The sequence below is a fragment of the Ovis canadensis genome, chromosome 11 (assembly GCF_042477335.2).
Source record: "Ovis canadensis isolate MfBH-ARS-UI-01 breed Bighorn chromosome 11, ARS-UI_OviCan_v2, whole genome shotgun sequence".
Taxonomy (NCBI): Eukaryota; Metazoa; Chordata; class Mammalia; order Artiodactyla; family Bovidae; genus Ovis; species Ovis canadensis.
The window spans coordinates 63,496,033-63,598,418 of record NC_091255.1 but is presented as its reverse complement, the minus strand read 5'-3'; the positions used below and the strand labels follow the sequence as shown (position 1 = coordinate 63,598,418).

The window sequence follows — 102,386 nt, the reverse complement described above, 5'->3', positions numbered from 1 at the left end:
TGGTAGGGACCCTCCTGCAAGGGGCCAAAATGTCTCAGCTCCTTTGCCCAGAGTCTCCTCTAATTAGGGGCCAGCCAGGGGTGGGGAGGTGGCCCTGGGTCAGGGTTCCTGCAGGGATGAATGTTCTAGATTCACCACAGACACAGCTCCTGCAAAACCTAGTATTACTCCCTCCTCCATTGCAGAGGCTCACCCTGCCTCTGGTCTCACCCTGGGGTGGTAAGTGGCTGCACAGCTTTGTTGAGGCATCCAGATACAGGAAGACAGACAGTGAAGCATATGCTGGTGGGTGAGAAGGTTTGGGGGGCATCAAGTTATAGGGCTCCCAAGGCTCTCCCAGGGGCCAGCCAGTTCCACAAAAAGGAGGAAGAAGTGGGACTGAGCCCCTGGAGAGGGATTGGACAGCTTTCTTTTGGGGCGAGAGGACAGTTTCAGATCTGGTTGATGGCCGTGAAAGTACTGATGAAGGCAATATCTGGGAGGCGCACCCCTATTGCAGATGAGGGAGATAAAAAGGCGTGTAAGGTAAGGCGTAAAAGGTGTGTAAGGACACCTAGGATGACTCCATTGAGGCGGTCCTTGTGCAGTCCTGAGAACTAAGTGAAAGGAAAAGTTTAAATTGTTAGCAGCCAGAGAAAAGAAAAAGTGGACTAGAGGGCTTTGGTGGAAAGGACTGTGGGCTCAGATGGACCAGCCCTAAGAGCCTCATTCAACACTTAACCTCTCTGACTAGCACCCAGCCCACAGTAGACCCTCCAGAAAATGAATAACATCATCTCAAGAAGAAATCCTTTACGGCTGTGGACAAATACTTTGAGCTTTTTATATTCCATTGCAATTTTGTAAACTATATACATGTGTGTTTTGTGTTTTCTCAAATATCCTTCTCTAAGGGCAATTTGCTTGCTCCTTGTGAGGAAAGCTATGACAAACCTAGACAATGTATTAAAAAGCAGACACACTTTGCAGACAAAGGTCCATATAGTCAAACGTGATTTTTCCAGTAGTCATGTAAAAATATAAGAGTTGGACGGTAAAGAAGGCTGAGCACGGAAGAATTGATGCTTCCAAACTATGTTGCTGGAGAAGATCCTTGAGAGTCCCTTGGACAGCAAGGAAATCAAACCAGTCAATCTTAAAGGAAATCAATCTTGATTATTCACTGGCAGAACTGATGCTGAAGCTCCAAAACTTTGGCTGCCTGATTCGAAGAGCTGACTCATTGGAAAAGATCTGATACTGGGAAAGATTGAAGGTGAAAGGAGAAGGGGACAGCGGAGGATGAGATGGTTAGATAGCATTACTGACTGAATGGACATGAATCTGAGCAAATTCTGGGTGATAGTGAAAGTCGGGGGAGCCTGGTCCATGGGGTCACAAGGAGTCGGACACGACTTAGCGACTGAACAACAAAGTGTGGTTTGGTAGCCAGCTACCATGATTTGAGAGCCTTCTGTTTGCCCGGATCTGTCACAGGCACCACTTTGCATTAGCTTGTCTAATCTTCACAATAAACTTACAAGTCAGGCACAGCTGTTCATCTCCCTTCTGCAGAGGAGGAAGGTCAGGCTCAGAGAGGTCACAGCTGCACTGAGTCAACACAGCTGGCCAGGAGACCTCTGCCTCCCCAGGCCAGGTAGCTCGGGAGTTCTGCATGCTGTTATGCAAAGCTGTTAATCTGACTTGAAGAAAATCCATTGTGAAATGTGAATCCATTATTATATTTATACCAGCCATATCTAGTAAAGAGTAGATAGGAAAAGAATGAAAAGATGAGTTGTTTATTTTTTTTCAGGTGAGCTTTAACATTATTTTCACAACTGTAAGTTGAATGTCCTCCGAGTAAACTGGCTTGAATCAAGGTGGTGGGGCGAGTGTTCCGCCCTCCCCCAGGCCCGAGGCCAGGCTGGGCCAAGTGGGACACGAGGGGGCGCCCAATACCCACTGGTACCTTTCCACCGCGCCCCCTGGAACCTCCGAGAATGTCAAGCGGGTGCAAGAAAAGGAGAAAGACCGAAGACAGGAGGATGGATGGGTAGGAACAGAAAAGGAGCGGGGGGGCGGGGGGGGGCGGGGTGTGTGTGTGGCGGCAAATGGGGCGCTGAAAAGGAGAGGAACGCGGAGAGCAAATAAACGAGGAAAACTCGAGAGGGCACGGAGGAGAGAAAGTGCAGGAAGACGGGCACAAACCGGGGGCTGGGGGGCGTTCAGAGCCTTTCTGCGGGTGCCCCCTCCCCCTACTCCCCGAACCGGCGGGCAGCGGTGACGTCAGGCGCTGGCACCCACCGCACTTCGGCCCGGAAACTCCTAGCAACCGAGGACGCCAGCGGCCGGGCGGTTGGCAAAGGGGGAAGCCGGGCGCCCTGCGCGCCCCAGCAGCCCCGCCTCCGCGCCCCCGCACCCAGCAGCCTCCGGCGCTCCCGCAGCCCCGCGCCCCAAAGGCGCGGCTCTCTGGGGGCAGTGTTCCCTGAACGTGACTCAGCGCTTTCTCTGCGCTTCCGAGCGTCCCCATCCCGGCAGGCCTTCGGCTTGGGGGAGCGGAGACCCCAGCCGGATGGATGGACCCACGGCCTCTTGCCTGCGGGCAGGGGCCTGGAATCACCCGCACACAGGCCCTCCTGCCAGGCAGGTGGATCTTTGGGGGGGGGGGGGCGGGGGTGGGGAACAGGTTAAATCGTTTGTTCATTAAGCCCAGGGTTCCTGTAGGCAAGGAGAAAGAGAAGGCAGCCTTCCTTAAAGGGCTCACAGCCTAGGCAGGGTACCCTTCTGCTGGCTTTTTAAAATTAGTTTATTGTCTCCAGTTTTACTGTCTCATGTTTTACTGGCAGTAAATGTCAGTGACTGACACACATCAGTGCATAAAGTGTACAGCATGGTGGTTGAATTATATATACAGCTGATCCTTGAACAGCAAGCATGGGTTTGAACTATGAGAGTCCACCTGGATTTTTTTCAGTGAATATACACTAGGATAGCACACGATAGAACAGTGGATTGAAAGGGCCAGCTGTAAAGTTATATGGGAATTTTCCACTGCCCTAGGGTCAATGCCTCTAACCCCTGCTGTTCAAGGGTCAACTGTATTGTGAAATGATTACCACAATAGGTTTAGTTGTCATCCATCATCTCAAATAGAATCCAAAGTAAAGAAAAAAATAGTTCTCCTTGTGATGAGAACTGAGGATCTACTGGGTTAACAACTTTTCTGTCTATCACAAAGCAATGTTAACTGGAGTCTTCATGTTGTAAATTACATCTCTAGTTCTTGTTTATCTGATAACTGGAAGTTTGTACCATTTTAACCACCTTTCTCCAATTCCCCCTCAGCCCACCCGTGCCTCTGGTAATTACAAATATGATCTCTTTTTCTATAAATTTGGTGGGTTTTCTAAATTCCATATGTGAGCTCATTCGTGTCTTTGTCTTCTCTTTTCTTTTTTTGAACATACTGCTTGGGATGTGGGATCCTAATTCCCCAACCGGGGATCAAACCCATGCCCCCACTGCAGTGTGGAGTCCTAACCACTGGTCCACCAGGAAGTTCCCCCAGTGCACTCTTGGAACCCACTTGCTCTGTGGGTTTGGTCTTCTGCCGTGTGTGCCCGGCACTTCCATGGAAGGTCCTCCCATCCCTCAGGTATTCATTGAATGAATGAATGAGCACGGAGACCAGTGATCAGTGTATGCGGTTCTCCATGTATACCACCTGCAGGGCAACACACACAATAACATCTTCAATAGCGGCTTTTTAAATAAGGCCAAGGAGGAGGGGTGAGCTGGGAGGCAAGGCCTGGGGTCCCTGAGGGCAGAGAGGGCAGACCCAGCCGTCTTTCCCCTGGCTCTCCACAGCCTGCCCAGCTCAGAGCACTGGCTTCTGGCTCTAAGTCACTGAGAAATAGGGCATTCACTCCCACCCCCTCCATCCGTTCCACCATGCTCGGTTGAGCACGCACCATGTGCCACTCCCAGCTCCTGGCAGGTGCCATGGAGAACCAGGCACTGCCTCTACCTTCCTGGAGCTCCCCATCCAGCAGGAGAGGCCTGCAATGCCAGTATGGTGAAATCAAGGGCACTGGAGGATGGCAGTGAGTGGAGAGGTGGCAAAGGTCCAGATGGGTCCCCCAGCCAGTAGTGCCCAGGAGAAGCCAACCTCATCTGCTCTGACATCCTCAGAGCCCTGTCTTCTCTCTGTGCCTCAGTTTCCTCTTCAGCAGGTGACACTGAAAGGTTCTCAACATTTCCTGCAGACTACATATCTATGTTTCTATGACTGAGAACCATTCCAGGTGGCCCCTCCCTCCTGCAAAGGGGGCAAACAGACCAGCATTGGCAGTGCCCCCGCCCTGAGCCTAGGCTTGCAGATTCTGGGGTCTGCCAGGGGCCCAGCCAGCTGATGTGGGTTCCTGGAACTCAGCTCACAACCTTCCCCAACAAATGTGAACTCCAGGCAGCAGTCAGGAGCCCCTAGGTGGGCAGTCTGTGCTGGCAGCAGGGGAAGGGCATGAGCATCAGCCAGGAAGAGGATAAAACCCCTAGCCCCTGTCCTCTGAGCTTGAGTCATGCAACAGACTGCTGGGATGAAGCAGGAAGAGAGGTTGTGATGGAGGTCTCCTCCCCAACTGGGCTCTAGATTCACCAAATGAAATGGCTCAGGGTCACAAGGAGGCCTTAGGGGGTGGGCTTTCCAGAACTCTGGCTGGCTGGAGGCAGAGTGAGTGTCCAGGGACACTGCCCGAAACTTCCCTGCCCTTCCTTGATGATCTGGCCCTGCTGTCCTCGGTTGGGGTACCCGTATGGGAACCTCAATGTGTATAACCAACTGCCTTCTCAAGCAGAAGTATGGCAAGGGTTGGGGTGAGTCCTATCAACATGGTAGAGTTCTTCCAGCTCGGGGGCCACAGGTGGGGACTCAGAAAAGAGTTACCCAGGTGAAGGGGGAGAGTGGGAGGGTATTTGCTCAGGGCGGAGGGCAGGGGTGGAAATAGCAATTCTGGGTAATACATCAGTGTGACTGATCACAGAGGAGGGGTAGGTGGGAAGTGAGTGGCGAGCAGGGGAAGATCTTGATGGTGTTTAGGGCCTTCTGTAGGCAAGGGAAGTCATTGCAGGGTTCTCAACCGATGAGTGACACGGCAGAGGAGCACTTGGCAAGAGTCCTGCCGGCCCCTATCCTCCCCTGCACTGAGCCAGCCAGCCGGGTGTCCTCCTCCACGCCCTTGCCCACCTCCTCTCCTTCTGCCTGTCTCTCTGTCCTGTCCTCTCCTGTCCTCTCTGCGTCTGGCTGAATACCCATGCTGACTCTTCTAGAATCAACTCAACATAGTCCAGTGAAGGGTTTGTCTTCTCTTCCCAAGCCCCATTCACGTGAAAAAGATTTTTTTAAAAATTTTATTTATTTTGTTTTGGCTACACTGGGTCTTTGTTGCTATGCGTGGGTTTTCTCTAGTTTCGGCAAGCAGGGGCTACCCTCTAAGTGGTAGTGTGTGGGTTTCTTGTTGCGGTGGCTTCTCTTGTTGCAGAGCACAGGCCCTGGGCGTGTGGCTCTCGATAGTTGTGGTACACAGGCTCAGTTGCCCTGTGGCATGTGGAGTCCTCCCAGGTCAGGGATTGAACCCATGTCGCCTGCATTGGCAGGCTGGATTCTTAATTTCAGGATCACAGGGAAGTCCTGTAAAGGACTAAAAAAAAAAAAAAAAACACCCTAGGACTCACCTAGTGGTCCAGTGGCTAAGCCTCTAGGCTTCCACTGCAGGGAGCTTGGGGTCAATCCCTGGTTGGGGGAACTAAGATGCCTCATGCTGCATGGTTCAGACAAAAAAAAAAAAGCTTTCTACAAGAATGTTCATAGCAGCTTTAGTCACAATAGCCCCAAACTGGAAGCAGCCCAAATATCTATCAAGTAGAGAAAGGATAAACAAACTGCTATAGTTGTCTGGTAGAATACTACTCAGCCGTGAAAAGGGACAAACTGCCGCTGCATGTGACAAGGTAGTTAAATTTCACAATTGAATGGTGAGGGAAAGAAGCCAAACACAGAGTACAAAGTGTTTGATACCATCTATATCAAACTGACTTGCGGTGGTAGAAATCGAATTGGGGAGTGGGGGCAGGGGCAGGAGGGCTTGCCTAGGGTGTGCTCACACACTGGGGTGCCTTTCCAAAGCTGAGTCTCCTAGAACCATCCTTTGATACCCAGAAGCCTCTCAGCCATCCCTCAACTGAGTGCCTCAAACTCTCTGTACCCCCAGCCTGACTCCCCCTTCCCTTCCCTTTCATGCTGCATTTCCCACTCAGGCAGCAGTGACTCCATCACCCACCAGTCTTGAGGACACCAAGTGACCTCTCCCAGTGGCCTCCCAGCCCTGAGAAGACCAGTCTGCCTGATCCTGGGAGTGAACCTGGAGAGTTACCCTGGCAAGACCACCCTGCTGCCCAACTCAGTGGGTCAGAAAAGCTCTCTAAGACCAGGTCTTGCCCATATTTGTGTCCATGCAGACACTGGTCCACAGGTGTAAGGAAACGGTGACCAGGCAGCCAGGTGATGTCTGACCGGGGTTTCTAGCACCTGGGACCGGGGCGTCCTCCCTGCAGGTGGGAAATCCACCCCGAGTCCTGCCAGCTGGAGGCAAGAGACGTTGTGGGCCTGATACGTTGGTTGCAGAGTCTCAAGGAGGCCCAGGCTGGCTCCCCCATGTACCTGTTCCTCTCTGTTTATTTACTTAGTTATTTTGGCGGCGCTGGGTCTTAGTTGCCGGGATCTTTGTTGCTTGCGACATGCAAATTCTTAGTCACCAGGATGGATGTGGGATCTAGTTCCCTGACCAGGGATAGAACCCCAACCCCCTGCATTGGGAGCATGGAGTCTTACCCTCTGGACCACCAGGAAGTCCCTGCTGTTCCCTTTTTTTTTCTGTCTCCGGGTTCCTGAGTGTCCTACCATGTCACTCCAGATTGCTCCTTCCTCCTTCCACCCATTGCACTGTCCGCTAGCTCGAGCTGGAATCAGAGGGCCCCACAGTCCTCTCGTACACCCCAGCACAGCCCCCTTCCCCCACCCCCAACTCCCCACCCCACTCCCCACCATCACCATCTTCCCTCTCGAAGCAAGAGGCACTGCAGAGTGACCGCTCCTCTGGGCTGGGGCAGGGCTCACCCTTCCTACCGGCTCCTATTCCCACCAGAGGGGCCCATCCTTTGCTCTCCCAGCATCCCGTCCGCCCAGCATCTGAGACCCAGCCTCTCCCTGGGCTAGCCCTTTCTCTCCTGCAGGCACATGCAGGTCAGCTTATCTTAAAACAGCTTCCCTGTGTTCACCACAGCTGACCCTCTCCTCTCTTTTGCCCTGTTCTGAGCTCTGGAGTTTGCTGCCTGCTCTCAGACTCTGGGCTCTACCCCCATGGGGCTAATGAGATGCCCTGTGGGAGGCCAGGAGCCCTCCTGGGCAAACGCTGGCTTCCTTCCAAGCCCACTCTGACCTGTTGACTCTCACTGCAGGCTCCTTGGGGTGGCTGCCTCCAGGAACGGGAGTGTCTGTGTGGGTGTGTCTAGGGGGCCAGGAGGGGGCGGGGTGAGGTAAGAGGCTCCCTCCTGCCCCAAGGGTGGCCCTTCTCCAGGCTCAGTCCTCACCCTCTGCTCTCCTCTTTGATCCCACATCTGGAAGAGTCCATGTACCTGGGCCACAGCTTTTACCTTCATGAGGTCCCGGGGGACTGCGCCTAAGTCTTGGCTCTATCTCCTTCCGGTTTGGAGCACCATACTGGTTAAGCGACAGACTCCGCTCTCTCCACTGAAGGACTTGGGGTGACCTCCCCAGGACGGGGCTAATGCCAGGTCACCTCTCCCCTCTCCCAGATGGCTCTACTTCATTCCTAATTCACACAGTTGCCCATGGCCTGTGAATTCCACAGGTGTCCTCACTCTCCACTCCTTCAAACCATCCTTCATTTTCCCCGGGGGCGGGGGGAGTCGTTTTCATTGTGTAGCCACATCTTTGATTGTCACTCATACCTGTCTCTTCCCAAGTCCCTTTGGAGGTCACCGTGGGTCATCTACGTGGAGGGGTCTGGGAAGTGACTTGTCCTTCAGAGAAGAGCTTTCTGAGCCCAAGGATAGCAGAGTCTATGAGCTGATCATTTGGGTCGGGGGCCAGGGTGGGGGTCGCCGTCTCTTGTGGTCCAGTTGGTGATTTTCTTCCTCTTTGCTTGGGAGACCTTCAATGTCCCCATACCAACAGAACCCACAGGTGGAGTAGGGAGCCTAGGGAGGCCCAGGGAATGTGGTTGGGGGTTGAGTCCCGGCCCTCTGTAAGGTCCTCCCGCCCCATGCCTCTCTCCAAAACTGGCCTTGAACTGGCGGGCCCAAGCACGCCCAGCCCTGCAGCACAGCGTTAGCGCAGGCCCAGCCTCCCAGGCAGTCTCTGCCAGGCCAGGCTTAATCGTTAGCCACACAGCAGGCACAGGGGACTTTCAGGCACCTCACAGAGCTCCCAACCTGAGCTTAGACTTTGGGTAGCTGGGCTCCATGGCCGTCAAGCTCAGTGGCCCATCCTGGTGCACCTCGGGGTGGGGCCCGCATGGACAGATTAGCTGGGCACCCCTCTGACCTGGTGACCTTGTAGCCAGGTGCAGACAGGTCAAAGGCCATCTACTGATCCTGTGGATTTGGGTGGGGTAATAAATGATGGGAGAGAGGGGGCTCAAATGCTGGTTCCACTGCACCAGCCCTGCCTCTTGGGCCTCTGTGTCCTTATTCCCAGGGTCTCAGCCCCAGGGGAGCTGGGGACTGGAGGAGCAGATGAGAATGAGAAAGGCCTGGCCTCTCCCTCCTCTCTCCATCCCTTCCCTCTAGTCCCTCATCTGGTATCCCCTCCCCCTCCCCCCTCACCTGGCTCGAACCTACAACACATCCCACTTCAGCAGGCATCAGGGCCCCCCTCCCTCTTTCATTACTCCACTCAGACCCACAGGATCAGCAAAGGCAGCATGGGGCTTTCCTCAAAAGCCCCCCCAGGACAGAATGCTCTGCACTCCTGGGAGCATCAGGAAGCACCCTGGGCCTAGTGACCGTGACCCCGGTAGTGTTTACTGTCTGCGGTCACATTTTGTCGAAGCAACTTGGCTGTTTTTCTACCTTTTGTCGATCTGCTCAGCTGGCTCCTTTATTCGCGCATTCACTCCTTCAGTACTTCGGAAGCTGGGGCCTGTCCTTGATGCTGCAGATATAGGAACACTTCAGGTTATCAGCCCGCAGGGCTCTACAGGCCCATGGGCTCCTGAGAATGAAAGCTCTCAGAGGCGGGGTCTGTATGCCACCCTGCCGCATCCCTCGACCCCCTGTCCACGGTTCACTTTAGGCAAGTTGGAAGGAATGGGGTGCCCCTAGGGCTGGGGACAGGGCTTGGGGTGCAGAGTGGGGGCAGGGGAAGAGTCAGTGACAGAGCTGGTGGGTGGCTGGGTGAGGGGTGGAGAAAGATTGGCATCCTCTCAGCCTCAACTTAATTCCCTGGGCAAACAGCAGCGCTGGGAGCGCTGCCGGCAATCCACTGCGGCTTCAAAGGGCCTTGGGGCCGTGGGCGGTGTAGGCCACGGGCAAGGTGCCAGGCTTCCCCACTTCCTGGAGCGCTTGCATTCCTGGGAGCTCAGCGAGCTGCTTCCTTCCAGGGGAAAGAGGGTCTGGGTCTCGGACCCTGCCGTCCCGCCCTCAGAGCAGCGTCTGGGGGCCGGAGTAGGGGGCAGCCAGACCTGAAGCCCAGCCTCCTGGCTTGGTGATCGTGTACCCTGCTGCTCCCTGCCCTGCTGTACCGTCTGGTTGGGTTCTGGGGGACAGTACCCTCCAGCTTGTCCCTGCCCGCCCATGATACAGGGAAAGTTCAGGCCCCAGCAAGCCAGTCACGATGCCTCCAACCTGTCCCCACCTGGGAGCCTCGGAGTGGGCTAGACACAGGGGCCTCTGGAGGAAGGTGACCCCCCGGGGCTTCAGGCACCTCCTTGGCTCACACTGGCTCGTGCAGGCCCAGCCTGGGTGGCCTCCCAAAGACCCGTCGCCGGTGCTGCTGCCTCCCCTCCCTTGCCACCTATGTTTCCCTCTTCACCACACAAGAATGTGTCAGCAGGACCCGGGGCCACTCTGCCACCCATTGTTAAAGCAGGCTCTCTCCACATCCCTGCCTCTGACAGGCCCAGGCCTGCCCCGCGGGGCCAGCCCCTTGTCCCCTGCTGGGAGTCCAAATACACCTGTTTACCTTTGGGCCTCAGCCAGGGATGGGGACGGAAGCTCGCCTGACTCCTGACCACTGGGCCCCACCAGCCCTCCCAGGCCTCCCTTCCCACCCTCCACTCACTCTTCCTTCTGCAGGTCTGGATGCCAAGAACACCTAGGTGTGGGAGGCGTGATGGCAGTAGAGTGTGTCCTGCCCTGGGCCCAGCGCTGCAGGAGGCCTGACCCATTTGCTCCAGGACTGCATGGGACCCCATCCTGGGGGGGCTTTCCAGACATCCCGAGGGTCATGGGAGCCAGGAGTGGCTGGTCCTGTGGAACGGGATGTGCTCTGGACAGAGGAGGAGGACCCCCAAAGCCTGAGCTCCTGCCCTTTCCCGCTTCATCACTTTCCTGCTGGGGGATCCATGGGGAAGGGAGGATGGGGAAAAGGTGGCAAGTTAGGGGACAGAAGGGTGGCCTCTTGCTTTGAGAAGGGACTGTTCCTAACACCTGAGAATGAAGTGGCTCAGGGCCTTCTTACCTCAAAAGTGGAGATCCGGGCTTCTCTGGAGGCTCAGTGGTATAGAATCTGCCTGCCAAGGCAGGAGACATGAGTTCGATGCCTAATTCAGGAGGAACCCACCTGCCAAAGAGCAGTTAAACTCATGTGCCATGACAATTGAGCCTGTGCCCTAGAGCCCGGGAGCTGCCACTACTGAAGGCCGCGTGCCTAGAGCCTGCAGTCCACAAGAAAAGCAACTGCAAGGAGAAGCCCGCGTACCACAGCTAGAGAGTAGCCCCTGCTTGCCACAACCAGAGAAAGCCCACGCAGCAACGAAGACTCAGCACAACCACAAAAGAAGTAGACATCAAAGGAAATAAGAAACCTGCTCAGGGAGCTTGGGTCATGGGCTCAAAGCCACACAGCTCAAAAGAGAAAGGACAACTCAGTGCGATGTGGGGTCCTGGACTGAGATGCTGGGATGGAGAGGAGCATTACCAGGCCAACAAGATGTGATTACCAAGTCAATGTCAATTTCCTGATTGTGACGATGGTGCTAGGGTTATCACGAAAGCGTGTGCTTGTTCTAAGGAAATACACACTAAAGTATTTAGTACTAATGGAGCGTCCTGTCTGCAACTTAGTCAATGGTGAAAATATACTTTGATTGGGATTACACTGAACCTACAAATAAATCTGAAGTAAAAATGTCATTTTTATTTTTTTAATTTAAAAATATTTTTATTTATTTGACTGCACCTGGTCTATCTGTGGCATGCGGGGTCTAGTTCCCTGACCAGGGATCGAACCTAGGCCCCCTGCTTTGGGAGCATAGAGTCATAGACACTGGACCACCAGGGAAGTCCCTGAACATCTCTTTTTAAAAAGCCACCCAGCTAAGGGTCAGGGCAGGAATGAATAGGAGGGACAAGATCTGATACTCACGCTTCCCACCCTTCACGCTTTCCTCCCCCATCAGTACAATGAAGCCCTGTGTTTGGCCGACTTCACAGCCCCCCTCTCAGCTTTGGCTGCTCCTAGAAAGTGTCTTTGGACCCTTAGAAGTACCGATGCCTGCTGCTCCCCACTGCACTTCCCCGCCCCGCCTCGCCAGAGACACTAGTCCCAGGTACGGGGATTTTCAACTCCTGGTGGTTCTTCCTGGTGGTTCTTCCTGGCAGCCAGAGGTTCCTTCAGCCTTTCCTCACCTGCACCCTGACCTTGCCCCACTTCCCCTAGGAGGGGCCCAGGCAGAGGGTGAGGAGGAAGGACAGTGACAGGCCCCCTCTGTCAATCCAGGGTGTACCCCCTTTGGCGGGGGCTGGAGGCTGATCCTGGGGACCAGTAGAGAGCCTGGAACCCCCATGTTCCCTTAGTGCTGGGGAACGTGGGGAGGAAGGCTGGTGGGTGGTGGGGAGAGGGAGGGAGCCACTGCTGTTGGCAGGGTGGTGTCTCAAGAGGGAAGAAGGGCAGCCTCCTCAGTGAGCTGTGGGAAGAGAGTGGGCTGGCTCCCGAGCTCAGTAAGGGCCCAGCCTGCTGGCCTCTCAGTGTGCGTGCCCTTCTGAAATATTTGGAATAATTAGCAAGTGAAAGCAGCAAGTTAACCGGGGAATGCCAGGTTGGCCAGGAGCCAGCCTTGAGTGCAGGGAAAGAAAGGGGCTTCGGGAAAAAGGGGTCCGTGGAAGCTGGGCAGGATTGTGTGGGACAGTGCCTCTGTTTGTGCCTGCCTCTGTGTGTGTGTGTGTGTGCTCACGTGTGCTGGGGCAAGGGGCTGTGCTGGCAGGGCTGGGGGGGGCCGGGGGTGGGGAGTGATGGGTTCCAGGCAAAGCTGGGGCGAGGGGGTTGAAAGGTGTCTGCTGAGTGTCACCCATTTCCTGTGCCTCAGTTTCCCCATCAGAACTCTGGTAGGTTGCTTCCTCACAGGGTGGAACCTGATGGTGGGAGAGTAGGGTCTAGGCACTCTGTCATCTTTCCTGGTGGCCTTCCTCACCCCCAGTCTGCATTGGAGGGAAGGTGCCCGGTGGGGTGATTGCACCAGGGTGGGAAGGGCCCTGGCGCTGGGGCCCTCTGACCTCACCCCGTCCCTACAGAAAGGGACCGAGGAGGGGAGGAGCTGGAGACAGGCCCAGGCGAGGACCGCAGGCGAGCCTGGGCAGGCCCTCGTGGTGGGGGAGTTGGGGGACGTGAACCGAGCCCTGGGCAAGCCGGGCCTTTGTGAGTCCCCAGGGCCAGGGAGGGGGCTGTTTCTCCTTTGCTGCCCTCCCACTGGGGACTATAGGTGCTGTCTCCGCACTGCACAGATAGAGGCACTAAGGCCTGGCTGCAGGGGACCCCCCCCACCCCCAGGGCTGCCTCTCAGTCCTTGTCTCTGGGGACACAGAGGTCATGAGGAGGGCATCAGCTGGCACTCTGCAGGCCTTTGGTACCCCCCTATCTTCCTCCCAGCCATTTCCCCTTGGCAGTGAAGCCCCCCAAAATACTGACCCCCACTTTCCCCCAAACAAATTTGCAAGCAGGTCCATTTAAAATTTTTTAAAAGCTTTATTTTTAAAAATGTTTTACTGTAAATAACTTTTCATGAAAAAGTTAAGTTGCCTCACGGGGCAGGAGGGTGGATGTGGGACACAGCCTAAGGGGCTCAGGGTGGAGCAAGGCACTCCCCTGCACAAGCACAGGCAGGGGGCATGGGGCGATCCCCGGTTTCTTGGTCCCAGTGGTTCTAGCAAGCACCGCGTCGTCCCTCCCGGTTAAGCCTCAGCTATAGCTACACTCACTACATTAGTCTTTCTGTCCCCCCTTCCCTCTGCAGCTTGGCTGCTCCTGTCCCCAATCCCACAGAAACCCAACTCCTCGCTGCTCTCAGCCTCAAGTTGGGCTCAAAGATTAGGGATTTATACCTCTAGAGATGGGGCCAGAAGACCCCAGGGGCCTTAGAAAATCTCCTGGCTCCACCCAGCACCCGGATCTCGGTTCAGTCTCCTCTCTTTGCCCCCCTTCCCCAGCTCCGCCCCACGTACTGCCGGCCAGCCCCAGGGAAGCTTGGCCGGGAGAGGCCTCTAGGGGGTTAATTTGCAGTCACCTAATTAGCATTTGTTGTACCTGGGAACTTTCTCTGGATAGAGACCTGGGGAGGAGAGCTGGAGAGGGAGAAGTCTTGAGGCTAAAATGCTCTGGGGCAGACCCTGTACTGTGGCTTCCAGCTTGGGCAGGGACCCTCCAAGCTGCAGCTCTCAAAGTGAAGGGGCCCGAGTGTGTCCCTGGGGCCGGGAAGAAGTGGATCAATGAAACACTGTGTGTATGGGGGGTTGGGGAGGGCAGGCAGCAATTCTGGTCCTTGGTCCCAGTTCTCAGCCTCCTGGGCTGGAATCTGAGGATGGCCTGGGCTGGGAGCCCTGTGTCCTTGTGGGGTCAGCCTTGGGAGACCTGGCCCAGCCCCTGCCTGGGCAGTAGGGTTTCCATAGGCCTGCACTGGGGGGCAGTCTGGGCCCAGACGTGGGCGCTGTCCGGAGGGGGAGGGGCAGGGCCTGGTTTCTTACAAGAAGGCACCCACGCTGGCCCAGTCGTGCAGGTCAGTGGCCAGGGTGGCATCTCCGGCCTCAAAGAGGGGCTCCGGGGGGAGGCAGCTACTGCCGCTCTCGTCCCAAGGGTGCTGCAGGAAGGATGTGGCCAGGAAGGTCTCGTCGAAGTCCAGGCTGTCGGCAGCCTGCTCCACTGAAGCCCCCCAGGTGGCTGGGCAGTCGATGTGGCGGCCGTGGACGGTGAGGTCCACGTCCCCATGTGAGGCAGGGCTCAGTGGCGGGCTCAGCTCCAGGGTCTCCAGCGAGCCCAGCTCCCCGCCCAGAGTGCCAGCGTCGAAGATGGCCTCCCAGTCAAAGTTGCCCTTGAGGGGTTCCAGCTCGCCCTGCTCCTCCTGGGTGAGCAGCAGGGTGCTGGGGGGCCGAGGGACCTTGGCCACCCGCTTGGGCAGCGGCTGTTTGCGCTTATGCCCGAGCCTGCCCTCGCCTGCGCCCCAGCCCGCCTCCCCAGTGGCCTCCTCGAACTCCCGCAGCAGCTGTTGGGCCTCGGTGTTCACCGTCAGCGGCCCGGCCCATGGGGCGGCGCTGGGCTCTTGTGCGGCCTGGCGGGCGAAGGCTGGGTGGATGTGGACCGGGGGCAGCCGCCGCTTCTTGAAGGCCCCGCTCAGCAGCCGCTCTGCATACTGGGGGTCGATGCGCCAGAAGCCCCCCTTGCCAGGCTCGTCCTTCTCCCGAGGCACCTTGATGAAGCACTTGTTCAGGGACAAGTTGTGGCGGATGGAATTCTGGACACAGGGAGAGAGAAGAGGAGGGTGGGTGAGTGGGCAGGGTAGAAGATGGGGGCCACCCAGTGCCAGTCCCCCCCACCAGCTTCTCTCCAATGGGGGCCGCTGGGAGGGATGGAGGGCGGCAGAGGCGCTGCTCAGACCAGGAGGCTTTGGGACACCAGCCACGGGGCACCGGGAGCCGGGAGTGCTGTCGGGGGCTTTTGTTCCCTGTTGCCAGGATATCTGCCTGCTCAGTCATCCGAGTCCTGAGCCGCAGGATGGCTCTCAGTGCCACCCTGTCCTGCCCTCCCTCCCCTCCCCTGCCGCTTGCGGCCTCTGGCCAAAGGCCTCGGCTCCCCCAGGGCCTGGACAGCCATCTCTCTCTGCCTGGGCCTGGCTGGCCTTCTCTGTTTGTGAAGTGAGTGAGTGGGTGTGAGTGTGTATATGTGTGTGTGTGTGTGGGGGGGTGGAATCTGATGATTTTCCTTGTTTGTAGAGCCGGCCGCTAGCCTGGGCCCTCACTCCCCCGCCACCCCCAACAACCCCCCTCCTCCCATTCCAGGCTCTGAGGCCTCAGTTGATTATTACCCAGCCAAGAGGGCCAAGGGCATAGCACTCATTCCTGGGGCCTCTCAGGCTTGGGGTAGGGTGGCGGGGGTCTCTGGATTCTCACTAAGGTTACAAATGGTACTGCCCCCGGGTCAGGCAAATGTGGAACAGCTTGGAACTGTGATCCTGCGGCCTGTGACACAGGCAGTGATCTGCGCATCCTGGGTCTCTGTCTCCAAGAAGCAGATGATCGAAGATGCTGATGGTCAAATATGCTCAGGGCAAAGTGTGCCCAGCCTCCCATCACTACCCTGCTTAGTTCATGCCTGGGTGCACAGTCCCAACCACGCTGGGGAACAGGGATCTGGGGCTTGGACAGTGGGGCCGGCAGGTGGGTAGTGCCCCCTGGCAAGACTGGGATGTTTACACGGCGGCCTGGGCCCCTTGGCTGCTCTGTGCCAGGTTCTGGAGACCTGGAACATGAAGCCAGTGTGGGAGGCACAGCCCCTGTGGAAAGCACCTGGCTCAGGTAATTGTCCCCCTAGGGAGGTTGATGAGAAGGGCGGGGAGGGGAGTGGTGGCAGGAAACCGGGGAGGGCTTGGGGTGGGGGCTGGGACAACAGCTTTAGGAAGGCCCCACAGCCCTTCCATGGGGGCACAGCTGGCCTTCACACCCCAGAGCACAGCCCCTCTCGCCTCCCCATGCTCCTCCAGCCAACCGAAACCAGGCAGGATGAAGAGCCTGTTTCCCATTCCAGTCCGGCCCTGACAAACTGGCCTGGAGCAGGGTCGTGTCTAGGAATTCTAGGACTTGGGACAAAAATGTGTCCCTCAGTCCATCAACCTCCCTCTAGGGGGCCAGCGTCCACACATAGTTTAGCCCTGGTCTTTGGACTGGGCCTGCTGGACGGGTGACAAGTTCTTTCCACTTGAACCTCAAATTCAACACCCCTAAAGCCCTGTGAACATCCGCCCTCCTTCCTCTCTGAAGTCACAGTGGGGGCAGTTCCAAGCACTGGGCTCCCTAGAGGTCCTTCCTCGACGGCCTTCTTCCCTCGGGCCCTGGCTTGACACGCCTGCGGATCTAGATCCGCGATGAGAGTCCAGCCTGCGAGAGCGTGGGCCGGGCTGGAGGGCCTCCCTACCTGCCAAGTGGGATCAGCGTGGCGGAAGTAGCAGAAGTTGTCCGTGATCCATTTGTAGATGGCCGACAAGGTGATCTTGGTGGCCTTGCTGGCCTGCATGGCCATGCAGATGAGCGTGGCGTAGGAGTAGGGCGGCTTCACGTGCGGGTTGGTGGCGTAGTCCACGTCGTCGGGAGGCGGGGCCTGCAGCCCCGGGGGCGCGCTCCGCGACGTGCACGACGACGTGGGCTTGCCGGGTGTGTGCGGCTGCCCCAGGCAGGCGGGGTCGGCCGCCAGGGGAGACCCCGGCGCGGCCGAGCCTGGCACCTGGTGGTAGCCGTGGGGATCGGTGCCCCCTGAGGGCAGGGCGGGAGCCTTGGCGTTGAGAATAGAGAATTCCTGCAGCCACTGCAGGCTGGTCAGGCTGTCATCCAGAGCGTCGGGCTCCTCCAGGCCGCCCTCCGGCCCGGGCTCCTCCGCCGCCCCTACCCCCGAGAGGCGTAGCCAGCTCTCCGCCATATCTGCGGGGACTCTCCGAGGGGGCGGTCAACATCCACGAGCCGAGCCGAGGGTGGCCGGCCGAGCTCTCTGGCCCGCTGACGCCCGCGGCTCGAGTTACACAGTCTCCCGGAAGAGCGCTTCCATCCCGCGACCCGGGGGTCGCTTCCTCCGAATTGAATGAGGTGCCTGCAGGGACCGTAGCGGGAACTGAGCCCTCTTCCCCCACCCTCGACGAGAGAGTGTGCGCAAGGAGCGGGGGCCTCCTCTAAAATCGTCCCCGCAGCTGGGGAGGATCTTTTACTGCCTTGGTCTGGGAAACAGAAGCTGTGCCCCGTGGTCCAACCTCCGCAGGGTCCGCCTGGCTCTTCCTCTTTGATGTTTTAGAGGAGACTTAATTAGCCAAACGAGGGAAGAGTGTAAGGGACATCCGAAGCCATTCTCTTCTCCCCAAGAGTGGGAAATCAACCCCCCTCCCCTCCCTCCATAACAAATGGAAATGGAGCGAGGGAGCCCAGGAGGGCAGTATCTTTGAAAAGGGCTATTAGGATGAGGGAGCAAGGGGAAGGAAGGAAGGAAACAGGATAGAGGGTTATAGGGGCGCGGGAAGTGAGTGTCCCCCAAACTTCTCTGATGTCGTCCCTCGGGCCCGCCACTTCCGTTGGGGAAGGATGGGAGAGCGGGCTGCTACCGACGCCCTCCCTTTCCGCGGCCGGAAGACCACCCCGTCCCTTACCTGGCTCAGAGCGCAGCACGGGCCAAAGGAATGTTCTGGAAGAAGTTCCTCCCACCCCCTGCGGCTCTCTGACACCCCACCCCCAGCTCGATGGCCCAGCCAGCAGTCCTTGTCACCCCTACGCCCGACGGCGCCTCTCTGAACGCCAGAGGCCGGGGGACCGGCATTAAGTAGCAGCTCCGAAGGCTTCTCCTGCTGCCATGGCGACGCTCCGCCCCTATAAACAGCTTCCGCTTCTGCCATTGGTCAGTGTGTCTCCAAGGGGACCGCGGGTTCTTAACACTCTCTCTGGCGGTAACTCTCTTCGAACTCCCTCCTCCTGCCGCCTTCTCCCGCGCCACGCAGCCCCCTACCCGCCACCCGGTCCCGGCTCCAAACATTCCCGCTCAAGGGCCCCGCGCAGGGTTCGGAGAAGCGCGCGCCTCGGCGCTCCAGCCGAGGCCCCGGGCGCCCCGGGTAGGCCGTCCGCTGCGGGAACCTCACTCCTGCCCTACCCCGCCCCCCTCCCACCTTCCCGTCTGGGCTGCTCCGAGGTGTAGACGGCTCCTGGGACGCAGCCTGGGGCGCGGAGGCCAAGACTGGGAGCGGCTTAGACTCGGGGATCGCGTGCTTGGGGTTTTCCTTTCCTCTCTGGGTTGTGAGTGGCACTTCCGCACGTTTCTGCGGCCTATCCCGGTCTCCCGACCCTGATTGTCGAGTGGTGCCCGCAGGCAGGTCTGACTCTCGATGCCACATGCCGCTTAGGTCCGCAGACACCCCCATGGCGGGTAGGGTAATCATGCTTCCTGGTAAGCGCTCCCTCCCAGCCCCATCCTCAGCAAGATTCCCAGAAGTGGACATCCCAGGAGCTTCTTCGGAAGTGCCTCTCCCTCCCTTCCAGAGAGCCGAGGAAGCTGAGCCAGTGAGTGGTACCCAGAAAACCCATGCCTTTGCCAAATTCTCCTACCAGGATCATTTGCTCCGTTAATTTCACCAGCCTTTAAGTGATGAGGACCAACAGCGGACTGTAGTCCGTTCTCCTCCCTTCTCCCACCCTCCCTCCAGTCACCAGCTTTCCTGCTCTTCAATTATTGAGCAGCTGCAGTTGGAAGTTCTCCGGTTTAAGGGCGGGGGGTTGGGGGTGGGTTAGGGGGAGGGCTCGTTATCACGCCTTTGCACAGGAGCTGTGACCAGGCCAGCAGACAGTCAACTCCCATCCAGAAACGTCTTTCCCTATCCCTTGTCCTAGTTCACTCCTTCATATACAGCTTGTCTTGAAGAAAAATACGAGTGCTAGAGAAAGTGAGACAAACTTTCACAAATAAGCCAGCTGCGCAGTTAACGGCTCTCCTTCCCTTGTCAACAGTTTTATTCATTTTTAAGAATCATGCAGCAATCCATAAATGTTGCATCCTTGACGTCCTCACTGTAGTGTGCCCACAAGTGTACTCCGGGAGTGAGGGGTACACAGATGGCACAACAGGACACGCAGACTCCCACATACTAGGTGTGCAGATCCTAAAGCAAAGTGAGAAACCAGCATGCCAAGATCAGGTGGACAGGACACGAACTCTTCCCAGGGGAGATGGCTTACAGTGTGTGGATCTGTGCCCAGGCGATGCCCCAGCGTGGGCATGACCTCTGGGGGGATGGGACTGGGGAAGGGAAGGAAAAAGGGCTCAGCGAGGAGGCCAGGGTCATGGCATCACTCGAAGTGAGCTCACAGGTGAGTTCAGACCCGAGCATGGCAGGAAGGAACCGCAAACACAGGGGAGTCTGTGGCTTCATGGGAGAAGCCAGGCCCTGTCACAGGTTCTCTGGGTCACCTGCTTACAACATGATGGTCTCCAGATGATGGCTGGGGCATCTGTCCTGTTCCCTGACCAGGCTGAAGACCAGCCTCTCTGGATGGGCTATTTCTAGGGATCTTCCCCACCCCTCCTTCGGTCGGACCATGTGGCATGCAGGGTCTTAGTTCCCAGACCAAGGATCGAACCTGCACCCTCTGCAGTAGAAGTGCAGAGTCTTAACCACTGGAGCACCAGGGAAAGTTCTACTTGCCAAAGAGCTAAATGAGAGCAGAGAGGTGGGGGGCTTGGGGAGAGAGCAGGAACTGTCTGAGAAACAGGCATGAAGAGCCATTTCTCACCCAGGTCAGTCTTGGTTATCGAGCCAAGGCCTTGAGGAATCTGAGCTTCTTCCTGGGAGAAGGCAGACCCTCCAGAAAGGGTGAAGACAATGGCTTCCTCTTAGGGTTCCTGGCCGTTGTGGCTACTGTTTACCTGCCTCTCCTTCATCTCAAGTAACAGCACACTGTGAATACTACCTGCCGGGAGAGCAGGTGGGTCTGAATGCCACCACCCCAGGCTCAGGGAGGTCCCATTCCCTAATGTTTCTGGGGCTCAAACTTCAGGGAAATCAGTAAGTGGGGTTATTGCTCATATCTTAAATAAGATAGGGGCCATACAAATGTTTCGAGGAGAGAAAGGACATGAAGTGGGGCCTGAAACAGCAGAATCCACTGCATGATTGCAGAGAAGGTGGATGTGGGAAACTCAAGACAGAGGCAGACTCAGGCTTGGTTTGTGTAGTGTCTGTTGGGACTACAGGCCTCCCCGTCCCCCAGAGTAGGATGTGAACCACAGCCACCAGACAGTGTGCGGGTCACCACCCGCCTGGCAGCGCAAATAACTACACAGAAGGTGCAAAAGGTCCCCTGGGCTTGGGAAGGACCTGAAAAGTTCTTCGAGGGTCACAATACCACTATTAATTCAGGTCATCGTGGTGGACGTATCCTAGGGCTCTGTCAATCACATCTCTGCCTCACAAACTTTTGGATCCAGCTTTGCTTCCCAGTCTCAGGCTCCACTAAACAACGACCTCTTCCAAAAGCCGGCAGGTAGCACATCTATCTGAGAGCTGGGAGGAACCCACTGACAACACCAGTGTGGAGGCAGGAACAGCCAACAGCTTACGGTCTGGCCTTGCTGTTTCAGGGTGTCAGTTATATGTCCTACACGGACTGCGGTGGGGTGGGGTGGATACATGGTTTGAACAATACCTCTAAATCTCTAATGAGCCTATGGAAGGTAGTACCTCCCCCATCAGACTCAGCAGACCTGGGGGGGGGGGCAGAGGAGGACAACAGGTGGGGAGGGGAGCCCCCTGGATTACCCCTGGCCCCAGCTCAGCCCTTTCCCCAACTTCCTTTGGGGCTCCTGGGCACCAATTGAGAATCACCAGTCCACCCCTTCTCTCAACCTGTTTCTTCAACTATTTAAGAAAAGGGGGTGGAGATGGCTACAGTGGGGATAAGAAGGCCACTTGACAGGGCGGTAGTGATGAAACGTGATACCACACAACAGCTCCTAACATGTGCCTGGCACATAGAAGGGGTTAAACTGTTTCTGTGGTGTCACCTTAGGATGGAGTCCCAGGCCTTCTTGAGTGCACCTGATCATAAATAACCCTCCGGAAGGGAGCCATGTAACTAAGGGATCCTCAGATTCAAGCATGATTTAGCCTCCTTCCTAAGCAGACAGACACATGAGGCACTGCCTCTGCCACCAGAAAGAAGCAAGAACTGTTTTCCCAACCAACCTTCCAGTGGTTGCCACTGTTCACTGTCCTGGAGAAAGGACCTCCTAACGCTTTTCGAGGGGGAACTCCACCTCTTGTGCCATATGGCTTTCCCTTTTCGCAGGAGTCATCCCCCAACCCCCACCCCGAACTAGAAGTTTCAGATTGGTCATGATGTCCCAGAGACCAGAAAATGCCAGGTGTCTGTAACGAAGTCACACAAACTCCAAGTCCTCTTGGTCTACCCGCCTAAGGAGACAAAAGATGCACAAGAAACAACTGGTCCACGGGCCTCAGCTCCACCTGAAGGTCAGGATTCAGTGGAAACGTTTTCAAAAAGTCTCTGCAGAGGGTCTCAGGAGCTGCAGTTCATCCCGTGGCTTTAGCCCTCAAGGAGCAAGGAGGCTTCTGGTCCCTTCTGAGGGGAAGGATCATGACTGCGGAAGGCTGGGAGAAGGAGCAGGCGCCCTCAAGCATCCAGCTTCCACGTGGGTCTAAAGCATCTCCACGTGTCTTGCTGAGGATGCCCAGCAGGTCAGCGGTGCAGTGAGGCCAGGAAGGGATGCGAGGACAGGAGGGGGCCCCTGGCATACAGGCCGGGGTTCTCAGACGGCCAGAGGCCCCCACACGCAGGGCCTGTCCTCGGGGTCCTCCAGGCTTCCGGAGGACAAGCGCCGGCGCTGCGTGTTCCGATGACTCACCACGTTGTCATCGGCCTGCCAGGCACCTGAGAAGAGAAATGCAAGGTTACTCGAGCTGGACCTCCGGATCGGTCCAGATGGTGTCCCCAGCAGGGCAGCCTGGGAGTTCGGCACGAAAACTGGCAGGCTGCCCATTACTTGGAGCTCCCACGGTGTGCCAACCACAGCACGTGAGGAATCAGGAGCAGTGGTGCCCACTGGGCCAGGGACAGTCACAGACACTGGGGCCCACAATGGTGGGACACATGGGATGGTCCCTGTTTTGTAGGACCTTGCCCTAGGACCCACGTTTGTATCTTTATTTGGCCTTAAAGTTTGCTTCAGTGTAACCGCAGACAAGGGTCTAGCTGAGATTTTCGTGAGGCAGGAGGAAGTGAATGGGACGGAGAAGAATGTGTTAATTTGGGCCCAGAGTTGATGTTTGCTGTGGGGGCCAGGGTGGAGCAGGAAGTGCTTGGCTGCCCAGAGGGTGCCAGGGACTGAATGGCAAGGGGGAGAACAGTGCAGTAGCCATTCCTCTCTTTCTGCACCCAAACAGTCCACTGAGGTTTGCTATCAGCTGGTGCCATCCACCTCAGGAGATATTAGCCCCAGAGCCGTGGGGTCCCATGAGCACCATCCCCTAAACTCATCATCCTGTCCCCAGTCCACAGCTCCTGCACAAGAAGCACCGGCTGCCCACGCTGGAAACGCCCACAGCCCTGGGTTGGGGCTTCTCTCTCCTTTGTGCTGTGTATCCAGTCACCACCTCTGGCTTGTTCACCCTCTGCTGCTGTTTAGTCCCTAAATCATGTCCGAGTCATTGCGACCCCACACACTGTAGCCCGCCAGGCTCCTCTGTCCATGGAATCTTCAGGTAAGAGTATTGGGGCAGGTTGCCATTTCCTTCTCCAGGAGATCTTTCCGACCCAGGGATCGTTGAACCCAGGTCTCCCGCTTGGCAGGAAGGATTCTTTACCGCTGAGCCACCAAGCAAGGGCTGTGCACTCTCTAGTCATGTCTAAATCAGTAAGTCAGAAAACTGTGTACACCCCCAACTTGTAACATACTGACTGTGTGACCCTGGGCAGGTCATTGTACTTGGAGTTCCAGTTTTCCCATCTATCAGACGGAAATGAGTACTTAGCCCCCAGAGTTGCTGGGAGAGTTAAGTGAGGTGACACGGCAGAGTGCTGAGCAGGGTGCCTGATTCTTAGAATGTGCTCGACAGCCAGGCCCACCCCCAGCCTTGTTCAGGTTCATCTCCCCTCAGCAGGCCTCCAGCCCACAGACTGGCTCCATCCATTCATTATTCCCTCCAGTGCAGCGAGAAACTCCTTCCAGGGGAGAAGAGGAAGCCCTAACCCCCTGGAGTTGGGGAAAGCCATTCAACCTCTGGCCTGAGAACCTCTGAGCCACCTCTCCCAGCTTGTCCCACACGACCCCCCAGCCGAAGAGGGTCCAACGTGTACCGACTTCCTCCCCCACTGCCCCCCTCCTCATGCCGTGAAAACTGCTGAATCCTTGAATTCCTCCATTGCACTGTGACCTTCTCCTGGGCAGAGCCAAGAGCCACACCTGGCCCAGCAGGGGGCTCATTCAGAGGACAGAGCCCGTGACCCCGGACTGGAGGCCTGAGGCTCAGTATATTCTCCTGTGATGGAGGCCACTCATGAGGGTCTGGGGTCAGCCTTCAGTTAAGCCAGCCCAAGACACGAAACCCTTTAATGGCGGAAACACTAGGATTAAGTGGGTAGAAACTGAGTATTTCGCATAAATGTCCTGGTGCAATCATCCATCCTAAACCTCTGATACTACCCTGCAGAGGTGGACCCTGGGCCAGAGGAGTCCGTGGGACAGAAAATCGTTAGGTATCTCTCGCAGCCAGACAGAATGTGGGGGTCCCTATTCCCTGGAGGCACCGCAGTCTGGCACCCTCTAAGGATGGCCCTCTAAGTGTGACGGCATGACGAGTAGGCCAGATCGCCCTTCTAAGTTAAGAACCCCCAGAGACAGTGAGTTGTTTGTTCAAGTATATAATTTGGTAGAACTCATACCTATTCCTCAATGTTTAGGGGGCAGGACTCCGGAACGGCGGCTGTTTGGTGGGAAAGACCAAAAGCAAATGGTAAACGAGAGAGAAGACACACAGACACACACGCATGTGCAAAGTCAAACGCCTCCACTACACGGCTACCACCACCAGCTGCCAGGTCTGAATGCCTGAGTCCTTGCTACCAACGCCACTGGTCCAGTTCCTGAGCCAGGGCGCACACATGGCTCCTTCTGAAACCACCTCAAGCCTCTGTGCTCCTGGGCTTCGTGACAGTACCCTTTCTTCTAAAAAGGGCCCCTGCTGGACCCATGGCCAAACCCTGCTGCTGCTTGGCTCCTCCTGTTCAGAGGGAGAGCCTGGGTGCAGCAGGTAAGCCATTCTGTTCAGCCCTCAGCCAGAAAAGGGAGCCTGGAGATTCAGGATCTTTCAGCAGGGGTAGAGAAAGGTGCTGCTCGCTCAATTCCATCCTGGGGACTCAGAAATGGGAGAGTGGAGAGACCTCTAGAGGCAGATTTGAGAAGCACATCCAGGGTGCTTTTTCATACCCACTCCTGTCTTTCAAAGTGTTAGTCACTCAGTCACGTTAACTCTTTTCGACCCCATGGACTGTAGCCCACCAGGCTCCTCTGTCCATGGAATTTTCCGGGCAAGGATACTGAAGTGGTTGCCATTCCCTTCTCCGGGGGATCTTCCCAACCCAGGGATCGAACTCCAGTCTCCTACATTGTAGGCAGATTCCTTACTGTCTGAACCATCTTCCCGTCTCTGCCCAGCCACTAATTAAATATAAGGGCTGTAACAGCTCTGACCATCCTGTAGAGTCTCTCCAGGAAAAGAGGATGTTCACTTCAATTTTTCCTTAGTATCTGGGAAGTGTAACCCTTCCTAGTAGCGTATTCGTCTTGGGTTATTTCGGGTCACCATAGGTACTTTTTTGTTTTCTTTTTTTCTGGTCATGCTGCACGGTTTCGGGGATCTTAGTTCCCTAACCAGGGATCGGACCTGGGCCATAGCAGTAAAATCGCCAAGTCCTAACTACTGGACTGCCAGGGAATTCCCTCCATAAGTATTTTACATTTCTTTGGCGATGCCCACTCCTGTACAATGCAGTTATTTAAAAACATTTGTATTACTAAACCAAATTATCTTTGCTTTTCCCCACCACTCCCCAGAGCCTTTTCACAGAACTGTCAACCAGTCCCCTGACTACTATCCTGCCACTTGTGTGATAGGCCATCCTATTCCTTGCAACCACATCTACCTAGCACGCATTCTTATCTGCTCACCACCTACCCCTCTCAACTCAGATTTCCTCCCTTTGGGAATCTTTCAGAACAACCTCAGAATATACCATATTCTCACACCTCCCCTTAGTTTTGGGTCCAAGAAGATCCAGAAGCTTCTTAGAGAAAGAGGGGCTGGATTGACACAGGTGCTCTCTCAGCATCACTCCCACATGGGTGATGAGAGCGGGGAGGATGGGGACGTGAGCGGTCCTTGCTGCCAGCTGGGAATCCTGGCAGAGCACGTATGTGGCTGGGGGCGGTAGACCGTGGGATATTGCTGGGGCTCTGCTGCTTGTGGGCCCTCTGTGAGGGGACTGACGTCCTTGTAGAGAGGAAGACCCAGTGCCTGAGAAGCTGTCCTGGCGGCCAAGCCAGCCTGAAGTCCCTCAGTCATAGGATGGAACTCCGAACTTCCAGCTGAGTGTGATGAAGCCTGCCTATTCCATGGGACCTACCAAAGTGGGTACTTCTGTCATTAACCTGACAGATCCTTCCAGAGAGTTCCCCAGCACTTTGCTACCAGTGTGATGCTAACAGTGGAACTGGAGAAACATTTACCGAGAGAGCAGATGCACTTGCCCTCTCCCATAAGAGCCTTTGAGACCTCTGGGTGAAGCTACGTAGGGACCCCTTATGCCTGGGCCCAGAGCAGCCGCCCCAGCCATGTGCCTTCACGTCTGGCCCGAACGGTGAACTCGGTTTAATCTGAGAATGGCTGGCTCCCGAGATCACCATAAGGAATCCCAGGTTTCATGCCCCTCCTGCAAGCCCAGAGTGGAATAAAGATCTACCAGCAGGCTGGCCAGAGGGAGGCAGGGAGAGGAGGAAGCAGACAGAATGGGATCAGTTTCCACCAGCACGCTTGGCTGAAACAATTCCCAGCAGCTCCCTCTGCCAAAAAATGAGGGTGGGAAGTGGGGGGGCCCCGGGGCGAGGCAGGAACCTAGATTTCTCTCTTAAAGCCCAGTGTGCACAGCTGCTACAGACACAGGGCAGAGTGAGGGCAGAGATGTCATCTTCCCCAAAGCGAAAGTGTTAAATCACTCAGTCGTGTTTGACTGTTTGTGATCCCATGGACTCACCTGGCTCCTCTGTCCATGGGATTCTCCAGGCTACAATACTGGAGTGGGTAAGCCATGCCCTTCTCCGGGGGAATCTTCCCAACCCAGGGATCAAACCTGGGTCTCCTGCATTGTGGGTAGATTCTTTACCATCTGAGCCAACAGGGAACCTCTGGTCATCTTCCCCAACTACTGACCAAAGCAAATTCTTCCCGTAACCTTTGCCCCAGACTCATCTACACTTTTGCGGAACAGGGATTCATCTATTCTTACAAATTTTTTCTTGAAAAAAATCACAGCATGTGGAATACAGGCCCTTGCCAGTTAAGAACGGAAGGCCCAGCTTAGAGCCTCTTGGGTGTGCGCACGCCCAGCAAGCTCAGGGTCAGGCACGAGTGAACATGAACTTTCACAGAGTCTGGATAACATAAATGAGTTTCAAAATAAACAAACCGGACAAACAGACTTACAAATTTGGCAAAAAGACATGAGAAACACATGGACAGAAAGAAGCCAGGTAAGGAGTGGGAAGGCAGGAATGAAGTGGACCCTGGGCCCCAGCTGCTCCCAGCACAGACTTGGCAGGGTTAGCACTAAGTGGGGAGGTGTCTCTGGGAATTATAACTTCCCCTGCCACAAGCCTGCGTGGGGCCAAAGGAGTGAGGACCCAGGTCTTCCACAGGCTGATGGAGAGTGGCAACCACAGGAGGCTGTCCCTCCAGCCCCTAGCCATGTCGCCGAGCTAGTAAAGCACTGGACCCACGACAAAGACGTGGCTGTCCTGAAGCGAAGGAAGTCTTCGTTTCAGGGCACTTTAAAAGATTACAGAACCACACAATGTGAAGGCAATCTCTGCCGTGAACCCAGGAGAGGCAATTTCTACCTAGTTCACTGGGCCAGATGTGGCTTTAGAGGCCTGTTGGTGGAGCCCTTGTAAGCAAGGAGTAGAGGGACCTCAGTGCCTGGAGTGTGGCCGATAGCTGGGCTTCTTCGTGAGAATGTATCCCAGATTCAGTTTAGCGTTGTGGGAACACATCAGGGGCACCCTGATGTCCCTGGGAGAGGGCCAACTGAGTTAAGGCTCCAGGGAGAGGAGGCACCTTCCACCCCTCATCTCTCCTCTGGGATCCACATCCAGTGAGCATAAGGCAACTAGTGGTCACCCAGGCCTCCCTGGGTCACAGAGCCATTCGCTCATCTATGAAACGCTGACTCTCAAATTCCTCTCTGATCCTAACAATCCATGATTCTCTGCGGAATTGCAAGTTCCCTTTTCAAGGGCTCAGGGCTCTCTGAGACTTTCTCACAGAGGTGGTTGGTGTCTGCCTCCAAAGCTGCTGATAAAAGCAAGACGTGGCCCCCTGCCATGGGATCTGTAAGACTGTGATGGATGCGCCCTGTCAGGCCAAATCGGAAGAACTGGGAGGGATTTTTGCCCCTTTTCTTCCTGCTCAGAGCAGGGGTCTCTCTTTGCTCAAGGACTCTCCTTTCAGCAACTGGCTTCCAGCATCTTAGCAAAGCCCATGCCTTCTTGCAGGAACTCCAGGGCAGGAGGTGGGTGTCCCAGGGTGAGAGCAGGGGTGCGAGCAGGGGAGGGAGCATCTCCCACCAAGTTCATGTTCAGCAGACTGCCACTCACCGGGTAAGCAGACCTCAGAGCACAGCTTATTGTCCAGTGCTTTCACGCTGGCGATGTCAAAGTCATTGTTATTGTCACACTCCATACCTAGAAATGCGCATGTCCTCTGGCCTGTAACGGAGTTAAGGCAGTTAGAGAGGGGCTGGCTGTGTTTTTTCTCTGCTTTGCTGTCCTTAAAATAAAAATCTTAAGGATGGAGACAAAAAAAAAGAAAAATCATATCATATGTTAAAAAAAAAAAAAGACAGTAATTAAGTGGGTAAAGAGTGGACAAAAAAGGAATTAAATTGTTTGTGTTCTCCTGTCCTGCTGTTTCTTTAACAGGCTCCTTTCCAGCCTTTGTTCCTGGGAAGTCAGACCTTGGGGAGGGCTGCAGGATGTGTGCCCAGGCCCAGAGCAGGACTAAGTCAGGCTGGGAAGAGCTGGGGGAGCCACCAGAGAAGCAACTCCGCCTCTGGCCCATGACTGTGGGTTTGTATGGGGTGCGTTTATGACCACAAGGCTCTGGGAAATGGCTAATACATAGAACATCAATTAAAGCTCTTTGGTTCCATAATTTTGCCCATCAAATCAAAGGATCGCTTAGTTCACAAAATTATGATTTATTTTCTGATGAGGCTTAATTTGTTATTCTGAGTATGTTTTAAGGCAGCAGTCCCCAACCTTTTCAGCACCAGGGACTGGTTTCCTGGAAGACAGTTTTTTCACATACCAGAGGGTGGTGGGGGATGGTTTCAGGATGATTCAAGCTCATTACATTTATCATGCACTTTATTTCTATTATTATTACATCAGCTGCACCTCAGATCATCAGGCATTAGATGCTGGAAGTTGGGGACCCCTATTCTAAGGGACTGACCAGAAACCTACAGTCATGTAAGATGGGGACAGTTTTGGATGTTATTTTTTTCAAGACTCTCCCCTCTTTTTTTTCTTGGTGGAAGGGAGAGGAAAAAACATACAGCTACAGTGCTGGGCTGGGCAGAAACCACTTGCTGCCCTGCACTTTCCAGAAGCTAGTATTAACTGCCAGGGCGACAATCACAATGGGGAACTCAACCCTCAAGACATCAACTGCAGCGCACCCTGCTTGGCGCAGTCTGCTTTGCCACGCTCCTCCTCCCGGGCTCCCCGGCCAGGTGGGAGCGGTCCAAGGTGCGAGCGCTGCCCCATCCCGCCCCCCACCCCCCGCAACAGCCAGCGCTAAAGCAGAAGCGACTAGCGTGACACCTGCCTCCAGGCTGGGATCCAGGTCTGCTTCGGAGGTCACCCTTCCGCGGAGGCGCCTCAGAGCAGCGGAGGGAGACACCGGTTCCTGGGCCGCCGGGTCCTCCCCTCCCAGGTGGGAGTGCCAGCCCCGCCCAATCTGCTTCCCTGCCCTGCCTGTAGGTCTGCTCTAGGTTTACTAGAAACAAATTTCTTCCCCCTGAAGATATGAATGACCTTATTTACAAAACAGAAATAGAGTTGCAGATGTAGAAAGCAAACTTATGGTTGGGAGGGGGAAGAGGAGGAGGGCTAAACTGCGAGATTGGGATTGATATATACACACTGCTGCTGCTGCTGCTGCTGCTGCTGCTGCGGCTGCTGCTGCTGCGACTGCTGCTAAATCGCTTCAGTCGTGTCCAACTCTGCGACCCCATAGACAGCAGCCCACCAGGTTCCCCCGTCCTTGGGATTCTCCAGGTAAGAACACTGGAGTGGGTTGCCATTTCCTTCTCCAATGCATGAAAGTGAAAAGTGAAAGTGAAGTCGCTCAGTCGTGTCCGACTCATTGTGACTCCATGGGCTGCAGCCCACCAGGCTCCTCCATCCATGGGATTTTCCAGGCAAGAGTACTGGAGTGGAGTGCCATTGCAAATTGAGACCTAAATGACAGTCAAGAGAGTCGGCCCAATAGCTTACAGAACACTGCCCTGCCCTGACTGCCGAAGCCTCTCCTCCAGCCTTCACTGTGCCCGCTGCTGCTAAGGCCCCTCTGCTACTGTAACAACAGCCCTTTTCTTCACTAAAGCAAAACCAGACCTACTGCCTGCAGTCCTTCCCACCAAGTGATGGAAACTGCCCTCTGCTCCTGCTGCAGCTCAGCTCCAGGGCTGCGCAACCAGCTCCATGAGACTCCGCTGAGAAGCAGGAAGGAAGGTGAAGGCAGCTGCCCAAGAAGCTTCAGAATCTACTCCACGCAGACGGAGAACCACCTGAATGATATCTTCTGCAGCCTTGGCTCAGGGGCCCGGAAAAAGCGGGAAGGCCACTGAGGTCCTCGGATTCCCTGCTGGCTTTTTGCTGTTTCATCAAGAAGACAACATCTCTCCAAAGCCACACCCTTGAGCAGTGCCACCCAGTCCCACCAGTGCCCCTTTCTGTGCCATTTAGCGAATACCCAGGAAAGAAATATGGTAACAGGGAGCCAAAGACCAGGTCTTTTACCATCTTCCTGTGTGGGCGATGCGTCCTCTTCCTCTAGAACATCGTTCCCCTAGGACGGAAGGAAGGTGCTATGAGTCCAGGAAGCAGAGACATGAGCGTACCGACTGGCTGAAAACAGCGCTAACCAGCCTCCTGGTCTCTGTGTGCTTCCCATCCACGTGAGACGGCGCGGAGGCCCAGCAGAGGCAGATTTTGCCTGGTGAGACAGGATCAGCCTGTAGGGACCAGGTCTGAGGCACATTACAGACGGATCCTAGGACTCTCAAGAATAGCCTAGGTAATAGTTTAGCTCACACTGTCTAAGGTGGATGTCGAAGTTGTGAATTGAAAAAGCAAACTGTGAGGTCAAAGCACCTTCAGAAATTCCTTAGGATCCCAAACCCTGTCCAGGTATGCCTTTGAGAACTCGTGGCTCAAAAAAAAAGTTCTGGCGTCCTCACTGTGAGCCGAATGCTCCTATAAGGCCCCACCGCTGGGTCTGAGCACTTCTCATGCTGAATTACAATCCTGACTCCTCCACCGGATGGAGCTCCTGGATGGGTGGAGTGGGTGACAGGCGGGCAAAAGCCACGTCACTCGGTTGGTGTCCCCCCAGTGCCAGGAAGCACCTGTGAGCCGGCTGTCCCGGGCGAATGGAGGACAAACACCCTCTCGAGGGTCTGGCCTGGAAGACTTCCCACTAGAACTCTCTGCACGCCTGTTACACTGAGACCAGTGCCCTCGCTAATCGGGCAGTCCTTCGGCTCTGCACCCGCCTCTTAACAGGCTTCTTCCAGAACAGCTCCCATCCCATTCGCACCCTCTGCCAGCACCGAAGGCCCCTAGACTAGGGAGGGGGCACCACCGTCCTCTGCCTGGCTGTTACCTCTGCGTCCTGCTCCTCAGCGGCGAGGCCCATGAAGTTGCAGTCTGGAGATGCCGCGGGCGTCACCTGCAGAAGAGCAGCGAAAATCAAGGTGCAGACACCACCAGCTCACCTCCCCAGTTTGCCTGGCAGCAAGCCCAAACCACGTCCTCAGGACAGAAGTGGTGCCAAACCAAAGAGCAGACACGAGGGTGTCTTTGACTTAAGGACGGGGCACCCTGTTTTCTGAAGCTCCCTTCCCGGGGGCACCGGGGGGGCTTTGTGATCTCCCTGGCAGACCCTGGGTCGAGCTGCTTGGGATGAGCCTGCAGAGCCAGAGCGGCAAGGGCCATCCCATGTCCCCCGCTTACCTCTTCTTCATCTGAGGGGGTCCTGCTGGCGGCCCGGGGGGAGGGGAGGGCCTCCCCCTCCTCTTCTGTGCCAGGGGCGATGTAGGAGCCGGACATGGAGGAGACGGTATCGGTGCTGCTCTGGGAGGACACCATGGACATGACCGACTGGGCCAGACTGCTGCTGGCAGGGTCTTTGGAGACAGGAGTTGGGCGGGGGAGGAGATGGAGGTCAGACACAGCTGCCGTGAACCGACGGGGAGCAGGGTTCTCTCCCCGCACCCGGGGGCTGTGAGGACCGTGGCAGCCCGGCCTCGCCCTCACCAAACAGTGTTTAGATTTAAGGTTTGCCAAGGTTTGGCTCCTTTACACTTTATTTAAGTTTAAATTTTTTCTTTTTGGCCATGCTGTGGGCCACGCAGGATCCTAGGTCCCCGACCAGGGATCAAACCTGAGCCCCTGGCATTGGAAGCTCGGAGTCTGAATCACTGGACCCCAGGGAAGTCCTTATCCTTTACATTTTAGAGCTCTGAACTCAACCTCAGGGGTGGGGGATTTGCTTTTCCCTGTCACAATGTTAAAAGAAACCTTCCGACAGCAGCACTGGGAGCAAGTTACCTGCCTCCCCCCTAGCTGGGGGGCGAGACCACCCTCTCAGTGCGAGACACCGAGTCCCGCTTCCCCCTCAAGTCGGGCCCTGCTCGGTGTGGCCACTGAGGTATCACTTGGCTGCTTGCCCAGTCCAGCCCGGAGGAAATACGAGAAGCGCCATGGACTCCAGCCCTCCTCAGGTACCTTCTGGGGAGGAAATCGTGGAGGAGAGTGGAGTTCCCGTGCAGGACGACTGGTCAATAGCTCCTGACGATGACAGGGTCAGGTTCTCACTTTCTGGGGTGACACTGCATTCCTGGGGAGAGGCAGAGTCAGAGGGAAGGAGTCAGGGCAGGGGGCCTGGGCGAGGGATGGCGGGGGGTGACATGCGAGGCAGGGCTGGTTTCTCCTCTGTCACCAGTCCTCTGCAGCCCTGACCAGGGCTGGCTGGCTGTCTCCCCGGGGAGGTGCGAGTGCCTCCTGCCCGAGCCCCAGCACCTGCTGGAGCCACACAAAGACGGCAGCTCAGATGACCCAGGTCAGCTGTGACACGGGAGCACCCAGGCTTCCCCAGGATTGCAAACAGCTCTCCTTCTGAAGGGGAAGAACACAAAACCAGTCGAGGCCCTGGAGCCCTCCTGGGCTTCTCCTCTGGGGTGGGGGGGTTGGTTCCAGCTCGATGGATCTAACATAAGCACCATCTCCCTCCCCAGCCCACACCGGCCCCCCACGCCCACCCCGCCATCTGTCACCTGGGCTCATAACCTCAGTCCACCCCGGGCAGATGCAAAGGTCTGTTGGTTCTCTCTCCTCCAGGAATTCTTCTCGTGAACTGTAGTGCAGACGTTCCCCCTGCCTAGCTCTGTCTGTCTCTTGCCTGAGCCTGTCTGGACACCTCTGCCAGAGGAGGCCTGGTGGGGCCAAGTTCCCGCTGTGCCGCTGGCCTGCTCAGGGCCCCCACTCCTGCTCTGCGCTTCACGTGTAACGTCCCTACGACCAGGAATGTTTCTCTTGCCTTTCTCGTCAATGCCTGAGAAATTCTGCCCCCTTCAGTGGAGGTGCAGAGTCCTACCCACTCAACAGCCTGGGAATTCTCCATGGACCATTTCTGTGTGTGTGTGAGGCCCATTTTAAAAGTCTTTATTGACTTTGTTACGCTATTGTTTCTGTTTTATGTTTTGGGTTTTGGGCCACGAGGCAGGTGGAATCTTAGCTCCCTGACCAGGGATTGAACCTGCAACCCCCTGCGTTGGAAGGCGAAGTTGTAACCACTGGACCGCCAGGGAGGTCCCGCCATGGACCACTTTTTAAAGTGAGCATCCCTGCTCCTAGCCTCGACCTTCCCTTACCTGACACACTGACCCATGGTACCACCTGCCACGCACACTTTGACTGTCTTTGACTGTCCTGCGTGTCCACCCCACCCCAACTGCCAAGCCTACAATAAGCACCAGGAGGGCAGGACCTCAGTGTCTCTCCACCGCTGCTATCCTTAGCACAGAGGATCACACCTGGTCAGACACACAGGCCCCATACTTTGTTGAAACAATGAGTCTAGTGACACCTTTGCTGCATCTCAGAGAGTGTTCAGAAGGTGTTTGATGAGTCAGTGAGAGCAGATGGACCCAAAGAGGCCAGCAGGCTGGAAGGAAAGGACCCAGAGTCCAAAACCCAACAAGGATGGCATGTATATTACCTCTCCGAGATGCTGGCCTGACGGTCTCTGAGACAGCTGCGTCTCAGATTCACTGCAGGAACGCTCATCGTCCTCTTCGGGTAGCACGGAGGAATTCTGGGAGATGGACCTGTGTGAGGCCGGAAGGAGAAACAGCTGCAGCCAGTGCCCACTTAAAGAATGGAACTCGCCTGCACCCCCATCACCTAGAAGTCAGAGGGAGCAGAGGGCCGTGGGGGGGGGGGGGGACTGCAGGGAACTCACCTCGCAGGAAGGAGAAGAGACGTGGGAAAAGGCACCGAAGGGTCTGAGACCTCTTCCGGGTGTCAGAAAAATCTGAGTTTTCCCTTTTGCTCCTTCAAATAGTTGTGTCTGAACTTGGGGAAAACCACTGACATTTTTAGGGTTTCAGTGTTTTCATCTGTAAAACACCCTCCTTTCTTCTTTGAGGGAAACTTATGACTTGCGCCTGTGTATGCGTGCTCAGTCGTGCCTGACTCTTTGCCACGCCATGGACTGTAAGCCCGCCCGGCTCCTCTGTCCCTGGAATTTTCTAGGCAAGAATACTGGCATGGGTTGCCATTCCTCCTCCAGGGGATCTTCCCCACTCAGGACTGAACCCACGTCTCCTGCATGGCAGGCATATTCTTTACCACCATGCCAGCTGGGAAGCTCCATGACTTGTGCCAAGGTGGATGTAAATACTTAAGAAATACAGATCACAAGGCTCCTTCAGTCCTCAGACTAAGTGACGCTCCCCAGGGACGTTCCCACAGATGACCCTAACGATGTCATCTTCCCTATACCTTATACCCTCCTCCCGAAACAGAACATGTAAGTTTTATCAGTCTGGATCCTCCTAAGGACCCATGTACCATCTTATACTCCTCTCCTAACGGATGGGATAACTCCACCTCCGGCGTTGTTAGCCCAAGTCTCCAGTGCAATGAGCAGCTCTGGCAACAGCCCAGAGGGTCTATGCCGCCCCCGGGACCCAGGTCTGGAGTGAGCACACAGGAGTGGAAGGATGGACCGAAAGCATCGCATCAAGGACCCCAGGGCCAACGCTGTTGCTCGCCGCCTACTCACTTGGAGAGACTCTTTTTGAGCTTGAGTCCTTGGCTGCCACAGTCGGAGAGGCGGTCGAGGGGGGAAAAGGTTCGGACAGGAGGCAGGTGGCCGTCGCTGCCGTAGGAAGGCAGCATTCCTGAGAGGTGTCGGTCTCCAAGCACGTGGAGTGGGGGGACCGCTGGGGATGGGGTGAGGGGCCCATTGAGGGCCTCCAGAAGAGACACCACCTCATAGCCTGGCGGAATGTTCTCTGAGGACTAGGGGAATCAGAGACAGGTTGAAAAATTGATTAGATACTTTTCATTTTATGGTATGAGTGTGTTTCTTCCTCTACGGTGGAAAAATGCTTCCTTTTATATCTAGTCTGGGGGTTCTGCCAAGAAAAGCTTCTCTATTAGAGGCAGAAGAAAGAGAAAATATGTGCTGAGAACCACATGTGCTGAGACTCTAGTTATATATGAGCTTCTTCTTAATAATGTTTATTTTTTTATTATAATAGAAATATGTGTTCTTTACAGGAAATTTGGAAAACACCTAAAAATGGAAAAAAAGAAAAAAATCAACAACTGAGTCACCTAACTGATAACTTTCGTCAGCCTTCTAGTATTTTCTCCCAATTTTTTCCCCTCTGTACTGTTTACACAGTTGTGATCAATCTGTAAATAATAATTTTATACCAAGCTTATTTCACAGACATAATAATCTCATTCACACGTGTTCCTTTTCATAGATACCATACCTTTCCTAATTCTTCCACTGGTGCTGCCTAGTTAATTGCATCCATTTCCTGCTGTAAGCAGCACTTTGATGAACATCTGTTCATTTATTATGCACACATCTCTTTTTTTCAGATCATTTTCTGGGTGTTAAATTCCAAGACCTTAGATTACCAAGTCCAAAGGTACTTTTTTTTTTCCCATTATTAATTTTATTAAATCTTCACCCTATCATATACCTCTTTTTTTCCTTTTTATAAAGCCATTTTAAAATTTCATTTTATTTTTTTTATTATTGTTTGGCTGTGCCGTGCAGCACGCAGGATCTTAGTTCCACAACCAGATCAAACCAGCAGCTGCTGCACTGGAAGCATGGAGTCCTAAGAACTGGACCACCAGGGAAATCCCCAAGTACAAATGTTTTTTAAGGCTCTTGATATATACAGCTGTTTGTTTTTTTTACAGTGAACTTTCTAGGTATACTCCTATAAGCAGGACAGAATACCTATTCTAATTGCTTCTTGGACAGCATGGGGTATCTTCAAAAAAGGAAGTTTCTCAGCTTGAAAGGTGAAAAATGGTCTCCCATTTTAACCTGCATGCTGTTGATTTTTAATGTGGTTGACTTTTAAAATTTTAATGTGTTTGATCATTAACCAGCTACGTTGCCTGTTTTGAGAAATGTTTTGTATATATCTTTGCCCATTTATCTATTGTTTCATTCAGGTGAGTTATTCTAGAGATCCTAGCCTTTCCTCTGACTATATTTTGTTGTGCCTACACTTTTTTCTTTATAGGATTTATTGATTGCATTTTAATTCGGGCCATCTTTTACATATCTAAAGTTTAAAGTTTTTTATGTGATAAAATCCACGTTCTTTTTTTGGATTGTTTTCAAGCTTAGAGAACCCCCATCCATAGTCAACTAAAGAATCATCTGTAAAGTATTCTAGGTTTTTAAGGCTTGGTTTGCTTTGTCTTTAGGGTAGTTAACTAGTTACTCCACCTGAAATTCATTATCTGATAAGGCGTGAAGTGCTAAACTAACTGATTTTTCTTCCCTAAATAGCTACCTAATCATTCCAGTACCACTTACTGAATAATTAATAATTAATCTCTTCCACTCACATGTTAACCTAAAGACAAGACTTTCTAGTCTATAACTACAAAGCTCAGAAGCTTTTCACCATCACTTACACTACGAGACCAAGGTGAATTATTTCATCTACTTGGCTCCTAGTATCTAAAGCCATGAAATGGGGTAAAGAAAAATAGTCACCTTCTCTGAGGATTCAGATAAAAATAGTAAGTTGAATCTAAACCTCAAACAATCATCCTCTGGTTTCTGCCTGGGGGCATTCTAGAACTGACCCCACCTCTGGAGTGAAACAGCAAGCCGCTGGCTCTAGGGATGGTAAATATTAACTGGACACTGAGTTTCCAAGGCGGCAAGGGGAGGTTTTAACGATCAGAACCTCATTTTCCACTGTACTATCGGCTGGTTCTAACACAATGAGATCTCGGCCAGCTTACTCAGTACTTCAGAGTGCCAAGATTCAATTACTTGCTGCCAAGCCACGCAAAGAAGGACAGAAGGTGGAAAAAAAAAAAAGGCCCAGCTTACCGAATGCTCTTCCGAGTCGGAGGTCTGGGATGAGAGGATAGGGTTGAAGCTGGCTGGGGACAGGGGGCCCAGTTTTTTCCTCATGGCTCGGATTTGCAGCAGTGCCCGGAAGGCTGCGAAGAAGGAAACAGGTCGTCAGGACATGGGGGAGTCAGGAGGGACGAGAGGCTCCACAGAGGCCAGCCCGGCGGAGAGGGCAGTGACCTGGGGGGCCCAGCGGGGCCTCGGGGGGCTTACGCAGTCGGCAGATGGGGCAGTTGTTGGCCTGGTAGCGAAGGGTGTCGGCGCAGGTGTTACACAGGCAGAGGTGGCGGCAGGGCAGGATCAGGGTATCTCGCACGTCGGAGAGACACACTACACACTCGGCGCTGTTGTCGCTAACCTCGTCCTCAGCCACCTGGCCAGGGGGCGGGCAGACAGCCAGCGTCACAAAGACTCTCACAACCCCTGCTTTATTTTATTATTCATCTGTTTGTTTCATGTGGATCAGTTTTAAAGTCTTCATTGAACCTGTTACAATAGTGCCTCTTGTTTTTTTTATTTTTATGTTCTGGTTTTTTGACTGCAAGGCATGTGGGATCTTAGCCCCCTGATCAGGGATTGAACCTGCAACCCCTGTGTTGGAAGGTGAAGTCTCAACCGCTGGACCCCCAGGGAAATCCCCCATAATTTAGAAGGCAGTTTGCCTGCAGAGCTGAGATAAGTCCTATGAACAGGATCTTGCACCTGCATTGAACTTGATGGTTTACCAAGTGCATGTGCACGCCCAGTTTCACTTCCGGCAACTGTGTGTGCCAAGCTCCTCCTCTGGAGCTGAGATCTGGTCCTGTCCATCAGTCAGAGCTGAAGGAGCCCAGGAGGGAAGGAGGCAGCGATGAACTGAGGGTCCAGGAAACTGGGTGAGCAGAGCCCTGCAGAAGAACCCATCCAAACCAGCCCATTTTTTCATTTCCAAATTTAAATATAATTATAATCATCTGAAATGAGGAAGAAGAAATACTCTTCTAGGACCAGACAAATTTCAGAGTTTGGTGTGCTAAATTCCTAGATCCTGGCTGGATCAGAGGCGGTCTCACCCTGCCTCCTGGGAAGAGGACATTCAGAACTGTGGATTGGGGACTTCCCTGGTGGTCCAGGAGTTAAGACTGTGCTTCCATTGCAGTGGGTCAGGGTTTGATCCCTGGTAGGGGAACTGAGAGCCCATATCCTGCAGGGAAAGGCCAAAAAAAAAAAAAAAAAGAACCATGGATGGAACTTGCCTTAGACTCTTGCGTGTTGTACTTATTTTCAATCCCATAGATCTCCTGAAGGAGGTAGCTGACCCCATCCACCTGAAGAAGAAACGGAAAAGTGCAAGGGCAGGCTGGTTCTAATGAAAGATAAAAGTGGGAACTTACGCATCTCCACCACGAACCTCCTTCAGTAACCAAGGACTACAGATTCACAATGGAAACAATCAAAGGCCTAGGTAAGCACAGGATGCCCTAATTTACTTACATGTTCTCTTTGGGAGGAAAAGAAAATCTGATGCTTAATTCACCCACTCTTTTGTCCAACAGGGAACATGAACATTCATAAATACAACAGTAATCCTTGTACTGTAGGTCACTATGACAGAGCCCAGAGATTAGGCAAAGGGTGGAGGACCACAGGTCAAAATAGATGCATTATCTAGCTATAGAATGAAAGCTGAGCTTAGACCTTATACAAATGAAGGGATGGAAATGAGAAAGAAAGAGAAGAAATGGGCAAGGGAAAGTGGGGAAGGGAAAATGCAGATGCTGAGGGAGAGCAGGCTCTGGAAGGAGGGGCCGATTGCACCCCTCCTCCACTACTGAGCCACCCCATCACTGACAGGTGGGCAAAATTACCCGTTAGTCCTTCAAAGAGCTGACTCATTGGAAAAGACCCTGATGCTGGGAAAGATTGAGGGTAGGAGGAAAAGGGCACGACAGAGGATGAGATGGTTGGATGGCATCACTGACTCAAAGGACATGAGTTTGGGCAAACTCTGGGAGGGCTTCCCTGGCAGCTCAGATGGTAAAGTGTCTGCCTGCAGTGCCGGAGACCCGGGTTCAATCCCTGGGTTGGGAAGATCCCCTGGAGAAGGAAATGGCAACCCACTCCAGTACTCTTGCCTGGAAAATTCCATGGACTAAGGAGCCTGGTAGGCTACAGTCCATGGGGTCGCAAAGAGTCGGACACAACTGAGCGACTTCACTTGACTTCTGGGAGGCAGTGAAAGATAGGGAAGCCTGGCATGCTGTAGTCCATGGGGTCGCAAAGAGTTGGATACAAGCTTAGCAACTGAACAACAAGTCCTGCCTCTTAAAACCCCCAACTTCAGGGCTTTCCTTGTGGTCCAGTAGTTAGGACCCAACGCTCTCACTTCTGGGGCCCAGGTTCAACCCCTGGTCGGGGAACTAAGATTTTGAATGCTGTGCAGCTTGGCCAAATATTCAAACCCCAACTTCAAGGCCCAGTTCAACTCAGACAGCCTGAGCCATGTCTCCCAAAGCTGGCCCCTCCCTCATTTCCTCATGCCAGTTCAGTCCTCACTCCCCCTACCCCCAGTGGTCCCCTGCCCTAAGGCCCAGTCCATTATCGACTGCACATTCTAGTCTCCAGTTAGACAAAGCCTATTGCTGATGCCAATCGAGGGACTGCTGCTGCTGAGTCGCTCCAGTCGTGGCTGACTCTGTGCGACCCCAGAGACGGCAGCCCACCAGGCTCCCCCGTCCCTGGGATTCTCCAGGTAAGAACACTGGAGTGGGTTGCCATGTCCTTCTCCAATGCATGAAAGTGAAAAGTGAAAGAAGTCACTCAGCCGTGTCCGACTCTTTGCAACCCCATGGACTGCAGCCCACCAGGCTCATCCGTCCATGGGATTTTCCAGGCAAGAGTACTGGAGTGGGGTGCCATTGCCTTCGAGGGACAGGAGAAGGGATGAACCAACTCCCTTGAGGTACCCGAGCCTTTCCACCCCATGCAGGCGTCCTGGAGAACCAGGCCTCCCCATGAGGCAACTCACTGAGGCCCGGCCTTTCCAGGCAGCAGCCCCCCGGGCTCAGGCTCTGTCATCTCCTCTGCCTCTCTTAAAACTTGCTTTAATGTAGTGAAGATTCTGGAAAGGACATTACCAACAAATTCATACTAAGATATTACTGATGACTACTGACCTCACTAAGGGCGGAGAGCACTTAGTACCTCAAAGAATGAAGAATTAGAATTTCATGAACCTACAGCCTGTTTTACACAGAGAAGTAAGTCAGAAAGAGAAAACCAATATATTAACTCATGTATATGGAATCTAGAAAAATGACATTGATGAACCTATTTGTAGGAAAGGAATGGAGACACAGACATAGACAATGGACTTGCGGACCCAGGAGGGGAAGGGAAGGGTGGCGTGAATGGAGAAAGTAACATCAACATATATACACCAGCATGTGTCAAACAGAGAGCTGGTGACAAGCTGCTGTGTAACACAGGGAGCCCAGCCTGGCGATGTGGGGTGGGGGCAGGGGAGAGAGGCGCAGGACGGAGGGGATACATGTATAATTATGGCTGATCTGCGTTGTTGTATGGCAGAAACCAACACAACATTGTAAAGCGATTTCCCTCCAGTTAAAAACATTTTTTAAAAAATGGAAAAAAAAAAAGAATTTCAGATATTTGTCGGCCATTGTAGGGGAGGGAGGCTTTCTTTGCATCTCAATCAAGGCCTACCCTGCCCCACACTCGACTGCCTCTCACCCTCCATGTGATGAGGCCACCGTGGGCGATGCCACTGACTCTACTCTCCCCTCCTGTCCTCCACGGCTCTCCCCCCAGCCTCAGGGGTCAGGGCTTCCGGCAGACACCAGCATAACTTGCCAGTCATCCTGAAAGGGGGCAGATGGCCAGCAGACTTTGAATTTGAGAAAAGAAATGTTGGGATACATTAAGCCAAGAGCTCTAATTGGCCCTGAATCAGACCCTGATAGTTTATTCTTTTAGCTGGAAATGTTAGTTTCTCAGCCTGGCCTTTTCAATGAAAAGAGTTCTCCCTAAACCTGATGTCAGGAGACAAATCTCGTACTTTCATTTTCTGAAGTCCTTTACTGGCCGTCTCACCACCAACAATTCTGGAACAACAGACACCCCAAACCAGTATTCCTTTCAGGCCACCCAAGTCGTTTCTAACACAGAAAAGCATCCCTTTTTGCTTTTCTTCTTTGATTAAAAAAAAAAAAAAGGCAGGGAGGGGGGAAGAAGAGCGCTTAGCAGAAGAGTGGGGAGAGAGACAGAGAGCAGAGTGGGGAAACACCAACAGCCCCGGCCCTCGAATGCTTACCACTTGTTTCTGTTTGAGGGGCTTGACGCAGAAAGTGCCATCTGAGTGCTGGAGGGAAAACATGAAACACGGCAGTTATGACGAGGAAGAGGGAGACCAGCTGCTCTCCTGTTACTTCTCTCAATTAGGCTCCTTCTTGGATCCTCCCAGCCCCGCCCTGGAGTGTGGAACAACAGACTCCTCATTCTAGAAGGGTCCTCAAGCGTGTAGTCTAGCCCTTCCGATTTAAGAAGACAAAACGAGGCCTAAGGAGTCAAGGGGCATCAGCAAGCTAGTGGCTGAGCTGGAACTCGGCCCTGTGTGGCCCTGGGTGTGCAAAGGGGTGCTCCCCACCAGCTTCCCACAGCCTCCCAGCCAGACCCGCTCTGTCAAGCCCAGGCAGCCAGAGAAGGGGCCTCCATGTGACCTCGGAGGAGAGACAGCAGTGCGTACCAAAGCAAGTCCCGTAACGTTACCCACTGACCTTTTCAAAAGTGCCCAGCAGGACATGGCAATGGCCAAAATACTCTGAAAGAAAGAAAGGCACATGGATGGGGGAGAAGACCGCTAATGATACAGCTTGACCCCACCCACCTTCCCCGAGCCCCTGTGACCCTCTGGCTTCACAGCAAGGGGCAGGTTAAGTCACCCAGTAGGACTGTCGGTGCCCGAGGAGGCTGGGAGCAAGAGGGCACTGGGATGTGGAAACTGACGCCCACGGAGGGCCCTTGTGGATCTGAGACTGCAGTTGCTGCCAGCTTGCCTGCCACAAATGGGCCCACGTGCAGCCCAGAAGATGGGAAGCACCCGTACCATCACCTTCATCCACCACGGCATGGACCACCAACGGGTAAACCTCTCTGTCTAGGTCGAAGCCAAGCTGAAGGGAAAGAAGAGAAAAAGGGAGGGAGGAAGGGGCCTTACATCCAAAGGAAGGGGGCCTTACATCCAAAGGGCACAGTTATCCACCAGAAAGGGAGGCCTTAACTTCCTCATAGCTCCTCACCCGTCAACCTGGTGACTACCTGGTCATTTAGTCTCTAAGTCGTATCCCACTCTCGTAACAGCATGGACTTTAGCCCACCAGGCTCCTCTGTCCCTGGGATTTTCCAGGCAAGCATCCTGGAGTGGGTTGCCTTTTCCAACTACCTAAGTCCATTGAGTTGAACGCCACCAGTCTCTCTGTAAGAAACCTCAGAGATGTAAAGGTTTGTAACCTGTAGGTCTTTCCTTTGGGCACTACTTTCTCAAAATATCCTAGGCTAACGGGGCTGCTCTGGGATAGAAAAATTAGTTATGTCCTTCTCGGGGCATGAAGGCATCAGAAGGCTAAAGGGGAGCACGCCTTCGAGCTCCCCGGGGCCGGTCCTGTGCTGCCAGCCGGGGTCCCGAGGAGCTTCCGTGCCCTGCGGGCCTGTGCGCGGAACCTGCCCTGCGCTTTCTCCTGGCGGCCGCCGGCTGCTCACCTCCTCTTCCGCCCACTCGGAGGGGTCCACGGTGTGCGAGGGCAGGCAGAACTGCTGGCACACCCCGCGCTTGTAATGCACCGTCTCCGATTGCAGGCTGTTGTCTTTGGGGATGTAGCTGTTGGTCAAAGTGGGAAGCAAAGCACAAGTTACCGTCTCGCCCAGAGGATCTGATGCTTTCCTCTGTTCCATGTCTGCTGTCAATTATCAACAGGCTCTCAGTACAGAGTGGAACAGAAAAAAGAAAAAAGATCTCCTTATAATCTTTCTTTGCCCTTGCTTGGTGGTGCTATTGAAGTTATCTATTTAGGGACTTCCCTATGAGGCTTCCCAGGTGGCGCTAGCGGTAAAGGGTCTGCCTGCCAATGCAGGTGATGCAAGAGACTTGGGTTTGATCCCAGGGTTTGATCTCCAGGTCAGGAAGATCCCCTGGAGGAGGAAATGGCAACCCACTCCAGCATTCTTGCCTGGAGAATCCCGTGGATGGAGGAGCCTGGCAGGCTACAGTCCATGTGGCCGCAAAGAGTCGGACATGACTGAGTGACTGAGCGTTGGTGGCTTAGTGATTAAGAATCCGCCTTCCAATGCAGGGGATGCAGGTTTGATCCCTGATCAGGGAACAAAGATCCCACCTGCTTTGGGACAACTAATCCTCCTGCTGCAAGGAAAAGATCCTGTATGCTGCAGTGAAGATCCTGCCACAGCTAAGACCTAACACAGCCAAAAAGAAGTAAATACGTAATTTTTAAAAGGTATCTATTCAACCCACATACCCACAGAAATGTAGCTTAAAATATTTTTAAAATATTTATTTGGCTGTGCTAAATAGAGAAATTTATTTATTTGGGGTATGCGAGATCTAGGTTCCCTGCCCAGGGTTTGAACCCCGGGCCCCCTGCATTGGGAATGTAGAGTCTTAGCCACTAGACCAGGAAGTCGACCCAGCTTAATCGGTTTCTAACAGCACCATGATGACCTGAAGGAATATGCTGCTACCTGTCCCTGTACCAAGATGGCATAGTTTGAAGAGAAAAAGTGAACAAGTAAGACTGTGTAAGTAAGAAAATCCAAATTCAGGAACAGTTCTCGCCTGAGTGTCAAAAAAGAATGTTTTCCTTGGCAGGGGAGCGCGTCAGGCGTGGACCCTGGCCTGTGTGGGAAGGACGTGGCTCTCCTGGCCCCTCGTTCTTACCTGGCAATGCCATTCTGGAACTCTTCGGTGGCCTGATAATAGATGGTGATGGCCACCCGAGCATCCGTGTCGAAGGTGAACTCCACGTTGTAGTGGACTTTCGCTCTGCCCGCCTCTTCCCCAGCGGTCTTCACTTCCTCGGCACATCTAGAAAACCACAAAGACTCGGCATTCGGGGGGAGCCCATTAACATGTTTACAGTGATCTTTTTTTTCCTTTTCTTTTGGTGGGATCCTAGCTCCCTGGTCAGAGACTGAACCCACCCACGGCCCCTGCAGTGGAAGCAAGGAGTCCTAACCACTGAACTGCCAGGGAATTCCCTTCCTTTTTTATTTTATAAAAATTTATTTATTTGTTTATTTTAATGGCCGTGCTGGATCTTAGCTGCAGCATACAGACTCTGGGTGTCGCCATATGGGATCTAGTTCCCTGATCAGGGATGGAATTCGGGACTCCTGCATTGGATGCCTGAGTCTTACCCACTGGAGCACCAAGGAAGTCCCTTCTCTTCCTTTTTAAACTGAATATACTGTGGGCTACCCTCTGTGATCACACACTTAGGTCTCCACCCTCATTATGAATGACGGCAGAGCACCTATTAGTCCTATGGGGGGAATTTAGGCAATTTCTGATACTTCATGGTGCCACCGTTAAACGCCTTATGCCTTTGCCAGACTTTTAAAAAATAGCTTTTTCTTTAATCAAAGCTACTCATGCCACTGTTTAATTAGTTTCCACAAGGCTCGTGACAAAAACGCAGCGGGTCTCTTTCTGCCCATTTTCCGCTTCTTCAGAGAAAACCGCCTTTCCCTCTGCAGCTGACTGTCTTTGGCATTTACCTGCATGTTTTGCAATAACAGGCTCAGGTTACTTTTTCAGCTTTAGGCGTTGTCTATTGACCTTCTACTATGGGAACAAGTCTTTCCTTTTTTAAAGTTTTTAAAAAATTACTTGTTGATGTCGGTGCTGCGTGCGGGTTTTCCCAGGTGTGGTGACTTCTCCTGTTGCAGAGCCCAGGCTCTAGAGCGTGGACTCGGTATTTGTGGCGCACGGGCCTAGTTGCCCTGTGGCAGGCGGCATCTTTCTGGACCAGGGACTGAACCTGTGTCCCCTGCGCTAACAGCCAGATTCTTAACACTGAGCCACCAGGGAAGTCCCAAGACGTTCTTTCCCTCCCTTCCCTCCGCTCCACACTGGGGTGCTCCCTCCCCCGTGTAATACACCATGATTTTGTTAGCTCAGTACATCTTCCTCTATACAAATGTGAGTCTATCAGCATTACTCCCAGCTCAGCCACAGAGTAATCTCTAATCATCTTCCTTTTCCGGCATAAGCTTTTATTAGAGTTTGTGCTCTTTTTTTTTCTCTCCCCACCGCTGCTTAGTTCTCTATGCATTAATCACTAATTCGAACCCAAACTCTTGGTAGACAGACTTGCTATCCGGAGGGCAGCATCGGTTTAAAAATCATACTATCTCTGGGGTTTCCCTGGTGGTACAGCATTTAAGACTCTGAGCTTCCACTGCAGGGGGTGTAAGTTCAATCCCTAGTTGGGGAACTAAGATCCCACAAGCCACACAGTGCAGCCACACACACACACACACACACACACACACACTATCTCAGAGATAGTACAAAGAAGGCAGATGCTGATGATAACTAATACTGACAATGGTGATTAAACAGCAAACCCAGGGTGCCAGAGGAAAGGCACATGAGATTAAGAATAAATCCAAAAGTAAATATAAGCAGGAAAATAAGGACTTCCTGTGCCAAGTTCAAATATCCCATTTTCACATAGGTTTGTCCAGGTATCTGCAAAATTCACTTTCTCCCCCAACAATTCTTTGTTTTGGACAGTTCATCACGTTGGGATAACCACGATGGCTTTCAGAAAAGAGAAGGTTCCTCACCAACACTGACTGTCTCAGAAAGTTCTGAACGATCCAGGTGCAGAAACATCTCATGCGCGCAGCCCACGGCCTGGAGGCCGGGCTCTGGGTCTGGCAGAAACAGTTCTGTGGGTCCCCTGGGGAGTTGGCTGCCCCTGCCTGAAGAAGGGCGCCTGGAACCTGGCCCCAGCTGGGAACCTGGACTTACTTGACGAGTCTTAGTGTGTCCTTTCGGATGTTGATCAGGCTTCTCAAAGTCTTCACTGGTTCTTGGGGAGGAGGGGCTGCGTAAGGGAACTGTGTCAGAGACAAAGTGGGAGAAGAGAGTGTGTTTAGAAAGACCGATCACCATAGTAAGTGAGACTGCTCAAGGTCACAGCTGCTGGGAGGGCAGGGTGGCAGCGTTCCGGCGTCCAAAATGCTACATTTATCTGCCTTTCCCATTAGATGAAGCTTATGTGAGTCAGCATTCAAAATGTGGACAACTAATAAAAGCTCCCACTGCAGTTCCAAATACCATGCGACACACGGTGGCCGAGTTAATCACAAAAGGCTTTTCCGCCTGACCTTACACCACGGGGAGCCGGACCTGCAAGGATTTTCCTCCGGCGAAGCCGCATGGTGTCTGAAGAATTTAGGAACTGCAAACACAAGAGAACCCCAATGTGTGTACAGTGAAGGCCCGCAAACAGTGAAAAACAAATTTCCTCCGCAGCTGATCATATAAAGCAGAGGGTTTTTAGAAAACAAACAAACAAAAAAACCCATGAGCCAAGAGCTCTTCTGGGGTCATCAAAGGTTTTCAATTGTCCATCGTTTACCTTACACTTTCACTCTCTCCCAGTTTAGACATCTGGGTTTGGAGTTGTGAGGCGATGACAATGAGGAAATAAGAAAGGGGGACACAGTAAAACATTTAATTGGGAATTGCTTGGAGAAGATGAATCAGGGTGATCTACAATGCTCCTGGTATTCTTATAATGTCACTTGGGCAGTAAACATTTTTCACATACAGTTCCCCGAAAACCTACTAGTGTTTGAAGCTTTGCAAAAAACGTGGTCCTCCTAGCTCTGAAGAGTCTGTTCCCTTCTGCTGCTTTCAGAAAACAGAACATCTACACGAAACTCTGCTTTCATGGATTTTTGCTGACTATAACTCTTTTACTTGGGAAATATAATTGAATCTATGGTATTATACATCTGATTTTGTGTATTCAGTGTGATTGCTGATACTTCATGTGTGTGAATGTGACCCTTAAGAGAATACATGGAGGGACTTCCCTGGTGGTCTGGGCCTCCCTGGTGGCTCAGATGGTAAAGAATCTGCCTACAATCCAGGAGACCCAGGTTTGATCCCTGGGTCAGGAAGATCCCCTGGAGAAGGGAATGGCTACCCACTCCAGTATTCTTGCCTGAAGAATCCCATAGACAGAGAAGCCTGGAGGGCCCCAGTCCATGGGGTTGCAAAGAGTTGGACATGACTGAGCAAATAACACTTTCTGGTGGTCTATTGGCTAAGACTCCATGCTCCCAATGCCAGGGTTCCAGGTTCAATCCCTGGTCATGGAACTAGATCCCACATGCTGCAACTAAAGATCCAACGTGCCACAATGAAGACGGGGCCTACTTTAATCAATTCCACATTATTCAATGTTTCCAGTTAGGGTTTTACTTTTTTTTTTTTAATGTTACGGTGAATGCCTTGTCCCTACATTTCTGCGTGCCTGCTTGATTATTTCCTTAGGACAAATTCCTAGAAGTGGAATTACTGGATCAAAGAGTAAGCATATTTTTAAGACTCTTAAAACTATGTTGCCAAATAGTTCTCCAGAAAGCTAATTTCAACGTTGCTCTCCTGCATGCAGCGTATCAGGAGGCTTTTATATAGGGAAGCTGAAATCCTGGTTCAGACCCCATCTGTGGCCCATTTCTCCACCCCACCCCTGACCATTTTGCTGGGCTGTCACACTAAAGGAATTTAAAACAATTCTTAAATAAGCTTAAGCAAAAAGTAATTAGGCAGGAAATCCCGACACAAATGCTTGTCTATTCTAAAGCCAAAATAAATGACTTTGGGATTAAAATTTTTTTCTGGAGTAGTGAAGTTAATCATATTTATTTGCACGGGTACTTGAGAGTTGCCCGTAACTCCTACCTGAGTTTAAAAAAAAAAAAATTAGAGGTTCTCCCTTCACTCTTTGCCCCTTCTCCACATCCTCCCCACAAAGGAAAAACAAAAGGAAAGGGTGGGGGGAAAGCTAGTGTTCCTCATCTCCCATTTAGAATGTTACATTTGATGATAACTGGCAATGGAACGCAAATTATTCAGCGCTCAAGGAAAGGCATTGTGGGATCAACTGTTTATACAGACAAACTATCCTTCATGGTGGGCTTCCCTGGTAGCTCAGTGGTAAAGAACCTGCTTGCCGATGCAGGAGACTCAGGTTCAATCCCTGAGTCGGGAAGGTTCCCTAGAGAAGGGAATGGCTATCCACTCCAACATTCTTGCTTGAGGACAGAGGAGCCTGGCAGGCTACAGTCCATGGGGTGGCAAGGAGTTGGACATGAGTGAGTAACTAAACACATACGCATACAGCCTTTCTAGTATAATAAATCCATGCTTACATTTTAGCTCTTTATCTCTCTCTCCCCCACCACAAAAGAAAACCACTGAAAATCTCTTTAGGAGAAACTAACCCGGTTTGTAGGCTCCTACCTACCAAAGCTTCTGCCTTAGCAGCCTTTCATTAACCCAATCAGAGTCTTATCTGCAACCCTCAGTGCTGGGTGTAAAGAGACACTTCAAGTGGAAAAGACAATGTCCTGCTCTTTCAGGAAGCAGCATTATAAGGAAGATGATACTGCTACACAAATAACCGGAACGTTAAGCAGAGAAAAGCCAAACAAAAGGGCAGCGATAAGGAAGTGACTGTTTCTGGCTGAGGTAATATGGAACGGCTTCACGGAGAAGGTGGTATAGCACTCAGCCAGAGGAACTCTTTCAGTGAGTCCCCAGGGGTTGCTGATGAAGGCTTTGTGTGAACACAAAGCAAGTTCCTCCTTGGCCTTTTATTCTGGTGTTCATCAGTTTCCTTGTACATTTTTCTTACACCAGCCAGGCGCCACCTGGTGACCGAATGTGGAATTGCCAGCTTACAGAGATCTGATTCGGATATGAACGTGTGTGTACATGTTCATCCCTGAATATTCACTGGAAGGACTGATGCTGAAGCTGAGGCTCCAATACTGTGGCCACCTGATGCCAAGAGCTGACTCTTTGGAAAAGACCCTGATGCTGGGAAAGACAGGGCAGGAGGAGAAGGGGGTGACAGGGGATGAGATGGTTGGATGGCATCATTGACTCAACAGACATGAATTTGAGCAACCTCAGGGAGACAGTGAAGGACACGGAAGCCTGGTGTGCTGCAGTTCATGGGGTCACAGAGAGTCAGACACGACTAAGCAACTGAACAACAACAACACATATGTATATATTTATACACACACATATGTGTATGTGTGTATCAGCCATGTATCCTAGATTTTCTAGCCATCCTAATTTCAAATATTTTGTTAAACTACCCCCTACTTTTGCAAATTTTTGTTGTAAAAAAATATGGTCCCAGTGCATACGAGATTACTGAACGTCTTACTTCAGTTGTAAATTATTGGGCGATTCCCAGTAGTCTGTAAAAGGGACTATAATCCAGTCATAAAAATGAATAATTAATTTCAATAAAAAGGATTTTTAAAGGTACACAATTTGCTAACATTTGCCATTAACTTTGGGCCTGACCACATACCCACAGAGAAGCCTGGATATGGTCTGCAGGAGATCACTCAGTGGCTCCTGGGTCCTTCAGACTTGTCCCCACCACTTTTAAAAAACTGCCTATTATTTTTGGCTGCGCTGTGTCTTCGTTGCGGCGCCTAGGAGTTTTGGTGCACGGGCTTAGTTGCCCTGTGGCATGTGGGATCTTAGTTCCCAGACCTGAATCCCCTCCATTGGCAAGCGGATTCTTAACCATAGGACCACCAGGGGGGTCCCCCCCGCTCCAATCACTTGTTGAAACACTTGCTTACTTTCTGGCATAGAATGATACTCCAGGTTCACCTTCTGTTTTTCTGTCCCCTTCCTCGAACCTATCATGTCTCCAAGGAGCCCTGGTTCCTTTCTAGAGAAGTCTATCTCAGCCCATCATGTATTCACTAATCTTTTATTGATGGAACACCTGCTCTATCTCCGGTTTTCACTCTTATGAACAATCCTGCAATACACATTCCCTGAAAGGAAACTTAATAGGAAAGAAGGGAGAGGGACACAGAAGAAAAACAAAGGAATACAAGCTAACGCAGTTTTTTCACTTACGAAGCAAAAAGCCCCGAATGCCAAAAATCTGCTTCTGAAGAGAAAGGAGATTATTTTTGGACAAACTATGATGAAAATAGAAAAGTACTGATTGTATACATAGCAGACACGTAACACTTGTGTCAGAGAATCAAATAATAGTCAATATGGAAATCAACATCTGGGATCATATGAATAGCTCATTTACAGCACTCTTTTACATAAGTGCTTGCTTTTATAGATTTTAGGACTTTTCTATTTAAATTTCAGTTCCTTTTTATTTGATGTTTGGTTATTTTCTCAGCCTTCTCTACTTCCCCTCTTCTCAGTTACACAGTGTGTCCAAAACTTTACCAGTGGATATTTTTAGACTGGTGATATTTCAGAACATTTTCTTAAGATCTGTGTTGGGGAGAACAGATTACTCTGGTTGAAAGCTGTGAAATGAATACAAATTTCCCTATTTAACCAGCTGCAGCCCTGGGACAGGCTGTATTGTGCCTGCTGTCCACCAGAACGTCAATGAGCTATATTTACAGCAGTAAAACCCCTTTACATTAATTTTCCATCCAATCCTCGTGGGGAATCAATCACTTGTGTAGAAAGACTGGTAACCACAAAGCTGACAAGATGTGAGAAGACATCCTTTCCACTCAAATTGAAGATGTGAGGGAGACACCAAGAGGGGGTCACAAGATGACCTTTACTCAAAGATGCTCTGTGTTCAGGTCTGGTTACCAAAGGAATCCATCCAAGATGGCAGTCTATTTATAATCTGTTAACTCTTCCGCCAGGCCCCCTGGCCAGGGGCACACAGGACCAATGTCCTGGCTACATGATACTGCCTCTAAGGTTGACCTTTCCAAAATACTTAAGCCCTACTATGGGTATGCCCAATAACCCAGTTCTCTCTTAACAGGTGATGAAAGATTCACTGCAGAGAAAAGCACCCATCACAAAATCGCCCAGGTCTCCATTAACAACCATCACAGACCCATTTTCTTCCTCTATTATGATTTGGGTCACATTGCTCAGGAGTACTCAGACCAGGCAATGGGTTCTGTATACTCTGATATCAAATGCGTGGTTTTGATCACAAGTGAAACCTACTTGACTTCTGGTTCCTGACTTCTAGATACAGAGGGTTCTGCCTGACACCAGTTAATTTTAAGGAGCATTAAAAGGGAAAAAAGGGGCTTTTAGTAAAGCAGACACCGTTATCTTTTCCCTCCAGTTAAGTTGGTAAATAATGACTAATCGTCAGAGCATTCTATTATAGATGCCTGACTTTCAGATTTCATCTAGTCAGGAGACTGGTAACCTAGCCCACAAACAAGAATTCACTTTTAAATAAGAGATTTCAAGATGTCTAATCCTGTATGTAAAGAATGTGCCCAGAAAGATAAGCACCAGCATCAGCCAAAATAGGCATTTAAAAATATACAATATATTTTTTCCCCAAAGAAGCATATGAATGTTTTTTATTTTTTAATATGAATGTTCTAATGCCACCAAGTTTAGTTTTCCAGTCTTTTTTTTTTTTTTAAACACAGAGGCATTTTCAACAGGCCAATTATTAAGGAGGCCAAGTGGACTAAAGTCTTCCCCAGTCTATATTTCAAAAACTAAAAACTGGGACTTCCCTGGTGGTCCAGTGGCTAAGACTCCCCACTCCCAATGCGGGGGGCCTGGGTTCAATACCTGGTCAGGGAATTATATCCCACACGCTGCAATGAAGACAGAAGATCCCGTGTGCTGCAACCAAGACCTGGTACAGACAAGTAAATAAATATTTAAAAACCTAAACTAAAAACTAAGTTGATGTTCAAGTTGAAAAATTCCAAGCTGCCCACCTGTGTCCTTCCTGAAGTATACTGACTGTAAACTACCAATGTAAGATTCAAGATCAATTACAAGTTTCAAGTCTCCATCTCTCAAATTACTAGAAGGGAAATATGCTCTGAGGTCGGCTATTGTGTACGGCCATACCACCCTGAATGCGCTTGATCACATCTGAAGTCTGCTGTGTTAGAAATCCCAGCTTTTCAGGGACTTCCCTGGTGGTCCAGCAGTTAAGACTTGGCCTTCCAATGCAGGAGGTGGGGGTTTGATCCCTTGTCAGGAAGCTATCCCACATGCCTCGTGGCTAAAAAACCAAAACAATGAAACAGAAGCAATACTGCAACCAATTCAAAAGACTTTGAAAAGAATGGTCCACATTTTTAAAAATCTTGGGAAAAAAAAGGAATCTCGGCTCCAGTAAAAGAATAACAGTATGAAATATAGAAACAGTTAAGTTTATACAGATTTCTAAGCCAATTCCCTGGTAGCTTAGTCGGTAAAGATTCTGCTTGCAATGCAGGAGTCCGGGTTCGATCCCTGGATTGGGAACATCCTCTGGAGAAGGAAATGGCAACCCACTCCAGTATTCTTGCCTGGAGAATCCCATGGACAGAGGAGCCTGACGGACTACAGTCCATGGGGTCGCAAGAGTCAGATACGACTTAGTGACTAAATCACCACCAAGTCAATCAAATACAGAATTCTAAGCCCAGGTGAGGTCTGTTATCTTGGCTAAGCTACATATTTGCAGATACAGCCTCAGGCTTAGGAAGAAAGCCATTAGTGACTCAAAAACTCTAATGAGATTTTATTTTGTTTAGTCACTCATGAGATATGGAAATCCCATATAATTAGAACAAAACAGCATAAAATAAAAGCCTATAGCATATGTCTGATAGTTTTCATTTCTAAATTGTTAATGTTAAGATCTGTAATTTGTAGCTAATTTAACAAGGCACCATCTGCTTCATTTTGTCTTGCTAAGCCTCTAGAAGTTTTGAGAGCTCTGATTATTCTTCAGTCACTCCTTAATAACAGTGATTAGCCAAGGCTATGTAAATCAACTGAACTACTTTCTCTGGTTTATATATTAGATATATTATATTGAAGCCTGCTGCTGCTGCTGCTGCTGCTAGGTCGCTTTAGTCGTGTCCGACTCTGTGTGACCCCACAGACGGCAGCCCATCAGGCTCCACTGTCCCTGGGATTCTCCAAGCAAGAATACTGGAGTGGGTTGCCATTTCCTTCTCCAATACATGAAAGTGAAAAGTGAAAGTGAAGTCTCTCGGTCGTGTCCGACTCTTAGCAACCCCATGGACTGCAGCCCACCAGGCTCCTCCGTCCATGGGCTTTTCCAAGCAAGAGTACTGGAGTGGGGTGCCATTGCCTTCTCTGATATTGAGGCCTAAGGTCACTTAAAGTCTGTCCATAATGAAATCTAGAGCTAGAAGTATAAATCTTATATCCTAGATGGTAAATCTCAGGACAAATATTTATAATATATATACAATTTATATATATTACATAATTTCTATTATTTATATATATATATTATATAATTTATAATATATCAAGTCCAGAGTCCAGCCTCAAGGCTGATTCACATCACAGGCTTCTCTCTCATCCTGTGTTCCATCCTTAACCTTTCTTTGACCTCCTATCTGAGATCTCTGTGTCTCTCCATCTGTTACCTGTCACCTCTCATTCATCCTTGTAAATTTCCACTCGTTGAACCGCATTCTTCAGCCCTTCCAATTTTCCTTCCCATTTTCTCAGCAACCACTTCTCTCTGTCTCTTATGCTTTTTACTGATTTCCTGCATGCTATTAAGACCCTGGGCTTATCATCTTATCATCTTTCTGGGCTTGTCAGAGGTGATTCCAGTTCATCAAGTAAAAGAAGGTGTCCTAGCATTAACCATAAGCTTTCTGAGACTAAAAATAGCCAAGTTCCATGTTTAAACATAGTGCAAGGCAAAAATGGTGCAACAGCTAATAATTTTCCAAGAAGCAATACACAGCCATAAATCTTAGCATGGTTAGTCTGGCTCCTAGGTTTATAATTCTCAGCCTAGTCAATTAATACAAAGATTCTTTAAGCACTAGTTAATAATCTTCCAAGAAAGCAGAGCCCGAGGATTAAGTGGGAAGTCAAAAGTTCAGCAAGAGGATTTAGTAACTAGCTTCTAAACAAATAAATTATGGAAAAGGAAAGATTTATAGTGGGTAAGCCTGACAGACACCCACCTTGACTAAGTGATCAAGGTTGCCATCACTGGGAGTCGCATGAACTATTATGTGCCTCTGATTTGATGCAATAAGAAGGGCACTTACCTCTGTGGTGTTCTTCCTCCAAAACCATAATTCTAATCTAATCACAAGAAAACCTCAGAAAACCCAAACTGATGGGAGATCTACAAAATATCTAACTATACATCTCAAAATTGTCACAGTTGTGAAAAACAAGGGAAAACAGGAACTGTAAAGATTGGACGAGATAAAGGAGACATAACAACCAAAGGTAACCTGGAACTTAAAAAAAAGACATTAATGGAAACACTGGTGTAGTCCTAATAAAATCTGTAGCTTTGAAAAATAGTAATGTTCGTATGCTAATTTTTAGTTTGGGTAAATGCTTCATGGTTGTATAAGACATTAACATCAGAGAAAGCGGGGTGAAGGGTATACCAGAATTTCCTACTACCTTTGCAGTTCTTCTGTTAAGGATAAAATTATTATTATTATTATTATTTGGGCTGTGCAGAGGGGCATGTGGGATCTTAGTCCCTCGACCAGGGATTGAACCTGTATCTTCTACAGTGAAAGTCTTAACCACTGGACTGCCAGAGAAGTCCTTTTCCTTTTGGTATAAAATTATTTTTAAAAAAAAAAAAAAGGAAGGGAGGAAGTTAAGCAAGAGAAAGGACGAGAAGGAATGGAAAGCAGAGGATCTCACAATGGAAGGTGGGACTGTCTTGGCTCCTGTACTAGCGGTTGCGCAATTTACACAAACCGCTGTACCCTAAGTCTCCACGTGCTCACCAGTAAAATATGCCTGATAATAGCTGCCTTACAATTTGAGAGAGTAAAGGTTATATTAATCAAGGTCCAGTCAGAAAAACAAACCACACCAAGCATTTTAACAGAATTTAATAGAAGGAACTGGTTAAACGGGCACTGGAGAATCCAAACACAAAAAAGGGACACTGAGCTGACACAGTCACCTCGGGGAGGCCGACACCGTCCCCAGTGCTGAGGGGACCGGGGGGCGAGGTCGGGGCTATCAGATCTTAGAGGCTCCCAGAAGCTGGCTCCTCTGGGTACCACACTTCCTCCTCCTCCGGGCCTGCAGACTCATTAGCATCCCCTCTTGGCAGAGCCTGGAAGTGGAGAAACCTGGGAGAAGACTTCCTCAACATTACCCTTGCTCATCTTAGAGAGTGCTTTGGGGCTGGGAGAAAACAGCTGGACTGTTAACGGTGAAATAACTGTGTTGACTGTAAATGGCACCCACTGGTACCTATTACTATCATCACTTCTATTAAGTGCCTGGGCTAACTTTTTTTTTGGCTGTACCACGTGGCTGTGGGATCTCAGTTCCTCACCAAGGGAGGAAGCCCCTGCTCCCTGCGGTAGAAGCTCAGAGTCTTAACCACTGGACCGGCAGGGAAGTCATCTCCCTCTCATTCTTTAAGAAACCATTTAACAGTCTGGGTTAGCAGAGGACATGCACCTTTGGTATTAAAAGCATTTACATTTTTAATAAATGGAAACTATGGGACTACATTCTATTCTATAATTATAGCAACCTTTACCGCAAAGTCCGCTTTGTCAGAGCTGTCTTCTAAAGATAAAGCACACGTCTGATTCATTTCTGTAATAATCAGAGCTACTATTTTAGTTGAGTGAAATAAGTGTGCCATTCAGGGATGCTATCTACATACAACCACATTATTGACCCAGAAGTCTTTTTTATAGACTTTTGTAAAAAAAAAACAAAAACCACCACTTTTCTTACAATATAAGGTCATTTTGCATCTCTTTAAAAGCTGAAAAAAATTAACCAAATTTTTCTTTGAAATGCAACACAGATACCTATAGTTTCCCGTAAGCTGGGGTGGACCCTGACAACAGGAAATAAGAGGTAAGAGTGTGTACTGAGTTTCAGTATGTTTCAAAGAAATTTCGAGGAAATTCCTGCAACACAGAAGCTTTAGTTTCACTGTTGAAAACCGCAGCAGTTCTCTGTGCCCTGGTTTGTTGAGAGACACAGCCTTAAACAACAAACCAAAAGTTCATGCGTTTAGCAGCACTTTCCAAGTCAGCAAAACTTAAGTCACAAAGTAAAGTTTCTCAGAACTTCTGGAAGCTCAGTCTACACTTCATGTATCACTTCCCCTTTTGTGTATATGTGTCTGAGCTTCCTGTGAGATGATAAACTGGAGGGCAAAGTCTGTGCTAGAGACATTTTCATATCACCCAGGGTGATTAGACCAGCACACATAAATGATTAAAATGGGTATCTGTAGAATGAAGACATGAATAAAGCCTTCAGAGAAGCACAGTGTGTGCCCATGGTGACCACCTGGATTTTGAATATTTGCCCTAAACAGCAGGTTGGCACAATTAATACTCACGAAATACCTTAAAAACAGGCTGCCGTGTTTTTTATTTTATTTACTCTTAATTGAAGTATAGTTGATTTACAACGTTGTGCCAATCTCTGCTGTATAGCAAAGTGATTCAGTTTTACCCATATATACATTTTTTTTTTTAATTGGAGGCTAATTACTTTACAATATTGTGGTGGTTTTTGCCATACATTCACATGAATCAGCCATGGGTGTACATGTGTTCCCCATCCTGAACCCCGCTCCCACCACTTTTTTTTTTTCCTTTTCTTTTCTTTTTCTTTTTGGCAGCACCGCTTGGCTTGAAGGATCTCAGTTCCTGAAGCAGGGATTGAACCCAGGGCAGAGCAATAAAAGCACCAAGTCCTGACCACCAGGCAATGAGGGAATTCCTTGCCATGTGCTTTTTGGTTTTTGGTTTTTCCTGCACCATGTGGCATGTGGAATCTTAGTTTCCCAACCAAGGATCAAACTCACGTCCCCTGCATTGAAAGTACGGAATCTTAACCATTAGATTGCCAGGGAAATTCTTGCCACGTGCTTTTTAATATAGGCTTTATGGAACAGTATTTTTTAAGTTCAAATAGGAGATAGGATCCTCTGGTCCTGCCAGTGAGCTGTGTGCAAGCATGAAATCAAAGAATACAAGTGAAACGATTTGATAAGACACCAGGAGGGGAACCAGTTCACAACGGAGCCAGGGCAGCAGCGTAGCGGTCAGACGCGGCCGCTGAGCGGAACTCGGAGGAAAATCTTTCGCCAGGTGGACACACCGCTTCCGCCACCGCAGCAGCAGCAGCAGCATGGGGAAGGGCGACCCCAACAAGCCGCGGGGCAAGATGTCTTCATATGCCTTCTTCGTGCAGACCTGCCTCAAGGAGCACAAGAAGAAGCACCCCGACTCCTCAGTCAATTTTGCAGAGTTTTCCAAGAAATGTTCCGAGAGACGGAAGAGCATGTCGGCCAAGGAAAAGTCCAAGTTCGGAGACATGGCAAAAAGTGACAAAGCTCGCTGCGACAGGCAGATGAAAAATTACGTTCCTCCTAAAGGTGACAAGAAGGGAAAGAAAAAAGATCCCAACGCTCCGAAAAGGCCTCCATCTGCCTTCTTCCTGTTTTGCTCCAAACATCGCCCAAAGATCAGAAGTGAACACCCTGGCTTATCCATTGGGGATACTGCAAAAACAAATTGAGTGAAATGTGGTCTGAGCAGTCAGCCAAAGATAAACAGCGGTATGAACAGAAAGCAGCTAAGCTAAGGGAGAAATACGAAAAGGATATTGCTGCATACCGTACCACGGGAAGACTGAAGCGGGGGGGAAAAAAGGGCCCTGGTAGGCCGACAGGCTCCAAGAAGAAGAAGGAGCCAGAAGATGAGGAGGAAGAAGATGAAGATGAGGAGGAGGAGGAGGAAGGTGAGGAATAAATGGCTATCTTGTAATGATGTGTGTGGAGTGTGCGTGTGTGCTCAGGCAATTGTTTTGCTAAGAATGTGAATTCAAGTGCAGCTCAGTATTAGCTTCAGTATAAAAACTGTACAGATTTTTGTATAGTTGATAAGATTCTTTGTAGAGAAAATACTTTTTAAAAAATGCAAGTTGTGGCTTTTTGAGGGGCTACTACATACAGGCAGAGTTTCAAGCTTCTGATGGTAAATGTTTCTATATATTTAATGCTTTCTTTAATTTCTTGACTTGTATATGGTAGCACAGCAAACTCATAGAAATTAGCATCAATAGCAACTTTTGGGTTTTCTAGAACGAGAATGTTGTGTTTTTGTTTTTGTTTAATTTTGTAATAAAATTATATATATTAAAAAAAAAAAAGACACCAGGAGGGAAGATCCAAGTTCTTGCTTCTATTCTCAGGTGAGTAATTTAACATCTGTGGCATCAGTTTCCTTATCTGTAAAATGGGATTTACAGCCCTTGTCTATCAGATGGGGTAAGTAGTAAGAAGATAATGAAAGTCGCTCAGTGTTGTTGCCTGACTATTTGCGACCCCATAGACTATACAGTCCATGGACTTCTCCAGGCCAGAATACTGAATTAAGAGCAAATAGAAAATGTTCTAAAAATCACACCATGCTATGAAAATATAGGTTATCACTGTGGTGCTGGAGAAGACTCTTGCGAGTCCCTTGGACTGCAAGGAGATCCAACCAGTCCATCTTAAAGAAGATCAGTCCTGGGTGTTCACTGAAAGGACTGATGCTGAGGCTGAAACTCCAATACTTTGGCCAACTCATGCAAAGAGTTGACTCATTGGAAAAGACCCCGATGCTGGGAGGGATTGGGGGCGGGAGGAAAAGGGGACCACAGAGGATGAGATGGCTGGATGGCATCACCAACTCAATGCACATGAGTTTGGGTGAACTCCGGGAGTTGGTGATGGACAGGGAGGCCTGGCATGCTGCGATTCATGGGGTCGCAAAGAGTCGGACACGACTGAGCGACTGAACTGAACTGATCATTAGTGATGATTATTTGTGACAATATTATTTTCTTAAAAAAAAAATTCTACCTGTAATCCCATTTTGAATTTTTGGAAAAAAGAATGCACAAATTAGCAGTTAGATAAGTATTTCTTATCCATGAATCCCAAAACACTTGGAGTAAATACAACTTAGGACACACCTCACTTTTACTTGGGAGAATGACTGCAAATCTTCCACATAGTCTATTGGAACTGAACCTCCTGGGAACAGCACGCATTCTCTGTGTGGAGGCATAAAAATTCTTACCACAGTGACTGGAAGGCTCTCTGAGATCCTCAGTTTATGATTAGAAAGACATGGGAGACACAGCCTAAGGTAAAATGAGAGCTGAGCAAGCTTGCCTCTTGTCTGCTGTGACCCTGGTGGTCCAGCGCACAAGTGTGACCTCTGCACTCGATTCAAAGCAACCACGAACCAGTGAAGAACACAAAGCTCAGGTCTGAGACAATCCGCTTGCATTCTGCAGGGAGACCCAGGCACGCGCTGGCGGGGAGCTGGGACCGACCCCTCTGGCTGAGGGCTGCTGATGGAGCAGCAGAGCTGACCTGTCCCTACTCCCACCAGCGCATGCACACGGCGTCTGGGGGACTTCTTATCACACATCCACAAACAGGGGCTCCCCGGACCATGTGGAGGCCAGGCTGCAGAGGGCACTGGTATGTCTGTGAACTTCTCCTCCTTTTTAAGACATTCCTGTTTTTTCTTTTTTTGGGGGGGGGATTCAAAACTCATTTTTTTGTTTTTTTTTTTTTTAATTTTTTAAATTTAAAGTTATTTATTTTAATTGGAGGCTAATTACTTTACAATATTGTATTGGTTTTGCCATACGTCAACATGAATCCGCCACGGGTGTACACGTGTTCCCCATCCTGAACCCCCCTCCCACCTCCCTCCCCGTACCATCCCTCTGGGTCATCCCAGTGCACCAGCCTCAAGCATCCTATATCCTGCATCGAACCTAGACTGGCGATTCGTTTCTTATATGATATTATACATGTTTCAATGCCATTCTCCCAAATCATCCCACCCTTGCCCTCTCCCACAGAGTCCAAAAGACTGTTCTATACATCTGCGTCTCTTTTGCTGTCTCGCATACAGGGTTATCGTTACCATCTTTCTAAATTCCATATATATGCGTTAGTATACTGTATTGGTGTTTTTCTTTCTGGCTTACTTCACTCTGTATAATCAGCTCCAGCTTCATCCACCTCATTAGAACTGATTCAAATGTATTATTTTTAATGGCTGAGTAATACTCCATTGTGTATATGTACCACAGCTTTCTTATCCATTCATCTGCTGATGGACATCCAGGTTGCTTCCGTGTCCTGGCTATTATAAACAGTGCTGTGATGAACATTGGAGTACACGTGTCTCTTTTAATTCTGGTTTCCTCGGTGTGTATGCCCAGCAGTGGGATTGCTGGGTCATAAGGCAGTTCTATTTCCAGTTTTTTAAGGAATCTCCACACTGTTCTCCATAGTGGCTGTAGCAGTTTGCATTCCCACCAACAGTGTAAGAGGGTTACCTTTTCTCCACACCCTCTCCAGCATTTATTGCTTGTAGACTTTTCCTGTTTTTTCTTAAAGTCAGGTTTCTCAGAGAATACATCAGAGGATCTGACAGTCCCGGGGACCCCGGGGACATGGGGTACGGCTGAGGCGAGGGAGCTCTGTGAAAACTGACAGCTAAAGCAAAGGGCTTCGAAAGGAAGCTTGCTGAGACCATTCAGCCCCTTCCCTGAGGATCTCCCAGAACCCGGCCACCAGGCTCACTCCTCTCTCCACCCCTGCCACCCTCAGGCTGGATGTGAGTGGATTCTTTACCGCAGAAACTGGATACGGCCACCTGATTTGCAGCGCCATGAGAAAGGGATGGACAGCCTTTTCCACAGTCGGTGTTGGGTCAATTTAAACAAAAAAAAAGGAAAAGAAGCTTGGCCCTGGGACTTCCCTGGTGGTCCAGCGGCTGACTCTGAGCTCCCAAGCTCCCAGTGCAGGGGGCCCGGGTTTGATCCCTGGTCAGGAAGCTATGCTTGCAACTAAGATCCTGCTTGCCACAACTAAGACCAGAGTAGCCAAATAAATAAGTATGAAAAAAAAAAAAAAAAAACCTTGGCCCCTACTTCACAGCACACTCCCAGGTCAATTCCAGGTGGATGACAAGCCTAAATGTGAAAAGTAAAACAAAGTTGTTAGAGGAAAACCAAAACATCTTCCTGATTTTGGTATTTGAAACATTTCTTAAATAGGATACAAAAAAGTTCCACCATATAAAAAAATAGATAAACTGGACTATATTAACATTTAGAACTTCTGTTCAACTAAAGATACCATGAAAAGAATGAAAAAGGCATTGAACTTCAAAGCTGCTAAGAGACGAGGTCTGAAACGTTTTCTCACCACAGAAAAGAAAAACGGCATGCCCTGAGGTGGGTATTAGCAACCACGTTTGGTGGTAATCATACTGCAATATACAAATGTGTCAAGTCAATAGGTTGTACACCTCACACTAACACAATAGTTACCTGTCAATTATGTCTCAATAAAGTGTATTTGTTTATTTTATTTTTGGCTGCATGGCTTGTGGGATCTCAGTTCCCTGACCAGGGATTGAATCTGGGCCACAGCAGTGAAAGCACCGAATCCTAACCACCAGGCTACCAGGAAACTCTCATAAATAATTTTTCAAAAGAGAGAGTGAAAAGCAAGCAGAGACTAGGAGAAGATATTTGCAATGTATTTATCTGAGCAAAGACTCATGCTGACCTGTTATTTCCTTACTAAGGAAGAAAAAGCAGCTGAGCTAAGAGAAAAGGTTTGAACTGACACTCTTCCAAGGATGGATCCAAATGGCCACTAAACATATGTAAAGGTGCTCAGCCTCACTGGGACTTCCCAGTGAGGGAAGTTAAGGTTCAGGGGTTAAGACTTCGTCTCCCAATGATGGGACTATGGGCTGGATCCCTGGTCAGGGGACTAAGGTCCCACATGCTTCATGGCCAAAAACAAAAATAAAGCAGAAGCAATATTGTAACAAATTTAAGAAAAGACTATAAAATGGTTCACTTCAAAAAAAAAAAAAAAAAAAGGGAAAAAAAATGTACTCAACCTCTTGTGTCATCCAGAAAATGGAAATTAACTGTGCTTTCCCACCAGAATAGCCGAGATGAAAAAGACGGAAAATAACTAGGTGCCAGGGACCCCAAACACTCCTGGTAGGAGTAAAATTGGCAAAGTTGCTTTGGGAAACTGTCTGGCAGAGTCTTCTACAGCATGCTGGGTGCCCCAGCAAGGCCAACCATGAGCATACACCTAACAAATATTCATGCGCATGCTGAACAAAGGCTTCCCTGGTGGCTCAGGTGGTAAAGAATCTGCCTGCAATGCTGGAGACCTGAGTTCAATCCCTGTGTCGGGCAGATCGCCTGGAGAAAGGAATGGCCACCTACTCCAGTATTCTTGCCTGGAGAATCCCAGGGACAGAGGAGCCTGGAGGGCTACAGTCCATGGGGTAGCAAAAGAGTCGACATGACTGAGCAACTAACACTTTCACTTTCATGCTGAACAAAATTCATACAGTAGAAGGTTCACAGCAGCAGGGCAGGGGGTACAAAAGGCCAGCCCCTTGTCCTCGAGATGGGGGGATTCTGTGGTGCAAGCTGCACTCCAGAGTTTTCCCAAGGGACCAGGCTGGAGCAAGTCTCTGCCAAGACCACACTGTTGCTAATTTTGCTCCCCTGCACCATCTGGCTTCCGTTTTACCTTTTCTCCAAAGAGCATTCCTTCAATAAACAGTTTTCATAAAGATCTCCAATGCAGGTTTGCTTCCAGAGAGTCTGCCTTAGAACAGGTGGCATCAGAGGCTACCTACGGAAGGGGACTCGGCAGGTGGAATTCTGGGGGTGGTGGGTCGTTCACCTGCCAGATGGCGACATGAACCCATCAGTGGGGTGAAGGTCCCTGGGATGCTATGACCTGTGGCAGGGGTGGGGGGGCGCACACTGACCAGTTTCACGTCTCTGGTACAGGAGGTGCCGAAGAAACAGCCACAAGAAGGACCGTGGGACTGGGCGGCTGTTATTAAAAATCGTCCATCCAATGAAAACGGAAAAAGACAATCTCAGATATGACGATGTGAAGCCAAGTATGACAATCGGCCTAAAAGCACTCACCCCCCGCAGGCACAGCACTTGATATTAAGGAGTGGCAGAACCAAGAAGAAGGACTTCCCTGGTGGTCCAGTGATTAAGAGTCTGCCTGCCAATGCAGGGGACACGGGTTCAATCCATGGTCCAGGAAGTTGCCCTGGAGCACTAAGCTCCACAACTACTGGGCCTGCGCACCCTAGAGCCTAAGCTCCACAAGAGAAGCCACTGCAATGAGAAGGCCAAGCACTGCAGCTAGAGAGTAGCCCCCGCTCCCTGCAATGAGAGAAAGCCTACACAGCAACGCAGACCCAGCACAGCCACGAAAAAAAACTAAGAAGGGTGAACTCAGTCCAGGCAAGTCTGTTACATCAAAGTCAAGGCCCTCACGGAAAGGCATGAACTCTAAGGCTTGAGATGGGGCTGTGTGTCCTGCTTGGTCACTCAGTCATTTCTGACTCTTTGCAACCCCATGGACTGTAGCCCACCAGGCTCTTCTATCCATGGAATTTTCCAGGCAAGTGCACTGGGGTGGGTTACCATTTCCTTCTCCTTGCATCCCCTGCATTGGCAGGCAGGTTCTTTTACCACCTGGGAAGCCTCAGGATGGGGGTGTCTGTGTCTATTTACTTGAGAACCTCAAACCCCAGATTACCTGGGCCCACAAAGTGGCTGACTCCCTCTCCTTGGAAAATAGGAATCCCCCTTGCTTGAAGACTACAGCGGCAGTCTCAAACAAGACAAGCCTCTTACAAGACAGTGCCTGCCCTACTCAGGACTGCCCCCACTTCCCTCCTGGCCATTAGACCATAATGAGGGTGAAATTTCAGCATCACCCAATGGGGTTGCTGGGCTCATCATCCCAAACACCCCAGGGGACCGGGCTAACACGCACACAGGCAGGAACTGAAAGGATGCGTGGGTCCTGGGGGTATCAGTCAGGGGTGCAGAATATAAAGCAGGATGGGGAAGAGCCGCTGAGGACATCCTCCCATAAACACCCTGGCAAACGTCAGGGTCTCATGTGCTGGGGGGGTGGCTCCTAGGAGCCTGGAAGAGCAATAGTGAAGTGAAAGTGAAGGTCACTCAGTCATGTCTGACTCTTTGCGACCCCATGGACTACAGCCCAGCAGGCTCCTCTGTCCATGGAATCCTCCAGGCCAAAATACTGGCATGGGTAGCCGTTCCCTTCTCCAGGGGATCTTCCCAACCCAGGGATTGAACCCAGGTCTCCTGCATTGCAGGCAGATTCTTTTCCCTCTGAGCCACCAGGGAAGCCTGGAAGAGCAATGGACCACACTAAATGATTCCAAAACTGGCACAGCAGTCTTTGGAAAAACAGGCCTTGAGGTCACTGGGACCTCAGAGTGAACCTGACGATGTGGCTCAGGGCCCCCAGCCACTCTCCTGCCCCGTCACACCAGTGGAACCCTTTCCCACCCCACCATCCGTCCCCTACAGAAACCCATCTCCATAAAACAGAGGTCCCAGGGTGGAAAGCAAGCACAGAAGTCACATTAAAAATCCCTTCTTAGTGCCAAGTACTATAGCAAACACTTGGACTCAACCGACTAACTTTCAAAGCTGTCTTTTTTATGTTATAATCTATTTTCCAAAGGTGGAGCTAACATTACACATACTGTTAAGTCTCTTTATTTTAGGCTTTTATTTACCTAAAACATAATCTATCCTATACTGCATGTAAAAGTAACCAGCATGGGACCTAGAGGAGCTGGCATACTAGAAAGGGTCTGCCACATACAGCAGGAAAAGCCATGAGCTGGCTGTGTCCTTTGAGAGGGCCGGGGACACACAGTCTGAGCACCAAAGCCTAGACACTACACTGACTGTGCTTCACAGATCAGGCCCTCTTCTTCTTCTTTAGATTTATTTTAGTTTTGGCCGGGCTGGGCCTTCACTGCTGCTTGGGCTTTTTCTCTAATTGCGGTGCACGGGCTTCTCATTGCGGTAGCTTCTCTTGTAGCGGAGCGCGGGCTCTAGGGTGCAAGGGCTTTAGTGACTGCTACACGAGGGCTCAGCAGTTGTGGCTCTCTGGCTCCAGGGCATAAGCTCAGTAGGGGCACAGGGGCTGACCTGCTGCACGGCATGTGGGATCTTCCCAGACCAGGGATCAAATCCCTGTCTCCCGCATTGGCAGGCAGATTCATTAATCTGAGCCACCAGGGAAGCCCCTTCTTCTTCTTTTTTTTTTTAATATTTACGTATTTATTTATTTGGCTGCACCAGGTCTCAGTTGCAGCGTGCAGATTCTTAGTTGTGGCCTGTGGGATCTAGTTCCCTGATCAGGGATCCAACTCAGGCCCCTCTGCACTGGGAGTGCAGAGTCTTAGCCACTGGCCCACCAGGGAAGTTCCTAAACCCTGTTCCTATTCCTTGTTCATCTCCAGCAACGTTTCTTCTCTAGGGAATTTTCTTTTTTCCTTTTTCTCATAATTTCAGGTTACCTTGCCACTCCTTTCTACACCTTTAATTCCATAAGACTATACATTGAACCCGACATACCAGACAGATAGAATCACAGTCTCTGTCTTGAATCTTTCAGCAATGCCCTAGATCTAATATATGCAATGTCCTATTTCACTAACCTCAGCCAGTGCAGCACCTTTATGTGAAGAAAGGAGTAAACTTAGTGAGTGGTTTTGCATTAAAAAACGAAGACATCTAGGCAGTAGTTTCCAACTAACTTCCCCAAGATACTTATTAACTACCATGGGAAAGATGGTAATGCTTCTGTGGAGAAATCCATGGTGAATTGTATCTCGATAAAGCTGTGACCAGGGTCCGGCACAGGGCGGACTGCTAAGGTGCTGGGAATGCTTCATTTCTTGATCTGGGTGGTGAGTCCAAGGGTGTTTGTTTATAGTTTCTTTAACAGTAGATATGGTTTATATACTTCCATATAAATATTTCACAACTCCCAATACAAAAGTTAAAAGAAAAAAAACAGAAAGTAAATTAAAAGCAGATGGTTTTTGTTTCCAGAAAAGAAAGTTAAAAAAAAAAAAAAGAGCAGGTGCCAGGAACAGTCATTATCAGCTGACCTGGCATCTTTGGGACACCCCTCCTCATCACTGGGACCTCACAGTGAACCCGATGGTGTGGCTCAGGGCCCCCCGCCACTCTCCTACCCCGTCACACCAGTGGAACCCTTTTCCATCCCACGATCCATCACCTACAGAAACTCATCTCCATAAAACAGAGATCTCAGGATGGAAAACCAGGACAGAAGTCACATTAAAAATCCCTTCTTAGTGCCAAGTACTATAGCAAACGCTTGGACTCAACCAACTAGCTTTCAAAGCTGTCTTTTTTATGTTATAATTTATTTTCCAACGGTGGAGCTAACATTACACATACTCTTATTTTTTATGCTTTTATTTACCTAAAACATAACCTGTCCTACACTGCATGTAAAAGTAACCAGCATGGGACTTCCCTAGGGGTCCAGTGGTTAAGAATTCACCTTTCAAAGCAGGGGGCACAGGTTTGATCCCTGAGTAGGGAGCTAAAACCCCACATGCCGTGGAGCAACTAGGCCCACAGGCCACAGCTGCTGAGCCTGAGGGCCACAACTAGAGAGTTTGTGCCCAGCAATGCAAGATCCTGTATGATGTAATGAAGATCCTACGTGTCTCAACTAAGACCCAATACCATCAAATAAATAAATACATGTTAAAATAAAAGTACCAGTTTTTTGATGTTATCTCTGGAATCAAGAGACAGTTGAAGCTAACTCTTGACTAAAACCTACAATTTGGTTATAGTCCCTCAGTATTTGGAACTACGATGGGATGGTATCTGCACACGGCAAAAGAGTCTTTGTTTACATATTCAATATTTATTCACTAAGTGGTAGGATTACAGCCTTGAAATTAAAAGACGCTTACTCCTTGGAAGGAAAGTTATGACCAACTTAGACAGCATATTAAAAAGTGGAGATATTATTTTGCCAACAAAGGTCCGTCTAATCAAGGTTATGGTTTTTCCAGTAGTCATGTATGGATGTGAGAGTTGGACTGTGAAGAAAGCTGAGCGCCGAAGAATTGATGCTTTTGAACTGTAGTGTTGGAGAAGACTCTTGAGAGTCCCTTGGACTGCAAGGAGATCCAACCAGTCCATTCTAAAGGAGATCAGCCCTGGGTGTTCTTTGGAAGGAATGATGCTAGAGCTGAAACTCCAGTACTTTGGCCACCTCGTGCGAAGAGTTGATTCATTGGAAAAGACCCTGATTCTGGGAGGGATTAGGGGCAGGAGGAAAGGGGATGACAGAGGAAGAGATGGCTGGATGGCATCACCAACTCGATGCACATGAGTTTGGGTGGACTCCTGGAGTTGGTGATGGACAGGGAGGCCTGGCGTGCTGCAATTCATGGGGTCGTAAAGAGTCGGACACGACTGAGTGACTGAACCGAACTGAACTGAACTGAACTGAACTGAACTGAAGTGGTAGGAAGCAACTTTCCCTAAAAGAATGCATTTGAAATGATTCCTTCATCTTTATTAAGAATTACAAAGTAACATAAATAGAATAGATCACTCAGATGGTAAAGAATCTGCCTGCAATGCAGGAGACCTGGGTTCAATCCCTAGGTTGGGAAAATCCCCCGGAGAAAGGAAAGGCTACCCACTCCAGTATTCTTGCCTGGGAAATCCTGTGGACAGAGACTGGCAGGCTATACAGTCCATGGCATTGCAAAGAGTCCAACATGACCGAGCGACTAGCACACATCTTAACCCAAAGCCAAGGGGTAACGACGAAAAACAAGTTACATTGCAAAACTGAAGACATACAATAATTTTATTTACATAATTTCTAAAAGTGAATGGTCCTCTTCCCTAGGCCAATACTGGCATGGGTGCCTTAAAAATGGAATGTAACACTCATGTTCTTAGCAGTATTATTCACAGCAGCCAAGAGGAGGAAGCAACCCAAGTGTCTATTGACAGATGAAAGGATAAACAAAATGTGGCCTATCTATATCCTGGAATATTGCTCAGCCTTAAAAAGGAAGGAGATTCTGGGACTGCCAGAATTCTGGTAGCCTGGTGGCTAAGACTCCAAGCTCCCAAAAAATGGGGCCTGGGTTCGATCCCTAGTCAGGGAACTAGATCTCACATGCTGCAACTAAGAGCTTGCAAGACAAGACTCCCACGTGCCTCAACTAAAATTTCCTTAATGCCACAACTAACACCTGATACAGCCATTGAATACTTTTCTTTTTTTTAAAAAAAGAACGAAATTCTGATATAGGCTACGACATGGATGAACCTTGAAAACATTATGCTCAATGAAATAAACAGGTCACAAAAAGCCAAATACTGTAAGACTCCACGATACAGACTTCTCTAGAAGTCAAATTCTTAGAACGGTTGCCAGGGGCTGAAAGGAGAGGAAAAGGGCGAGTTCGTATTTAATGGGGACAGAGCTTCAGTTTTGCAAGATGAAAAGAGTTCTGGAGCTTGGGTGTAAAACGGTGTGAATATACTGACATTGGTATACTTAAAATTGCTAAGATGATACCTTTTATGTTATGCATATTTTGTCACAGTTTTAAAACATGAAAGTAAGATTGAGAAGATAACATATTGAACTGAGCAGGGTAGTCACCTCCGGGGAGAGTCCAGGAGTAGGGAGACAGGTATTATAAGAGTGCTGTTTTTAAAAAACCCTTTTACATAAAGGTCTGTAAAGCCCTATTCGCATTTTAAAAGTATAAATATTCATAGTTTAGCTTTTTTATAGTCTGGATTTTCTTGGACTCTCAGGTTGTTAAAAACAGGACCCAGTCACACTGAATCTGACCTTTCTAAAGGTGAATCATTGCACCTTGACAACCCAGAGGCTGAAGCTCCCCAGCTCTACTCCTCCCCATGCTGATTCTGATGTCTTTGTCTTTTTCTACAAGCCCGCAACCACTTCTTAGTACATCCTAACCTGGTGCTCGGTGGTAAAGAATGGACCTGCCGAGCAGGAGATCTGGGAGATGCAGGTTCGAGCCCCGGGTCGGGAAGATCCCCTGGAGGAGAAAATGGAAACCACTCCAGTATTCTTGCCTGAGAAATCCCATAGACAGAGAAGCCTGGCGGGCTACAGTCCGTGGGGTCACAAAAAGTCAGACACGACTGACTGACTGAGCATGCAACCCCACTCAGCAGACCACTTCCTGCAGTTCACTAAAAAAATCTATTATTCTATGAATGGCCTTCATTTTCCTACTTTTATATATTCTCCTAGGCCTATTTCCTTCCTATGCTCAATGGTAATCCTTTTTCTATTTTTAGAGAAAATGTGAATGCTTTCAATTAAAAAATAAAAACATGTCCACTGGGGAAAATTCAAACAACACAGAAGGATATGAAGAAAGGACCTCCTGTCACTGATGTAGCCCCAAGAGTTACCCCTGTCACAGGTTCAAATGCTGTGTGCTCATGTATTTTTATGCACCTGTAAATATCAACATAAATGTATGCACAAATATTTTACACACTGTTACTAATACTTTTATCAGAAGTGAAACCAGACTCTATATTATATATAGCAACTTGCTTTTCTTGGTAAATGATGTGGTCATGGATATATTTTCATCTCAGTAAATACAGCTCTACCTTATTTTTGGCTGAGTGCTAGTTCATAGTATAGACACGCTACAATTTATCTGATGATTCCTGCCTAATGTGCGGAAAACTCACACGTATCTGATGTCAAAGTGGATCAGGGCTGCAGGAGAATGGTGAGTGCAGAGGAGACACACAGAAGTATGTTCTTCCTCTACATGGACATTTGGAAACGACAAATCGCTGGGCCATAGATGGAAATTAAATACGTACTGCAAACTGAATGTCCAAAAAAATGAAAAACAGCTGTAGTACCATTACAAAGGAAGGAAGAGGGAAAGAAGATGGACAAAAGGCAAAAAATCCAATTTAATACAAACACACACCCACACACTCCTTCCATGGACTTTTACATTCTGTCATGAACTCATGGCATCACTGACTCAGTGGACATGAGTTTGAGCAAACTCCAGGAGATAGTGACGAACAGGCAGGCTTGACATGCTCAATTCATGGGGTCGCAAACAGTCAGACAGGACTTATCAACTGAACAACAACAACAATGGACTCAGTTATGCCCCCTCCCCCATTCATACACTGAAGCCCAGCTTCCAAAGTGACTATATTTGGAGATGGGGCTTTCGAAAGGTAATTAGGTTAGATAGGGTTTCCTTCAGAGAAGGTGATGGCAACCCACTCCAGTACTCATGCCTGGAAAATCCCCCGGGTGGAGGAGCCTGGTGGGCTGTAGTCCATGGGGTTGCTAAAAGTCAGACTCGACTGAGCGACTTCCCTTTCACTTTTCACTTTCATGCATTGGAGAAGGAAATGGCAACCCACTCCAGTATTCTTGACTGGGAAATCCCATGGACAGAAGAGCCTGGGGGTCTACAGTCCCACTCCAGTATTCTAGCCTGGGAAATCCCATGGGCAGAGGAGCCTGGGAGGGCTACAGTCCATAGGGTCGCAAAGAGTTGGACACAACTTAGTGACTAAACAACAACATATGGTTAGATAAAGTCATAAGGGTGGGCCCTTCAAGATGGGAACAGAAACAGAGCTATATCATTCTCTTTTTCCTTTTTGGCTGTACTGAGAGGCTTGCAGAATCTCAATTCCCCAACCAGGGACTGAAACCCAACCCGTGCCAGTGAAAGCCCAGAATCCTAACCACTAGGGAACTCCCAGGCTCTTTCTGCTGTGTGAAGACCCAGTAGAAGGCAGTCATGGCAAGTAAGGAAGAGGGCCCTCACCGGCAGCCTGGTCTGCTGGCACCTTGATCCTGGACTTCTCAGCCTCCAGAACCATGAAAAATGAGTATCTGTTGTTTAAGCCACCCAGCCTATGGTATTTTGTTATAGCAGCCTGTGCAGATAAATAGAGGCTCTAAGGCTGTAGATATCACTGTACCTGTGACCAACCTGCCTGGTTACACTGGGGCCCGGGCACAAACCAGCCTTCAGACAAAACACCTGCAGGGCGCCCTGTTTAAGCGGCAGCTGCCCCCGGGGGCTCTGCTCCTCCGTGTCCCCTGCCTTGCCTTCTCCCCTTTCCTCAACTCTAACTGCCCAGAACTCTTGGATCTTTTTTTTTTTTTTTAATGTCAATATCCTAGTTCAGGCACTTTTCATTCTTAACTAACATGAACTATGACTTCTGGGCCATTTTCGCCTTCTGAGATGGCCCACACTCTTATCTATGGAGTGTGTTTCTCTCTAGATAAACGCACTTTTTATCTGAAAAGTAAGATAAACTACGACTTCCTAACTGGTCTCTTCTTCTCTTTCTGATTCACTCGACACTCTGAGTTGAGTTAAAGAATTAACTTTCTAAAATGGAAATCAAAGCACTATAGTTGTCACTGTTCGAATTCTTAAAATATTCCAGCAGGATGGATATTTTTTTAAATGCCTCTGGAGTCAAGACCTCTCTCGATAACTGACAATCCTAAGGTCACTAAACCTCCAAATGATTTACAGTTTTAGCAGTAATTTACCTCAATAAAATGAGATCTAGGACTTCCCTGGTGCTGCAGCGGATAGGAATCCGCCGGCCAATGCAGGGGACATGGGTTCAATCCCTGGTCAGGAAGAACTCCACATGCCACGCAGCATACTAAGCCTGTGTGCCGCAACTATGGAAGCCCGAGCTCTACAGCCTGGAAGCCACAGTTACAGACCTTGTGTGCTTAGATCTCCACCTTACGAGAGGCCTCCACAATGAGAAACCCACGCACCACAAGGAAGAGCAGCCCCCTGCTCGCCGCAATTAGAGAAAGCGCAAGCAAAGCAAACGAAGGCCCAGTGCAGGCATAAAAAGAGAAAAGAAAAAAGCTCTTAAAGAAAAAAAAGGATCTAATGCAATAAAGGACCAAAAAACCACCATCAGTTCTTCCGCCCCCTCGGGAAGGGGAGGGAGGCCTCAACTGTGATGTACAAACACCACCATCTCATCTCCTCAATACAGACGCCAGAGCAGAAGGACCTGTAGGAGCCCTGCTCACTACTTAAGATAGTTCCTTAACAACCAGTGAGGGGATCTGTCTGGTGGTCCAGCGGTTAAGACTCTGCGCTTCCAATGCAAGGGGCATGAGTTCGAACCCTAGTCAGGGAACTATGATCCCCCCTGCCACGTGGCTTGGCCAAGAAAATTTAAAGATGAAATAAAATAAGAAAAAACTCACAATTAACTTAAAAAAAAAAAAAAGTGAGTATGTGCTCCACCCAGAACTGTAATTGCAGAAATAACCAACCTGAAAGGCTAGCGAGTGCAGCTAACATTATTGCACACTTCTCTTTCTCCAGCAATTCCAACGCATTTTTCAAGCATGACATCCCTACAAAGTCAGAACAGCCTCCCCGTTACAAGTGGGTAATTTGAGAGCCTGGGTGATGGACCCTTGCCAGGGCTGCAAAGAGTTTGGGTTGCAATCTTCACTGCCAGGGTTGCAATAGGTATGTAAAATTTGCAATCTTGATTCCGACCTCTCTTCAACCATCCTTCCCTATACACCCACACTCTGGTTCTTTAAATCTGACCTGAAGACTTGATAATACATCTGACTTTGACGGATGGATTATCCTAAGTGGGAGATGAGCTTCTGTAAAAACTACAGGCCGAGCCATAGCTGAATGGTACTCATCTGAGTCTGATCATTCAGAAGATGATAGGAAATACGACAAGTCCCAGAAGCCAGGAAGTCTACGGCCTTTATAACTTAATCTAACCATGTATTTCAACATATTGTGTCCCCATCTCTTTGGAAAGAGGAGCCGTTCCTGCCCGGGGCTGCTGGATGGCTTTATAAGGCTGTTGTTCTCTTTCCTCTGCAACCCAACGCCTGTCTACCGACACTGAGATATGTTAGCAGAGAGTAGAGGTCAGCTCTGGAGAACTCAAGTGACCAGCCAGCCTTCAGTCGCTGGGCCTTCCCCTAAACAAGCTGACATGTGGTAACAGCAGGCGGCCAAGGTCAGGTCAGCTGGTGGAATTACACACCAAATACAAACTCTCTCAAGAGACACTCGTGAGAACGTGTCACAGGCATGCTGGCTACTCTCTCCACATTTCACAAACTGCCCTCGAGGATCCACTCAGACTCACATACAAGATGTGGGCAGGGGTCCTGAGTACCCCTAACCTGACCATCAGGAAAGGGCAGGGGACCCCAGGCTCTGGAATTGGACTGCTGGGTTCAAGTCCTGAGTCAGTCACTTCTAGGCTTTGCAATCTTTGCTTCAATTCCTTGTGTCTCTTGTTTTCATCCATCAAATCAGGACCTTCCTTGTTAGGGTGTGAGGATGTAACCGAGCAGGACCCTATGGGGCCTTCCCTGGACAGGCCTTCCCCCATATCCTCTGCTTCAGCTCATCTCGGAAGCACCTAGATAATAGTATTTGATGCAAATGTCCTGAGTTGTTTTGCAGATCTGAAAAAAACTCCCACCAAATGGAAGAGCGACTTGATGACCAGGAGCACAGAGCCCCAGACCTCCTGGGGCCTGAGGACTGATAAAGTGAACCCCTGTGGCAGCCCCTGCTCCCTCCTTATCAGCCAGAGAACCGTGCACAAGGCGATCACATACCTCGCAACACCGCCCACCCCTGCCTCGCCTGCCATTTCAAAGTGCTGTGCGGAAACGCTTTGGAGAGTTGAGGCTTTTTACAACATGAGCCAGCCATCTCCTTCCATGGTCCTGCAATAAACCTTTCTCTGCTCCAAACTCTGACGTTTCAGTTCGGCCTCACTGCGCATCGCCCTTGAACTTGCATCAACAAGGACACAAAGAGTCAACACATACAGAGAACTTGGAACAACTGGGCCTGGCAAATGGTAAGCGTTCACTCAATGTTAGCTATTATTAACTAAGAAAGGGAAAAAGCAAAGGGAAACATGTTGCATTCTCTACTTCCACCTCCCTTTCTGAAGTGACTCTGGTTTGCTTTCTTAACATAAAGGATGATGTCCTTTGAAAACATTTGCTCTGTGCAATATGAAGCATGTTTAACGATTAGTCCACAAAAACAACAACAAAAAGGCCAGTGTTGATGCTTCTTTAGGAGAAAGCCTGCAAGTGAAGGTCAAGGCTGCTGTCGGGGGCTCCTGGAAGAGCTCGGTCATTCATGGGCTCACAGAAGTGTAAACAAGACAGTTACCCTTTGGGGAGGTTTGTCGGCCAACATAAACCTCAAAATGAGCCTAAAGAAGTGTTCCCTTGTTTTAAAATCACCTTTATGGCCTGAAAAAGTTTTTTTAAAAAAACCTACACTTTAAAAAAGTATATAAACTATTCTGACACCAGAGGAAAGGAAAAAGGGAGGAAGAAACGGATGCAAATGGCCAAGTCCCTGTGAGAAGAAAGAGTATTTTTCAAGCATGAGCCCACTTCCAGGAAGCGTGGGAGTTCTTATCTGGCTCAAGCAGAAAAAAAGATCATTCCACTCTAAAGGCTAAGGTAACAGTAGAAAAATCAGACAGTAGACATTTGATAAGTATGAGTTGTCATAATAGACTGTGAAGCAGAAAGTACTTGGTATTTTGAAAGTACTGTTCAACTAAGAATTGGTTTCCGAGGTGGCACAGTGAAAAATCCATCTACCAATGCAGGAGATGCAAGTTTGATCCCTGAGTGGGGAACATCCCCTGGAGAAGGAAATGGCTTCCCACTCCAGTATTCTTGCCTGGAAAATTCCACGGACAGAGGAACCTGGGCGGGGCGGGGCGGGGTGCAGCAGGCTATAGTTCATGGGATCACAAAGAGTTGGGCATGACTGAGCACACAGCACCGGGCTGTGGTGGGGGGGTTGTCACTCCAGACAGAAAGGTGTTGTTAGTCGCTCAGTTGTTTCTGACTCTTTGTGACCCCATGTACTACAGCCCCCCTAAGCTTTTCTATCCATGGAATTTCCCAGGCAAGATTACTGGACTGGGTTGCCATTCCCATCTCCAGGAGATCGAACTCGGGTCTTCTGTATCGCAGATTCTTTACCTTCTGAGCCATCAGCGAAGCCCAGATGGAAAGGAAGAAAACAATAAAAACCATCAACAACAACCAAAATGCTTTTTAATGAAAGCTCCAGATGGAAAATCGTCATCAGATTAACCTTCCTAAAGACCAAAAAACAAATGATTTCTCTGGGGCTCTCATCTGCCTAACACACTTCAGTATTTCCCGAGCCTGTGGGAGAGGGTGGAGCACATCTTGAGGGAACGGAGCCCCCACCTACCTTTCCAACCTTGCTTCTCCACCAGGAAAAGGGCCACTCCTGCCAGACTGGCTTCCCTATTTGTTCCAGGCGAGGAACAAACCATGCTCATTTCAGCTTTGTGTCCCCAGCACCTCCCACAGTGCCTGGCACACAGCAGTTTCTCAGTAAATGGTTACTGGTTTGACAGAAATGTGAATGCGTTCACGCCTGTGCCCTGTGCCTCCCTCCCCGGAAGCCCCTTGCCTACCCGCCTCTTGAAGACTCAGCCATCCTCCAAGGCCTCCTCCTCAAAACCAGAACCAAAGCACCAGCCCTTACGATTCCCCTCCACCACTCTCTATACCTACAGAATCGCAGCCCTTTCAGACCTTGACTGCTATTGAAGTATCTCTTGTTCCTGTGTTTGGCCTGCCCCACTAAAATAGGAGTTTCTGGAGAACAGCAGGATATTGTGAAGCAAAGAGAAGCAGTGGAAAGGTTATTGATCTGCAGCTAGGCAGATCTAGTTATGTGGCTTTGGGAAAAATTTTCTGAGAGCATTTTGAACAGGGTCCGGAACATAGTGTGCACTTCATAAAGGCTACTGGGCTTCCCTGGTGGCTCAGCGGTAAAGAATTCGCCTGCATTGCAGGAGATGTGGGTTCAGCCCCTGGGTTGGGAAGATCCTCTGGACAAGGAAATAGAAACCCACTCTGGTATTCCGGCCTGGAAAACCCCATGGACGGAGGAGCCCGGCGGGCTATAGTCCATGGGGTCACAAAAGAGCTGGACACGACTTAGCAACTAAAGAACAACAACAACAAAAGCTCGGAACCTCAGTTCTCTCACTTACAAAATAATACTGATAATAAATTCTCTGACAGGTAGCGTTTTTTTATATATATATAGTTTTTATTTATTTATTTATTGGCCTTGCCACGTGTCATGTGGGATCTTAGTACCCAGATTAGGGACTGAACTCTGGCCCCTGCACTGGAAGTGCGGAGTCTTAACCACTGGATCACCAGGGAAGTCCTAAAGTGGGTCTCTATGAAGATTAGAAATAATGTCTGAAAAGTCTCTAGGGCCTTCCTTAGCACAAAGTGGCCAATCAGTAGCCACATGGCAGCTATTTTTGCAAAGCTTCATGCTGGGTGCAGAGAAAATGCCCCATAAACATTTATGGAATGAGTTGAATGAATGGAGAGAGAGACAGTCTGATATCAACTCAGATATCGAGGGGAAACTTGTCAGTCATTCATTCAACAGATCTTTATGAAAGGCTTATCACAATGTCCCAGGCTTTGTTCTGGGTGCTGGGTTTCGACAGTGGCACAGCCCCCTTGCCCTGGGAAATGGACATTCTGATGCAAAAGGCAGATAATAGAGGGGACAAGGCAACGGAAGCTTATGTGGTGTTAGGAAGAACTGATGCTTTCAAACTGTGGTGCTGGAGAAGACTCTTGAGAGTCCCTCGGACTGCAAGGAGATCAAACCAGTCAATCCCAAAGGAATTCAACCCTGAATATTCATTGGAAGGACTGATGCTGAAGCTCCATTACTTTGGCCACCTGATACACAGAGCTGACTCATTGGAAAAGACCCTGATGCTGGGAAAGATTGAAGGCAGGAGGAGAAGGGGGTGGCAGAGGATGAGATGGTTAGATAGCATCACTGACTCAACAGACATGAATCTGAGCAAACTCTGGAAGATAGTAAAAGACAGGGAAGCCTAGCATGCTGCAGTCCATGGGGTTGCAAAGAGTTAGACATGATTTATCGACCGAAAAACAACAATGTGGTATTCGTTGCTATGCTGCTACTGCTACTGCTAAGTCGCTTCAGTCGTGTCTGACTCTGTGCAACCCCATAGACGACAGCCCAACAGGCTCGCCCATCCCTGGGATTCTCCAGGCAAGAACACTGGAGTGGGTTGCCATTTCCTGCTCCAACTGAAGAGGAATGAAAAGCAAGGTGAGGACAGGCTAGGGACTGGGTAAGGGAAGTCTGCAGAGGCGGCGTTTAGGCAGAGCTTCAGAGCGGCAGATCCTAGGAGAGCTGGGTTTTGTGAGCCGTCCTCACTCTCAGGCAGACCGGGTACTTTTCCACGGGGCAGCCTCTGGTGCCAGGAGACCCTGCTCCACCAAAGAGGCTGCCGTCTGGCTCCTCTCAACTCAGACCAAGCCGCAGACGCTGCTGAACCAGCAATTACAAACTTATTTTGACAAGACCATTTGACTCAGCCACTTAGCCCCTAGTGGAAGTAAACGGATGATACTCATACCGCCACGGGTCTGTTCCCCAGAAAGTTCAGATCGCTGTTTTCTCCAAACAAGTAGCCTTCGGGGTGAGTTGAATCAAACTTCTCTCCTCCCATAATGAAGTGGCTGGCAAAATAGCTTCCTAGAGGGCGAGAGACAGAAACCAGTCAGACTAAGCCAAGCGAACAAGCCGATTCAGGGGGAAAGAAGAAGGCTAACCCTTCAACCAACAATTAGAGCCATTTCTAACCCTAGGAAAAGTTTCTTCTCTCGATTGGGGATAATGGCACAAAATACGCAAAATCCTAGCAGTGAGATATCAAATAGAAAACAGATCACTGTTTTCCTTTTGACATTCTTTTTTTTTTTGGCTGTACTTCACGTGCTGTTTCTCTAGTTACCGTGACTGAGGGCCTCTCTTGTGGCGGCCTGCTGGCTCAGTGGTCTCAGGGCTTAGCTGCCCTGTGGCATGTGGGATCTTCCCAGACTAGGGATCGAATCCCCCCTTAATCCCCCCATCCTCCGCATTGGCAGTCAGATTCTTAACCACCGGATCACCGGGGAAGTCCCTTTTGACATTCTTGCAAAAGACCAGAAGGCCCCACAATGCACATTAATGTGTGTATATATATATATATATATATGTATGTATGTATTTTGTTCCTGAATTTTTTCCCTTACACTTGAAATGGTTATTCCTTATTCTGCATGTACTCATGAATCTTAACTGCGGGTATCAGCATGCCCGCACGCACATACGTTCCTTTGCCCAGACTTTCCATACACCGGCTCATACCCAAACACAGTCGTCTCAGCATTTCCCTGCCAATTCTGTGTATACCTCCATCACCCTCCACAATGAAGGGTCCTTGTGTTCCATATTTGCTTCAAAATGACGGTTTAATAGGAAAATACAAATTAAGTAATACTGCCCCAGGCTTTACCAATCAACTACCACACAGACTCTTGCCTGGAAAATTCCATGGACAGAGGAGCCTGGCGGGCTGGAGTCCACTGGGTCTCAAAGAGTCAGACACAACTAAGCGACTGGGCACTCACATACCACACAGATTATATTGCTTAACTGGACAAGTTTAATGATTTTGAAAGACACAGACACGCATATATACCCTAGTCCCAAATTCATTAGCAGTCTTCATGGCCAAAGTTACAGGGACATCAGTCAGGTCCCACCTTGATCAGCCAGGAGGCAGGAATATTTTCAACCCTACACCAACTAGAGGCAATCTGCAGGCAGGGTCAGGATCTCCAACTGCCTTATGGAGACAGATGGAGGAAGCGAGCCAGGACACGATGGCACTAAGTAACCAAGGGAGGCTTAGGTAACACTGCCCATTCCATCTGGGAACACTTTCCAAATCTGATTAAACGCATGCTTCTCACAGACTGGATCAACAACAGGTCCTACCGCATAGCACAGCGAACTGTGTATCAATATTCTGTGATAAACCACAATGGAAAAGAGTATAAAAAAGAATGTATATATACAAACAGAATCATTTAGCTGTACAGCAGAAATTAACACATTGTAAATCAACTATATGCCAAAAAAAAACCCAAACAGTAACAACAACAAACCCCAATGCTTCTTAGCTCACATTTCTATAATCCAATTCTCCCATAAACGTAAACTGTTCAAAAGTGAGTGACTCGGCCATATCATATTCCATCAGTGCTCTCATATACCCCAGTTCTTGGATTAATACAAAGAACTTACGAATCAGCAAAAAGTCTTCCTTATGTGTTATATGGCTAGGATAAATGTTTCAATTTTTTAGGTTTACAGAAAACTCTAAAAAATGAGATTCAGCACTTTCAGCCTGTGAAGAAGCCGCAGCAACAAAGGCAGAGAAGAAAGTTCTAACAGGAAAACGGAATCAAATATTCTTTTTTTTTTGGATTTTCTACACATGGAGTTGCTTTGGTCTAGAAACACATTAAACAAAACAACATGGATAAAATCCCTTGCCACAAAGTGAGGCAATTCTTTAATTAACCAGCAAGCAGGAAAGCATTATTTGAGAGTCGTTGTTGTTATTTTAATTCCGTCTGACTCTTTGGGACCCCAGGGACCGTAGCCTGCCAGGCTCCTCTGTCCATTGGATTTTTCAGGCAAGAATACTGGAGTGGGTTGCTATTTCCTTCTCCAGGGAATCTTTCTGACCCAGGGATTGAACCTGCATCTTCTGCATTAGCAGGCCGATTCTTTTACCACTGAGCCACCTGGAAAGCCCCTTGTTTGAGGGTAAAAGCAGCTGAAACCAAAGCAATCAAGGAGGAACCCTTGAAAGTTACCCATCAACATGAAAACACACAGGGGCAGCCATCTGCAGTGATACACAGCACAATTCATCATTTAGGAGCTTAGTTATAAATTATTTATGTCTAGCACTTACTAGCCCTATTTTCCACGTGCATAATTTATAGAGAAGGAGGTGCCTAGCTGTCACAAACAGAAGCACCCATCTCAAAGAATTTGTCATTTACTGTCAAACATTAGGAAAATACATTTTCTACACATTAGACATTATACATTTACTATACATTAGGTGAAATTAGGAAAGATGTTTACATTAATGGGTGGCTTGCCCAGATCATGAATAAAGAATGGGGAGAAGCAGGTTCGGTGTCTGGAGTGGTACAGGCTGAGTTCAATCTGGGACACGCTGAGTTTCCAGGACCTGGGAGCCATCAGGTGAGGGATGTGAGGACAATGAAATCAACGGATAATCAGCTTACACATGGTAGTGATTGATTCTAGCAAGAGAAGAGCACTAATGGCTTCAGGGTTAAAGCCTTCGGGGTTAAAGCATTAAAGATGGCAGGGTTCTACTGGAAATGCCCTTTTGGGGACAGCCATGATAATAAATGAAATTACCCAGAAAGCAGCATGTAGCGCTAACTGTAGCCTTGTCTGGCATTTTATTTTTTTAACTTTTAACTTTTTATTTTTAAATAAGTCTATTCAGCTGCACAGGTCTTGGTTGAGGCATGTGAACTCTTAGTTGCTGAATATGGGATCTAGTTTCCTGATCAGGGATCATACTTGGGCCCCTTGGAATAGAAGCTTGCTGTCTTAGCCACTGGACCACCAGGGAAGTCTCTATTTTATTTTATGACTATTTAAAAGAAAAAAAATTTTTTTTGGCTGCACTGCACAGCATGTGGGATCTTAGTTCCCCAACCAGGGATGAAACCCACATCCTCTGCATTGGAAACTGAGTCTTAACCACTGGAGTGCCAGGGAAATACAGCCTTGATGGCATTAAAAATCAAGAGCACACATATACAAAGACCTAAAAGTAAGGTCAATAATCCACAGGTGAAAAGGAGGATTTTTTTTCATTTTGAGAGAAGTGTCAACGCCACACTGATCTCCCTGACACACTTAAATGCCTCATCAGATAAAAGAAAAACGTTCTGTTTGCCAAGGCTGCCCAGAGATGGGGATCAGGGCGCAGTGACCTAGACGGTGTGGCCACATCAACAGATGGGAACACCAAACACACCAACAGTCCCTGAAAAACAGTGCCTGGTGGACAGTTTGTGCACATTTCTGCTTCTTAGTGAGAACTGTGCACTAAGATCAGAAATGGTATGGAAAAAAGAACTACACTGGAACATTTCTTTGCCTATTTGCGGGAAGGAAACAACACACATGACTAGTAGATTACCTGCAAGTTTTTCATTATTAATTGGCTATAATTTTTATTTAGAGTTTTTATTTTACTTTGTAGGCCACCTATGTAGCATGTGGGATCTTAGTTCCCTGACCAGGGATCAAACCTGCAGTCCTCGCATAGAAAGTATGGAATCCTAATCACTGAACCTCCAGGGAAGTCCCATAGTTGGCTATAATTTATTAACCAAATCATAATTGGAATTCTTTGCAGGCTTTAAGAAGATACATCTTGGGACGTCCCTGGTCCAGGGGTTAAGAAGCCACCTGCTAATGTAGAGGATGTTGGTTTGATCGCTGGTTCGGGAAGATTCCACATATGCCAAGGAAGAGCGAAGCCCAGGAGCCACAAGTGCTGAGCTCCAGAGCCCAGAGCCCGTGTTTCACAGCAAGAGAAGTCAGTGCACTGAAACTCAGAGAGTGGCCCCAGCTCGCTGCAACTAGAGAAAAGCCCTCGCAAAGCAATGAAGACCCAGTGCAGCCAGCAATAAACTCAATTTTAAAAAATCTAACCCTTATTTTTAAAAAGACATATCTTGCGGTAATCATTTTGCAAGACACATCTACATCAAATTATCATGTTGTGCCCCTTAAACTTACAGAATGTTATCTGTCAATTATATCAGTCGAACTGGAAAAAAGAAGCCACATTATACACAAAAATTATATACTTTTAAGAAAAGTTTTTATTGAAATATAGTTGATTTACAATGGTGTGTTAGTTTCAGGAGTATAGCAAAGTGATTCGGTTATAGATATACTTTTCCATTACAAGTTATTACAAGATACTGAGTATATAGAGTATAACTGCTTGTGCTATACAGTCCGTCCTTGTTGGCATCTATTTCACATATAGTAGTGTAGACATTTTAATCCTAAACTCCTAATTCATCACTCACCCCCTAAATTGTATTTGAAACATAAGGTATGTGTGGGAGGGAAAGGGGGGAATCAGTGATTAATGGGTATAGTTTCAGTTTTCCAAGAAGAAAAAGTTCTAGAGATCTTAACACTAATGAACTGTTAACACTTGAAAATGGTTTAAAAAAAAATAAAAATAAAATAAAAATAAGAAAAAATAAAAAAATAAAAATAAAATAAAATTTAAAAAAAATAATAAATAAAAAAAAATTAAAAAAAAAAAGAAAATGGTTAAGGTGGCTAAGTTTAATGTTATGTATTTTTAACCACAATAAAAATAAAATATCAAGGGGGAAAACCCCATAAGGTATGGCCCAGAATGATCAGTACTAGTACAATTCAGTATTTTTTTTTTAATATTAGAGGAAAAAAAAGGCATCCAGATTTTAAAAAATTACTTACAAGGGAAGAAAATTATACTAGTACTGTTCTTCCAGATCAGCACTGTTCAGTAATAATATACCATGACAGGGCTTCCCTGAAGGTGCAGTGGTTGACTCTGGTCTTCCACTGTAGAGTCAAGGGTTCAATCTCTGGTCAGGGAACTAAGATCTCACATGTCTTGAGGCATGACCAAAAAAAAGCAAGCCACATATGTAATTTTAAATTATCTAAGAGCCATATTTTTTTAAGTAAAAATAATCACAATTAATTTGAATATATTTTATTTAACCCCATGTTGGATATTCTAATAACCCAATATATCTAAAATATTACTTCAACATGTAATCAATATAAAAATATTTTCAGGTGCTAGTCACATTCTTTTTTCAACTATCCGCTAAGAAGAATACAGCTATTTGTTACTCACCATGTGAAAAAGAAATATCTTGAAATTAACAATCTTAACTAGTTTACCCAATGAACTACGCTACTGGGGTACATTCCTAACATCATAATGAAAGTAAATGTTGCTCAGTGGATTCCAGAATTTACGTCTGCCCTAATGAGATATTCTCACATTTGCCACCAAACCACTGTGAACTATTACATCACACAAGAAAGGGCAGTTGACACTTCTCATTTTCTTCAACTCTGTATTTAATGGATACCCTAAATGTTAACAAAAACTCTTAATTTGGGGGGACTTCCCTGGCGGTCCGGTGGTTAAGAATCTGCCTGCCCGTGCAGGGGACACAGGTTCAATCCCTGGTCTGGGAAGATTCCACACACCTCGTAGCAAGTACTGAGCCCATGTGCCTAGAACCGGTGCTCGGTAACAACCCACTGCGGTGAGAAGCCTGCGCACCCTCACGAAGAGTAGCCCCTGCTGGCGGCGACGAGAGGAAGCTTGTGCACAGCAGTGAAGACCCAGAGCAGCCAAAACCAAAATTAATTAACTTAAAAAAGATAATGATTCTCCCCCTAAACAAACAACAAAAAACAGTTTGCAGCCTTCTAGGTTTTCCTATACATATATAAGCACATTCAAGTTTTCGCTTTTGCTTTCCTTTGTTTTTTAACCTACTTAAAATATTACTCATATTGATCTGCATGTAGCTTTTTTTCTCTAATGTAATACTGGCATCTTTCCAGGTCTGTACTTATGTATGGACTTATGGATTGACTTCATTGTTTTTTCCCCTGGCCCACTCCAATTAGCTTATAAAATCTTAGTTCCTTGACCAGGGGATTGAACCCAGACCAGGCCAGGGCCTAACCACTGAACCACCGGGGAATTCCCAACCTCATTGTTCTTAATGACTATATAAAAACAAACTCTTTTTGAAGGCTTACTCTATATACCAGTGCTATAGTAACAAATATTACATATTCCTTACAACCCTATAAGGTGGGTGTCAACTATTTTTTTTTCTTATTTTACCAAAGAGGAATTGAATGCCCAGAGAGGTTAAGGACTTTGTCCAAGGTCACACAGTTAAGAAGAGGCAGTGCCATGCCCCAAATCCAGCTATTTTTATTCCCGAGCCTGTGTGTGCTCTTAACCATTATACTGTAATCCCATTGACTGCCTAGATTGAATTAACTGTTTCCCTCCTGATAAACGCTCCCTACTCTTTCTCGTTTATGTTGCTTGCCTGGTTTTCTTTTTTCTTTTTTCTGACACATTGTCTTATTTTATTCAAATAGCAGTCTGCTCACACATGGTCCAAGAACACTTGAATAATAAAGCAAATATAATCACATGTTAAAAATTGGTCTTCAAACATCATAGCCAATGATGCCACGCTTGCCTATGATCTCGCCAACATAAAACCACATTCACACCTCAGTGGCCACCAAACCATTCAGCAGAGCTTCCTTAACAGTGAGCTGTTTGAAGCTACCGGTTTTAGCACTGTTGATAATTTTTTTCAAGCTCTGAATTGCTGTAGGGATCTCAGCAGGGGTTGGAGGAACCAGCTCCACCTTGGCATAGTACCAAAACGTGGCCAATCGAGGCTTTGAGTAAGTCACAGCAGCATTGACCAGCACCGGGGTCTTCTCCACGAGGTTACGGACAAACTGGGCCATGGTCCTAGGATGGAGAGCCCGTCACCCCGACTGGTTTTTTTATTTTATTGTTTTTACATCTGGAATTTGTCCTTGTGAACTGTGTGAGATAAGGGTTTAATTTTTTTTTTTTCCAAATAGGAAACATCACTAACATAATTTCTCGACTATTCCATCTCCCCCACTGATTATTTCACTTTCTTGTGTATTTGTGGTTGTGCTGGGTCTTCGCTGCTGCGGGGCTTTCTCCAGCTGCGCCGAGTGGGGCTCCCCTCTACTTGCGGGGCCTGGGCCTCGCATTGCGGCGGCTTCTCCGGCCGCTCAGTCAGGCTCTAGGATGTCTGTGCTTAACTGTGGTTCCCGAGCTCTAGAGCACAGGCTCACAAGTCGTGGCCCTTGGGCTCCTCCACTAATTGAAATTTGATTTTTATCATGTTATATATATATATATATATATCTAGATCTGGGTCCTATTCTATTCTGAACAAGTACAACATAGGGTTTTCGGGGGGGTGGCGTGCCCCGCGGTCTCAGCTGTGGTGTGCAGGACCTTTCAGTTGTGCCATGGGAACCCTTAGTTGCAGCATGTGGGATCTGGTTCCCTGACCTGGGATCAAACCCGGGGCCCCTGCATTGGAAGTGTGGTTGTCTTAGCCACTAGACCACCAGGGAAGTCCCCCAGTACGGTTTTAACAACTGTAGCTTCACAGTATATACAGCAAGGCACAGTCAGTGGACCCAGACCTTCCCACGTTCTCAAGTCCCCAACGCTGACCCTTCTCCCTGTTTTCCTTCTACTTAGTGGAGCTCCTTAAAAACCCTTTAGTTACCAAAGTCTCAATACCTTCACCTTCCCTATATTTGTATTCATCCTTTCTTCCCATCTCAAGAAGATATTCCTATTGTCCCCATCGCAAGCGTGATTTTTTCACCTGGGTTCTCATTCCCAACTAACTCTACCTCCTCCAGACCTCATCAGCAACAATCCTTCTTACTCAAGATTTCCATTCCTCGTTCTCCACTGGCTTTTTTGTTGGCCTCTACAAACATATTCTCTCCCTGACTTAAAAAACAAATACAAAAACAAACGCCTGAAGACCCAACCATCCATCCACGCACTCATCCGCCCACCAGCCCATCCATCCATCCATCCATTCCTCCATCCTCTGTCTGCTCCCACCCCCACATCCAACAACCCCTCCGATCTTTACAGCAGTTGCTACCACTGCGCTGAAACTCTTCTCTGGAACCAGGCCAACCAGGCCAACTGTCTTTTCTCACACTTCATTCACCTTATGAATGCTCAGAAGACTTCAACGCTAGTTTCTGTCTTTTTTAGCATTTCTTTCTTTATTTGACTGCTCTGGGCCTTAGATGTGGCACGTGGAGGGCTTCCTCCGGCTGTGGTGAGCAGGAGCTACTTTCTCATTGCGGTGAGGGGGCTTTGCACCGTGGTGGACTCTCCTGTCGCGGGGCACGGCTCTAGAGCTTGAGAGCTTCAGGAGCTGCAGCCCGTGGGCTCAGTGGTTGCAGCTCGCTGGCTCTACAGCACGAGCTCACCAGTTGTGGTGTGTGGGCTTAGTTGCCCTGAGGCATGTGGAACCTTCCCCGACCAGGGCTCAAACCCATGTCCCCCCCACTGGCCAACGGATTCTTAACTACAGGACCACCAGGGAAGTCCTCAAGCTCTTCTCTTTATTTTATTCAACTGGCATAAAACACTTGGTATTTCCTTTTTTCATATTTATTTATGCATTTGGCTGTGCTGGGAATTAGATGCAGAATTTGGGATCTTCCATCTTTGCTGCGTGTGGGATCTAGTTCCCTGACCAGGGATGGAACCCGAGCCCCCTGTATTGGGAGCTCAGAGTCTTAACCATTGGACCACCAGGGAAGTCTCTTGACTGTTATTTTTAAAAACAGTTTTTACTGAGGTATAATATACACAGCATAAAATTCATCCATGCTACAATTCAATGATTTTGGCAACTATCACCACAATCCAGTTGAAAACATCACCACCACAAAATGCTCCCTTGTGTCCATTTACAACTAATTCCCACTCCCACCCCCAGCCTTAAGCAAACCCTGCTCTGCTTTCTATTTCTTTGTATTTGCTGTTTCTAGTCCATACAAATGGACACATACAATAATACATCATCTTGTATCTGGCTACTTTCACTTACCACAATGTTTTTGGGGTTAATCTGCATTGTGTAGCGTATACCAGTAGCTGTTTTCTTTAAATTGCTGAATAGTATTGTAATGAATGAATATACCTTATTTTGTTAATCCATTCACTAGTTGATGGACATTTGTATTACTTTCAGTTTTTTGATCATTATGAGCAATGCTGTCATGAACAACTGAACACACAGTGCTGTGTGTAAATATGTCTTCATTTTTTTAAATAGATTTACTCGTTGGAAAAGATCTTGATGCTGGGAAAGATTGAAGGCAGGAGGAGAAGGGGACGACAGAGGATGAGATGGCTGGATGCCATTATCATCTCAATGGACATGAGTTTGAGCAAGCTCCGGGAGATGGTGAAGGACAGGGAAGCCCTGGTGTGCTGCAGTCCATGGGGTCGCAAAGAGTCGGACACGACTGAGCCAGTGAACAACGAGAGGAGTGCAACTGCTAGACCATAAGGTAAGTTTATGTTTAACTTTTTAAGACACTCTCACACTCTTTTCCAAATTGGCCATTACCATTTTGCATTCCCATCCGTAAGGTACAAGGATCCCAATTTCTCTGCATTCTCACCAACATGTGATGTTGTCTTTTTCCCTGTTGCTTTCCTAGCAGTTTTGAAGTGCTATCTCATTGTGGTTTTAATTGTACTTCCCTAATAACTACTGATGCTGAGCATCTTTCCATGTGTTTACTGGCTATTCCTATATCTTCTTTGGTGAAATGTCCATTCAACTCTTTTGTCCATTTTTAAATTGAGTTGTTGTCTTAATATTGAGTTGTAAGAGTTGTCAAAATATTCTGGATGTAAATCCTCTATGTGTTTTGCAAATATTTTCATTCAGAAGGTGGCTTGTCTTTCCATCTCCTTAATGTTGTTTGAAGTAAAAACATTTTTAATTTGGAAGAAATCCAATTTATCAGTTTTTTCCCTTATGGATTTAGCTTTTGGCATTGTATCAAAGAACTCTGCCCAATCTGAAACAAATACATAGCTTCTCCTATGTCTTCTTTTAGGGGTTTTATAGTTCTAACTCTTGAATCTAAGTCCATTTTAAAAAATTTTTGGCCCCATCATGGAGTATGTGGGATCCTCAACCAGGGTTTGAACTCTCGCCCCCTGCATTGGAAGGCAGTCTTAACCATGGGGACACCAGGGAAGTCCTCTTTGCTGTCATTTAGTCACTAAGACGTGTCCAGCTTTTTTTGTGACCCCATGGACTGTAGCTCACCAGGCTTCTCTGTCCATGGAATTTCCCAGATGAGAACACAGGAGGGGGTTGCCATTTCCCTCTCCAGGGGATCTTCCTGACCCAAGGATAGAACCTGAGTCTCCTGCACTGGCAGGCAGATTCTTTACATCTGAGCCACCAAGGAAGCCCTGGGGAAGTCCTAGGTCCCTTTTAAAAACAGCTTTACCAAGAGATAATTCACATACCATACAATCCATCTATTTAAAACATACAGTTCGATGGTGTTTTAGTATATACACAAGTTATGCAACTATTCATCATTATCTAATTTTAGAACATTTTCATAATCCCAGAAAGAAACCCTGTTAGCACTCACTTCTCATCTCCCCCTCCCCCAGCCACTGGCAGTCACTAATCTCCTTTCTGTCTCTACGGATTTGCCTCTTGTGGACATGTCACATAAACGGGATTATACAATATATGCCCTTTTGCCTCTGGCTTCTTTCACTTCATGTTAGTGACTTTCAGGTTTCAGCTAAGCTATAGCACATATCAATACGTCATTCCTTTTTATTGACGAATAACACTCCACTGCACGGATTTACCACATTTTATCAGTTGTTCCAGTCACCAGTTGTTGAACATTAGGGTTATTCCCACCTCTTAGCTACTATGACTAATGCTGCTATGAACGTTCATCTACATGTTTTGGCATGGAATATTTTTATTTTTCTTGGGCATACATACACACACATACACCCCTAGGACTGTAATTGCTGAGTTATAAAGTAACAAAGCATTCGAGGAGCTGTCAAATTGTTTTCCATAGCAGCTGTACCTTTTTACATTCCCATCAATGGTGGACCAGGATTTCAGTTTCTCCACATTCTCACCAACTCTTACTATCTGTTTCTAAAAATTATTGCCATCCTAGTGGCTGTGAAGTGGTAATCTAACTGCAGTTTTGATTTGCATTCCCCTAAAGGAAAAAGCAAGAGAGTTCCAGAAAAACATCTATTTCTGCTTTACTGACTATGCCAAAGCCTTTGACTGTGTGGATCAAAATAAACTGTGGAAAATTCTGAAAGAGATGGGAATACCAGACCACCTGACCTGCCTCTTGAGAAACCTATATGCAGGTCAGGAAGCAACAGTTAGAACTGGACATGGAACAACAGACTGGTTCCAAATAGGAAAAGGAGTACGTCAAGGCTGTATATTGTCACCCTGCTTATTTAACTTCTGTGCAGAGTACATCATGAGAAATGCTGGGCTGGAAGAAGCACAAGCTGGAATCAAGATTGCCGGGAGGAATATCAATAACCTCAGATATGCAGATGATAACACCCTTATGGCAGAAAGTGAAGAGGAACTCAAAAGCCTCTTGATGAAAGTGAAAGAGGAGAGTGAAAAAGTTGGTTTAAAGCTCAACATTCAGAAAACGAAGATCGTGGCATCTGGTCCCATCACTTCATGGGAAATAGATGGAAACAGTGGAAACAGTGTCAGACTTTATTTTGGGGGGCTCCAAAATCACTGCAGATGGTGGTTACAGCCATGAAATTAAAAGACGCTTACTCCTTGGAAGGAAAGTTATGACCAACCTAGATAGCATATTAAAAAGCAGAGATATTACTTTGCCAACAAAGGTCCATCTAGTCAAGGCTATGGTTTTTCCAGTGGTCATGTATGGATGTGAGAGTCTGTCTGTGAAGAAAGCTGAGCGCCGAAGAATTGATGCTTTTGAACCGTGGTGTTGGAGAAGACTCTTGAGAGTCCCTTGGACTGCAAGGAGATCCAACCAGTCCATTCTGAAGGAGATCAGCCACGGGATTTCTTTGGAGGGAATGATGCTAAAGCTGAAACTCCAATACTTTGGCCACCTCATGCGAAGAGTTGACTCACTGGAAAAGACTCTGATGATGGGAGGGATTGGGGGCAGGAGGAGAAGGGGTCAACCGAGGATGAGATGGCTGGATGGCATCACTGACTCGATGGATGTGAGTCTGAGTGAACTCCGGGAGTTGGTGATGGACAGAGGCCTGGCGTGCTGCAATTCATGGGGTCGCAAAGAGTCAGACACAACTGAGCGACTGAACTGAACTGAAAGGCCAACTGGAGAAGGCAATGGCACCCCACTCCAGAACTCTTGCCTGGAAGGTCCCATGGACAGAAGAGCCTGGTGGGCTGCAGTCCATGGGGTCGCTAGGAGTTGGACACGACTGAGCGGCTTCACTTTGGCTTTTCACTTTCATGCATTGGAGAAGGAAATGGCAACCCACTCCAGTATTCTTGCCTAGAGAATCCCAGGGATGGGGAAGCCCGGTGGGCTGCCATCTATGGGGTCGCACAGAGTCAGACACGACTGAAGCGACTTAGCAGCAGCAGCAAAGGCCAACAATAGTAAGCATCTTTTCATTACTGACATGCTTATTGTTCATTTGTGTATCTGTTGGAGAAATGTTTACTGAAGAACTTTGCTCCTTTTCAGGTTGTCCTTTTGTTTTTGAATTGCACACATTCTTTATACAATCTAGACACAAATCCCTTACCATATAGAAGATTTGCAAATATTTCCTTCCACTCCATGGTCAATATTTTCATTCTATTTCACTCATTCATTCTATGTGAGTTAATTTTTGGTGATGTGAATCAAGGGTCTAAGCTCATTTTTCTGCTTGTCAATATCCAATTGTCCTAGCACCATTTGTTGAAAAGCATATCCTCTCCCTGTTGAATTGTCTTGGCACTTCTGTCAAAAACCACCGACCATAAATATAAGGATTTATTTCTGTCTTGAATTCTACTGATCTATATGCTTCTAGCTGTACCAACACCACAGCATGTCTCGATGTAATTTTTGAAATTGGGTAATGAAAATCTTCCAAGTTTGTTCTTCCTTCTCAAAATTGTTAAGGATATTCTAGACCCTTTGCTTGTCCACATGTATTTTAGAACTGGCTGGCCAGTTGCTTCAAAAAAGTCTGTTGGGATTGTGACAGAGAATGTAGTCAATTTTCAGATCAATTGCGAGACCACTGGCATCTCAACTGAGTTTTCCAATTCATGAACATAAAATGTCTATTTATATAGACCTCTTTAAACTAATCTTTAGTTAGAGCATTAATCTTGATAACATTTTAGAATTTTCAGGGTACAAATCACACACTTATGTTAAATTTATTCCTGAAAATCACTACATTCTTTTTGCTGCTATTGGGAATGGAACGCTTTTCTTAATTTCATTTTCAGATTATTTGTTGTTGTTTAGCCACTCAGTAGTGTCCAACTCTTTTGCAACCCCATGGAACCCACCAGGCTCCTCTGGCCATGGGATTTTCCAGGCAGGATTACTGGAGTGGGTTGCCATTTCCTCCTCCAGGGGATCTTCCTGACCCAGGGATTGAACCCAGGTCTCCAAGTCCTCTGCATTGCAGGCGGACTCTTTACCGCTGAGCCACCAGGGAACCCCTTCAGATAATTGCTCGTATATAAAAGCACAATTGATTTTTTCGTGTTTATATGATCTGTTATCTACAACCTGACTCATTTATTAGTTCTAGTAGGCTTTTTTTGTAGAATCCTGAGTATTTTCTATACATAGGATCATGTCACCTGTGAATACAGTTTCACTTTTTTCTTTACAATCTGGTTGCCTTAAAACTTCTTTTTTATGTGTTTCTTTGTTTGACCTTATTGTTAGAATCTCCAATCCAGTTAGAATCTTCAGTCATTACTGAATGGCAAAAGCAGACATCCTTGCCTTGACCCTAATCTTAGGAGGAAAGAAATCTGTATCTCACCATTAATTATACTGGTAGCTATGAGTATCTCATAGATATCCCACATCAGATTGAAGAAGCACCTTTCTATTCCAAGTTTGTTGAATGTTTTTTATCTTGAAAAGGTATTGGATATGTTAAGCAGTATTGATCCAAGGTACTGGAGATCATGTAGTTTTTATTCTTTATTCTACTAATATGGTGTGTTAACATCAATTGATTTTTCAGATATTAAACCAACCGTGCATTCCTGGGATAAATTCCACCTGATCATGGTATATTTTATATTCTTATTTATCTCTTTATGACTGCATTCTACATTTGATACTAGATGATAAGCACTGAAATTTTGGAAGAGTGTAATTCTTAAATTATGATTTTTAAAGACTGTAATTTTTAGACATTTAAAAATGTTTTCCCAGCACAGGCGCTCTTTCAGAAACTAAAAACTTGGAGCCAAAGTTTTGGGCCTATCTAGCACAAATAATTTGATAAAAAAAGAAGCTACGGAGAATTTCCTGGTGGTCCTGTGGTTGGGACTCCATACTTTCACTACCACAGGTTTGATCCATGGTTGGGGAATTAAGATCCTGAAAAGTCATGCAGCACAGCCGAAAAAAACAAAAAAAAGAATCACTATGATTGTTAATTTTTATGTCAACTTGGCTAGGGCTGTGGTGGTCAGTTGTTTGTCCAAACACCAATCTAGATGTTGCTGTGAAGGTATTTTGTAGATGTAATTAACCTTTATAATTAGTTGACTTTAAGTAACAGAGATTAACCTGGATAATGTGGGTGGGCTTCATCCAATCAGTTGAAGGCTTTAAAAGCCAAAACTGAGGTTTCCCAGAGGAAAAGGAATTCCCGCTGTAAGACTCACACACATATGTATGGCTGAGTCCCTTTGCTGTTCACCTGAAACTACCACAACATTGTTAACTGGCTATACCCCAATGCAAAATAAAAAGTTTAAAGTATGGGGAAAAAACAAACAAACACAGAAATCCTGCCTGAGTTTCTCGTCTGGCAGCCTGTCCTACGGATTTCAGACTGACAAATACAACATGAATTCCTGAGAATCCAGCTTGCTGGCCAGCCCTACAACTTTCAGACTTGCCAGCCTCACAATAATGGAGGGCAATTATATGTGTACATCTCCTATTGGTTCTCTTTCTCTGGAGAACCCTGGTGATACAACCACCATAGAGCCTGTATTGTTAATCCTCCCTTCTGTGACCCACATCATGAACTACAAAGTTGATTTGAGGGCTTCTATCCTGATGCTTGCCATAGGCATCAAAATCCCAGGATCAGAATCTATACACTAGCACACAGCACAGTCCATCAGTGCCTGATAATGTGCATTGACAGTAATAAACAGAATGAGAAAAGAGTTGCTAAGGAACAAAAGAACACAACCACTATCATATAAGGAAATCAAAGGCCCTCAATCATAAGACACAATCGAAAAGTGAAAGAAATCAGTCTGCTCTCAATGAAGTAAGGTACAAATAAAGCAAAAATACTGGAGGTTTCCAAAGTAGAATTACCACCTTTTGAGTGTTCAAAAATAACACCAGCATTTGAACTCTTGAGCTTTATGACTCCATCATTAAAGAGAACAACCATTAGCTTTATTATGGTATTAAATGTATTTACTAAAAATTTTAGAAACCTATTTTTTTTTTTACCATTTTAAAATATTTTTTTATGTGTGGACTATTTTTAAAGTATTTATTGAATTTCTTACAACATTGTTTGTTTTATGTTTTGGTTTTTTCGACCTCAAGGCATGTGGGATCCCAGCTCCCTGACCATGGATCGAACCTGTACCCCCTTCATTAGAAGGCTAAGTCTTAAACTTTGGATTACCAGGGAAGTCCCAAGAGACCTACTTAATTTTGGTTAATGCATCAATCAAAATTTGCCAAAACCAAGTAATTCTTTATTCTGCAGTAAGTTTCCCTGGCGGCTCAGTGGTAAATAATTCACCTGCCAATGCAGGAGACGAGGGTTCGATCTCCGGGCTGGGAAGACCCCCGGAGAAGGAAATGGCAACCCACTCCATATTCTTGCCTGGGAGATCCCATGGACAGAGGAGCCTGGCTGGCTACAGTCCACGGGGTTGCTAAAGAGTCAGACATGACTCATCAACTAAACAACAACAAAGCTAAGAGAAACTTTTATAACTGTACAACCAGCAAAGACTTAGTACCCACGCTTCAGAAACTGCTCTTGCCCTAGGACAGACCCACTTGACAAGCATATGTGTACTCCAATACAACAAAAAATTTGGAGAATGATGATGTTAGCTGCCCAGGACTCTGATTACCATTCTGAATTTTATTTACTTTTTAAAAAATTATTTATTTATTTATCTGGCTGCATCAGGCCTTAGATGCAGCACGCAGGGTCTTTGTCCCCTCATGTGGGATCTCTACTTGCAGCGCTCAGTAGCTGCGGTGTTTGGGTATGGGTTTAGCTGCCCCGGGGCATGTGGGATCTTAGTTTCCAGGGATCTAATCCCCTGCACTGCAAGGCATGTTCTTAACCACTGGACCACTAGGGAAGTTTCACCATTTTTAATTTTACTCTATGTTTTTAACTTTTTATTTTGTATTGAAGTATAGCCAATTAACAATGTTGTGAATAGTTTCAGGTGAACAGCGAAGGGACTCAGCCATATACATACATGTAACCATTCTCCCCCAAACTCCCCTTCCATCCACGCTGCCAAGTGACATCGAGCAGAATTCCATGTGCTACAGAGTAGGTCCCTGTTGGTTATCCATTTTAAATACAGCCGTGTATACACGTCCATCCCAAACCCCCTAACTATCCCTTCCTCATCTTAAATTTTTATAATAAGTTTCCCTCTTAACACCTAAGCAAAATGAATTACTCCTATTTTCCAATTTGCTCAAATATGTAAGAGGGAAATGAACTAGATTTATCAGGTACTGAATTAAAGTGAATGTCTTTATGGTATGCTATTTCTTCCTGGACAGAGGAAAACAGAACCAATGACACTTATCAATATGGAGACACCGTTCAAAAGTTGGGCCTGCGTGCATAAAAACAACACCTCAGCAAAACTATACCTTTGCTGAACAAATGATCATGGGCTTTGAAAGAAACAAAGATCTCAGAGGAGGATTTAAAAGCACAGAATGGCTTCCAACTCAAAAATTACAAAGGCACAACCCTGTGCCTTTTAGCACTGTGCAGAACAGTGCTGAAAACAGCTTTCTATGCTAATGTAGAAACAGTCTACAGCAACAAATTCCCATCATACTTGCTGTTATTTAAATGATTAATATTTGTGTATTTATTAACAAAGCTAAAAACTGCCTGAGAACATATGCATAATATTAGTCATTGCCAAACTGTTTGTAATAGTAAAAGGTTGGGGCGGGAAGACACTTCCAAATGTTCACCAGTAGCAAACTGCGTGAAAAACCAATAGCACGTACACACCAAGGAATGTTATTTTATTTTTTAATTGATTGTTTTGTTTTTTAATGAAATTTTTTTAGTTGTTTTATTTTTTAAAAGAACAACAATAACAGCAACAACAAAAAAAAACCCTAATATAGAGATAACAGAAAAAGACCTCCAATATCTTTGAAAGTAAAAAAACCAAAACAAAACACGGTGCAGAGCAGTCTAAGTAGTTACACTTGTATTTACACAATAAACTGGAAGAATTCCAGAAAGTGGTTACGTAGGTATGGGCAGCATATGGGGAGGAACTGGGTGGATGAACAGGTACTGTGAGAACTAGACTCTCACTGTATGCCTTCTCATTCTTTTCAACTTTGAACTATGTGACTCTATGACTGATTCAAAAAAATTATTAATTCTAAACAATTTTAGGCTATTTTTTTTTTGCCTATCTCTAGTAAAAAACAAAAAAAAGCTATAAACCCAAGCGCCAACAAGAAATCAGCTGTTCTCAATATCTTTTAAATGTTTCCAGGTCAACATGCGTAGAAAATTAAGGGGTTCCTTTAAAAATATAAAAAGCAGAAAAACCAATTTCTGCTGGGCACGTGGAGTTATAGAGACTTCCTGGTGAGCCAGAGGGCGGTCCCAGCTCAGCCAGGTTGGTCACCTGGAGAAAGCTGATTCTGCTGTTTGCTTTGTTCCACTCTTAGCACCAAAGATAGGGAGATCTCAAGATCAGCCCAGTCTGATCCTTCAACAGGGAGACAGGCCTCTGAGTTTTGTACCAATACTGATGCAGAATAGCCTCCATTCCACTAATCATCAAGGATGAGTTCAAAATCCAATTCCTAAAGAAAGGCAGAGGCTGATGGTTTAGTAAGAAGAGCACTCACTTGCTGGGTAACCTTGGCCTTTACCAACCCACTTCTCTGAGTCTCCATTTTCTTACCCGCCAAATGAATGGATCAGGGGCCAGATTCTCTGCAAGGTTCCTTTGGGGCTCAAATACTATAATCCAGGGACTGCCCTGATGGTCCAGCAGTTAAGACTCTAAGCTTCCAATGCAGGGGACATCAGTCCGATTTCTGGCAGGGACTCTATATGCTGCACTGCCCAGCCAAAAAAAACCAAAAAGTATTATAATCCAATAATCAGGTAAATTTAAAGATCACACGAGGGACTTGCATCTGCCTTGCAATGCAGGGGACGAAGAGTCGATCCCTCATCAGGGAACCAAGATCCCACATGCCATGGAACAACTAAGCCTCTGTGCTGTAACTACTGAACCCTCGAGCCACAACTAGAGAGAGTACTAGACAGAGTCAGTTCTCTGCAGGGAAAGATCCCCGTGTGCCGAAATGAGGCAACACAGCCAAATAAATAAAACAATAATAATGATAAAGACCACGTGAAAGATAGCAGATGCATCTAGACTAGCGCATATACACCAAGTACACAAATTTTCAAGTACACAGAGGTCTGCCGACTGGGACATGAATGTTCTGATTCCTATTTTCTGTGTTTTACGTTCAACATACAAAATTTGGTCCACTTGCTACAAAGATTTCTCTCGTGCAAAAGCTCTGATTAAAAAATGGGTTACCATTTGGTGAAACTTTCAAAAAAGATTGGTAGAGCAGAGATGATGATTTAAGACTGTAAGTATGGAGGGCGATGGTTAGGGAAAGTTTCAGTTTGGTCCATTACCCTTGTATTATCATCATCCAAGATTCACAGTTGCATCAATATCCTTTGGGGACTTTGATCGACCTATGCTTATTCCGATAAGTAAAGGACGGATGAATACTCTTCTGAGGCGGTGAATTCCACTGCAAACTCCAAGTTCAGCAAAACACGCTCCATATGCGAATCAATAAAAGCTAAGTGATTTCGGAAAAGTCCACAAATAATTGTGTATATTTTTGTCGACTAAAAAGCAAAATGCATGCCTCCTTTAGCACTGGGTTCATACAGTTGTAATTAGCCAGAGCTTTATTAAAACACTAATAATGCCTCCCTTGATCTCAGACTATACTAAAGCAGTTCAAAAGCATATTCATGTCTGCAACGTTTCATTCTTTGGCACAAAACAGTGTGCAACACAGCCTGGCAGACACACTGCGGGGTGCAGCTTCATTGTCTGGTCCCAGCTTTCACCTGGCACAAACTGGATCGACTGCTGAGAAACCAGCTCATCTCATTAGCATGTCTTTATTCTACTGCTGTAATTCTGACATCTCTCCAAGATCATGAAAATCCTCATCAGGTCCAAAGCCGAAGGGAAGATGGTAGCCATGGGTCCCCAGAAGTCTTGAGAAAAGTATTGAAAAACAAAGAGCCAGGAGTTAGGGTCTTGGCTAGCAGTTTCGAATTGGCTGGTGCTCAATCCACTTGTAAACCTCTCTGTGCTGTCAAAATTCTCCTCCACTTCCAATATTTATGGTACAAGCCAGAGGCTGGAGACATGTGTCGTTTTAATCATTCTGAAAACAAACATAATACTTCTAGACATTATCAATACCTGTGCCCTATCCCAGGGCTATTCGCACTCCAAATCCAGGGTTGCCATTGCTCTGGCAAAGCGACAACCCGAATGACTCTGATACATTTCTGTTGAACTCCTTTCTTCTGACAGCCTCTTGAAAAAGCACCCGCAACAGCAAACGCATTTTCGGCCGCCATCCTCCAGCAGCACCCCCCAACCCCGCAACCAGGAGAAACCTAATTCAAACCTGTGCCTCCCTCTCCGGAGGCCACCAGGGCCAGCACCTAGCACAGGTGCCCGCTTCGGATGCCAACCCGGTCCACCTCATCCTCAGCTCCTGAGGGGGCCCGGGCACCGGGCGGGAAGGAAGGGGCCCGGCCTGCGCCGTGGACACCCCGCCCCTCGGAGCCGCAGTCCCCCGAGCGCACGTCTCCGTCACAGGACCCGATGGCGCGCAGGCCGCTCCCAGCCCCCGGCGGAGGGGCTGCCCACCCCGGCGACCCCCGCCAAGGGCCCTAAAGCAGCCCCTCCCAGACCTGGTCCAACACCTCCCACCCTCCGAGATGGCTCTGCAGCGCCGTCGGCCGCTGGGTCTCCTGGGCCCCCGGGGAACCCCCCGCGCGGGGGCATCGCGACCTCCTCGCAGCCCCCGCTCGCGCTCACCGGACTTGGGCGGGTAGCGGTACACGGAATTGGACGGGATGTCCACCTCCTCCACGCCCGCGTGCTGCCGGCTGGTCAGGGCCCCCATGGCCGCTGCGCGCGCGCCGCTCTGGGCGCCTCACCGCGGCGGCCGCTCGCCCCGCGTCCGGTGCGGGGGTCGGCTGCGCGCCGCGGCCCGCTCCTGCCTCGGCGCTGCGGCTTCGGCGGCGGGGAGCCCCGGGCGCGCCGCGCACCATCCTCCGCCGGGCCCCGCGGCGGCGCCTATGTCGAGGGGGGCTGCGGGCTGGGCCGGGGGCGCCGCCGCCGCCTCAGGCCTCGTGATGTCAGCCGCGGCTAGCGCGCGGGGCCCGCGGCGGCCGCGGCCAATGGTGGGGCGGGGCGGGAGCGGGCCGCGCCGTGCCAGCCAATGGGCGGCGGCACTCGGCGGAGCGGCCGCCGGGCGCGCCCGGCCGGCCCGGGGCTCGCGGCCCAGCGCGGGCTGGAGGGGCCGGGGACGCGTCGCCCCCATGGAGCCAGCTGACCTCGCTCAGGTGACCGCGCGGGAGCCGCCGTCTCGCCGCGCACGCCAGGTCGAGGCCCAGGAGGTCGCTCACCGTTGTCCCCAGCATCCGAAGGGCGCACGCGGCTTCCCGGCCGGGAGGATGCCTTCTCCAGCCCCACCCCTCAGCATCCCAAAGGCAATGGTCAGAAACCCCGCAGAGGGGGGCCCCTAGCCCGCCCGCCCCAGCCGAGGAACTTCGGGTGGGTTCCCCCCACCCCCAGCGCCGTAGCCTCAAAGGGACTCCCCGGGGCCAGGGAGATTGATCAGTGCTGGTGACCCGCTCGGAAGACGTCGCCACTGACATCCGTCTCACTTTGTTGTTGCCCAGTCTCTAAGTCGTGTCCGACCCCATGGACTGCAGCACACCCGTCTTCTCTGTCCTCCACTGTCTCCCAGAGTTTGCTCAGACTCATGTCCATTGAGTTGGTGGCGCCATCCAACCATCCCATTCTCTATCGCCCTTTCTTCCTTTTGCCTTCAATCTTTCCCAGGACCACGGTCTTTTCCGATGAGTCGGCTCTTCGCATCAGGTGGCCAAAGTATCGGAGCTTCAGCTTTAGCAACAGACCTTCCAATGAACATTCAGGATTGATTTCCTTTGGGATTGACTGGTTTGATCTCTTTGCAGTCCAAGGGACTCTCAAGAGTCTTCTCCAACACCACAGTGCAAAAGCATCAATTCTTCTGCACTCATCCTTCTTTATGGCCCAACTATCACATCCATATCTGACTACTGGAAAAAACATAGCTTTGTCTAGACAGACCTTTGTCTGCCAAGTGATGTCTCTGCTTTGTAAGACATAGTCTGGGTTAGTCATAGCTTTCCTTCCAAGGAGCAAGCATCTTTTAATTTCATGGCTGCAGTCATCATCTGCAGTGATTTTGGAGCCCAAGAAAACAAAATCTGACACTGCTTCCACTTCTACTTCTAACCCTCTCATTTAGCTCCTTTCAAAGAGCAGAATTCTATACACATTCTCTGTTTATGGGTCCCTTCTGCAGCTCATGTAGCCCTGAAGTTAGGAGACCCTCAACTCAGTAGATCGAGACAGTCAAGCTCAGATCATGCCTTTTGGAAACTATGCGAGCAAGGAGAGTCAAGGCGGGATGACAGGTGAAGGGCTTCTCTGAATGAGAACACACAACCACAGTGGGTCACTGGGACAGACAGAAGACACCACTCCAGAGCTTAATTACAGACATATGTGTTTTAAACCTTTTCTTTTTTGTGTGGGTCTGGTGAGAGCATAGACTGATTAGCAAAAACTTCAACTGCTAGAACACGATGTCAGCAATGTTTCAGCAACATTCAGTGTACTGTTGGGCCCTTGGGTTCCCTTGATTAGATTTGTAAAAGCCATTTCACAAAGTCTCTTTCCTGATTACCTTTTGTACTAGTTTTTTAATTCATTTATTTATTTACTTGGCTGCCTGGAGTCTCAGTTGTGCTGTGCACAGGCTCAGCAGTTGCCTAGAGGGGGCTTAGTTGACTGGTGGGCATGTGGGATCCTAGTTCCCTGACAAGGGGTCGAACCCCGCATCCCCCAACACTGGAAGGCAAATTTCAAACCACTAGACTGCCAGGGAGTTTCCTCTTTTGTACTTTTAATTGTCCTCTTCTCAGTTGCAGACCTGGTGACAAAGATACCATCACCCAATTGCCTTGGTTGTCCCCAGGATGGCAGGAACACATATTTGTCTTTTTTTTTTTTTTTTTTTTTTTTTGACTAATGCCGAGGAGCAGGCAAGTCCCTGGCCCAGGCCAGCAGATGGAAGCTTCTCCCAAGCACCAGGGCTCCGTGGCAGAGTTCAGAGCCCTCCCTCCAACCCTTGACCCTCACCACTAGAAGGCTTTTAGACATATCTTTGGAAGGGAACAAATGACTACCAGTTACCCTTTTCATCACACACAGGGCCTACCTTGTAATTACTGGGTAAAGATAAAATACAAGTCACGAAGAATCAGTATGGCCTCAAAGCAGAAAGCCTTTAGCACATCACAGAGTAAAATGCCTTATAATCTTATTATCAAAGAAGTCTTTGTCCTTCCTGCCCTTGGCCATTGGTAAAGGGGGCACCATCTCTGAGTGGATTTACCCACATCTGCAGCCAGAGTCAGGCAGCAGGTAGCTCAGTCAGGCAGCTCTGTTCCTGTTTTTTGCAATGATCTGTTCTTCTTTCATCTCAGCCTCTGATCTTGGGAAGTGGGTTTGCTCCCTATCTTTTCATATATAAATATAATTTTATTTGTATTTATTTATTTTTGGCTGTGCTGGGTCTTCCTTGCTGCATAAGGCTTTTTTCTAGTTGAGGCAAGCAGGGGCTACTCTCTTGTTGCAGTCATGCTATCAAGGTGCAGTGGCTTTTCTTGCTGTGGAGCACAGGCTTTAGGGCACGTGGTTCATTAGGGCATGTGGGCTCAGTAGTTGCAGCTCCCTGGCTCTAGAGCACAGGCTGAGTAACTGGTGCATGGGCTTAGATGCTCTGAGGCATGTGGGATCTTCCTGGATCACGGATGGAAACCATGTCTCCTCCATTGGCAGGCAGATTTTTTTTTTTTTTTTTTAACCACGGAGCCACCAGGGAAGCCCTGTTCCCTGTCTTGGATAACACTCCCCAAGCTTATAACTTTGTTTTTCCTCCAATCCTTACTGTCTATTACAAAGAAGCCATTAGTGAATCAAG

General features: G+C 48.6%; 2 protein-coding genes, 1 long non-coding RNA gene and 2 pseudogenes across 11 annotated transcripts; 1 reads left to right on the top strand and 4 right to left on the bottom strand.

Annotated features, from left to right (window-relative positions):
- Positions 1–7,408: 7,408 nt before the first annotated feature.
- LOC138415378 (uncharacterized) lies at positions 7,409–10,050 on the bottom strand. Its single transcript, XR_011247214.1, has 3 exons — positions 9,914–10,050; positions 9,130–9,211; positions 7,409–8,256 (listed from the first exon to the last, which is right to left on the bottom strand). It is a non-coding gene; the product is annotated as an uncharacterized lncRNA (long non-coding RNA).
- A 3,170-nt stretch (positions 10,051–13,220) lies between these two features.
- Positions 13,221–18,032, bottom strand: FOXJ1 (forkhead box J1). Its single transcript, XM_069543909.1, has 3 exons — positions 17,889–18,032; positions 16,676–17,341; positions 13,221–14,999 (listed from the first exon to the last, which is right to left on the bottom strand). The coding sequence occupies exons 2-3, from the start codon at positions 17,171–17,173 to the stop codon at positions 14,232–14,234; spliced, it is 1,266 nt and encodes a 421-aa protein (XP_069400010.1). The 5' UTR covers positions 17,174–17,341; positions 17,889–18,032; the 3' UTR covers positions 13,221–14,231.
- Positions 18,033–19,205: 1,173 nt separating this feature from the next.
- Positions 19,206–99,671, bottom strand: RNF157 (ring finger protein 157). 9 transcript variants are annotated; one of them, XM_069542113.1, is made up of 19 exons: positions 99,161–99,671; positions 78,346–78,464; positions 46,543–46,631; positions 44,443–44,589; positions 43,251–43,368; positions 42,598–42,664; positions 42,269–42,312; positions 41,806–41,853; positions 38,729–38,800; positions 37,707–37,866; positions 37,470–37,582; positions 35,148–35,386; positions 34,080–34,188; positions 32,588–32,699; positions 31,814–31,986; positions 31,464–31,529; positions 30,599–30,647; positions 28,169–28,279; positions 19,206–22,173 (listed from the first exon to the last, which is right to left on the bottom strand). In XM_069542113.1, exons 1-19 carry the CDS (start codon positions 99,246–99,248, stop codon positions 22,052–22,054), a joined length of 2,046 nt encoding a protein of 681 aa, XP_069398214.1. In that variant the 5' UTR covers positions 99,249–99,671; the 3' UTR covers positions 19,206–22,051. The 9 variants fall into 9 exon arrangements, with proteins under 9 accessions (XP_069398214.1, XP_069398215.1, XP_069398216.1 ...); XM_069542114.1 differs by having other exon boundaries at positions 42,604–42,664; positions 99,161–99,515; XM_069542115.1 differs by lacking the exon at positions 19,206–22,173 and adding an exon at positions 24,147–24,224 and having other exon boundaries at positions 99,161–99,515.
- On the top strand, positions 57,413–58,656 carry LOC138414546 (high mobility group protein B2 pseudogene; annotated as a pseudogene).
- LOC138929721 (ATP synthase subunit g, mitochondrial pseudogene) lies at positions 84,987–85,418 on the bottom strand (annotated as a pseudogene).
- Positions 99,672–102,386: the final 2,715 nt, after the last annotated feature.

Coding starts and splice junctions, on each gene's coding strand:
- RNF157 (XM_069542111.1), bottom strand. CDS start 99,248: ATGGGGGCCCTGACCAGCCGGCAGCACGCGGGCGTGGAGGAGGTGGAC. Junction 44,590..46,542: donor GACACACTAAGACTCGTCAA/GTAAGTCCAGGT, acceptor GTGGTTTTCTAG/ATGTGCCGAGGAAGTGAAGA. Junction 30,037..30,598: donor ATCGCCCACACAGGAAGATG/GTAAAAGACCTG, acceptor ACTGTCATTTAG/GTCTCAATTTGCAATGGCAC.
- FOXJ1 (XM_069543909.1), bottom strand. CDS start 17,173: ATGGCGGAGAGCTGGCTACGCCTCTCGGGGGTAGGGGCGGCGGAGGAG. Junction 15,000..16,675: donor ACGCTGATCCCACTTGGCAG/GTAGGGAGGCCC, acceptor CCCTGTGTCCAG/AATTCCATCCGCCACAACTT.